Raw genomic sequence first — 144,179 nt, forward strand, 5'->3', positions numbered from 1 at the left:
TTGAGCAATTTATTCAAATATTCATTAATTTAGTGTCTTACATAACAGGTACCTAATTCTTTTTAGATATCCTTACTTCTTACATGTCTCCTTTGGAGTAGCCACTAAGTGCACGAAGGAATCTTCGTTCTTTCTGTCGAGATTTTGCAATTCTCTCTTTCAGAAATTTTGTTAGGACCAAAAAATAAATAATAACAATTACATTTAGAGTTTGTCTAAGAACATATTCACAGTCATTTCCTATAATCAAGAATGTGGACTTCAATGTCTCTCTACCAACTAAACTGATGTTGATTCGACGCGTTACACTCTTAAAATTTTTGGGATCGTGACAGACGGATTTCGATATCACAGAATAATCACATACCCGTTGCTGTATGACGACAGGGAAAAAATAGGGGAAAACTTTTGAGTTGTGATGTAAACTGAAGAATGAGAGCTTTAGGGAAAATTTTGGGTTTGTTACGTGAGACGGGCAGTAGCGAGCGTCCTGCACTACCGGAGACCTTAGCGTTGCCGCGGACAATTGCCGGCTGCAGTAATTACTGGCTGCAGGCTGTCTGCCAGGCTGCTGTTGCTGCCGCTGCCGCTGCCGCCGCTGTGTAATCACTGCTGTCTGCGCCACGCTACGATAATCAGACGGCGCAACGGTGGACACAGCTTTTAATCTCGAGCTGGACGGCGAGGCGTATAGCCTCTGCTGAAGCGCGTATACTCCACATGCGGTTCGGAAGTCGAGAAAGGACGCTTGTTTTGGATAGCCACGCATAACACCAGAGTTGCAGGAAGTAACGCGAGGACGGTGCCTCTACTCTTGTGTGAAAAGTCCCTTTTACACGATCGACTTTCTTGTCTCAATTGACTACTCGAGACAAGTGAGTCGACTGCAGCGCCCTTGGCGTTTTATTCCTGTACCGAGTCTCGTCTGTTTTGAGCGGTCATTTTCTTTTACACGTCAGCGCAAAAATTGCGAGAGCTCTGCAGTTTGACATTTGAACTATGAAAGTGACGTTATGAGGGCCTACCCTTTTTACGAAAAAATCGAAATATAGTACATAATACATGAACAAGCAATGGTAATAGAATGTGTAAGTGATCAGAGGAATATTCACAGTGGACATTCTTGTCAAAGGAAGCGTGGCAAAACATTTCAGAACATATGCATTTATTCGTTCGAGAATATATAAAATCGCAGTCACACTGAACAATATCTAGAACGCAGCAAACAGCGTCTGTTTGCTTTATCCTTTCTATCTAGTTTTCTTGCTAGGGGCAAAGACATTGAAAATTACTTTTCTCGACTAATAATTCTGAATTTTTTACTGTTGGAATAATTTTCATTAAAACACGTTTACCTATTTGAGTTTCTATTTATGCACAGTGTAGGCTTTTTCTCTGTAAAACGTAAGTGCCTTTGCGCTTTTAGATATTTCGTCTACCTTCTAAGACAACACAGGTAGGAAAAGATACCAGGACCTTGCGTCACGAAAGCGAAGCAAGCAACAGAATATAGATTAAGGAGATATGAAAACACAAAATCCATTTCTATTACAGGAGTGAGCGTGGCCGTAATAGGTTAACGTCCGATGGTAGCCGACACCGTCAATGCCCCTGCGCCAGGGAATTTAGAACTCCATACTCAGCACAATCTATGGATCACTGACGTCGTACACACACTCGCGTCGTGATAGGTTGCTTATTTACACGTAGGCATAAGAGATGTACAGACTTTCAGCAGTCAGTTTCGACCAGAAGGTCGCTCGCGTAAAACGTGGTTAAGCTAAGGCAGGTGAGAGAGAGGGGTGGGGGGGGGGGGGTAGTGGGGGAGAGAATTAATTATACTAAATCGATGGTCTGCCCCGTGATACACAACTTAATTGCAACCGTAGTTTACCAGATGTCTGTAGAAATAAGATGGGTGGTCAAAGTATCACTTTAAAAAAATTATTTTTCTCTTAATCTTCTTCTTCTACAACTACTACGACTGGTTTGATCTCGAAAAAATAAAGTTACCTAATCAACTTCTTCTCATTTGCAGGGTCATGTTGGCAGCACTGGCGCACGGGCGCGCGCGCGCACGCGTACACACACACACACACACACACACACAAAACCTCGCGCGACCGCTGCAGAAGCGGGCTAGAGAAATTTGTTTTGGCTCCTGCAGCGGCGTACTAGTGTGTGTGTGTGTGTGGTTGGGGGGGGGGGAGGGGGCGCCAGTATTTACCTGCAAACGAACATAAAAAGATAATAAAGTAGCTTTAGTTTTTCGTGGTGACCGTTACAACTTTATCATGACCTGTAAAGGCTTTTGCCAAAACTTCACTCAGTTCTATACAGTAGGGAGATTCCAGTAGACTTAAAAACACGGCGTTGTGTTCGTATGACCATTCATATGCATCAGTCACAAAGGAGATACAACATTTTCTGCGCTAGAAGAGAGGAGAAAAAAAAACCTGCGAAATTTCTAGGTCAAAAAGATGTCCTCTCAGTGCCCTGGAGCTTTCTCAAACCCCGTCGGGTAGAACAGGGCGCAACATGTCGCCCGAGTTTCGAATTTTGCAGTCCAGTTGTCATGGACGCGTAATCTTGTGTCTAACTGGTGACAAGACTGCCGTCTTGCTCCAGTCCTAAGCTGGTAGAGGGTCTGTTGTACGGGGCAACATGAGCGTTGGTTTGGATGCTCTCCTACATTTATGTCGTCGAATTTTGCCCCAGAGATACATTTCTTTAGGTTGTTTAGATAAACTGTATCTTCCAAAACACATTTTTTAAACTGATATTAAATTTATCAACATTTAGAAAGTTTAAAAATAAATAATTTAACGTTGTCAGACGTTAAGTTTTGCAAATAAAAAACGTCTTACAGAAAACAAAGTTTAAGTGTCATGTTCTAAATTGATTTCCCTTTTGTTCATACTCAGGTGTAGTACCTTTTACTGGTTATTTTTACTCGTATTTATACTCAACAGCATTTCCTCGGTAGATCTGTCGTTTTTTCCCTATTTCAAGTCTTTTAATTTACAGTGTCAGTGAATCAAGTTTTATTTCCTAACACTTTGGACACACGAGGTTGTAACTGAAGAGTGCTAAATCAAAAACGTGGCATCCATATTTGAATTAGTAATATAGAAAGCCGCCCCCCCCCCCCCCATGAACCATGGACCTTGCCGTTGGTGGGGAGGCTTGCGTGCCTCAGCGATACAGATAGCCGTACCGTAGGTACAACCACAACGGAGGGATATCTGTTGAGAGGCCAGACAAACGTGTGGTTCCTGAAGAGGGGCAGCAGCCTTTTCAGTAGTTGCAAGGGCAATAGTCTGGATGATTGACTGATCTGGCCTTGTAACAATAACCAAAACAACCTTGCTGTGCTGGTACTGCGAACGGCTGAAAGCAAGGGGAAACTACGGCCGTAATTTTTCCCGAGGGCATGCAGCTTTACTGTATGATTAAATAATGATTGCGTCCTCTTGGGTAAAATATTCCGGAGGTAAAATAGTCCCCCATTCGGATCTCCGGACGGGAACTACTCAAGAGGATGTCGTTATCAGGAGAAAGAAAACTGGCGTTCTACGGATCGGAGCGTGGAATATCAGATCCCTTAATCGGGCAGGTAGGTTAGAAAATTTAAAAAGGGAAATGGATAGGTTAAAGTTAGATATAGTGGGAATTAGTGAAGTTCGGTGGCAGGAGGAACAAGACTTCTGGTCAGGTGACTACAGGGTTATAAACACAAAGTCAAATAGGGGTAATGCAGGAGTAGGTTTAATAATGAATAGGAAAATAGGAATGCGGGTAAGCTACTACAAACAGCATAGTGAACGTATTATTGTGGCCAAGATAGACACGAAGCCCACACCTACTACAGTAGTACAAGTTTATATGCCAACTAGCTCTGCAGATGACGAAGAATTTGAAATGTATGATGAAATGAAAGAAATTATTCAGATAGTGAAGGGAGACGAAAATTTAATAGTCATGGGTGACTGGAATTCGAGTGTAGGAAAAGGGAGAGAAGGAAACGTAGTAGGTGAATATGGATTGGGGCTAAGAAATGAAAGAGGAAGCCGCCTGGTAGAATTTTGCACAGAGCATAACTTAATCATAGCTAACACTTGGTTTAAGAATCATGATAGAAGGTTGTATACATGGAAGAACCCTGGAGATACTAAAAGGTATCAGATAGATTATATAATGGTAAGACAGAGATTTAGGAACCAGGTTTTAAATTGTAAGACATTTCCAGGGGCAGATGTGGACTCTGACCACAATCTATTGGTTATGACCTGTACATTAAAACTGAAGAAACTGCAAAAAGGTGGGAATTTAAGGAGATGGGACCTGGATAAACTGAAAGAACCAGAGGTTGTACAGAGTTTCAGGGAGAGCATAAGGGAACAATTGACAGGAATGGGGGAAAGAAATACAGTAGAAGAAGAATGGGTAGCTTTGAGGGATGAAGCAGTGAAGGCAGCAGAGGATCAAGTAGGTAAAAAGACGAGGGCTAGTAGAAATCCTTGGGTAACAGAATAAATATTGAATTTAATTGATGAAAGGAGAAAATATAAAAATGCAGTAAATGAAGCAGGCAAAAAGGAATACAAACGTCTCAAAAATGAGATCGACAGGAAGTGCAAAATGGCTAAGCACGGATGGCTAGAGGACAAATGTAAGGATGTAGAGGCTTATCTCACTAGGGGTAAGATAGATACTGCCTACAGGAAAATTAAAGAGACCTTTGGAGATAAGAGAACCACTTGTATGAACATCAAGAGCTCAGATGGAAACCCAGTTCTAAGCAAAGAAGGGAAAGCAGAAAGGTGGAAGGAGTATATAGAGGGTCTATACAAGGGCGATGTACTTGAGGACAATATTATCGAAATGATAGAGGATGTAGATGAAGATGAAATGGGAGATACGATACTGCGTGAAGAGTTTGACAGAGCACTGAAAGACCTGAGCCGAAACAAGGCCCCCGGAGTAGACAACATTCCACTGGAACTACTGACGGCCTTGGGAGAGCCAGTCCTGAGAAAACTCTACCATCTGGTGAGCAAAATGTATGAAACAGGCGAAATACCCTCAGACTTCAAGAAGAATATAATAATCCCAATCCCAAAGAAAGCAGGTGTTGACAGATGTGAAAATTACCGAACAATCAGTTTAATAAGCCACAGCTGCAAAATACTAACACGTATTCTTTACAGACGAATGGAAAAACTAGTAGAGGCCGACCTCGGGGAAGATCAGTTTGGATTCCGTAGAAATACTGGAACACGTGAGGCAATACTGACCTTACGACTTATCTTAGAAGAAAGATTAAGGAAAGGCAAACCTACGTTTCTAGCATTTGTAGACTTAGAAAAAGCTTTTGACAATGTTGACTGGAATACTCTCTTTCAAATTCTAAAGGTGGCAGGGGTAAAATACAGGGAGCGAAAGGCTATTTACAATTTGTACAGAAACCAGATGGCAGTTACAAGAGTCGAGGGACATGAAAGGGAAGCAGTGGTTGGGAAGGGAGTAAGACAGGTTTGTAGCCTCTCCCCGATGTTATTCAATCTGTATATTGAGCAAGCAGTAAAGGATACAAAAGAAAAATACGGAGTAGGTATTAAAATCCATGGAGAAGAAATAAAAACTTTGAGGTTCGCCGATGACATTGTAATTCTGTCAGAGACAGCAAAGGACTTGGAAGAGCAGTTGAACGGAATGGATGGTGTCTTGAAGGGAGAATATAAGATGAACATCAACAAAAGCTAAACGAGGATAATGGAATGTAGTCGAATTAAGTCGGGTGATGTTGAGGGTATTGTATTAGGAAATGAGACACTTAAAGTAGTAAAAGAGTTTTGCTATTTGGGGAGCAAAATAACTGATGATGGTCGAAGTAGAGAGGATATAAAATGTAGACTGGCAATGGCAAGGAAAGCGTTTCTGAAGAAGATAAATTTATTAACATCGAGTATAGATTTAAGTGTCACGAAGTCGTTTCTGAAAGTATTTGTATGGAGTGTAGCCATGTATGGAAGTGAAACATGGACGGTAAATAGTTTGGACAAGAAGAGAATAGAAGCATTCGAAATGTGGTGCTACAGAAGAATGCTGAAGATTAGATGGGTAGATCACATAACTAATGAGGAAGTATTGAATAGGATTGGGGAGAAGAGAAGTTTGTGGCACAACTTGACCAGAAGAAGGGATCGGTTGGTAGGACATGTTCTGAGACATCAAGGGATCACCAATTTAGTATTGGAGGGCAGCGTGGAGGGTAAAAATCGTAGGGGGAGACCAAGAGATGAATACACTAAGCAGATTCAGAAGGATGTAGGTTGCAGTAGGTACTGGGAGATGAAGAAGCTTGCACAAGATAGAGTAGCATGGAGAGCTGCATCAAACCAGTCTCACGACTGAAGACCACAACAACAACAACAACAACAATATAGAAAGGTGATCTTGTACATACAAATGAAACATATTTACCTTTTCGGCATAAAAGTAATCCATCTTCAACACACATTGCTTGGCTAGCTATTAAGTTATTAAACCTTTGAGATACAATAAGTGTTGAGTACATACTGTCAGATTCAGTATTTGGGACACGACAGGTTCTCAAACTTACATTATCAGTTATATCAAAATTGGCAGTTTTAGAATATCGAACCTTCTTGTTTAAATGTATGCGGACGCCGAAGTTTCTAAAGAAATATTTTACAGTAATGGCAATAACATTATGGCAAATACAGTAACAATGTGCACTGAATTCCCTACTCACAGACATATAAAGAAAATGATTGGTAGGTTTGTAGAAAGACAGACTGATGGATGGATAATCATAGACAGTGATAGATAGAGAGAGAGAGAGAGAGAGAGAGAGAGAGAGAGAGAGAGAGAGAGAGAGAAATGAACCATCTAAGCCCTAAAATAAATTTCACAATAGAGACAGAAAGGGATTAAACTTCCTATATCTCAACATGAAAACGTAAAGCACCACACGATCTAACAACACACATTGAACAAACAGCTACATGAAAGAATCGTCAACCACATAAAAGAACTCTACGACAGACAGACCGAGAACCAGACGAACATCTAACTTCCAGATTCATGCTCCATAAATTTAATAGGATAAAATGAATAACCTTACAGAATTGCTGAAATGCACAAATTCGGTCGTAAGAAACAGGAAAGAACACACCACATAAAGACTCTAGACACCACCACAAGAGAAACAAAGAAACAGCAACTCATAGGAAACAGCAGAATAGGAACCCCTCCTTAAAAAGTGCCACATACTCACCTAAAAAAACAAGACAGTTTACAAAATGAACAAAATATTACGGAAATGGCAGCTTGAAATAGGATACCGAACAGACAAAACGAGACAGAAAAAACACTCGACACATTAACATCTCCTAACAAGTTCAACAAATGAGGCATTCAAACAATAATGTCTAACTCTTGCCACTCAGCATACGTAAAACAGATATGCAGAACCTTTACAGGTATTCTATATACCTTAGAGCTCTAATATCCAACAGTCCACGTTACACATTTGCTGACAACGTACTTGCCATCCACTACCCAACAAAAACATAAATAAATTTAAAAATATTTACATCTAGCCGTAATCCAAGTTCATACATCGTGGCAGACGAAGTAGTAAATCTGTTGAAAATCGGTAGCAGCGAGGTACACAACACGTTTCCATACATCCTTGTGAACACTGTTACTAAAAATAGCGCATATGGTATAGTGTTTTCACACCTTCGTCGTCACAGAAGAAACACATGCGCGACGAAAAGAACATCGAACGTCTCGAAATATTTTCGACCAGTAAAATTACAATGGAGAAAAGCTGTTTTCGTTAATTTTTCAACTATCGTCATAAAAAAACATGTTTTGTTGCAGATGACAGGCTACTCAACCAGATTATTAAGACTATATTTTCTCGCTATTTTTATTATTAAAGCCAAAGATGACAGAAACGTCGCGTACACAACCACTGGAGATGAATCATGTGGCTATGACATGTAATACTTTGTCTGACCTATCTTCAATTTTTGTGTGTGTTAAGACACTAAAGGGTTCCGCTCGTAAATGGGCAAACGCTGAAATCGCGATCGTGACTTTATAAATAAAGTATTTCTAACAGTTAAATACAACAATAAGGTCTTGAAAACTGTTCACATAAGGTGAACAACTGATAATTAACGTATAAGATAGCAGTAGACACACATTAACTTTTGCACAGAAATGTCATTATAAAACATCCCGTATTCTGCAGATTTCAATAAAATAAAAACCCAATTATGAAGGCACTCGTACTTAAGAGAACGCAAACGGTACCAGTACTTCGCGACTACCAGTTTGAACGAGTTGAAGTAGTTGAGAGCACAGACAGAACGATTTTATAGTAAGCAAAGAGGTTTTCTATTTTATATTCTGCCGCAACGTACCAGTCTCCCTGCTGTGATTACCTTGAAAGCAAACCACACACTTCAGATGTGTGTCCAGAATTATTTACTTTAGACTGCAGATGGGTTTTTTATTCTCGGATATTCTCGCAGCTCTGGAGACGTAGACGCGGCAGAGCGGCTTACCGGGAGAAGCGATACACCTGGAGGCTCCCCAGGCAGCGCTCGTATTTCTGGAAGCGAGGTGAGGGGGCAGGCGCTTGCTGCGGGGCAGGTCCCCAGGGCACTGTGGGGGCGGAAGGGTCGCGCCCGCCAGCGGGGAAACAGGGGGTCTTCAGTTCGCAGACTGGTTTGATGCAGCTCTCCACGCCACTCTGTCCTGTGCAGGTCTCATCATCTCTGCATAACTGTTGAACCCACATCCATTTGAAGTTGCTTACTGTACACACGCCTCGGTCCCCCTCTGTAATTTTTATCTCACACATTACCCCCATTACCAAAGAGACAACTCCTTAATGTCTCAATACCTGTTTTACCAAGTTAGGGGACGGTAGCTATTAATAGGTCACTTAAAGAAAATGCGTAGTAAAACCTTCTGATATCGTAAAAATATTTTATTTTCATTGTAACTTCACCATTATCTTTTGCTGTTCACTACAGTAGACACCCAAGTAATAAACTTTTACTATTAATTAAAAATCTGAAAAATAAAAAATTATGTCATTGGTCCAATCAAGGGGACGGGTTTCCCTTTTTCGACCATGCAGTTTCCATAAATGGGCTATAAAGTAATATCTGTTAAATTCTTTACACATCTAAATATGTGTCATAACATTTCATATATTTTTTTTATTTTTAGGAACTTTTTGTCCAGTAAACAGGAATGTTTTTCAAGACTTCCATATTTGTAGCTGCAGTGGAGTTCGGAACAAATGATGTTCCTGTGAGTGACGGACCTGTCAATGAGCTAATTCTGGAACCTCATTGGTTTAGGCGCATCACTCCCGTCGCAGCATCTAGAAGTCAAGATAGGCCAGAATCTATTCCAGCTGAGGCAGCAACATTGGCATCGAAAGTTCCCATACCGGACAAACTCTCTCTAGGAAGAAGCTTGAATAAAGCTCAGGGAACCGAAATTACCACGAGCAGCGCATACAAACAGAGTCTGGCAGAAGCGGGAAACAACAATAAGAGTAAAAAGAACTAGGCGTAAAAAAGACGGCTACAGAATTATGCACCCAAGAAGTGAGCTAGAGCTGAACTCTCGTTTCCTTTAGAAGTTTGAGAGATGTCTTGGCCTAGATATTGGAAGAATTCATGGTTTTGTGGCATTTGTGGCAGTGACGTAAAAGACGACATGATTCAGTATACGTTATTTAAAGATTGGATTTTTTGTTAGTTTTTCCCAAAGACAATCGCTTCGGACAGTTTACCTTCACCGCGATTTATCTTAGAATCTTTTCCACCTCTGCAATGTATTAACCACTCAAAGGGTTAAAAATCGAGACATCCAACTGTTCTAACCTGTAGGTTGTGTAGCCTGGTGATGACAAGTTTTCTCGAGCGGTATCAGCGGCATTGAGATTCTCTTTGTGGGCTGAATGGCCATCAAATAGAAGCAACACTTTCTTTTCCTTTGAGGGATGAGCTGTGTTGATGAAATGCCTTAACCATCTCGCAATAATATCCTTACTGACATATCCACTTTCTAGATTGCAGGCAGAAATTGTTGCAGGTGGAACTCCGTCCTCTAACATTACTTGGCTCTGAGCACTGTGGGACTTAACTGCTACGGTCATCAGTCCCCCTAGAACTTAGAACTACTTAAACCTAACTAACCTAAGGACAGCACACAAAACCCAGCCATCACGAGGCAGAGAAAATCCCTGACCCCGCCAGGAATCGAACCCGGGAGCCCGGGCGTGGGAAGCGAGAACGCTACCGCACGACCACGAGATGCGGGCTCTCAACATTACTGCCGAACGTGAACGTTCGTAAAACATTAGAGGTGGGGCTTATTTTTGTAAGTGCAGCAAACTGTAGTAGTAGTAGTCCCTCTTTCGCCATGGTTGTTGACTCCACTGCGCTTTTACTTTTGTGGGTAACGAACTTTCTTGCTTTCCATATTTCACTCCTGCAGGCATCTAGGGTGGTCAGTATTCAGGAATATGACAAGACACTATCCTTCGAAGCAAAACAGTCTTTGTTAGACGGTATTGCTTCCAATGGGCACTAAAATGCGTACCTTAAGATTATGAGCACTACATCTTCGACACTGTTAAACAAATCTCTTCTATTGCAATATCTTTACTTTCCATATTTTGGAAGGACATAGTATGGACCAAAAGAAGTAAAAAATGCTCAGTAAACATGGGCTCTAAAACGCATATCTAAAAGTTAGAAGCACTTGTTCACTAAAAGAGATGTGTTTCACACTATCGAAGACGAACAAGTGCTCATAGCTCTTAAGGTATGCATTTTACAGCCCTCGTTTACTTGACTTTTCTTCTTGTACTGGTCCATAATACCACTCTCAAAATATGGAAACCAAAGAGCTTGTAGTAGAAGAGATTTGTTTCGCAGTATCGAAGACGAAAAATACTCATAATATTTAAGGTACGGATTTCAGATTCTTAGTTTACTAGACACTTTTGCTTCGAATGATCGTTCCTGTCATGTCCATGAATACTGGCCATTCCTCCTGGGACAACCTGTATAATATATGCCTGTATAATTACTAGTTCTAATTCATTGTTATTAATCGATTAATTAATAACAACATTATGAATCACTATTATTAAAATACACAGCCCCATAAGACAGTGTGTTAAGGGAAAACACCAGGCTAGAGTCGCATACTGTCCGGGGTAAAGAATAAAAAAATTTAGAACAATATATGATTTATTAAATACTGCTCATTGTGGTTCAATGAATTGTTACTCAATTGCCTGTTGCAAATTAATTGTTCTGTTAATTATTACTACATCGAGCGTTGTTATTTAATTTTCACATTTATCATTGTTCATTTAGTTGTTATTAATTATTTAGTTATTTACTAAACCAAATTATTAGTCAATTATTACTCGTGACATTAAGTTAACTACTGCGTTTGTTCGGCGCGTAACTCAAACAACTGTTACGACATTAAGTGTGGATATGGTTCCCATCATTGGACAACCAATTCATGCATGGAAACGCAAAGTGGATCGTTCAAGGCAGCTCACGCGACATCGCTTAATAACACCTATTCTCCGTGTATAGCGCGTAACCTTATATTGCCAATATGACGATATGCTGTGAACTACCCGTACTTTCCAATGACGGCTGCTTAAATGTAATCAGTATTACCACATCACTTCGAAGTTTCAATCATTAATACTAGTAAAGTACAAGAACGTAATGAAAACCTTACCTTTTTCACTATTGCTTTGTGTCTTCGTGGAACAACCCACTGGCATCACGTGGTATCTTAAAGACCTAATGTCAATGCCTACACAGAAATCAAGCTGGCCCACCGATGGAGCCATCTCATTAATAGCAGCCTTCCCTTTTCTCTTCTTTTGGTCAAATTGTGCCACAAATTTGTTTTCTCCCCAATTCGATTCAGTATCAATTTATTAGTTATTCTACCTAGCCACCTAATCTTCAGCATTTAACAAAAGTAACAAAAGTACCACGTTTCCAAAGCGTCTGTTCTCCTTTTGTCTTGACATGTCACTTCCATGCAAGGCTACACTCCAGCCAAATACCTTCGGAAAAAGACTCCCTAACACTTAAATTCATATTCGATATTAACATATTCCTTTTTTTCAGAAACTTTTTTTTGTCCTCTCTAATCAGCCTTGGTAGTCATTCTGCTGTCCAAATTGTATAACTCATCTACTACTATTATTATTATTGAGTCAAGTTCTAATCCAATTCCGTCAGTGTCGCCTGGTTTAGTAGGACAGTATTTCATTACATTTATTTAATTTTTGTTTATGTTCATTTTGCAATCACTTTTCAAGGCGCTATTCGTTCTTGGTTGTAAGGTCCGCCAGTTATGCAAAACACAGCTTTTTCCGCTTCGCAGCTTGATCAGTGAACACATTGAATAACATTAGGGGTCGGGTGCAGCCGTGTCTCACTCTTTTCTGAACTACGACTTCTGTTTCATGCCCTTCGACTCGTAACTTCAGCGCGTTTTCTGTATAAGTTGTAAATAACCTACCGCTCGCAGTAGTTTATCGTTGTTACCGTCAGAGATTCACTCAACATTGTGAAATGCTTTCTCTAATAAACCTAGGTTTGCCTTTTTTGAAACTGTCTCCTAAAGAAAGGTCGTAGTGCCAATATTGCCTCGCGTGTTTCTATATTTTTCCAGAACCCAAAATGCTCTTCCCCGCGGTCGGCTTTACCAGTATTTTCATTCTTTTGTAAACGATTCGTACGAGTATTTCACAAGGTGACTTATTTAACTGACGGTTCGGTAATATTCACATTTTTCAGCAGCTGCCCTTTTCTTCTTTAAGTCAGAGAGTATTTCATCTGTCTCATAAAATTTGCATACCGGTGAAATAGTTTAAGAAATGGTATGTTCACCCAAGGAACTCAATAATTCTGAGGAATGTCGTCTACTCCAGAGGACTTGTTTCAAGTTGGGACTTTCGGTGCTCTATCAAATTCTCCTCACAGTATCGCATTTTCAGATAGTCTTCATCCTCTTTCTTGTAGACAGTTCTAGACTGTCACACATGTTCTCCCCATTCATGGCGTTACACACTGATGAATTCCTCTATTTCAGCGTTTCGATTTTTCTGTTTGTCTGCCTGCTAACGATTGCGAAACGAATTGGTGGTATAGGCAAGCTGTAGCTCTGTCTACACTTCTGTAATTAATCGTGCATGTCGTTAAAATGTTTGATAAGCCGCAGCGTTCACGAGAGATGCGCCCACCCACGTCCCGCTACAATTACGAGGTATTGGCCCCGTAAACCGAGCGTTTCATGTTTTTTTAATGCAGCAGCAGCTTTGCAAATATTTACAAGCGGCGGTTACACTGCATCGAAACTGCAGACCTAGCGTGAATGAGGCTAATGAATTTCTGTACGCATCCATGTTCACATCTCAGGGGGCTGGCCCCATCCGTGACTCACAAGTAGTTCGTCACGTCTACAGTAGCAGATCAGATATCTTCGTGTGGGCAAATGTTCGTGATGCCTATGCTGTTAATTTTGCACCAGAAACAGATCATACACAAATCTGCGTACTGAAAGTCCTGTACACCTAGCTAATAATCATCCTTGCGTTAATCATCCTGTACAAGCTTCTGCGCCTCTGCATAGCTACTCCAACCGACATCCTTTTGAAGGTTCTTACTGCAGTTAGACCTTGGTCTCCCTCTACAGTGTTTGCCCCCCCCCCCCCCCCCTCCCAGACTTCCCTCCAATACCAAACTGATGATTATGTGATGTCTCTCAACATCCCCTGTCAACCGATCTCTTCTTTTAGTAAATTACGCCACAAATTTCTTTTCTTCCCAATTCTTTTAAGTATTTTCTCATTACTCACGCAATCTACCCGTATAATCTTCAGAATTCTTCCGTATCATCATATTTCAAAAGCTTGCATTCTCTTGCCTAAACTGCTTATTTACATACAAGGTTCCATTCCAGACAAATACCTTCGGGAAAGCCTCTCTAACTCCAAAATTTATATTAGATGTTAACAAATTCCTGTTTTACAGAAATGCTTTTTTGGTATTTCCACTTTACATTATATATCCTCTCTACTTCGGGCATCATTAACTATTTTAATGTTCAAACAACAAAACCCACAGACTACTTTTAGTGTCTCATTTCCTTATGTAAGTCGACTACTCACTATACTTACCACTACAACGGTCTTTTTTCAAAAGCTTTCGAATTCCGTTAAAATATATCGTTCCATTACAAACACACTTTCTTCAGCATCTCGGTTGATAGGCTACAGGTGCTATGTGGAATAAACATGCAACTAATTTACCTGCCTCTCTGCGTACTATCCATATACCGAAAATCTCGTGACAATATCTTCAACGGTTCACGAAATAAAAGTGGTTCACCTTCTACGTTATTCATGCAGCATACTACGTGGTTTTTAAAGGAATGAAGCCTGTATCGACCTGACTCTGGCGAGTTACTCAACTCAAGCTCGAAATGCGCAGTGATCGGGAACCTAATGGGCTGTATCATTTCCAGAGGAACTACAAGGTACGTCTGAGAAGTTCGGTGAGTGGTCTCAGAAAATAAAGGGAAAAAAAGAGTTGCAAACAGAACAGCTTTCAGAGTAATCATCGTTAGCTGCAACGCATTTTCGACGTCGGTTGTAAAGCTGATGGAAACTGTCTGCAAAAACTTCTTGTGGAATCGCTCGTAGCACGTTGTGATGCATTACTGGATATATGCAACGTTTGCGAATGTTCTTCTGTAGCACCACATTTCGAAAGCTTCTATTCTCTTCTTGTCCAAACTGTTTATCGTCCACGTTTCACTTCCATACATGGCTACACTCCATACAGATACTTTCAGAAACGACTTCCTGACACTTAAATCTATACTCGATGTTAACAAATTTCTCTTCTTCAGAAACGCTTTCCTTGCCATTGCCAGTCTACATTTTATATCCTCTCTACTTCGACCATCATCAGTTATTTTGCTCCCCAAATAGCAAAACTCCTTTACTACTTTAAGTGTCTCATTTCCTAATCTAATTCCATCAGCATCACCCGCCTTAATTCGACTACATTCCATTATCCTCGTTTTGCTTTTGTTGATGTTCATGTCACATCCTCCTTTAAAGACACTGTACATTCCGTTCAACTGCTCTTCCAAGTCCTTTGCTGTCTCTGACAGAATTACAATGTCATCGGCGAACCTCAAAGTTTTTATACGGGTATCCAAATGTGGACGGCCGGACGGGGATGCGAGTCCCGAATCTTACTACCTGCGTCGCCTACCGACAGAACAATATTTATTTTCTATCGTGTATATTTTTTCACACATTTTGCTTACTTTCACCGCTCTTTTATCTCTGTTTTGTGGTACTGAATCTGCACTTCATCTAATATACTGAATGTTTTGGGGAATCTCCTTTGTTTAAAAATTCTTGAGAAATATTCAGTCTAATGGTTTTATGGGTTCTCACCAGAGGTGTACACATTCCGGTTTTAACCTGCCAATGTTTTCCTGTTAGCCAGGCAGGCAATCTGCCGCACGTTATCATCGGAACGGCCAGGTTGCTTTACTCCCATCCAAGTCAAGCTGTGCCCACCCCTGGAGTCCTTCTTGTCGACCCGTCTTCCAGCTGTGCTACGCTACTTAGTAGTGCATTCTGTACGCTTTCACTGAAGCGCTATGACTAGGGTTCGAAAGGTGATGAAAATACCACGGTATCACAAGACGAGGCTCAATGAAATATGTACTCGTTTTGGGCAGAAAATGCTGAATTTTATTTGTCTGTCTTTTTTCCCCTTTTCTCCGTATTTCGGGCATATGAATTTATTTCTACGTCAATAATTTTTTCTGCAACTTCACCCTCTTTCGACTAGCACTGGCTATATGAGTTTGAACAATCATTGGGTCACCTCTAGGAGAAGCACCTCTGAAATTGAAGATCCTTTGCATCTAAGAACTTTCCATGATTACATGGAAACGTCAATTAAAGTGAGGTTTTTCTTTGAATTTAGTGTCTTCCAGTTAAATATGACCTCAGTTGTACCAATTTTAATTACTTCTTCCAGGACGTGTATTCATGTTCGCTAAATTCATTGTAACTAGCCAAAATAGTTTATTCTAAATTCCCCAGATACATTTTAGCAAGCACAGAGTTTGTTTTTCATATTATGTTAATCTAAAGTGTACATGTCTGAAAGAAGCTGTTTTTTCATACAAAGCTTTCTTCTCACTACGTTCCATACCACCAGAATGGGGTTTTCAATATCAATGAGCTAAATTTTTTACTGTTTCAATAAATATTTGCCCTAAATTTCGAAACACACTCTTTTTGAAAATATTTATGGAGCGAGGAAATAGCTGGTCAAATTTAAACATGTCGCAAGGTACTCGAAGTTCCCGAATGATTGTTTAGTAACTTTTTTCACAGTTTGCATTGTGTGACACCTACCGATTTTTTTGAAGCTGGCTCATACACACATAACTTTTCCCCTGCTAGACTTGCGCTCTATTTCGCGATTGGTCTTATATTCCCCAATTCTGAATTCTTCCTCAATCGTCTATAAGTCTGGATTCTTCGTTTTGCCGTTCCCACCGTTACGATAAGCGAGCTGCAGTGAAACAACACATGCAAACAAATACCTGGCTATTCTGCAGTCACGTTGGACTGATAACGCATCCTGTTGACACGTGCAGTAGGCGTAACGAGTCCCGTGAAGCTTGTCAGGCCAGCGGAAACCGTAGTTGGTGTGCTAACCACTGTGCTTCAGTACACTTACGTTACGCCAGGCTCAGCTGCTTTTAATGTTTGCGGCTGAGATAGGGGCAGGCAGACTGCAAGGAGAATTTGTACATCTCTGGTTCTCAACGGACGGACAGGCTTCTCACACCAAAAAGTCGAGTAAAATTTCGCTGAGTTCATGTACGCAGAATCGAGCTCACGTACGCAGAATCTGCGACCATCTAGAGCGGCATTGTGAATTTTTGCCACTATCTCGTCGGCCGAACAAATTTTAGACGTCCTAAGCACCCATTAACTTCAATGGACGCACAACCTCGCATCATTGTAGTACAGTTCTTAATTGTCGAATAGGAAGCTCCACCATTTCTTACATTGAAACCTTTCGAAATGCGTTAATTCAGCAGAGTTATTAATTTAATTGTATTCATTTTTCTTCAAAACCTTGCCACCTCGTTGTTTACACGATCAGCCCACAACGCATCTATCTGCACGTATCTCAACTTCCTTAGAGCTAGCTCTAGAGGGTGCAATTCCGAAACATCACAGTACTCTATATTTCTCAGAAACTTTTTGAACGTGTCCTGTATACAGTGTTTTCAACTTCCCATCCACATCGCTGTGGCAGCTTGTAAAATTAAGTTACTGGAAACATCAGTTATGACCTTTCTTTAAGCCCCATATCTTTGAACTAATGGTGGTTTTGTGAGAGATGGTTTTCGCAAAATTTTAGATTACATTTGTTTGCGTAACAGTGTATTTGCCAATCTTCGTATTAGTTTTTGTATGGTTTTTTTACTTGACTATATTGTTATGTTCCTAGTTTTGTTGAGATGCAAATTTTTTAATTTTAATAGATTGCCCACGTATCCGTCTTTGCACGTCAAGAGTTGTGCTAACTATTTTAGTGCGTTTTGTACACTGGCGCTCATGAGTTACACTCTTTTAACTTCACATCGGTGTTACCAGAGTGTTACGCTACTCAAAGGTAATATTGTATAACACATTTCTTTGTATTTTAGTGTACCTAATAGTATCTGTTGATCTAAATACAAGGCTGGCCAGTGCCAACCATGGTTGTGCTGAACCCTTCTAAGGGATGCCATCAAATGTTGCTTACTCCCCAAACTGTAAACATCACAGTACACAGTGAGCTTAACATAATTTCAGGTGTGATGTCGATAACTGAGGCGTGTATATTTATTTTTCCTATAGTTCTATTTTTTGTTATTTCTTGATGTAGTTGCCCTTTACTTTTTTTTCTAATCATCTGCAAGCTTTATAAGGTCCAAGGGGGCAAAATTAGCAAATCGCTAACAATGAATTAAACGTAGAGCGACCGTGTATCCATGCACAAAAAAGAAATCAAAAAGGGCATCTACAAATATTTCTTCATCGATAGAATACTGAATGTTAATGGATATTTGGAACAGGACTAGTGATACATCCAATCCAACTAGAGTGACTGTACTGTCATTGCAACGTCACGATTCGTCTACAGTATGTTTCCAGTGTTGCGGCATGTTACCACGAAGTTCCCGTGTAAGTGCACACTGGCGCTCTCTAATTTCAGCGTGAAAACCTAAGATTTTTAAAGATTTCAATACTGCTAAAATAACCACAATTTCTGGGTCTAAGAATAAAGTTTTCCGAGCGAACAGTACCATCTAACGCACTTTTAGGTATCCATTACATACGTAAGCATCTATCAATAAGTGTATCATCTGGTTTTTGTAGAACGAAAATTTCCGCTATAAAAATTAACATGGTTTCTGTAAATAGAGGTCTTGCGAAACTCAGCTCGCTCTGTTCATCTATGGGAGCCAGAGCACCGTAGAGAACGGCACCAGGTTGGTGCAGTGTTGCTTGACCTCAGAAACGCGTTTGATATATTTCCGCGCCAGTCGTTTAATGAACAAAAAAAGGGGAAAAGGACCAGATCTGTGACAGGATTCAGGACTTGCTTGCAAGCAGACCTCAATCTGGCGTTCTTAATGGATCAAAATCTACAGTTGTAAAAGTACTTTCAGGAGTACTCCAAGCAAGTGCTACAGGATCGTTACTGTTTACAATATTCAATGCCATATACACACATCAAGAAAATTTTTGCATCACCCCGGTTCCCGGAACTCCTGAAGACAGACGTTGACGGTGGATATTATATCACAGACACAGTCCCTTTGACTGTTCAGAGATGTCACTAAACCCGCCCAAAGATGAAAACAACCATGCATGAGCAGCGCCTAATAGACGGAGGGGGTCCGACAGCCGATCAGTTACAGCCATTCCACCAAGAACGAATACACGGCTCGTGTTGTCTGTAGTTCAATCATGCCTATACGGTCAATACCGCGGTTCGATCGCGTCCGCACTGTTACTTTGCGCCAGGAAGGGCTCTCAACGAGGGAAGTGTCCAGACGTCTCAAAGTGAACCAAAGCGATGTTGTTCGGACATGGAGGAGATACAGAGAGACAATAACTGTCGATGGCATGCCTCGCTCGGGAAGCCCAAGGGCTACTACTGCAGTGGATGACCGCTACCTACGGATTATGGCTCGGAGGAACCCTGACAGCAACGCCACCATGTTGAATAATGTTTTTCATGCAGCCACAAGACATCGTGTTACGACTCAAACTGTGCACAATAGGCTGCATGAAGCGCAACTTCACTACCGACGTCCATGGCAAGGTCCATCTTTGCAACCACGACACCATGCAGCGCGGGACAGATGGGGCCAACAATATGCCGAATGGACAGCACAGGATTGGCATCACGATCTCTCCACCGATTAGTGTCGCATATGCCTCCCACCACACAATCGTCGCAGACTGTTTTGGAGGAAACACGATCAGGCTGTACGCCTTAGACACACTGTCCAGCGCGTGAAGCAACGTGGAGGGTCGATGATGTTTTGGGGTGGCACTATGTGGAGCTGGCGTACGCCGCTGGTGATCATGGAAGAAGCCGTAACGGTTGTACGATACGTGAATGCCATCCTTCGACCGATAGTGCAACCATATCGGCAGCACATTGGCGAGGCATTCGTCTTCATGGACGACAATTCGCGCCCCCATCGTGCACATCTTGTGAATGACTTCCTTCAGGATAACGACATCGCTCGACTAGAGTGGCCTGCATGTTCTCCAGACATGAACCTTATCGAATATGCCTGGGATCGATTGAAAAGGGCTGTTTATGGACGACGTGACCCACAACCCACACTGAGGGATCTACGCCGAATCGCAGCTGAGGAGTGGGACAATCTGGACCAACAGTGAGTTGATGAACTCGTGGATAATATGCCACGACGAATACAGGCATGCATCAATGCAAGAGGGCGAGCTACTGGCTATTAGAGGTAGGGTGTGTACAGCAATGTGGACCATCACCTCTGAAGGTCTCGCTGCAAACTTTTTTGATGTGTGTGTATCATCTACTGCGGTGGTGGTGAGACTTTCTTTCTGGAGAGCCAATACTGACATTGTGGGGAGGCACCTCGTGCGCACAGGTACCGATTTTATTATTAATTGGTAATCTACACAAATAAGTTATTAGCTCCCAACAGAAGAGCTACACTAAGCGTATCGGATCGCTGCCACCCCCCGCGACCCTAAAGTAGTGACACTGTAATTGCGTGACGAAGTGGTGGTGTGTGGGTGGATGTTTGATTAATAGCAATAATTGTACTTCTATTTAAATGAATCATGTAATATGAAATATGATCAGAAATTGGTTGGTTAGTTACATGTTCCATGGATCATTTTACAAGATAGAGCGTAATGCTGTAGAACGAGTCATCTTTGATTCACATCGCAAATTAATTTGTACATATGGTTACATTCCGATCATTCCTAAACTTTTTTTTTCAAAAATAAAAAAAAGATACACAGATGTGAGTAATTCCTATCCACCACCTTTTACGCATTACAGTAATACAAATTCTTCTACGGAATACAAGGAGCTGTCAAGAAGAAACTTTCTCCGTTTGTTTTCAAATTGTACTTCGCTGTCAGGCAATTTATGTCATGGGTAAGTGATCAAAAATTTTTGTTGCAGCATTGTGCACTCCTTTTTGTTACTGAATTACATTCAGAACATTTTCCTTCTACTCACTGCGTTGTATTGCCGCAGTCTTAATATAATTTCATATTCCTTGCTACAAATTAGTACAGCATTTGAAGAGGACTGTGCCTGTAATGCAAATTCACGAATCCATTTTGCTTCCGTGTTAAACTGAGCGGTACAAGTCTCGCACGCCCATGAGTTGTCAGTACTGAACAGCAAACTATATGAGCAACTAAAATGAGTATACTGCAATTGGTGTTCGGCTGAAATCGAATGGCGCTAATGTAAACACTAGGCTACGATAGCGATCAAATTATTATCACGCCTTTATTTGGTATTCACATTCGTCGATTTCGCTAACTCGCAACTAAATTGTCACCACCCAATCCAACCTGGGCCTCGGACCACGCTACACGCCAGGCTACAGATAACCAAATGGGCCGGTTTCAGCCGAATGCCAGCTGTACCGCACTCATTTTAGCGCCTAATCAAGCAGTAAATCATTCTCTCTCTCATATCCTCTAACACCACAGTGGCCGCGCTACTTACCCATCTGTCCCTGAGGTAAGTGCGCAGTTCTACTTACTAATGGAAGACCTCAGTCACAGACAACAGATTCGCGTCATATTTGGGAGGTCGCTTGCGTACAATCTAAAATGAAAGACTCAAGGAATTTTGGCTCACCACCCCTCCATTTTTGAGAAAATTACCCGTAAACTTCATGACGCACTGTCGACTCAGAATAGACGAGATCGATAGATAATTGAAAACTGAGCAATCATCATCATATTTGGGTGTGCACACGTATTTTTTTTCTAGAAATCGAAAGAAGAAACTGCCCCTTACGTAACCCCGCCGACGTAGCGACCAACGCGTTTTGGTTGGGCCGCGAGGAACCCGTGTTCGATTCCCAAACGAATTCGTCAGTTTCTTTATTTTGTATTTTTTTGCATATCGAAATTGGGAGGAACAGGAGGGTTAATAAAGTAAGTAAATCAAAAAAGAATAATAAAAAGGTAGGCAAATAAATTTCTCAAACAACTTTCATTAAAAAAATTAAGATTTCAAGCCTCGTTGTACGAAAACAATTCCGAGTTAGACAGTTGAGGATTTGTTACAAGGGACCACAGACAGACAACCGCGCGATGCTTGTTTACAGTTAGGCGCGGGACAGGATTTTATTCTGAGGCTTTAAAATTGTAATTAATTTGCGAGATAAGGAGTGGGAACTGTCCACGGTGCGGACACAATAACGGCTCTTAGAATAACCCACGGTCAAGTGTCAGCACTGATTTTTGAGGCAATGTTATCGTAAGCATTAAAATTAATTCCCCAAAAACAAATATCTTAAACGATGTCTGTTTTTCGCGGAAGGAACAGTGTAGTTCCGCGAAGATTGTATTAATTACATGTTTTCAGTGACAGGACTATATTTGCTTCGGGTATTTTATGCCAAGTACCATCCATGTAGTTGTTCGAAGGAAAGTAAGAACGTGTAACATAGTGAAAGAGCAGTTCTATGAATCACGATTAAAATTTTAATTTTTTACTAATCAAAGTAATTTGGTGTATCTGTCTACCTTGTTATTGTTTTATTTTACTTATTAATATTCCTACTCCTAACAAATTCGACATAGAAAAAAATACAGTTTGAAAAATAAAGAAAAAAAAACAGCAGTTACTCCGTTCCCTAGTCAAATGCCTTTGTCGCTACGCCAGCGGCACTTTAGTTTACTAGCGTATACCGTATAGACACGTAAGGGGGCAATCGTAACCTATCGGCTCCTCGATTTCTAGCAAAATATTCGTTTGTGGACTTCATTTATGATGATGAAAAATGCTCAGTTTTCAGTTATCTATCGATGCCTTTCATTTTGAGTCGACACCGCGTACTGAACTCTGGAATAGTTTTCTCAAAAACAGGAAGGTGTTGAAGGCAAAACACCTTGTAGTCTTTCATTTTAGTTTGCACACGACCGACGTTCCAAACACGAGTAGAATCGGATTGCCGCGACTGAGACCTTCCCATGGTTAGCCTACGGCCGAATTCACCAACTTAAGTTAAAATTAAGCAAATTTTTTTGTATTACTGCCTCCGTAAGTACTTTTGTTTGTTGCTGAGCAGGAAACTACCCGCTTAAAAAGCTCTTTACGTAAGATGGCATTTTTGGATTTGGCAGGTAGTTGCTAGATGCATATTGTTATAAGATATGCAGGCCGCGGGAATGCTTGATTCGACTATGATGACCACTGATCTAATGGACAACGTCGGAAGGTCCGTGAGGTTGTCCGCAGATGATTCTGTTGCCTGTAATATGGCAGCACCGCCACAAGATTGCAGTGAATTGCAGGAAGACATGGGGAGGATCGATGATAGGTGCAGGGATTGGCAGTTGACCCTGAACTTAGATAAATTTAACGTATTTTGTATTAACAATGGAAACGATCCATTACCTTTCGATTACACTACTGATAACATATCACTTGAAAGATTAAAATATTCAGGGGTATGCATCCGCAGAGACCTAAAGGAGGCCAAATTACGTGTACGAAACGAAAAACCAGGCTTCATTTGAAGAAGCTTAAGGAAACGTAGTCGATCCCCAAAAGAAGTGGCTCACAGAACACTTATTCGATCGATTTTTCAGTGCTGTTAGTCGGTCTGGGACCCGTACCACGCTGGACTAATGGAAGAGGCATCGGAGAGCGGCGCGTTTCGTCACGGGATCGTTTGGTCAGCTCGAGAGCGTTACGGAAATCCTAAAAAAAATCTTCAGAGGCAGACGCTAGAAGACAGGCGATGTGCTTCTCGGAGAGATTTTCAGTTGAAATTCTGGTGCACTTTCTGGAAACATATTACTTCCGTTCACATACGAATCACGGAACAACAACAACAGCAGCTCACACACAGGATTACCGTCAGTTGTTCCCACCCACCACTCCGGAATGCAACAAGGAAGGGGAGAAATGACAGCAGTACGTGAAGTACCCATCGCCACCCACCCTGACGTTCAGAGTATACATTAACGTGCCCCTGTGGACTCCCTGGCTTGCACTACTCATAATCTAGGAGCGCATCACGCGCCTGCAGCGCCTCAACCGAACTGACATCAGTGTGTGGCGGGTAGCGTGCCCGCAGGTTCCGCGCTACCAGCCAGTCTTTCGCCTGCTGGGTGATTTTCCACGACGGCAGGCGGCTGAGGAAAATACACGTGGAACAACCTGCAACTGCTCCTCACAGACAGTCTGCAGTGGCTGCCCTACTTCAGCATGGACAATCATACAGTTCTCTGCCTTAGTAACCACGGCTACTCATCACTGTATCTTCTTCCGAAGAAGGATTTGTTGCAGCTCTCTATGTTGGTATATCCTCAGCACGCCTCTTCACCTCTGCATAACTATTATAACTCATATGCATCTGAGCCTGCTGTCTATAATCAGTTCTTGGTCTCCCACAAATCCCCTCCTCCTCATCACGTTTCAATACCAAACAGATCACTCCCTGATGCGTTAGGATTTGTTCTATCAACTGATCCCCTCTTTTAGTCAGGTTGGGTCACAAACCTCTTTTCTCCCCAGTTCAGTTCCGTACCACCTCATTAGTTACTTTATACATCCACATAATCTTTATCATTCTTCCGTAGCATCACACAGCAAAATCTTCTATTCTCTTCTAGTCTGTCCCGTATAATCAATATTTCAATTCCGTACAAGGTTACAGTGCAGAGAGGTGCTTTCAGAACAGTCTTCCTAATATTTAAATTTGTATTCGACGTTAACGAATTCTCTTTTCCAGAAGCATTTTTCTTATAACTGTCAGCCAAGATTTTATGTCCTCCCTGCCTGAGCCATCATCACTTATATTGCCGTCAAAATACCGAAATTTGTCTACTACTTTCAGTGTCTGGTTCCCTAATCTAAATACCTCAGCTTCGACTGACGTAACTGGATTATATTTCATTGCACTTGTTTTATTTTTGTTGATCTTCATTTTACCACTACGTTTCAAGACACTATGATTTCGTCTACCTGCTCTTCCAAATATTTGATTTCTCTACCAGAATTACAAGAAATTTGTTTCTTCTCCCTGGATTTCATTTCCCCTCGCAAATTTCTCCTCGATTTCCTTCACAGCTTTCTCAGTGTACAGACTGAATACAGCCGGAGATCGGCTCGTACAATCCTGCCTCAGCTCCTCCTCAATTACTGCTTCCCTTTCCTTTCCCGTCCCGTCCGACGAATCTTATAACTCAACTCTGGTTTCTGTACAAGTTTCGTATAACCTTTCGCTACCTGTATTTTATCCCTGCTTCCTTCAGAATTTCGAAGCGAGTATTCCAATCAACACTGTCAAACAATTTCTCTGAATCGACCAATGTTATAAACGAAGTTTTCTCTTTCTTCATTGGACGCTCCAAGAAAAGCTGTATGATCGCGATTTTCTCGCCCCCATTCCCACGATTCTCGGAACTCGAAGTACCCTAGGTTCGGCTTCTATCACATTTATTCTTTTCTAAATAATTCGTGTCAGTATTTTGCGACCATTAGTTACTAGGTTCGGAAACTCGGCCACGATTTGTAATAGTTATCACTGAGCCTGAATAACTGTACAGAATGTGAGTTATCACAAAACAACATTAAAATCAGGTTGAATTACGATAAACCATAGAGTTCTATAATATTTCACTGACGTTTAGGTCTTGAGTATATGCACAGGGAATACGCTAAAGCACAAGAATTTACATTCCGTAATGTACTGGTGTCAAATACCACAGCTACACAAAAAACGAAACTAATTTTTCTGACGTTAGTCACCGTGACGGCTAACTGGTTACGAGTCAGACTATCAATCCAGAAGTCCAGGGTACAAGACTGTATCGACCCTATGTCTGTTTCCGTCACCTGTCGCTTGATTCACTCCCATAATGATTTGCATGTGTGACAACGACCAAGTTGCACACTAGATCAGAGTCAATAAGTTGCACACTGGATCAGAGTCAATGTTACACCGTATTACTGGTGATCATTCAAATGAGGTGTGTCCACTCTTTGCCCTTATGACGACGTGAAGTTTTCTTTGGAAGCTTTCAATGAGGTGTCTGAATGACAGAAGGAATGGCACCCCTTTCTTCCTCAAGACCCGGGTCCAGAGAAGAGAATGATGTTGGACGTTCATTATTCTATACGGGAAACGGTAGACATCTTCTATTATGGTCTGGCAAATGGAAGCAACCGTCGTGTACTGGGAAGTCTTACATTATGCTGGTTAGGTAAAACTACAATGTAAAAGTATTTCACAAATTTTTCAAAACACAAAATGTTTCCATTAGAAGTAATGCAAGCACTGCACCTACCAGAAGCTGTGAATTCGGTTTGCAGTTTACATCTCTGACAGATGTTTACTGCATTCTGTATCCACGGACAATAACAGAGGAGTGTGTGTCTTTTTTACTGTATTCTGCACATAGTTCGTAACAGCGATGCGCTTTCAGTAGAAGAGATATGTTTTTAAGTACCGAAGTGGTCATAGCTCTTAAGGTATGGATTTTAGAGCCCATCTTGACAGGAAACTTTTTTCTAGTTTTGATGCATACTGCCATCTGTGAAAATAACTTATCGAATACTTTCTTTTAACGTGGAGTGTACAATGGTGAGCCGAAACATAACAAGCGCCCTCCGCGAAACTGAATGGCGCGGTAACGAAAGTACGTATTTACACGGAGCAAAGATGAATGGGAAAGCCTTCCAGCCGTGACACAAGCCGCAAATGGAGAAATCCAAGGGCAAACGATTGTGACAAAGAGCAGATTGTCACGGGTCATCTCGGGAACTGCGAAGCTGGTCGGGCGTTCGCGTGTTACTGCCGTATTCACATGAAGTAACTGAAGAACGGTGAAATCACGAGAACAGTCGTGGTGCAGGCTTTAGCATTTCGGACCACAGCGTTCAGCACACACCGTTGAACGTGGGGCGCCGCAGCAGAAGATCTTTGCGTGCTCCCATGTCGACGCAACGCTCTCGTCGATTACGATTGCAGTAGGCACGGTACCATCGAAATCGGACCGTGGATCAAAGGAAAAGTGTCGCCTGATCGATGAATCACGTTCCTCGTTACACGAGGCCGATGGTCGTACCCAGATACGCCATAGAGATGGGAAAAACAGACCAGTTAAAACCTATAACAATATCTTAGTTCTGCATAACCGGTATTTTTCGGCTTTTGTTTGGTTTCGATTATCCCATTTTTCTTTCTTTTTACTGACAATCAAGCAAAAACAACGAAATATCAACAAGCCATAGCAGTAGTGCTAAAATTTTTCGTTTGTAAATAATCTTTTTTTTTTCAAGGAGTAATATTTATTACGAACAACAAACACATGAGTCAGGAATTGGTACAGCATTGCTGAGAAAAATGATGTCCCTGTTGCCTTGTGTCGTGGTTTGAGGTACACGTGGACGTGCAGCATGGACGACCTGCCATCAACTGGTCTGTACGGTAGTTCGTCGCTGTCGTCGCCGGACACCCATGGTAGTGCAGAATGGCGCCAAGCCTTGTCTGGGCATACTTTTACTAAGTAACGTAGCAATTAAGTACAATGCTTCTTTTGCTTTTAGGAGATTAAAGATCTGCCTGCCATTTCTATGAAATAATAAAAGAGGAATGAAATTATGGTAACACTAATAACTTAAAACTTGACAAGAACTCATTCATAGTATTTAATAAAATAAAATAAAAGGAAGCCTGTGTCCACACAGTAGAGCTTCATCTGCTGGTAGCCCTAGAAAACGGACAAATTAATACGAAAAACATGGTTCATGAACCTCAGTTTTCGTCCTTTAGCACTGACTATTTGTAGTGTCCAAATAGTGGAATGATGCCCGAATACATCATGATTTTTAAGCAGAGTCAGTAGGAGAATACCGGCGACTTTTTGTAGTTTTCAGTACTTACCACTTTTCTCGAATGCAATAACGGACTAAGTTATCTTTTCTTTTCCTAGTTAACATTTTGATTATATTGTAATATCCACGACACTATGTTGTAGCCACAAGGTGTTAAAATGAACTAAGTGTACAAACTTCAAGAAATATTATCGATACTACGTATAAAAAAGACTGTATCGTGTAAAAATGACGATAATTATTTCATTATTTCTGTAATAATTTAATTTCTGTGTGAATTAAAACTGTTATCAGAGAACTACATTCATAGAAAACGACAACCATAATCTTTTTTTGTTTTCTGTGATAATTGTGGTTCAGTTGTTCTTCCTGTGCTAACCGATGAACTGTTCGGACGTGAGACGTGTGAGGTCTGTAAAGAGAAAACCTGTAACTATATATATTGTTAATTATTATTTGAAAAATAGAGTCGCTATTGTCTAGACGTGGATTTGTATATATTTCAATTGTAATCCAATCTAATTAATGTTTTTAAATGTTAATTTTCAGCGCCGCAATTAGGAGCGCAGCCATTAGCGCTAGTAACTTACAACGCCGTTTACTAGTACCGGGTATAAAAAATATGACTGTATTTATCATTGAAAATGATTTTAACTGCTAAATAATAGAGATAGAAGGCTTAAAGAGTTTTATCTAAATATATTACCTTGATATAAAATAAATCGAGAATAACAATAGACAAACTGACTATCGTCTGTCTGCCGCAATCTTAGCAAAAATATCTCCGCGGCAGTTTTGAATCGAGAATTTTAACAAACGTAAATGTTGTTAGATATAAATGAATGGATATAAATGTGCACCGGTGGTCCCGAATCTACTTTAAAAAGACAGAATTCAACTCAGATTGAATCTTTAAAAATAGTGTTCACAGCACCTTACCTAATATCAATTTCTTATTTGCTGATGTATGAAGCCTAATTATGTCTGACGATTTACATGAAATATTTTAATAGGAGACATACGTCAGTGTTGTGCGTGGGTAGTATTTTGTGAGTAAATGTTCCTTTTGCTAGAGAAAAGTGCTTCCATCTTAAGTAACAGTTGTGTAAAATCTGATAAATGTTGTGCAATTTAGTGCCACTCACACGACTTTACAGAGAACATTTCCACACAACGTCAAGTGGAGATTTCTTTAGCAGAGTGATAAGTATTAGCCGGGATAATCATTTTTGAGATCAAATTGTTACGTTGACAATAGGTAACTGGTTTTATATTTTTTTGATCTACCTGAAATATCATTTATAAATAATTAAAGTCACGAAATACTATAAACCGGTTCCGCCACACTATGTATCTTGAAACGGAGAGAGTAAAGATTTTTCAATCTTTGTTCGATTTCTACGTTTATAAAGGAAATCGCAGGAATAACAAACCGGAAATCGGTTATTTCAGAAACTGGTTTTTGAGAGGTTTTAACAGTCAGTTTAACTGGTGTGTAAAACACCGATATAACGTAACACGCCGTCGTCCAGGGTGAACGCCTGCTTTACATGCACCACACCACGGATGCAGGTCAGTGGCGGTGACCATTCACACTGGCCTGCATGGGACCTACTGTAGTAACTGAAGGCAGCATGGCTGTGTACTACGTGAACATGATCGCGAAGCACCTGCCTCCCTTCACGCTTGATGTTTTCTCCGACGGCGATGCCATCTTCCAGAGGGATAACTGTCCATGTCACAAAGCCATACCTGTTTTACAGTGGTTGGAGCGGCATAATAATGTCTTGGGGAACAAATTCGCACTATCTGTACGCAGTGGAACAGATGGGATGCTATCGGGCGCAAAATTCGTGTCCACATCATCACCGGCCTGTAATGTACGGGGACTGCATGTCCTGTGCCTAGACATCTGGTGTCACATATAGAAACCTACCAAGAACTTGTCGAATCCATGAAAAGCAGAATCGCTGCGAAGACAGACCAACACGATACTAATCAGGTAGTCGTTATGTTTTCGCTCATCACTGTATACTCAGCATTAAGTACAGTGAGAACATATGGAATCCTATTACTGCCAACTGGAAACAGCTGAGCTGCAGGAGAACTTTCCGCTGTGTGAGTCGCATTACTGTATACTGATGACGTTTGGCGCTGGGACAGGCTCAAATAACTCGTTTTAGTTAGTTTATAGTATTAGTGATAAATCACTGGAAACAGTAAAAACCGCAGGATATCCGACTGGAATGATGACATGAAACTGCCAAGCTGCGGCCCTTACTAGGTAAGATTTATAGAAGAGGCAAATCGGATAAAGAAGGGCGGTGCGTTTCGTCACGGATACGTTCAGTAAGCGCAAGAACGTTGAGGTGTTGACACAACTGCCAGCCAGGTGGATGATGAGCCGCTCGGAAGCACGCTGCTCGCAAGTGAATACGTAATTTTACAGAATTACTCACCGAACTGCATCTTCATCAATGCTTCACAAGCTATCCGACAGTGTATGGCGAAGCGTACTTCTGGTACCACTAACTAATCCCTCCTTACCTGTTCCATTCGCAAATGAAGCGTGGGAAGAATGATTGTCGGGAAGCCTCTATATTAGCCCTATTCTAGAATTTTCTGATTGTGGTCACTTCGCGAAACGTATGTGGCAGGAAGTAAAATGTTGTGCGCCCCTTCCCAAAAACTCTTGGAATTTCAACAGTAAACCTCCCCGTGATGCACAATGCCTCTCTTGTTGCGTCAGCCACTGGAGTTTGTTGAGAATCTTCGTAGGGCTCTCACGTTGACGAAACGTGCCACTCTTCGTTGGACAGTCTCAATCTCTTCTATCTGTCCTGACTGGTAAAGACACCCGACTGAAGAGCAATTCTGAAGAATGGATCTAATAAGCGTCTTGTAAGCCACTTCTTTCGCGGATAAATTACATTTCTTAAGAGTCTTTCTACAAATCTCTGTCTCGCGTCTGCTTTTTCTACTGTTTGTTTTGTAAGGCCATTCCACTTACGATCGCTCCGGGTACATACTCCTGTATATTTTACGGTTGTTACTGTTTCCAGTCTTGGCTAGCAGTTGGATGGGTGACCGCCGGGTCTATCGACCGCTGATGGCAAGTGGGATGCACTCAGTCATTTTGAGGCAATTAAGGAGCGAACTGATTGATAAGTACCGGCTACGGTCACAACTGACAACGATCGGAGTTCGGGAGAGCAGTGTGCTGACCACAGGCCCCTTCATATCCGCATCCAGTGACGCTTATCTGCTGAGGATGACACGACGTCGGTCGGCACCGTCTGGCCTCCCGAAGCCTATACGGACGGAGTTTAGTTGTAGTCAACTACCAATCCCTGCACCATTCCTCTGTGGGTCCTTTTGCAAATCGTTACTGTTTTATGACGCTGCTATCTTCTAATAGACAATTGCACATGCGAACAGCGAACAGCCTTAGGTACCTTCCCACGCATTCTGCTAGAACATTTATACACACTGTACACAGTAATGGTCCTATCACACTCCTTGAGGTACTCCCGAAATTACCTAACATCTGTCGATTTTGTTCAGTTAAGAGCGACGTGTCTATTTCTATCTGCTAGGAAGTCTTCAGTGCAGTCGCAAATCTTGTTCGATATGCGGTAAGCTCGTATTTTCTTTTGCCCACTACACAGCAGTGCGAGACAGTGTCTAATGCCTTCCTGCAGTCGACGAACACGGCACCAATCTGAGCGCCGATGTATACACGCTGTGGGTATCCCAGATGAATAGAGTGAACTGCTTTTCCCAAGATGTCTGTTCGCGGATCCATGTTGATTTTTATAGAGGACGTGTTTCGCTCTCCAAAAACGTCATAATTCTTGAGCATAAAACACACTCAAGATTCTACAACAGACTGACGTCAGTGATACAGGCCTGTAATAATGTGTGTGTCTCGTACGATCCTTGCGATAGCCTGCAGCTAGAAGGAGAGTAAGTTCCTTCGAATAATCTCCTGAGAATCTTACAGGTATCAATCTATCCAAATGCCTCACCACTACTAAGTAACTGTAACTCTTTTTTTTCGCCAGCAGTTATCTCAGTATCTTCCATTTCGAAGTTCCTATGTACAATGATTGAAAGGAGGGATCGAATTACGATATTCCGCCGTGAAATAATTTCGGAACACCGAATTCAGCACTTCAGCCTTCTCTCTGTCATTTTCCAATTCGATGCCCTTTGGTTAGTGAGTGACTGAATAGATGATTTCGAATTTTACTTAAGACCAAAACCCCTTAGGGTTTGTAGTCAGGTCAGTTGACAAAATTTAACTTTCAAAGCCACTGAACGCTTCTCCCGCGGCTCTCCTAATGCTCATTTTTGTTTCTTGCAGCTTTTGTTTGTCAGCTAGGTTTTGACTTCTGAATCTAAGATGAAGCTCTCTTCGTTTACGTAGCAGTTTCTTAACACGGCTATTAAACCACGGTGTATATTTCACATCCCTTACGACTTGGCACGGAACATACTTGTCTACGGCATACTGAACGATGCTTTTGAATTTTGTTTCCATTTGTGCTCTACATCTTCGTCCTGAGACTGAACATTTGATGTTGCCTACTCAGATGCTAAGCTAAAATATTTTTCTGGCTTTTTTAACATTCTTTGTACCCTGAGTCATAGTTGCTGTCACAGCCCTATGATTACTGACATGAGTTGGTTCTCCAATTACTGGGACAAACTACAGTGGTAGGCGTTTCAAGAAGGGCGTTGTGGGTCACTGAGTCCATTTCTGATAACATTTCGAGAACTTGCGTTGCAAGAAGAATCATGCATACATCTTGCAAAATGACCGCAACAGAAAAATCAGATAGATAGGAGCAATTCGCGAATGAAGCATGAACGGTTGAAATTATAGTGGCTCCATATCTTCCGTCACACATCTTCGTGTCACTTATTAAGTGTGTATGTTGTTCAAACCTTCTGACGCACTCGTTTTTTCAAAGAAACGTCGTCTAGAGAAAATCCTATAATCGTCTGCTTTAATAGCTTTCTTAATCAGTCTAATCTTGATTGTAATGTTAATTACCGTCAAGGACATTTGTATTTCGGTAATTGGCAACTTAATCATTGTAATCTTTCCCTAAGCCGCGAAGCACGCAGTTTAGCGCATCACGTTCAAATACAATTTAACAGCTATTCGTTATTCTCGTTCAAGCTTTTCGCTTGATATTAATTTTTCATTATAAGAAGGTAGGTCAGAATTACAACTGCCTTGCGACGTTCCATATCACCACTACTACGCGTATGTAATATTTAACACAACCACACTTTGTATCCAATGCGAAAAGTATATAATCACCACTAAGTAATATTACTTCCGCGCAATAGTGGTGATACGAAAGGCCGCAAGGCAGTTGTAATTCTGACCTACCTTCTTATACTGAAACATTAATATCAGGCGAAAAGCTTGAACGACAACAAAGAATGAGCTCTAAAAATATATTGCAACGTGATGCGCCAAACTGCGTGTTTCGCGACTTAGGGAAAGATTACAATGATTAAGGTGCCAACTGCCGAAATACAAATGTCCCTTGACGGTAATTAACGATATGATCAACATTTGACAGTAGATATACACTTTCACAGTAATTAAAAATCTTACCACAAACATTGAAATGTGGTCCCTATATCGCGAACTACCCGTGTGACAACGCAGCATTACACAATGTGTGCTGTAACCAGACGCGGAAAGACAATACGACTAGTCGTTGAAAATAGGAAGGCACGTGACAAAGTATCTAGCACCTTAAATGATGCTTTATTTGCCTAGTGTCTTAGCCACACGCTAGTAATTCAAACGGCCGCTGGAGTCACGAACGCCTGTAACTTGCAAGTCAGCTATATAACACCGAGCTGCCGGCGTTGCATAATCCGTCGGACGGAGTTTGCGACCAATGGCAGGCGCTGCTGTAACTGCATGTCGTCAACTGAACAAGTCCTTACCCTTATATACCAAGAGCTATACCGTAATTACGGCGACTGCTGCTCCTTTCCTAGACTTGAAGAAATGTGTTTAAAGGGTTTTCAGACCAAGTGCGCGGACTATTTAACTATTGTGTAAATTGTATCCCAGTCCATCGCAAGCTATTGTTTACGCAACAGTATTCCTTTGATCACTTACGACTATTTACATATTCGTTTTCATAAAAAACCATATCGACAACAAAGCATTAAAGTTGGCGACGAATCAACGAGGAAATGAAAATTTAATACTCAGACTGAACCCAAAGTACTGGAGACTTACTGCTCAACACACACCAGTCAGAAGATTTTGTGTATACTTTTCAGTTACACGAGACATATATTAATAGGTTATTGATTTTAGAGCTATTTATCTCCATTTTCAGACAACCACATGACAGTTGAATCAATAGCTTATAAAATACAACAACCAAATTAAATAGCCTACAACAGAAGAGATACTGTGCACTTGGCGTGGATGCATGTAAAAAATGCATTAGGAACAGATATACCGATGACGCGATACTTACTGTCTGACAAACTCACAATGCTACGAACCACTTACAAAAAGCTATCGAGATTCATTTTTGTAAATCAAATTATGCCACCTACATGAAAGTTCCACGGAAAAGAAAATATGTATAGTCCATTACAAAACAAAATGTGTTATGATTTTAATGTAGGAGTGTAGATGCAATCTCGTTTATTAAATTTAGGCACTAGTTGTTTATGCATATAATATCTATCGCATTAATATACCTCCTTCAGATAACTACATATGTAGATAGCTGAGTGGGGTCACCCGAAAGCCCATAACGAATAACAAAAAAAGGTGTGTGTGTGTGGGGGGGGGGGGGTTATTTATTTATTTAAGGGGCGCCCAACGGCGATGTTAACAACACCGTAACTGCTCTGACTATAGAGGACAGCGCAAGTGTACGTTTGCCTTCGCTACAGGAGTAGGCGCGAAGGTTCACAAAATATGGACGAGCGCTGTAGATGAAAGAAAAAACCCTTACTGATGGAAGTTCGTCCCCAGAACCAAGCTCTATTTTAGTCATCAATTTCAAAATCTGACCACAAACCTACTAAGAAACGAAATCACGGATTTAGTGCTTAATTACAAACTAGATTGTAAACATTTTCTATAGTGAAAAATATTATTGCTTCTGTGCTTAGTAATTAAGAATCTTTTCCTTTTTTGTTAACTGTGAAGAAATTTTGTATAGTTACTTTAAAGTTATATGTTAATTACTACGCTTAAAAATATTACAGTTTTTGCTACTGTTTACGGCTGCAGTCAAGATGTAGGACAAATAAAAAAAAGTTCGTAGACGAGAGTGAGTCACCCATCAGCACCGTGATCAGTTGACGAGCGAAGCCACGGCCTGTTTCCTTGCTATCCAGAAGACGTACGGATATATAAAGCAGGTGGCGCCGCTTAGTGACGGTAATGCGTGCAGACGCAGGTAATTGTCAGGGCAGAGTGGTGGGGGTGCCTTGTTAGGCGGCTTTAGCTTTTCGCGGCCCTGCCGGCCAGTGTTAATTAAGGGCAGAGGCGGGCAGAGAGAGAGAGAGAGAGAGAGAGAGAGAGAGAGAGAGAGGCTGAAAAGCGGGCCGGCCGACGCGAGGCGCCGCGATCGATGGGCGGCGGTCCAGCGCGGGCGCGGGCCAGCAGCACCACAGGCACAGCGCTACACACACCACACCTCCTAACGCCGTGCACCACTTCGCACGTCGGCGTGACAGCTAAACGCTGCACCGGATACAGTAGGGGCGGTTTTACTTCCCTGGTACCCAATGGGAAAAGGAAGCTTACTGTCTCGACACGCAACAAATGAGAGTCCTCACATTGCTAAGGAGCTAAATTCGCCGGAAAAAGTATTAGTCATCCTCATTAGAGAGCACACTGGTCGCTTTGGAGCCTTGTACATGGTGTAGAACTGGTTCAAAATGTTCAAATGTGTGTGGAACTTAACTGCTAAGGTCATCAGTCCCTAAGCTTACACACTACTTAAGCCAAATTATCCTAAGGACAACACACACACCCATGCCCGAGGGAGGACTTGGACCTTCGCCGGGACCAGCCGCACAGTCCATGACTGCAGTGCCTGAGACCGCTCGGCTAATCCCGCGCGGAGACGTGGCAAGGAGGAACTATCGTGTTTGGGCGTGCCCGATTTGTCGTGGTATCAACGAGAGTTGTTCAACGCGTCTACAAGGTACCACTCGTTGCCCTGTAAATCGGCCTGAGAACAATGATCGTAAGACGATCCTAATACGACAGGGACCACAGTGTCACGCTTTGTCACTAAAGTCGGTTTCAAACCCGATAGGATTCGCTGCTGTCAGTAAATACAGTCCATCTCAACCAGTTTACAAGCGAATGTTCCAAGGGTACTGAACCTAAGGACGTACGGAGTAGCGTATCACGCAAAAGACAGTTGCTCACAGCACCAAAAAAAGTCTGCTCTAAACAACGGGGAAACAAAAAATAAAGTGAACAATAACTAGACTCCTACACTATGGCCTGACGAGTTGATTTCGATTCTTTTCAAATGATGCAAGGCCTCGACTGCACTGACGGCTCAATGAGGCGTTTAACTTGCAATGTGAGCAGAGAGTAGTTCATCTTGGAGATGGGTTTAAGATGTTCTGAGGGCGTTTTTCGTACCACGATACCTGTGAACTTTAACCAAGACGTGCATTTCAACATTCTCTGCGAAAAAAATGTTGTTCTTTCTTCTTTATCTTTATGATGAATGCATTGCGGATACTCTGCTCTTCAAAGATGACAACAGCCTTGTTCACAAGGGCTGCGCACATACATTCCTGGTTTGACAAGTAGAAAACGTCTGTGACTATGTGGAACAGTGGCTAGGACGTAGCAATCAACATCCCGCAATATGGAAGTTCTAGGGGATCTAATCACCAAGGCGCGACTAAAATTGCACCTCGCCGATTTGAGGCCATTATCGAAGCTAGAGGCACTGTTACCCAATACTAGCCTCATAGCTCCTGAGGTGACCAATTTGATGTCTTGTGTTTATTTCTCGAAGCATACTGCTCCTAGACCATTCAACTGTGTGCTTGCACTGTGGCAAGTATCAGCTTCCTACATTTTCTCAAAGGCAGTCAACCAGTAATTACCTCTACTGTGTTCTTGCGCGCAGCCGGAAGACAAAACCCAGCCTTACAGGAAACAATGTGCAGATATATTTTGAGTACTAAAAAGAAAGAAAGAATGAATGAATGAATGAAAATATGTGACGCCACAAAGGGTCCCGACTCTATGGTGACCACCAATGCTGAACATTTTTGTGAGGTAGAAAGCAGTTTCAGTTTCATTACTTCTCAATCAGATCTTCTGCACGTTTTACAGCAGAGTACGAGAACCGTTTGTGGTGAACAGCTGCGAAAGAGTTCACAGATTCAAGTGAAACTAGTCACAGCCTACGGCCAATGGTGAAGTTAGAGAGAGTGGCGTGTGCAAATTCGAGATCAGAAACGGAGCGAGTAAGAGAGTTTACGTTGTGGGTTGCATACTTGACGAATCAAGGAGCCGCTGTTACATCAGTGCTATATATTGGCTTTCTTCTTTCCCGCTAATACGACGAGTCTGCGAACGACAGCGCTGAAGTCACTTCTCTCTCGTCGACCCGCTCTTTTTCAGTGAATCGTGCGGGACTGTAAGGATAGCCCCGACTGGAGTGCACGATCTTGCTGTTATAGAGGAGCACTGACAGGCCGAAATGATCGACTGTCGGGATCAGATGGCCTCTAACGAAGCCGTGTTTTGTGTACCTGTGGAGGCTGTAAAAGGAAAATTAAGTGATGCAGTGTATGAAAGTGCAAATGTGTTCCTTTAAAAGAAGAGTGATGTCTGGATTAACTTCCATCCTACACTCCATGCCTCACACGAAAAACATACCAACTTCGTCCTGTGCAAACCTAGCAGTTGTAATCTTGTTTATTCCAGCCTCGAAATGAAAAAACGTATCTGCTTCGTCAAACAAAAACTGGGCGCAAAGCAGCGTCGCTGTTAACTACATCTATACCCCGTAACCCACCTAGCGATGTGTGGTCTAACACTGTCACTTCGCCCCTTCCCTGTTCCAGACGTGAACAATTATCGGGAAGAACGATTTGCATTAAGTCTTCGTAGGGGCGCGAGTCACACCGTGATGCAGAACGCCAGTCTCTTGCAGCATCTGCCAGTGTAGACGGCTGAGCGTCTCTGTGAGTTTCAGGCTACTAAATGAACTTGCAACGAAACGCGGTGCTCTTCTTTGGACCTTTTCTATTAACCCTGTCAATTCTATCAGGTATAGATCCCATACTGTCGAGCAATACTGAAGTATTAGTCGAACGAGGGTTTTGTAAGCTATCTTCTTTGCTGATGAGCCATATTTCCTGAGGATTCTTCCAATCATCTCAGTCTGGCTATTGTCTTTCCTGTGATTAGTTTTATGTGATCGCTCAACTGTAAATCGTTCCGCACACACACTCCTGGATATTTTACTCCAGGGCTGTTACGTCCCTATGACCAAGAAGCGCGCTATTTCTGCATTCTTTGTGTCACGGCAACTTGCGTGTATGGGCTAATAGCGAGTCGTTTAGTTAACCACCATTTAGAAGAAGCACGTCATCCTCGTGTCATGTTCTCTTGCATTGTCATCATAAACTCGGTAAAATGTCGACAGCGTGTGTACGTTAATGTAATTGATATTCATTTTCTAAATAGAGATTAAATATTAAAATAAAAGCTATATTGACACAGTTAGCACGGATTTAGAAAACATCGTTCCTTTGAAACACAACTAGTTCTTTAGTAGCATAAAGCAATTAGTGCTATCGACAAAGGTTCTCAAATTGATTCCATATTTCTAAATTTCCAGAATTTCTTTGACACCGTTCCTATGGAATATCGTTTCAGCTGTGAAACTAGATTCGTGATTTACTGTCGGAAAGGACACAGTACATACCAATAGACGTAAAGTCATCGAGTAAAACAGAAGCAGCGTCTGGCGTTCCCCAAGGAAGGCCCTCCGGTATTCCCAATCTTTATAAACGATTTAGGAGATAATTCAAGCAATCCTCTTAGATTGTTTGCAGATGACGCTATCGTTTACCGCCTAGTGAAGTTTACAGAAGTTCGAAACTGCAAAATGATTTAGGCAAGATATCAGGATGGTGCGAGAAGTGGCAATTGTTTCTGGATAAGGAGTAGTGTGACGTCATCTACACGAGTACTAAAATAAATCCGTTTAATTTCAGTTACATGATATATTACACAAAACTAAAGACTATTATTGCAACTAAATACCTAGAAGTTACAATTACGACCAACTTATTCTGGAACGATCATATAGATAATACTGTGGGGAGAGGCGAACGAAAGACGGTGTTTTCTTGGTAGTACATTCACAACATGCTATGGGTCTACTGAAGAGACTACCTACTCTACGCTTGTCCGTTCCTTGTTAGATTTGTGGTATGGATCCCTTCCACATAGGATTGATGGAGGACATCTAAAAAGTCCAAAGAAGGGCACCTCGTTTTGTATTATCGCGAAATTGGGACGAGGGTGTCAAACGAGTTGGGGAGCCAATCACTAAAACGAAGGTATTTTTCGTGGCAGCGAAATACACTCCTGGAAATGGAAAAAAGAACACATTGACACCGGTGTGTCAGACCCACCATACTTGCTCCGGACACTGCGAGAGGGCTGTACAAGCAATGATCACACGCACGGCACAGCGGACACACCAGGAACCGCGGTGTTGGCCGTCGAATGGCGCTAGCTGCGCAGTATTTGTGCACCGCCGCCGTCAGTGTCAGCCAGTTTGCCGTGGCATACGGAGCTCCATCGCAGTCTTTAACACTGGTAGCATGCCGCGACAGCGTGGACGTGAACCGTATGTGCAGTTGACGGACTTTGAGCGAGGGCGTATAGTGGGCATGCGGGAGGCCGGGTGGACGTACCGCCGAATTGCTCAACACGTGGGGCGTGAGGTCTCCACAGTACATCGATGTTGTCGCCAGTGGTCGGCGGAAGGTGCACGTGCCCGTCGACCTGGGACCGGACCGCAGCGACGCACGGATGCATGCCAAGACCGTAGGATCCTACGCAGTGCCGTAGGGGACCGCACCGCCACTTCCCAGCAAATTAGGGACACTGTTGCTCCTGGGGTATCGGCGAGGACCATTCGCAACCGTCTCCACGAAGCTGGGCTACGGTCCCGCACACCGTTAGGCCGTCTTCCGCTCACGCCCCAACATCGTGCAGCCCGCCTCCAGTGGTGTCGCGACAGGCGTGAATGGAGGGACGAATGGAGACGTGTCGTCTTCAGCGATGAGAGTCGCTTCTGCCTTGGTGCCAATGATGGTCGTATGCGTGTTTGGCGCCGTGCAGGTGAGCGCCACAATCAGAACTGCATACGACCGAGGCACACAGGGCCAACACCCGGCATCATGGTGTGGGGAGCGATCTCCTACACTGGCCGTACACCACTGGTGATCGTCGAGGGGACACTGAATAGTGCACGGTACATCCAAACCGTCATCGAACCCATCGTTCTACCATTCCTAGACCGGCAAGGGAACATGCTGTTCCAACAGGACAATGCACGTCCGCATGTATCCCGTGCCACCCAACGTGCTCTAGAAGGTGTAAGTCAACTACCCTGGCCAGCAAGATCTCCGGATCTGTCCCCCATTGAGCATGTTTGGGACTGGATGAAGCGTCGTCTCACGCGGTCTGCACGTCCAGCACGAACGCTGGTCCAACTGAGGCGCCAGGTGGAAATGGCATGGCAAGCCGTTCCACAGGACTACATCCAGCATCTCTACGATCGTCTCCATGGGAGAATAGCAGCCTGCATTGCTGCGAAAGGTGGATATACACTGTACTAGTGCCGACATTGTGCATGCTCTGTTGCCTGTGTCTATGTGCCTGTGGTTCTGTCAGTGTGATCATGTGATGTATCTGACCCCAGGAATGTGTCAATAAAGTTTCCCCTTCCTGGGACAATGAATTCACGGTGTTCTTATTTCAATTTCCAGGAGTGTATTTTCACGGAATTTCAATTACCAACTTTCTCCTCTGAATGTGAAAATATTTTACTGTCGCGAACCTATATAAACAGAAATGATCATCGCAAAAAAAAGAGAAATCACAACTCGTACTGGGGGATTTAAATGTTCTGTTGTCCCACGTGCTGTTAGAGAATGGAATGGTAGAGAAATAATCTGAAGGTGCTTTGAATAACCCTCTGCCAGGCAGAGTGTATCACCGCTAACACAACAGGCATTTTACTGCTTATGCGCTGCTTGACAACTGCTAAGAGATGGAGACACTGTTGGACAGGAACAATCACAGGCAATGATGGGCGACATGGAATACAGTACATACGTAACACGGGTGGAGTGGTATATTTCTAAAGAAAACTGGTAGAGGTTTCACCACACGGGAAAGTAGGACAACAGTCATAAATAACGTTCCTGTTCTGACACAGGTAAGGCTCCCAAACATAAACGTCGATATCGTACTCTCAGGAAGGAATATGACCTCCTTGGACGCTAATGAACATTTTGCGCATGTTGTCATGCTGAGTACCAAACTGTCGAGGAGTACTTGAGCGATATTGTCCCACCCCTCTCTCAAGGCGGTTTTCAGTTCTTGCACGATTCGGCGAGGGGGTAATCGTTGAAACACACGTCTGACAAGAGCTTGCTCTAGGGGGTTTACGTCCGCGGAGTACGCAGGGAATTCTGCAAGTTCCCTCGGCTGTCCTGTGTGTGGGAATTTTCATGTGTTCAAAACTGGTTCAAATGTCTCTACGCACTACGGGACCTAACATCTGAGGTTATCAGTCCCCTAGACTTAGAACTGCTTAAACCTAACTAACCTAAGGACATCACACACATCCATGCCCGAGGCAGGATTCGAACCTGCGACCGTAGCAGCAGCGCGGTTCCGGACTGAAGCGCCTAGAACCGCTCGGAGACAGCGGCCGGCTAATTTTCATCTGTAAACAGAAAGTCGGGACCTACCGCACCCCTACTGGCGGACGTGATCCAGAATAATCATCCCGCAATACTGCTGTGCTGTAACGGTACCTCGCGCAAAGATATACAGCGGTGTTCGGCCACTGTGTATAATGCGTGTTCATACCATAACGCCAAGGCTATGCCGATGACGATCAAGAACATGTTGTGTTGTTTATCGTGTTCCCATGCCACCGCCTCCCCCCCCCCCTCTCTCTCTCTCTCTCTCTCTCTCTCTCTCTCTCTCTCTCCACACTAACCGCCGGCCAAAATCACTCACAACAGTGAAGTGGGATTCGTCGGTCGGAGAACATCACTCTCGACCACTCTTGCTCACCTCAACCAACATGCTCCCTACCCCAACAGTGGCGTGGTTGAAGCGCCATGCATTTAACATGCTTCCGAGAATACAAACCAGTCTGATTTAATCGCCGCGAAACGGTACTGGCAGAGACACGTGTACCGGTGGCGATACCAAGGTCTACAGCGATCTCCCTAGGAATGAGACGCCTGTTCCTTTTCACCATTAGAGCTACGTATCGATCCTCTTGCGGTGTGGTGGTCCACCTACGACCACCGGCAAGATTTCGCATAGCATTCCTAACGTCAGCCGCTTTTTTAATCGCGAGATGACTCTTTCGGACACACCAGTTACTGCGTCCACAGTAGTGATCCTCTGACCGACTTCGAGCCGTCCAACTGTTCGTCCACGATAGTAAGCACTCAAATGATGTCTTGTAGACATGTTCCTTCCGCAACACTACTCGTCAAACACCGTACTGCATGAACTGTCGAAGGCACACAGAGCGTTTGTGCACAGGTTAAAAAAAATGGCTCTGAGCACTATGGGACTTAACATCTTAGGTCATCAGTCCCCTAGAACTTAGTACTACTTAAACATAACTAACCTAAGGACATCACACACATCCATGCCCGAGGCAGGATTCGAACCTGCGACCGTAGCAGTCCCGCGGTTCCAGACTGCAGTGCCTAGAACCGCACGGCCACCGCGGCCGGCTTTGTGCACAGGCTTCGCCGCCACTAACACGTCCCGTCCTCTACATTTCATTTTACTATCATTAGTCGGCTATTCCGTAGCAACTGGTAGTTGTTGCTTAGCTAGTCTCAGCTGTTCCTCAGCAATTGGCAATCAGTGTAATAATCGTCATGCCCAACGGTTGCATATAAAGCGCCAATACCACAAGTCCTCGGTTATCCTTGGGAACTCGTGTACATGCTCTCCTTCATACGCTGAATGAGTCCACTTGGACCCAACAACAGACTCAGGTGATGAGTTTTCGGTTAAATGGACAGTCCGAGTACACGAAGACTCGGAGTTCGGAGATGACGTCTGTATACTCCCTAACGAGTATACAGAGCTCATTTCCGATTACTAGTGCAAATACGGCACAACAAACAGTTGCATAGTGAGGCTAGCTGCCGCATTTGTTTTACGTCGAGGTACTCACATTTCGAGACGCTAGTTCTGCAAAATGACGAAAAGCTGCCAGCTGCGCCGAACGTGGCGGCTGCTTTGAACGTCGAAAGGCTTCATTAGCCACGGTCCTATTGGTAGTGTATGCCCTTGCCCTCCTTAGACTTCGAAGTTGATTTATCCAGTGCGTTAAGGGAGACCAACAGTTAAACGTGGACTCCAAACCACGGTGCAGTTCTCCATTTTTCACATCAACAAACCATTTCCCTAGGGCTGCCAAAAAGATTTAAACCCCGCACCTTAGGATTTGTACTCTGGCACTTGCCCGCTCGCCGACAAGAGCACAAGCTGTATGTCATCTCTTTAGAATATTGACCCACGATAGAACTCCGTTCGGAGGGCGGGCCGATATCCACATATATTTTCGGATAGTCAACTATTTACCAATTATCCATACAATTTTCATCCGCTATTTATTCAAATTCTCTTTCTTTTTCTTTTGCCTACATCCCGCATCGGAGCTGGGTCAACAGCGACCGGTAAGTCATGGTTAATTTAACTAGCGGCCGGATGCTCCCTTGGACGGAATACGTGTACGCCAACTGTTTGCTCTGTAGTGTTACGCATAGTGAGCACAAGCTTTCTACATGTTTGCGAATAATGTAACTGGGGCGGGACTTTGGTTCCATTTCATATTCACCTAATGGGATGTCGGAAACCGATGAAAACCTAGATCCGGGCGGGCCGCGTCGTTAATCTGCCGGGCGGATTCGATCCGGAGCCGGCGCAACACTCCATCCCTGAAGCGGTGCTTTAACACGCACGGCTATCCTTTTGGGCAATTTCCTTACAGCTGTATTTTTCATTTTAGGCTGATGTTTATCTCATGTATGTGCAATCGATGGCAAGACAATGATTTTCTTCAGGTACCAGTAGAGCTTACTTCAAGAATCGAAGACAGTACTTGCGGCATCCGATTCGTGGAGCATACCTAACTGGTACCTGAAGATGAGACATTATTGTCTTGAAAATAAATATAAGGGGCAATAAAATGAAAACGAGACAGATACAAAAAATTAAGTAAACCGTTTCTTATTTCAAAAGAAATCGCCATAACTATTAATACGTTTATCCCACTGAGAGATCCAACAGTCTATGCCTTCACTGAAAAATGTCTGCGGCTGCCTACGGAACGATGGCTGCACCCGGGCGAGCACCTCTTCACCCGAAGCTAATCGACGGCCACAAATGTCTTTTTTCATGTTTCTGTAAATATAGAAATCGCATGGGGAGAGGTCGGACTCTAAGGAAGATTTAGGCGGGCCCATATATCGCCAATGTTCTTCCGAGTACGTACAAGTTCCGCTGGGAAGCCCTTAGATATCCTCCATACAGTCACAATCTCTTCCCATGCGAGTACCACATTTTTGGAGCCTGAAGAAAGGCATTAGTAGCTGTCGATTTGTTTCCGACGAAGAGGTGCAAGCTTGGGTACAATCAGGCAACCGCAGACATTTTTCAGTGAAGGCATTGGCCGCCTTGCGTCACAGTGGGATAAATGTATTAACATTTATTACGATTACTTTTGGAATAATAAACACTTCTCTTACTTTTTTGCCATTTGTCTAGTTTTCATTTGATTGCTCCTTGTAGATTTAAACAGTATGCGACTTGAAGCTACACGCATCTTTTCTGCGGAGAGAGAGAGAGAGAGAGAGAGAGAGAGAGAGAGAGAGAGAGAGAGAGAGAGAGAGAGAGGAGACCGGCCATATACATGCTAATTTTTGGAGAAAAGCTATAAGGTTGCTAAAATGTAACAGGGCTTTGAAACGTGTGGAGTAGCTTGCTCCAAATGCAGGCAGCAGTGACATTACAAAAACGACCGCCAATAAAACGAAATCGAGGACGCGGATTTTATTATCGTTCCTGGGCTACACAACCATTATGTCAAGTATCAGCACCGGTGACTACCAAAACATTTTTTTGATAGTGCTTATTATAAGCTCATGTTTGGTACTCTACCCATTCAGTGACTCTCGCATTACTTCCATTTCTGTGCAGCCGTGTGCTGCTCGCTGCCAACTGATCATTCTGTAAGGCCCACGAACGTTTTAACGGCAGAGGACCTGAAACGCAGTACAAATGGCGCCATCCATTAAAAGCGAATTCAGCCGCACAGAGTGCCTCATTTACGGAACACTCGCGCTGTCCCATAATGCATCAGGCGGAAATAGCACGCAAATTTGCCTGCGGTCAGCAGCTGTCTGCTTCTAACATTGCCAAAAGCATTGTACGGAACGCTCCGCTTCAATGGCGTCAACCTTTCACTGGGACCCTCAATACAGCATCGCTCACTCTAGTACGACATGTCACTTGTTACTGTTGAAACAATCGCAGACAAGGAAATCGGCCAACTCTGTTGTTGACAGTTAGCGATTAAAGAAACACTGTGCTGAAAAAGTGGAACTTTCACGTGAAGATCTTGAATATGACAGCAGTGAGCAACTGTCGAATTATGCATACAATAGGAATCATAGAGCCATCCAGGTGCACGTCACAAGTTTATTACCTAGATTTCGACAGATATACACCTGTCTTCCTCAGAAAACGTAATAACACGTGTTACAAAAAAATTGTTCAAATGGCTCTGAGCACTGTGGGACTTAACATCTGAGGTCATCAGTCCCCTAGAACTTAGTACTAATTAAACCTAACTAACCTAAGGACATCACACACATCCATGCCCGAGACAGGATTCGAACCTGCGACCGTAGCGGTCGCCCGGTTCCAGACTGTAGCGCCTAGAACCACTCGGCCACTCCGGCCGGCACACATGTTACATATTGTGTGAAAAGATAAACGAAGTCTCAAGGCTTAGTCAACAGTAAAATGTTCGATGTAAATACTATGGCCTAGCCACAAAGCTTCGGCAACAGTAAAAATGGTCCATGTACAATTCCACTCGTCTGTGTGTATAACGCACGTAGCCTTCCATTTTACATGAATCATTTTTACTGTTGACTAAACCTTACGGTTACGCCACAGCATTTATGCCTTTTAATTTACTGCTGACTAAATCTTAATGACTTCGTTTCTCTTTTCACACAATATTTAACACGTATTATTACTTTTTCTGAGGATACCTAGTTTATATCTGCCTACGTAAGTGACGACCTGATAAACTTCTCGCGTGAAGGTTCCGTTCGGTGATTTCCTACTGTTTTTGTAAATGCCTGACTCAGCAACAACGCTTCGAACAGATTCGTGATTGCTCTACCAGCTGGGCTATCCGAGCGACGACCGCTCAAGTTACTCAGGAGAACTTCCGTGAAGTTTGGAAAGTAGGAGACGAGGTACTGCCGAAAAAAAGGTGTGAGAAAGTGTCGTGACTCGTGCTCGGGTAGCCCAGCTTGTAGAGAACTTGGTCGGAAAAGGTAAAGCTTCCGGTTCGAGTATCGTTCTGGCACAAAGTTAATCTGCCAGGAAGTTTCGTATCAGCGCACAATACGTTGCAGGGTAAAAATTCATTCCGGACTTTACAAGTGGGTTGGAGAATTTCTTTACGGTTGTTTGCCACAAGCGATAACTCGACATTGTTGTTCCAAAGAGCACAGACGCTGTGCGCAACATGATTGAAGAGCATCGGCATTTGGCTTACACTGAGTTAGCCATACCGAACGCGGCACTATATTCGATTTTGCATCAACATTTAGCTGTATCAAGGATCTGATACCAGCCTATCCTGCACAATTTCACACTAATTACAAAAAAATAGCTCATGTCAATTGGTGTAGGGAAATGCTTAAAGACTTTGTCCGAGGAAATGCAAAATCTGTATACAATATCTATGAATCTTGGGCATATTCGTACCAGCCATCAACTAAGCAGCTGTTAACTATCTGTGTATTCAAAGATGAAACAAAATCACAACGTTGTATTTAGACGCACGCGCGCGCGCGCGCGCGCGCGCGCGCGCTCGCACACACACACACACACACACACACACACACACATTTAATCAGTGGACATGTTTGATACAGTATTGACCTTCCCTTCATGAAAGGAGACGTACACAGTATCAAGACGAAATAACAAAGCTTGACAATATTTATTCTTAAAGATGAAATACGGTTCCGACACACGGTCGTTAGCAGAAAACACCAACTTCAAGAGGGTCCAAATCATCGAAACTAAACTTTTATGCATTGCTTATGATGGTCTCCGTCGTCTATCAAACTCAGTGATATTCATAAAACTCCAAATTCGAGTTATTCCATCTATCATTCAATAGAACTCTCTCAACTTCGACATTAAATTTTCTTCCCATCACTCATCGAAGCCATATATAACATCCCATTCGACCCTAGATACAAAATTCTCAGACTGATTCCGAATCGTCAATTCAGTATCTAAACTACTTCATAACTATAGCCCACATTCACAAAAAGAGTAGCCATCAAGATCTTCATCTACAGTCTTACTCTGCAAATGACTGTGCAGTGCGTGGCAGAGAGCACTTACTACGGCACCACGGTAGATTTTCATCACGCTTTAGTCGCGTATGGAGAGCAGGAAGAATGGCTGCTTTCCCGTCTCTGCGTGTGCTGTAATTAGCCTAATGATGTCTTCACCGTCCCTACTGATTAGTATGAAGAGTGGAATGAAGAATGTTTTTAGATTCCTCACTAAATACTGGTTTTTAGAACTTTGTAAGTATCCTTTCACGAAATAACTGGCATTTCTTCGAGCATCTTACAATTCAGGTTTCTCAGTATTTCCGTGGCGCTCTGCCTTTGTACATCGACTGCATTTTCCCAATATATCCTGCCAATGAACTGAAATCTACCACCTGACTTATCTACGACTGAGATTCTGTGATCATTCAATTTCATATCCCTACAAATTGTTACACACAGGTATTTGTACGACTCTCTTCATTCCAGTTATGATGATGATGATGATGCAATCATAGGAAACTGCGTTTCTGTGTTTTGTGAAGTGCAGAATTCTTTTGAATATTCAAAACCGTAGTTAATCTTTGCATCACTTTGAAATCTGATCAAGTTATGGATGAATATCTGCGAATTTTTTTCAGATATTCACGAGTAGTCTCACATTTAAGTAGAAAAAATTTACTTAGCATATCACAGATTGGATTCTAGAAACGTTGACGGGCTGAGAATCATAATAGACTCTCTCACCAAATACTATAAGCTTCAAATAATAAAATATCGCCAGTTCGTATTTTGTGTTATCTTTCCAAGGTCTTTGACTGTACACATCATATTACACTGTTAGAAACACTCAAGTTTTATGGAACTGATGGCTTTACACCAAACTAGTTTGAATCATACCTAACAAAATGTTGTGCTGAATAGACCTAATAACGTTGTAAAGATAGAAAATTGTAGGGAGTCCCACAGGGTCCATTCTAAGTCCACTCCTATTCCTTATACACGGTGAATCACCTAAAAATTGTAAAATATTGTCTATATGTGAAGTGCTATTCATGTGCGGAGTTCACGTAATGGATTGGTAGTCAGAAGCTCGTATTTTTAGCCAATCAACAGATTGTAATAATACCATAAAGTGAGGTTTTTTGTGCAAACATACACTTTTTAAATAGGACAATACCTATTGACATTAACAGACTGAAAGTAGAGTAAATTATAATGTCACTAGTGTTTGTTGCAGGATTCTAGTGCAGATCGTATACGAGATATCGTATTCTGAGAAGCTCTCAACACCGACCTTTGTACAATACCTGTGGTAACCCACACTAGAGCACAGAAGTGCCTACACTAATTGTAAGTATTCTGACCAGTAACGAGACAATTGGCCGTCACAGGTTATGTCCAAAATGACCACCGGCAGCGGCAATACGTGCTCGCAGTCTGGTGTGGAACTACTACTGTACACGTCCTAGCACTTCAGCGGAGATTGTAACGCCGGAAATGCATATCCTCCTATTTCCATCTATTGTACTATAATTTTTTTTCCTTGTTTTGTTACCTCAACATATGACATTTCTGTCTCTTTATATATTGTAATTGTTTTACTGTTTGTATATACATATTTATGCATTTATGTTGGTTTGTTTTGTGAATATTATTTGTATTTATACGCTGGGTCTGGCCTAGGGAAAACTATGCTATCGAACGAATAAATCGATAGGTCGTGTGGAGAACCAAAGTGTTTAGGATCTTTGGTAGTGTTAACTCTGTCGCGTGGAGCGCGGGCTGAGCAGAGAGAGTCTGGCTGGAGTAGCGAGTGGAGCAGGTGTGTTGTGTGACGCTCCCGTGAGTTGCCGCGCTTTCGGGGTTGGGCAGCATGTAATTGCGCTCGACTTGCTATGATAGTTTCTGACACGGTGTCGCGGACGGGAAGCATTAGCTGGCGCACATCAAGAGCCCGTTTCGTCTGGTGACCGTGTCGAGAAGGAGGCGCGCCAACATCCAGCTTCTGCAACAGCGACGGCCGACAATGATTGACTGTCGCCACCTCCTCGATCGACGGCTTCAAACCTTCGATCAACCAACAAGGAAGACTGGACGCACGTAAAGTTTTATAACTATATGGCAGGCCTCAGCTTTTAAAACTGTTCAAATCACAAAATTACAGCAACGTAGCATGAACCTTTGTTGCTCATTGTCCCAATTGCATTACCAAGCAGGGTCCCTTCCTTTTCCGGAATGAACCCGAGTATCGTTGAAATTCAAACGCCAGCATTAAAGTAACATTATTCTATTTCACTGCTTTAATTTCAAAGTTCAGTTAAGGTATTCATAGTTGGCTACAATATTCAGATTACACAAGCACAAATTAAGAGTGCGAGTTTTGTTACCGTATTTTAGCTTACCTGTGACTACAGCTCAGCTTGGTACGTACTAAATTTTACTACTGTTAATTGTTCAGAATCATTTAATTCAAGTTCAAAGTTAAATCCCTTATTGCCCGCATCTCGTGGTCGTGCGGTAGCGTTCTCGCTTCCCACGCCCGGGTTCCCGGGTTCGATTCCCGGCGGGGTCAGGGATTTTCTCTGCCTCGTGATGGCTGGGTGTTGTGTGCTGTCCTTAGGTTAGTTAGGTTTAAGTAGTTCTAAGTTCTAGGGGACTTATGACCATAGCAGTTGAGTCCCATAGTGCTCAGAGCCATTTGAACCATTTTAAATCCCTTATTTCTAAATTGCGTAGATTCAAGTAGCTTATGAAATGATTGTTGAGGTAGTCCAAGACTAACCGTATTTTACTGAATTTCGATGTGCTTCAGACAGAAAGCTCACTATTAACTACAGTCACTAAATTAACTTTCGATTTTCCTGTTTTATTAATTCTTTTGCTAAATTAAGTCAGAGTGTAGCGAAATTTATTACTTCTGACAAACTTTCAGTTTTCACACTGCACGTGTCAACCTTCAGTTGCCACGCTTCTAGTGCTAATTATATGTGTAATAACCTTTCTTTTTCAGTTACTATAGTAATTGTCCTTAGGACTGGCGACCGTAGTTTTCCCCAAATCTCAAATATCTAATTACCGCTAGTTAATTGTTAATGTAACAGCCGCACATTTACTTTCCTTATTAACTTTACCCCTTTTTCAAAATTAATTTCCACCAGTTTCATTAGTATTTTTCCTTTCATTTAGATGTAACCCTTTCCTCCCTCTTTACCGACAGATTAACTTCGGTGACGATTGCTTTTCCCAAATTTCCATTAGGTACACGCGGTTTAATTTTTCACTATCAATAAGGTCGATAAGTGAGGGGGAGGTTACAAGATGTCCAAGCAGGCTGCAGTAATGCGTCGTGGCACACAGTTGGGTGTAGTTGGTATGTAATTATAGACAGCGTCTTCCAGCTTTCCGCTGGCCGGGGTGGCCGAGCGGTTCTAGGCGCTACGGTCGCTGGTTCGAATCCTGCCTCGGGCATGGATGTGTGTGATGTTCTTAGGTTAGTTAGGTTTAAGTAGTTCTAAGTTCTAGGGGACTGATGACCACAGCAGTTAAGTCCTATAGTGCTCACAGCCATTTGAACCAACGGCCGGCCAAGGTAGATCCAACGATTCGGTAACAATTCGTGAAGACATGCTGTAATACTTCTTGCACTATGGGTAGGACAGCCTTGTTGGTACCGCAGATTCCTCTAGTCTGCAGAGGAACGTCTTCTAGCATCCTTCTGTTACGTTGTCTACGTGTTACACTGCCACTTTCACGTAACTGATTGAAAAGGTTGATAAGTAACTATGGAGATGGCTGCCGTCTATTGGGATATCTTGCCGCATATATTGAACAAGAACGAACTGTATTCTTCCTACACATTTCTTACATCATGAGTTTGTCGGCTTTTTCTGCACTGGTAAGTCCCGCCGTCTACTCATGGCCTACTGCTTGGACAGTCACACACTAACTGACCAGCAAATCGCTATTCAACCAAGGAATACATGTGCACACTGTAAGCAAACACGGCAACATCGTACCTAACGACTACACAGGTTGAATGGCACAAACAAGTGTCGGTGCGGAAACTTTTCAAAATGCGGTATCTCGTCAATGATTCGCAGGAGAATTCTGCACCAAACGCCACAGACATTCTAATTTGCCTCACTTCTAGTTTGTTAATGTCAACAGCAATTTTTCAGTTTAAAAAAGTATGTTTGCACAAAAAATACACTTTCTAAGTATTATTATCAGCCATCGATTTGATAATAATGCGATCCCCTGACTACGAATCGAATCTGCGAAAACCGCACATCAATAGCACATTCTATTTCCGCAATATCTGCGGTGCAAGTTTTTGGTGATTCAACATGTATAATTAATAAGCAGAACGAGTACTTTCTGCAGACGATCCTAGTGATATAATAAATTTAGAGAGGCAGCAACAGAAGAGGTTATTACTGCCGTTTTGCAGAAAATTATTAACTGAATTTCGGAAAGTGGACACTGCAAATTTTGAGAAAACATTCTGTACAACAAATAGTGCGTTATCAACAACTGATGTAGCACATAAACAAGAGTCTGTAAATAGGGTAGAATGCTCCACCTTGAACTGGCAGAAGCATATTTCTGAGTTTCTCAAACAGTTACGTTCAGCTGCTTTTGCTCTTCCTGTAAGTGCTAGTCGTGGAAACAAACATGTAACCTTTGATCTATTTTGCCTCTATCCGCTTAATAATGTCTTATGGAATAATATTTGCGATAATTCAGACTTCACAAAAGCAAGCAGTAAGAAAATAATTGGTGTTATCCATGGTTATCAAAAATTACTCTGAGCACTAGGGGACTTAACATCAGAGGTCATCAGTCCCCTAGAACTTAGAACTACTTAAACCTAACTAACCTAAGAGCATCACACACTTCCATGCCCGAAGGCAGGATTCGAACATGCGACCTTAGCGGTCGCGCGGTTCCGGACTGACTTGCCTCGAACTGCTCGGCCACAGCGGCCAGCCCCACGGTTATCATGTAGGCCCTTCTTCAAAGAGTTAAGGTATTTTAACTGCACCAACACATCTATTTGCTAACGAAATTCGTCATAAATAATCCATCAACAAACAGTAACGTAAGCTTTATTACAGTTGTTAACGCTGTTAGTGGCTTACAAAGGTCTTCAATGTTCAGCAACAATAATATTTGATAATTTCACCAATACCATAAAATGTCTGAAAGGAGCAAAACAACATAAAATCATTTCTCCGGAACAACTCTTATTCCACGGGCGACTTTCTATCTAAAAACCGATAGTCTGTAATAGGACTTGTCTTTAAGTGTAGTTGCATGAGGAGGACTAAAAAACCTGTTCATTAATGTTAACGCTAAATATGAATACATATCCTGAGAACTGACTCGTTCCATATCATTTCCGTCAAAGTATCGTTGAAATGATCTATGGAACACTTAACTAATAACTAACTTCTTCATTATAGATAACTGCAACTTCTGCAAACATTCTTATGTTAGTATTGTCAGGTCATTAATATTAAACATGAACAACAACAGAATTAATGAAACCATCATCAGACAGCACCAACAATTGAAATACACGCTGTCACGGACCTTTAAACTCGACGGTCTTCAACACCGTAAGACTGCTCGAGTGATCGGTAATGAAAAACTGCCCGGTCATGTATCATCCGTATCGAATCAGATCGGCGCAAGAACAGCACGGATCGAGACAGACTCGTTTGACTGCCAAGAGAGGAAAGCAAATGCCGAGAAAGCTCAACTGACAGACGTCTAGTGCCTCGCTAAAATCCTTTTAAAACGTCAAAAACAGGTTTCCTGGTGGGTATGTAAGAATATTCGTTACCCCGTATTACTGATCTCGAAGAGACTGCGAAAGTCAAATAAAACTAGCAACAGACTGTACAGATGTAAATCAACAAACGCGCTGACCTCGCTCCCTCCATTATTGGAAAGAGAGGAAACCTTGACACATACATGACAGTGAAGTAAGTAAGTAATCCGTTATTTCGTCAGTACGTGACATTACGCCAGTTCCATGGTTGTATTGTGCAACGCAATGAACTGTACATTATTATTGCTGATATCTCGATATTACTGACATCATATTCACACGCCTTTCCGACGCCTACAATTAACAACATACGCCTATATTTTTTTCGGTAGCATCTTTATTTGCTATCAGTGCATGAAGAAAATGTGATGTCAATATAAAATCAAAATGCTCAAATAAGTGTGAATTCAGATGGTTCAAATGGCTCTGAGCGCTATGGGACTTAACATCTGAGGTCATCAGTCCCCTAGAACTTACGACTACTTAAACCTAACTAACCTAAGGACATCACACACATCCATGCCGGAGGCAGGATTCGAACCTGTGTGAATTCCCAAGGGGCCAAACTGCTTAGGTCGTCGGTCCCCAGACTTACACACTACTTGAACTTAACTTAAAGTAACTTACGCAAAGAACAACACACACACCCATCCCCGAGGGAGGACTAGAAATTCCGGCGGGAGCTATAAAATCAGACTGTTGAATGTGAAAGTGCAAATGGTGACCCATTTTTAACTCTGCCCATTCGTTAGTGTGGTTAAAAAAACTACCCTCATTCAATACAATATTTCATGCTACACGGAAAAATGGAGGCGTTAAAAGCAAATTTGCTACACGTTTATCATGCAATTCCAAATTGAATTTATATTTGACTTCCATTTCCTTAGCGAAAATTTATCAGTTTGAAATGAATTCACTGTAGGGCACTATGGCGTTTAAAGCATTCAACAACAGATTAATAGTTAGCCCTGTAAATGTAATGCAGCCATCTGATGAACAAAACGTCGAACCCGGTAACGGCAAGAAATGATAAAATTTGTTAAAGAAAAATGTCATAAAGGTAGTGGCTGTAGCGGTTTTCATTGGTGCTGGCTGCCACGCACTTCACAGGGACTATCAGCAAGGAAAGTCAGGCACTGTGCGGGTGGAGAGACCTGGGGCAGAGTGAATGCGAGCAGCCGCGTGCGCGGGGCCCACATCCGGGCGTGGGGCGCGGCCGCCGGCTGGCCGCAGACCGACTGACGCGTCCGGCCCCACGTGTCTGTCGCGGCCCAGCCACTGGCGGCTCGAAGGCAGTTCCCTAGGCCGCCTCTACACGCGTCAGCCGCAGACCTGATCACAATAAATCCGTGTCGCTCAAGACATCAAGTCGTCCTCTTTCACCCGGGGTCCGCGAAATCCTTGCGGCTCGCGAGAATTTTGTAATGAGTTAGCAACTGCCTCAAATAATACACTAATGGCCATTAAAGTTGCTACACCAAGAAGAAATGCAGATGATAAACGGGTATTCATTGGACAGATATATTATTATACTACAACCGACATGTGAATACATTTTCACGCAATTTGGGTGCATAGATGCGGAGAAATCAGTACCCAGAACAACCACCTCTGGCCGTAATAACGGCCTTGATACGCCTGGGCATTGAGTCAAAACAGAGCTTGGATGGCGTGTACAGGTACAGCTGCCCATGCAGCCTCAACACGATACCACAGCTCATAAAGAGTAGTGACTGGCGTATTGTGACGAACCAGTTGCTCGGCCACCATTGACCAGACGTTTTCAATCGGTGAGGGATGCGGAGAATGTGCTGGCCAGGGCAGCAGTCGAACATTTTCTGTATCCAGAAAGGCCCGTACAGGACTTGCAACATGCGGTCGTGCATTGTCCTGCTGAAATGTAGGGTTTCGCAGGGATCGAATGAAGGGTAGAGCCACGGCTCGTAACATATCTGAAATGTAACGTCCACTGTTCAAAGTGCCGTCAATGCAAACAAGAGGTGACCCAGACGTGTAACCAATGGCACCCCATACCATCACGCCGGGTGATACACCAGTATGGCGATGACGAATACACGCTTCCAATGTGTGTTCACCGTGATGTCGCCAAACACGGATGCGACCATCATGATGCTGTAAACAGAACCTGGATTCATCCGAAAAAATGACGTTTTGCCATTCGTGCACCCAGGTTCGTCGGTGACTACACCATAGCAGGTCTGTGATGCAGCGTCAAGGGTAACCGCAGCCATGGTCTCCGAGCTGATAGTCTATGCTGCTGCAAACGTCGTCGAACTATTCGTGCAAATGGTTGCCGTCTTGCAAACGTCCCAATTTGTTGACTCAGGGATCGAGACGTGACTGCACGATCCGTTACAGCCATGCGGATAAGATGCCTGTCATCTCGAGTGCTAGTGATACGAGGCCGTTGGGATCCAGCACGGCGTTCCGTATTTCCCTCCTGAACCCACCGAGTCCATATTCTGCTAACAGTCATTGGATCTCGACCAACGCGAGCAGCATTGTCGCGATACTATAAACCGCAATCGCGATAGGCTACAATCCGACCTTTATCAAAGTCGGAAACGTGATGGTACGCATTTCTCCTCCTTACACGAGGCATCACAACAACGTTTCACCAGGCAAAGCCGGTAAACTGCTGTTTGTGTACGAGAAATCGGTTCGCAACTTTCCTCATGTCAGCACGTTGTAGGTGTCGCCACCGGCGCCAACCTTGTGTGAATGCTCTGAAAAGCAAATCATTTGCATATCACAGTATCTTCTTCCTGTCGGTTAAATTTCGCGTCTGTAGCACGTCACCTTCGTGGTGCAGCAATTTTAATGGCCAGTGGTGTACATTCCTCTTAACATGCGTTTACACAGATGAAGTGCTACGAAACTGTGTCCAAATGTTTTGTTTCTGCTTACTCCGACAAAAGGAGACTGCAGGCTGCGACACTTTATGATGGAATCCTTTACGGTAGGCTACAAATTTCTCGCCCATTTCGAGGTTTCGTTAGTGTTGCCCGCAAAACGAAAGATGAAGAAAGGGAACGAAAGCGGCAATAAGCTAATGTCACAAAATTAATAGAACTGACGTTCACACCGTCCCCGCTGGGGCAATCATAGGTAATGTCCAATTTAGCTTGCTTCGTAATTAAGTTATCATACAGTTGATACATCACTGTTTTTAATGCACTTTCATTTTAATAAATGTAAATCTGTTTTCATATGGATTGCACCTGGATTTTTTTAAATTTGTTTTATTTCATGTGGAGGGACAGAAGTGCGTCCGCTGCAGATGGTAACTGCCGCTATTACGCGTGCCCCGAGGCCAAACATACAAGGATGACCATCACCACGACACCGTGTAGATGCTGTACTTTGTTCTTTTTTTACAGTAATTATTTTTAGTTGCCCCCATGAACCATGAACCTTGCCCTTGGTGGGGAGGCTTTCGTGCCTCAGAGATACAGATAGCCGTACCGTAGGTGCAACCACAACGGAGGGGTATCTCTTGAAAGGCGAGACAAACGCGTGGTTCCTGAAGAGGGGCAGCAGCCTTTTCAAAAGTTGCAGGGGCAACAGTCTGGATGATTGACTGATCTGGCCTTGTAACATTATCCAAAACGGCCTTGCTGTGCTGGTACTGCGAACGGCTGAAAGCAAGGGGAAACTACAGCCGTAATTTTGCCCGAGGGCATGCAGCTTTACTGTATGATTAAATGATGATGGCGTCCTCTTGGGTAAAATATTCCGGAGGTGAAAGAGTCCCCCATTCGGATCTCCGGGCGGGGACTACTCGGGAGGACGTCGTTATCAGGAGAAAGAAAACTGGCATTCTACGGATCGAAGCGTGGAATGTCAGATCCCTTAATCGGGCAGGTAGGTTAGAAAATTTAAAAAGGGAAATGGATAGGTTAAAGTTAGATACAGTGGGAATTAGTGAAGTTCGGTGGCAGGAGGAACAAGACTTCTGGTCAGGTGAATACAGGGTTATAAGTACAAAATCAAATAGGGGTAATGCAGGAGTAGGTTTAATAATGAATAAAAAAAATAGGAGCGGGTAAGCTACTACAAACAGCATAGTGAACGTATTATTGTGGCCAAGATAGACACGAAGCCCATGCCTACTACAGTAGTACAAGGTTACATGCCAACTAGCTCTGCAGATGATGAAGAAACTGAAGAAATGTATGATGAAATAAAAGAAATTATTCAGATAGTGAAGGGAGACGAAAATTTAATAATCATGGGTGACAGGAATTCGGCAGTAGGAAAAGGGAGAGAAGGAAGCGTAGTAGGTGAATATGGATTGGGGGTAAGAAATAAAAGAGGAAGCCGCTTGGTAGAATATTGCACAGAGCACAACTTAATCATAGCTAACACTTGGTTCAAGAATCATGAAAGAAGGTTGTATACATGGAAGAAGCCTGGAGATACTGACAGATTTCAGATAGATTATATAATGGTATGACAGAGATTTAGGAACCAGGTTTTAAATTGTAAGACATTTCCAGGGGCAGATGTGGACCCTGACCACAATCTATTGGTTATGAACTGTAGATTAAAACTGAAGAAACCGCTAAAATGTGGGAATTTAAGGAGATGGGACCCGGATAATAAACCAGAGGTTGTACAGAGTTTCAGGGAGAACGTAAGGGAAAAAATGGCAGGAATGGGGCAAAGAAATACAGTAGAAGAAGAATGGGTAGCTTTGAGGGATGAAGTGGTGAAGGCAGCAGAGGATCAAGTAGATAAAAAGACGAGGGCTAGTAGAAATCCTTGGGTAACAGAAGAAATATCGAATTTAATTGATGAAAGGAGAAAATATAAAAATGCAGTAAATGAAGCAGGCAAAAAGGAATACAAACGTCTCAAAAATGAGATCGACACTAAGTGCAAAATGGCTAAGCAGGGATGGCTAGAGGATAAATGTAAGGATGTAGAGGCGTATCTCACGAGGGGTAAGACAGATACTGCCTACAGAAAAATTAATAAGACCTTTGGAGAAAAGAGAACCACTTGTATGAATATCAAGAGCTCAGATGGAAATCCAGTTCTAAGCAAAGAAGGGAAAGCAAAAAGTTGGAAGGAGTATATAGAGGGTCTATACAAGGGCGATGTACTTCAGGACAATATTCTGGAAATGGAAGAAGATTTAGATGAAGATGAAATGGGAGATACGATACTGCGTGAAGAGTTTGACAGAGCACTGAAAGAACTGAGTCGAAACAAGACCCCGGGAGTAGACAACATTCCATTTGAACTACTGACGGCCTTGGGAGAGCCAGTCCTGACAAAAGTCTACCGTCTGGTGAGCAAGAAGTATGAGACAGGCGAAATACCCTCAGACTTCAAGAAGAATATAATAATTCCAATCCCAAAGAAAGCAGGTGTTGACAGATGTGAAAATTACCGAACTATCAGTTTAATAAGTCACGGCTGCAAAATACTAACGCGAATTCTTTACAGACGAATGGAAAAACTAGTAGAAGCCGACCTAGGGGAAGATCAGTTTGGATTCCGTAGAAATATTGGAACACGTGAGGCAATACTGACCCTACGACTTATCTTAGAAGCTAGATTAAGGAAAGGCAAACCTACGTTTCTACCATTTGTAGACTTAGAGAAAGCTTTTGACAATGTTGACTGGAATACTCTCTTTCAAATTCTGAAGGTGGCAGGGGTAAAATACAGGGAGCGAAAGGCTATTTACAATTTGTATAGAAACCAAATGGCAGTTATAAGAGTTGAGGGGCAAGAAAGGGAAGCAGTGGTTGGGAAGGGAGTGAGACAGGGTTGTAGCCTTTTCCCGATGTTATTCAATCTGTATGTTGAGCAAGCAGTGAAGGAAACAAAAGAAAAATTCGGAGTAGCTATTAAAATCCATGGAGAAGAAATAAAAACTTCGAGGTTCGCCGATGACATTGTAATTCTGTCAGAAACAGCAAAGAACTTGGAAAAGCAGTTGAACGGAATGGATAGTGTCTTGAAAGGAAGATATCAGATGAACATTAACAAAAGCAAAACGAGGATAATGGAATGTAGTCGAATTAAGTCGGGTGATGCTGAGGGTATTAGACTAGGAAATGAGGCACTTAAAGTAGTAAAGGAGTTTTGCTATTTGGGGAGCAAAATAACTGATGATGGTCGAAGTAGAGAGGATATAAAATGTAGACTGGCAATGGCAAGGAAAGCGTTTCTGAAGAAGAAAAGTTTGTTAACATCGAGTATAGATTTAAATGTCACGAAGTCGTTTCTGAAAGTATTTGCATGGAGTGTAGCCATGTATGGAAGTGAAACGCGGACGATAAATAGTTTAGACAAGAAGAGAATAGAAGCTTTCGAAATGTGGTGCTACAGAAGAATTCTGAAGATTAGATGGGTAGATCACATAACTAATGAGGAGGTATTGAATAGAATTGGGGAAAAGAGGAGTTTGTGGCACAACTTGACTAGAAGAAGGGATCGGTTGGTAGGACATGTTCTGAGGCATCAAGGGATCACAAATTTAGTATTGGAGGGCAGCGTGGAGGGTAAAAATCGTAGAGGGAGACCAAGAGATGAATACACTAAGCAGATTCAGAAGGATGTAGGCTGCAGTAGGTACTGGGAGATGAAGGAGCTTGCAAAGGATGGAGTAGCATGGAGAGCTGCATCAAACCAGTCTCACGACTGAAGACCACCATACACATTGGTAGTTGCTTTCTTGTTGCAGTAAAAAAGTTTGCACGGAAGGAAGGTACACACATTAGTTAGCTCCGCCGAGCAGAATGTAACATCGATTAAACAACACATATTTATATATCGGCAAACCTGAGTTGCATTTTGCAGTATAGCGCTAAAACTACCGCAATTTAATTTTTTCCTGAGTCTCACTGAACCTACAATTTGAGGAAGACATATTGTGTAAGAACCAGAATAGCTGTGACGCCGAGCCGCACCATTTAGGTTTACTACGTGCAAGTAGGTTGGACTCTCAATCACGGCAACTATTACATTATTTGAAGTCGAAGAGAAAATTGAATCTACTACAAATGAGGACTACGCAAACAATGTTTTTCGTACGACAGCTATAATTAGTTTACCGGTCTCCATAATTTACTTACGTCTGGGAACGAACAATGGAAAGGTAAACTCACGTTACTAGAAACGTTCCAGAGTATTTGCACAACGCAAGTAAATGTTTTCGTGATTATTTTAAACACAGCTCGAAAAAAAATGCACTTAAGATTCGTTGTCATCGACGTGAGAGAAAACAAAGGATTGCTTTTGCAGGACGCCTTGATAGAATATTTTGGTAGAATCTCTCGTCTACTGGCGGAGCCGAAAAACGAATGTTGGAGGGGCAAAAAATACTGAATTTTTTTTGTAACATTTGTAAATACCAGTATGCCCGAGAAAGCGTTCTGTACGCATTCAACCGTATATTAACGAGATAGTTAATGAGATGCAACATCTAGATATGACGTAGGAACTGTAAAAAAATTAATTAATTAATCATTTTGTGTCAAGAAAACTTCTGTTAAAGTGACACATCCCACATCATTAAGAAATGTCGTATTCATGATCTATGGAACAAGGATTTATGTATGTATGGATGGATGCATGGATGCATGGATGGATGGATGGATGGATGGATGTACATGGCTACAAAATGTTTTGCAACTACACGGCGTTAATCAAACTACTTTTCAACAGAACATTAGCTGTTTACCACAATACAGGGATAGATCTGGGCGATTACTAGTTTCGTTTTATTTTCCGGACTATCTTATACCCCGACTCGAGTCCGTATAACCATTAAGTCTGACATACGATATGCCAATCGCTTATACCTGCAGCAGTCTTAAGGGAACATCTAAAAATTGTGCATAAAATAGCCAACAATTGTGCGAGCGATATTGTTTAGCTAGTCACAACGCCCTACCTGTTACCATATACTTTACACTGTAATATTTGAGGGTTTACTTTTTAAAGAGTCCGGCATTTAAAAAGGTTAGAGACAAAGGCTGGACGATTCTTGGTCCAAATGTTGCTCCAGGTAGTGCAGCATTTGCGGAAACATATTCAAAATTTGATCAGAACAGAGAAACTTAAGAATCACCACTATTTACAGTTCACGAAATAGGTGTGTGAGGAATGAATTCTAAGCTAAGAGAAGATGGCAATTTCTCCAGAGAACTAGATATGCTAGGTCGAGAGAAAACGACAGATTTCAATGGTCGTGTTGGCCTTACAAATTCAATTGGTCAGGTTCCTTCAGTTTCATCTCATGCCGAGCACAAGTGAAATGAAAGTTCTGCAAATAAGTGAATTTATTTACTTCTGAAATTAAATTTCGCCAACTGATCTCGGATTCTCCCTTCGGTTTCCGACTCACTGACAACGATAAACGCTTTGCCTACTCTGCATTACCTGCGTGTCTGTCATGGCAGGGTATGTAAGGCAGCAGAAGTACAAAATTCACGCATCATTCTGTTGAGCTGGTCACGTACCTGAAAAAAAAATACCGCTATAAGAATAGATAGATAAACGCACGCACACACACACACACACACACACACACACACACACAATCTGTAAAAACCCAGCGAATGGTTCAAATGGCTCTAAGCACTTTGGGACTTAACATCTGAGGTCATCAGTCCCCTAGGCTTAGAACTACTTAAACCTAACTAACCTAAGGACATCACACACATCCATGTCCGAAGCAGGATTCGAGGCTGCGACCATAGCAGCAGCGCGGTTCCCGACTGAAGCGCCTAGAACCTCTCGGGACAGAGGCCGGCAAAAACCCAGCAATTAGAGGCTGTGACAGACAAGCTTGAACCAACTATTTGAAGAAAGATCGTAGTGTTTCTGCAGGTTTGTATTAATTGATAATTTTGGTGCGATTGCTTTTTTCAGGGGAACAAAAATTTATCAGTACTGTCGATGCTTAATAACAGTCAAGATAAATGGGGCTGTAGAAATGAAAACCGTGGAAGAACAGTAGTTCCAGATGAAAAAGCGCAGTAAACCACGGGCATACATAGTTCGAAATAATAGTGTCAATTTATACTGACTTCGAAGAAGAAGTGTCTCTGTCACGCCTGCAGCGAAACTGTGGTGAGGATAGGCGCGATTGTACAGGGTGTCGATCTTTACACGTTAAGACTTTAATAACTTTAAAACTATGCTAGTTATTAACAAATGGTTTTCAAATGGCTCTGAGCACTATGCGACCTAACTTCTGAGGTCATCAGTCGCCTAGAACTTAGAACCATTTAAACCTAACTATCCTAAGGACATTACACACATCCATGCCCGAGGCAGGATTCGAACCTGCGACTGTAGCGGTCGCTCGGCTCCAGACTGTAGCGCCCAGAACCGCACGGCCACTCCGACCGGCAAATGGTTTTCAACCTCTAATAACTCAAAAGTATTTTTTACCTTGCAGGTGACAATTCTGACACAAAAGTGAGCTCGAAAACCCGAAAAATGTGGACGTCACAAGAGAGACCTCAGTGTGTGGCGCGGTTCATACATACGTCGTACGATACCCACGTGCAACGAAACTTGCAAACACGGAATAGATGCAACCACAATCCCGAGTAGTTAGTCGGGACGAACATGCCGCATTTATGGAAACGTGTAGAGTTCTCGATAAAAAGAGGGCGAATTGCCCATCTGTTTCAGACGCCAACTTGGACAATGTGCAGCAGGCGTTCGCAAGAAGTCCGACAAAATAGGTGCGAACGGCGGCCAGAGAGTTGGAAATGAGATGATCAACACTGCACAATGTCTTGCATAAGAGGTTGCAGCTACATCCTTATAAGGTGCAGCTACTTCAGGCATTGTAGCCTACGGGCAAACCTCTGCGTGAACAGTTTGCAATGGATATGCTAGGCAAGATTGACGCAGACAATGACTTTTTGGAAAAGATTTGTTTCTCCGATGAGTCCATGTTTCATGTATCTGGCAAATGGAATAGTATAAGGGGTTCACAGCATCCTCATGTTACACGCGAAAAGGGAATAGAGGGCCCAAAATGCGAACTAATGCACAATTGCATCATTGGTCCATTCTTTTTCATCGAGTCTTCCGTCAACTGTGGTGTTTACCTGGATATGTAACAAGAGTTTGCTGTGCCACATTTCGAACACCTGCAAACTAATGTCAAATTCCAGTAAGATGGGGCACCACCCCACTGGTCCCTAAATGTCCATGAATTCGTAGACGAAAAGTTACTGGCTACGTAGACTGGACGAGATAGTATAATTCGATGGCCGCCACGCTCCCCACCGAGCGAGGTGGCGCAGTGATTACAGAGTTTAACGGGCCCATACGACGGTCGGGTCACCATCTCGTGCTGTCACTTGGTGACACACTGCGGAGAGATCTGGAATTCAATACGGATCATTGCCGCAAGACTGATGATCGTGAACTTTGCACCATCACCTCTCCTCCCCATGCCAGCCAAATAATAGCACTTAAAACTTCACCCACAACCAGGTGTGGTTTACCACCGAATCGGGCGTCACCACACAGGCTCGTGTTATGGCCTCAGCTACGGAGGCGGCTACTGCAACTGGTTTTTGTTCCAAATAAAAACGATGCTATGAGCAACATGCTTGAAGAGGACCAGCATATGGCTTATCGTCAGTCTCACGCATATCCAAGACCTCAATACAATCGGTTCTGTTAACTCACAGTTTGGCCGAAAGTCAAAAACAAGCCCTTATCAACAGTTGCAAGGAAAATGCAATATCCCTACAAAACATCGCAACAGGAAACTTAACATGGATAAATTCGTGCTAGCCGGCAACTATGCAGCAACCCAGCTGTTTGGGAGAACCAAGGTGAACGGAAACCAACAAACAAAAGTGGTACGTTCGCGAAGCACTCTCGACAAAATAATGGCTTGTTTCACTCATTACACAGGACATTTTGCGAGAGACACTTTGGAGCTGGGGTGTACCGCGGACCGTCGATCCCTCACCGATACTACCGTAAGGTCAGCAAGTTCGAAAATGACGAGGCGTGAGACAACATGTAATTCCGAATTGGAATCCGTCTGCCTCAATGCTAGCTAGGCTGGGAACAAAAGAACTAACAATAAGTTCTTCAAGGGCCCGCTCTCTCGTTTTCTGGAGAGAATGAAAGGTGGATAAAAAAACATAAAAGTACAAGAACGAACAATGAGGGGCGGACCGCTGTCGGATCAATGTCAGGCCGCGACCTGTGCATCCCCGCTTTAGAGCATCGAAGAATATTTTTAATGCTGAGTTGTATACAATAATCTGTTAGATGAAAAAAGGAAAAATAACCAAAAACGTTGAGTCATTATCATCATGACGACGCCAGCTGTCACATGAAGTCAAACAACTGATTATTTGGCAGAGAAAAACATCGAATTACTGCCTCATTGTACGTATTCAAGTATTTTTTCGCCTAACAACTTATTTCCCTGGGTTAAATAAAAAATGTGGGGACAGCCACTTTCATCACCCCGAGAACCTGTCGAATCCTAACAGAACCATGTTTTTTCAGGTACCAACACCAGACCGAAAAAAATCTTTACATATCTGGTAGGAACGAATGCAAATCTATATGAATTTTAAAGGCGAACGTATCAAAAAACAGTAAAACGACTCTTCGCATTTACCAAGAATTATTTAGTTATATGCATCTTTCCATGACCTTTTATAAACGAAAAATTCACTGGGCTGACTCACAAAAGCCAAAAGATTCACTCATACACGCACTGCTAGTTCAAAACTTAACTGGTCTATTATTATATCTGTCTGCATTTATTGTTTAAATCACAATGAATGAGTTACTTCGACTTTTTCTTAGATATAGCAGTAGTAGATACAATCCTGATAATCTACGGCTCTGTCATAAGCGAAATTTCGTAACTATTGGCAACATAATTATTGCAGTTAATGTTTCTAACTTGTCACACTGCTTAATTTCATGTGTACAAAGTACCCTTTTAAATAAACTTGACAAATTAATTTGTGACCACTTACATCTGTATTCATCTACGGAAATATCTCCACAATGCATGGAGACTTGCTCCGAAACAGTGTGCTGTTTTGCTGTATTTTCTTTGCACTTATTAGACTCTAGACGCCATCTCTGCTCCCTCCAATGGTTAAAAAGTGTGATAATGTGTGTGATTTAACACGACTGAGCCTCTGACCACTGGAGGTATTTTTCCTATCGAACTTTTCCTTCATTCATCTTTTCAGTCAAATATCTCCACAAAACTATGAGCCATGTGCAGAAATAGTGTTCCGTTTTTTTCTCTGTTAGACGGTAACACACGTTACACGAAAGTCGTAACACAACATACACATCCTATATCAATGCACATAAATCCATCTTATGAAGAGAGTCTCAACCCAAGAAAGGCGTCTGGAAATAGAGAGAGATTACTAATAGTGAACTTGATCTTTCATTCGAGTAAAACTATTTGTACCAAAAAGTCTTTCTTTTGCTGTTTTGTAAAATCTTAAAATATATGTCTCGTATATGAATTCTTTTTATGGAAAAGCAGGTAATTTCCGAGAATGATCGATTTACAATATCACGTTCGATATGTTATCGTTTGGAACCCGCGACTTCGATAGGCAATCATTCTTGGAAATTACCGAAAAGTACATTACACTAATGTAGTTACCATACACCATTCATCTAGAGTAACTGCAGCTCAGCTCTCATTTATCTGCCATATTGCCTCAGTGAATAGCCACAAGCGAATGTACTGACAAATATCTCGTTCAGGAGTCTTCATGAAGTAATTTGTAGCAAGGCTACAACTCACTCGTAGAAATAATTTCTCCTGTGAATTCGTCGACTAGGCGACCTCGACAGGATAGCATGTAAGTGTCACAAACTAGCTTAATCCCCCACCAAGTCTTCAATCATAATGTATTGCTGCCTCTGATGTTCCTTTTCCCTCTGCACAGGAGCGCCAGAACAAGGGTAGCAGCAGTTGCTCGTAAAAGCCGCCCGTAAAACAGGCCTCATGCACATTTCAGACCGGCGCAAAGCCCGACTAGAGCTGCACGACGGTGTCCGGCTTAAAATGGCGCTTGTCTCGTGCTACGCTGGGTAGAGGAAGGCACAGGTGCTGCTGCGTCGATTACAAACGCCGCTGCCAGTCCACCTCTGTACTCCTACCGCTGGTAGTTTGTCGTCGTCTAACCCCACGGGTAAATCACGATAGTATTCACACTGAGGTGAAACAGAAAATCAGCACTACGAATCAGAAACAAAACGCCATCAACGCAAACGACCACGATCGCCAACAATGAACGAAATAGTCAGGGGATTTTCACAGGAAGGACCCACGCGGCATTTTCTGCTGCGACTGAGACAGACATGCGGTAAGAATTGTCTTGTGACTTTGCTCAGTATTCCCAGCTTCTCTGTCCGTTTTTTAACATGCTTCGAACAAAAAGATAAATAATGCGGTTCATGCCACCGAATTTTGAGACATTTTGCAAATCTGTTAGAAAAACGTGAGCCCGCTTCTCTCGGCGTTCGCCCACCTTCACATCTCCCACGAGGAGACCAGCAATATCATAGTCGAGGAGAATAAAAATCAGGTGAAAACGTCACATAAAACCACGAAATTACACTGTAAAAGATGTTTCGCAGGAAGGGAATATGTTACAACTACTGATATTAGCCGCCTTTTGAGACACAAATACACGTATCCTGCAAAAGACCACATGGATAATATGAGTGTATTTAACGGCACAAGGTAACAAGTGCCAGTCAAAGAAGGTGCAAACGGGTTCGTTTAGCGAGCATAAGAACGTTACGAAGAGATTCATCGAACTTCAGGACTAGACATTACCAAGGGCGTGTTGTACATGTAGAGGTTTACAATCAATTTTCGATGTTCTACTTGAAATAAAGATGAATGCACGCTGTGAGATTCTGATGTAGCTCAGTGAGTACCATCTTTAAATTTTCTCGTAATGAAAATTAAATAACTGAAAATTAAGTTAAAGTAATCTTAAAATCTTAAACATTAAGTGAATTAGCAATGCGATCAGACGGTTTCATACATATTAAAATGAAGTAAAAGCCGTATTTCCCAGCTAAATAGACTTACGACAGCTTTCGTTGTCATGATTTTATTTTATACGTTCTTTTGACCGTTTAGATTTACTTAAATATAAATGTACGGAAATTCTGTGACTTTAGGCTAATGAATGTAACAGACACTTTTCACTAGTCAGATAAGAAGTGTGTGACTGTAATATTCAGTATACTTAATTTCAAAAGTCTTGTCTTGTTTGTCGCAGCTGCTGTGCTGTAGTTAAAGACTGCAGAATGATAACTGACTCAGCTCTTCACATCTCTAGCAAGGTGGAATTAATTTACTACTACAACGTTGCTTGCGGTAGCCATTTTTCATGATGTTGCGTTGACTCCAAATTCCATCTTAGACTAATGTTGGCTACTGTTGCTCTCCAAAAACCGCAATTTCTGGAGACGATTTTATGACACAAATGCCGCTGACTCACCAATTTTCACTCGATTCTGCACAGTTTTTGCACTCATACAATGTTAACATTGCCACACACGACACAGCTACGTACGCACAGCAGGCTACAATGCCTGGGACTGCGTTTCGTTCCGTCTTTCCCGCGCCACTTGGCGCCAACGTCATCGACACAACCGCGGGATGAAAACCCAAAGTGGATTCCCGACTTCCTTATTTGCTTTGTCAAAAGCGTTATAAATTTTCGATTGACCTGTGAATATTACGGTCGTTATAACTATAAAAACCGTTCATTATTATGCTTTTGGTAGCTATAAAGAATATCTATTACTTAATTTATTTTTAAGAGATTGTCAAAGATATTTAAGATAGACAACATCGATACATCTTACGTAATTTGAAAACACTGATACTTTTTGTGTCAGATTTTTGGGTTATAAATAATGGAAAAAAATTTAATACTGTTTTTGGTCAAATTTAAGTTGTTACGCTACACAAAGATATTCTCTGTGGCAAATGTTAAAAAGAAAACTGTCACATCTCAAAGTACAAATCCTACAAGATCACGTAGTTCTCGCGAAACCCTTTTGGAAATAAAAGAGAACTTTAACTGAAGAAGACAGTGCGACTGTTATCCTCCCACCATCGCATATCTCGCATGAGGATTATGACAATACGATAAGAGAGAATAGGACGCGTACAGAGGCATACAGACAGTCACCGAAGTGGAAGAGGAAAATGTACAATACTGGCACGATGTACACTCCACCATGGACCGTATACAGAGTGGATCACCTATAAATTGCACAGCAAATACTGCGGAAACGGGAAGTGCCACTGACGTGCTGTTTTCAAAGAATGGATTGGTAGTCAGAGGACCGTATCGTTAGCCAATTAATAAAAAAATAAAAAAAAGCGTTCAAATGGCTCTGAGCACTATGGGACTTTACTTCTGAGGTCATCAGTCCCCTAGAACTTAGAACTACTTAAACATAACTAACCTAAGGACATCACACACATCCATGCCCGAGGCAGGATTCGAACCTGCGACCGTAGCGGTCGCGCGGTTCCAGACTGTAGCGCCTAGAACCGCTCGGCCACTCCGGCCGGCGTTAGCCAATAAACAGATTCATTAATACTTAGAGTGTGTATATTCTGTGCAAACATACACCTTTTTTAAATGAAACAATGCCTACTGACATTAACAGACTAAAAGTAGGGGAAATTAGAATGTCAATGGTTTTTTGTTGCAGGAGTCTAGTGCGAGTCCTTTACGAGATACCGGATGCTGAAACGTTCCCACACCGACGCTTGTTTGTGCCATTCAATCTGCGTAGTTGGTGGGCACGATGTTGTTGCGTTTGCTTACAGTGTGCTTGTGTGGTCCTTGACTGCACTGCTATGTGCTAGTCAGTCAGTGTGTTACAGTCCAAGCAGTAGGTCGTGAGTGGACGATGGCATTTACATGCTCATAATGTATAGAGAGTGTATGAGGAATGCAGTTCGTTCTTGTACGGAGTATGCGGCAAGATATCCCAACAGACGTCAACCATTTCGGCAATTATTTACCAACCTCTTCAACCAGTTACGTGAAAGTGGTACTGTAAGATCTAGACAACATAACTGAAGGATGCTAGAAGACGTTCGTCGGCAGACCAGAGGAACCTGTGGTACCCACATGATGGCTGTCCTGCCCATAGTGCAATGAGTATTACAGCAGGTCTTCACGAACTGTTTCCAAATCGTTGGACTGTAGGCACAGGACCTGTACCTTGACCGGCCCGTTCACGTGATTTGACGCATGTAGATGTTTTTCCAATGGTTCTAAGCAATATGGGACTTTACATCTGAGGTCATCAGCCACCTAGACTTAGAACTACTTAAACCTAACGACCCTAAGGCCATCACACACATCCATGCCCGAGGCAGGATTCGAACCTGCGACCGTAGCGGTCGCGCGGTTCCAGACTGAAGCGCCTAGAACGGCTCGGCCACTTCGGCCGGCAGACTTTTTTTCTGTGGGGATAGATAGAAGACGCTGTCTCTAAGGACATACCAACTACACCCGATTATATGTAACGACGTATTAGTGTAGCCTGCTCTGACATCTCCGCTGAAGTGCTAGCTCGTGTGCAGCAATAATTCCACACCAGATTGGAATCACGTTTGTCGCTGCCAGTGGTTATTTTGAACACAACCTGTGACGGTCAACTGTCTCGTTACTGGTCAGAATCCACATGGCTAGTGTATGCACTTGTGTTGATGTTTACTATGTGCTGCCACAGGTATTGCGCAGGTGTCGATGTGGGAACTTTTGAAAATACGATTTCTCGTAAACGACTTGCACTAGAATCCTGCAACACACATCACTGACATTCTAATTTAACCTACTTTCAGTCTGTTAATGTCAACAGGCATCGTTCTGTGCACAGAAAATGCACTTTCTAAATAATATTACAATCTCCTGCTCGTCTGACTACCAATCCAATTCTGTGAAAACCGCACATCAACAACACTTTTCATCCCCGCAATATTCGCGATGCAAGTTTTAGGTGATTCACCTTGTATAGTTGTAGATCCTCGCGTAACCAACAGAGGTGGTGTGCCGCTTCTAATGATTTCGATATCGACGGATCGACGACTCCAGCGTTGTCACCTTCCCTTTCATCCTTTTCTTCGGGCCTTGTAGAAATCACCCCAACCGTGAACAGGCGAGCCTCTCGTCACCACGAATGGAAATAAACTGCAGAGGTAGACGCGTATTTGTGAATCCGTGAACAGTGGAGACATTTGTCGCTGGCGCGCTCGTCTCGTCGTCGTGTATGCTGTCGGAAGGAAGATGAGGCGCACATGCAGGCAGCTACGATCGTGTGTGCGCGTAGCGGCCGTCCTCGGGGACCCTGCGGACCATGAATTATGGATGGCGCGAGGCGGCGGCGCGGCGGGTGCTCGGCGCCTGGCGCCGCAGCCGCATCCCGATGCGCCCGTGTTCACGGCCCCCCCTCTACTCAGTCAACAGTGCGGTCTGCCTGCGGGCGACGGGCCCGAGTCTCGGCTAGTAGGCGCCGACTCCGGGGGGGAACGGCAGTCCGGAAGCAGGAATGGTGTGCGCAACACTTCTCCCGCCTGACAAGCTTTAGCTTCCTTCTTTGCAATAACAAGGGTGGGATGGGACGAGATACTTTGTGCCCAACTTTTGTAAATATTGCAATCTAATTGTGTACGTTATGTTCCAAAATTATGAAAAATTATTTATTCTTTTTCAATGAATTTTCCTACAGATTCTTTACCTATTTTAAATTTTTCAGTTAGGTTTAATACAAAAATGTAAGTCTAATTGGAATTCCACATCGAAGGTCTTACGCGACAAATAATTACATTATAAGATTTTTCAGATTCTGGACACTACTTACACATCGGTATCTCTTCATCGTCCGCCTGCTTAGCGGAGTGGTAACGTGCTTGCCTCCCATGCAAGCGGGCCCGGGTTCGATTCCCGGCCGAGTTGGAGATTTCCTCCGCTCATTTTGTGTTATCATCATCATCATCATTTAATCCTCATCACAGGCACGCAAGTCACCTACTGTGGCGTTGACTGAAATAAGACTTGCACTCGACGGCCGAACTTCCCTGGACGGGGCCTCCCGGCCAGCAATGCCATACGCTCATTTCATTTTTTATCTCTTTAAAAAGTATGTTGCTAATAATAGTCAACAATTAACGATATTTGTATTTCTTCGTGGTGGCCATAAAGTACCATTCCCCGTTCCCACCCTGGTAGTATACGCTGAAACAACACAACTCTTGGGATACCACCCGATAGTGTGTCAGATCACCTTTTGCCCGGCCTACAGCAGCAACTCGACGTGCTATCGACTCGACGAGTCGTTGGAAGTCCCCCGCAGAAATATTGAGCCATGCTGCCTATATAACCTTCCATAATTGCAAGAGTGTTGTTAATATTGGATTTTGTCCACGAACTGACCTCTCGATTATGTTGCACAAATGTTCGACGGGATTCGTGTCGGGAGATCTGGGTGGCCAAATCATTCGCTCGGACTGTTCAGAATGTCCTTCAAACCATTCGCAAGCAATTTTGGCCCGGTGACACGGCGCACTGTCATTCACGACAATTCCATCGTTGTTTGCTGCAAATGGTCTCCAAGTGGCCTAACATAATCATTCCCAGTCAATAATCGGTTCAGCTGGGGCAGAGGATCCAGTTCATTCCAATTAAACACAGCCCACACCACTATGGAGCTACAATCAGCTTGCATAGTGCCTTGTTGACAACATGGGTCCATGGGTTTGTGGGGTCTGCACCACACTCGATCCCTACCATTCAGCTCTTACCAACTGAAATCGGCATTCATCTGAACAGGCCACCGTTTTCCAGTCGTCTAGGGTCCAACAATATGGTGACGAATCCAGGAGAGGCGCTGCTAGCAATGTCGTGCTGTTAGCAAAGACACTCCCGTCTGTCGTCGCCTGCAGCCATAGCCCATTAATGCCAAACTTCGCCGCTCTGTCCTAACGGATAGTCGGACGTCCCATACTGATTTCTGCGGCTATTTCACGCAGTGTTGCTTATCTGTTAACACTGAACCTGCTCTCGGTCGTTATTGAAGACCGTCGGCCACTGCGTTGTTGATGGTGAAAGGTAATATGTGTAACTTGGTATTCTCGATACACTTTTGACACTGTGGATCGTGGAATACTGAATTCTCTACCGATTTCGACGAGGAATGTCGTAAGCGTCTAGCTCTAACTACCATTCCGCGTTCAAAGTCTGTTGATTCCCGTCGTACGGCCATAACCACGTCGGAAATCTTTTCACATGAATCACTTGAGTACAAATGATGGCTCCGCCAATGCACTGCCCTTTTATACCTTGTGTACGTGATGCTATCGCCATCTGTATACATGCATATCGCTATCCCATTGCTTTTGTCAACTCAATGAATGTTACTGGAAATGTGAGGTATTGCTATGGCTAAGAGGTTCTGGAGAAAAATGGTTCCCGGCCCTTCCCTGATGGCGTATAACTCCATTCATGACGCAATTTCTTTACGACGACATACGGCTGGGAGATATTCGTGCAGCCTAGGAATAAAGTTATTATTAAAATATCTGTCGACAAAATTCTGTCAGAACCCAATTCTTATACACTCCTGGAAATGGAAAAAAGAACACATTGACACCGGTGTGTCAGACCCACCATACTTGCTCCGGACACTGCGAGAGGGCTGTACAAGCAATGATCACACGCACGGCACAGCGGACACACCAGGAACCGCGGTGTTGGCCGTCGAATGGCGCTAGCTGCGCAGCATTTGTGCACCGCCGCCGTCAGTGTCAGCCAGTTTGCCGTGGCATACGGAGCTCCATCGCAGTCTTTAACACTGGTAGCCTGCCGCGACAGCGTGGACGTGAACCGTATGTGCAGTTGACGGACTTTGAGCGAGGGCGTATAGTGGGCATGCGGGAGGCCGGGTGGACGTACCGCCGAATTGCTCAACACGTGAGGCGTGAGGTCTCCACAGTACATCGATGTTGTCGCCAGTGGTCGGCGGAAGGTGCACGTGCCCGTCGACCTGGGACCGGACCGCAGCAACGCACGGATGCACGCCAAGACCGTAGGATCCTACGCAGTGCCGTAGGGGACCGCACCGCCACTTCCCAGCAAATTAGGGACACTGTTGCTCCTGGGGTATCGGCGAGGACCATTCGCAACCGTCTCCATGAAGCTGGGCTACGGTCCCGCACACCGTTAGGCCGTCTTCCGCTCACGCCCCAACATCGTGCAGCCCGCCTCCAGTGGTGTCGCGACAGGCGTGAATGGAGGGACGAATGGAGACGTGTCGTCTTCAGCGATGAGAGTCGCTTCTGCCTTGGTGCCAATGATGGTCGTATGCGTGTTTGGCGCCGTGCAGGTGAGCGCCACAATCAGGACTGCATACGACCGAGGCACACAGGGCCAACACCCGGCATCATGGTGTGGGGAGCGATCTCCTACACTGGCCGTACACCACTGGTGATCGTCGAGGGGACACTGAATAGTGCACGGTACATCCAAACCGTCATCGAACCCATCGTTCTACCATTCCTAGACCGGCAAGGGAACTTGCTGTTCCAACAGGACAATGCACGTCCGCATGTATCCCGTGCCACCCAACGTGCTCTAGAAGGTGTAAGTCAACTACCCTGGCCTGCAAGATCTCCGGATCTGTCCCCCATTGAGCATGTTTGGGACTGGATGAAGCGTCGTCTCACGCGGTCTGCACGTCCAGCACGAACGCTGGTCCAACTGAGGCGCCAGGTGGAAATGGCATGGCAAGCCGTTCCACAGGACTACATCCAGCATCTCTACGATCGTCTCCATGGGAGAATAGCAGCCTGCATTGCTGCGAAAGGTGGATATACACTGTACTAGTGCCGACATTGTGCATGCTCTGTTGCCTGTGTCTATGTGCCTGTGGTTCTGTCAGTGTGATCATGTGATGTATCTGACCCCAGGAATGTGTCAATAAAGTTTCCCCTTCCTGGGACAATGAATTCACGGTGTTCTTATTTCAATTTCCAGGAGTGTAGATAGATTTGCCGTCTAAACTGAATGGCTAAAAGGGCCCCTCTCACGCTCGACATTTATTGCTCAATACTACGTATTGTTCAGTAATACTCACCGTCTGGGATTGGTGTTGACGGATAGCGCCATATATTCAAGAATATTGGAAGAATGATAAAAATATTGACGCTCTGTCAATACAGCGTGCCGTGTTAGTTGACGTTGGTATTGCGCAACAGGCGTTAGTTCCTACCAAGATCTACACCTACATGAGTACCCTGCAATTCACATTTAAGTGCTTGGCAGAGGGTTCGTTGAACCACAATCATACTATCTCTCTACCATTCCACTCCCGAACAGCGCGCGGGAAAAACGAACACCTAAACCTTTCTGTTCGATCTCTGATTCATTTTATTTTGATGATCATTCCTACCTATGTAGGTTGGGCTCAACAAAATATTTTCGCATTCGGAAGAGAAAGATGGTGACTGAAATTTCGTAAATAGATCTCACCGCGACGAAAAACGTCTTTGCTGTAATGACTTCCATCCCAATTAGCGTATCATTTCTGACACACTCTCTCCCCTACTACGTGATAATACAAAACGAGCTGCCCTTTTTTGCACCCTTTCGATGTCCTCCGTCAATCCCACCTGGTAAGGATCCCACACCGCGCAGCAATATTCTAACAGAAGACGAACGAGTGTAGTGTAAGCTGTCTCTCTAGTGGACTTGTTGCATCTTCTAAGTGTCCTGCCAATGAAACGCAACCTTTGGCTGGCCTTCCCCACAATATTATCTATGTGGTCTTTCCAACTGAAGTTGTTCGTAATTTTAACACCCAGGTACTTAGTTGAACTGACAGCCTTGAGAATTGTACTATTTATCAAGTAATCGAATTCCAACGGATTTCTTTTGGAACTCATGTGGATCACCTCACACTTTTCGTTATTTACCGTGAACTGCCACCTGCCACACCATACAGCAATCTTTTCTAAATCGCTTTGCAACTGATACTGGTCTTCGGATGACCTTACTAGACGGTAAATTACAGCATCATCTGCGAACAACCTAAGAGAACTGCTCAGATTGTCACCCAGGTCATATATATAGATCAGGAACAGCAGAGGTCCCAGGACGCTTCCCTGGGGAACACCTGATATCACTTCAGTTTTACTCGATGATTTGCCGTCTATTACTACGAACTGCGACCTTTCTGACAGGAAATCACGAATCCAGTCGCACAACTGAGACGATACCCCATGGGCCCACAGCTTGATTAGAAGTCGCTTGTGAGGAACGATGTCAAAAGCTTTCCGGAAATCTAGAAACACGGAATCAACTTGAGATCCCCTGTCGATAGGGGCCATTACTTCGTGCGAATAAAGAGCTAGCTGCGTTGCACAAGAACGATGTTTTCTGAAACCATGCTGATTACGTATCAATAGACCGTTCCCTTCGAGGTGATTCATAATGTTTGAATACAGTATATGCTCCAAAACCCTACTGCAAACCGACGTCAATGATATAGGTCTGTAGTTAGATGGATTACTCCTACTACCCTTCTTAAACACTGGTACGACCTGCGCAATTTTCCGATCTGTAGGTACACATCTATCGGTGAGCGAGCGGTTGTATATGAGTGCTAAGTAGGGAGCTATTGTATCAGCGTAATCTGAAAGGAACCTAAGATTGAGAGAAAAAAGTAAATAACAATAGCTCGGGAAGTGGGTGGCATCATTTATGTGAATGTACCATAGATCAGGAATCGCCAGATACCTTACTGTACGCTACAGCAGAGTAAAACGGAAAAACACGATTTCATGGGAGGAAACAGAAATGTTTATCTTACTTGGAGCAATTCTCAGAACTGTCAAATACGATTGTATAGGAATAGTTGCACTGTCACGTTGTACCTAAATCTTAGCATTATTTAAATTTTTATGCAATATTTTGTTCAAAATAGTCATTATACATTTTTGCCCTGCTGTCCTCGGGTCGGAATATACTGCCTGGAGAAAGACCTACCGTAATCCATTGCGTGTGTATTGTGTATGAAACCGGGTACCTAGAAACGGCGGAGAGGCTTCGTCCCGCCGTAGCCCTCAGTGGTTCACAACCCAACAACAGGCCACAGCAGTCCAACCACCCCACCGCCGCCCCACACCGAACCCAGGGTTACTGTGCGCCCCCCCCCCCCCTCATTCCCCCTCCCGGGAACGTCTCATACCATACGAATGTAACCCCAAATGATTGCGTGTTAGAGGAGTTATGGTGTACGTGTACGTGGAAACGGTGTTTCCGCAGCAATCGCCGACACAGCGTAATTGAGGCGGAATAAGGGGAAAAAGCCCGAATTCGCCGAGGAAGATGGAAAACCGCCTAAAAAACCATCCACACACCATCCGTCACACCAGCCCTGGACCCTAACCCGCCGGGCGGATTCGTGCTGGGGACCGGCCTTTCCGCTCGGGAAGCAGCACATCAGACCGCGCAGCTAGCCGGACGGCCACCGTGATCCACACTCGATTTTGATACCTTGAACGCTGAAGAGGAACATAGGCTACTTTATAAAGTATGTAGTACATCAGATTTACCGATCTGAAGAACCTAAAGCGAAACATGGAACAATAATTATTTTTGAAAAAGCTGCTTACTCTTTGATGTTTGAACCTTATCGTATCTGTGAAAATGCTTCTTTGTTTGATACGTTCTACACAATATGATTTAACGTAATGAATACAACGCTTCTACAATCCTCTACTTGTTTAATCCATACTTCCATACTAGTACCAATATTGTTAATTCCGAAAGTAACTCGCTCTATTATGTTTTCACGACTCTACCGCTGAATCGCCTCGGATGGTATTTGGTATGGAGGTACCTTCAACCCTAAGGAAGACCACAGGCTACTTCAGAAAGTTGTATCCGTCTCAGTATTATTAAAATTTTTAGATATGGTATACGCCTTGGCACGCAAACCATGGCTGTTACAACAAACAGTCGTACCTTTTGATGATGCTGCTGCTGCACGTGATTGTGATCTATTAACTGACTATGTTAATCATAAATTCGTCACCATAAGGGGATGGATTAAAATGCAGGCACCGTAATGCACTACAATGGGAGAAACGGTTGGTATATATTGCTCTGGTGGTAAAATTTCACATCTAGTATTAGGTGAGCCAGAGAAACACCCAAAAACTCTATTTCTGGACGAATGTAATGAATCTAGGCATTTTTAAATATAATTAGAAAATATAATGCATGGTTTCAGATTTGATATTCAGCAAAATAATAGAAACACAGTCACTATGTAACTACACACCAGTACTGCTTACATTTTTATACGTAGCACTATTTACACAGACATCTTGTAAAATTGCTAGCTTGCTTACTCACTATCATTCATCATAACAAAAACTACTGATATACGGGCGAAGCAGAGGGTAACAGTTAAGTATAAAAATGGAGAGCAGCAAAACTGCTGCAGAGTGTGCCGTAAGACAAGACCGAAATAAATATACAGGGGGGGGGGGGGGGGTAAGCTGCATTCGCTTCATATTCCAGTCGCGCCCTCAAGGAGGAAAAAGATGAAGAAAACGGAGCGTCTGAGCGGAAGCGAAGAGGCTGGTAAGGCTGTTACTCCCGCTACACTTCTTTACTTTTCCTTTTCTTCTTCAACTCGCAGCGCTTTTATGCTGACAAAGAACACAGCTGCTAAGAATCCCGCCGGCTGCTGCTTCTGCTACGAAATTTTAGTCACGGTTTCATTTTATGGAAATTAGCGCAGCGTGCCAGTAAGGTTGTCGAGGAACACAGTTTCGCAGAACGCATTTTCGCAGAACGCAGTTTTGGTTCATCGAGACAAGAGTTGTTATGGGGGTGGCGGCAACAGTTCTCTCAGCTGTTCCGCAGACACATCGGTACATTGTGTAGTACGGAGTATCGCCCTGCGGCTCAACTGTTACACCAATGTTTGCGTACGGAAGTCTTGTCGATTAACACCGTCTTAGAACTTCTTGGTAGATTAAAACTGTTGCTGACCGGGACTCGAACCCTGAACCTCGCCTTTCACGGGCAGGCACAACTCAGGACCCGCCCTCGCAGCTTCAATTGCGCTAGTATCCCGCTCCTGATTTCCAAATAACCGCAATATCGTTTCTTCCAAGAGTGCTAGTCCTGCAAAGCATGCAGAACTTAAATGGAATTTGGAAGGTAGCAAAAAGGTATTAGCGAATGTAAAGCTGTGAAAGCGAGTCATGAGTCGTGTCTAGATAGATCACAAACGAGTAAAACAGCCAGTTGACTCTACGTAACAGTTGGAAAAATCTTGTAAAATTACAGGATATAGATTTAAAACACACGCTGATATGAGATCTAATATGAGAATGCAGTAGAGAGAAAAGTATTGTCAGCTGTGGAATTGCCCTTTTTAAAAAATGGAATTGAAGAGAATAACGGCTTGCACTTCAGATCTTCATTTTATTATGTCTACATTTTAAGGAACACACATCTGAACAAATCGTTCATCTCATTAACATTAATAACACACATTCAGTTTTTGTAATACGCGTGCAATTCTTATTGTAATATGACTTGTAGTCTGTGGGAACTGTTGCAAGTCAGCTGTTCAATTTCTATAATTTACATCTAAAACCATCACACAATGTACCAACATAGCAAATAGAAAATATTCTGTCAGAAAAATTTAAAATTGATTAATGAAGTTTTGTAAATACATTCTTTTAGACACGAATTGATAGTATTGTCACCTATTTATATTATTATTATTATTATTGACTTTTTTTTCCTCAGACTTAAGTCTGGTTAAAAATGGAACGTGACGCGGACCTCGGTCAAGCGTGACTTCCTTGTAACTGTATGGTATATGTTATATTGCATTTAGGAACTTTCGGGTAATTGAACATGTATCAATAATTACAGATTTTTGTAGTTGTATATATATGTTTGGATGTAGCTGTATTGCATTGATGTACTGGTGAATATTGTGAGGTATGACTCCTGTAGTTGATATTATAATTGGGATAATGTCGACTTTATCCTGATGCCACATGTCCTTGACTTCCTCAGCTAGTTGGATGTATTTTTCAATTTTTTCTCCTGTTTTCTTCTGTATATTTGTTGTGTTGGGTATGGATATTTCAATTAGTTGTGTTAATTTCTTCTTTTTATTGGTGAGTATGATGTCAGGTTTGTTATGTGGTGTTGTTTTATCTGTTATAATCGTTCTGTTCCAGTATAATTTGTATTCATCATTCTCCAGTACATTTTGTGGTGTGTACTTGTATGTGGGAACGTGTTGTTTTATTAGTTTATGTTTTATGGCAAGTTGTTGATGTATTATTTTTGCTACATTGTCATGTCTTCTGGGGTATTCTGTATTTGCTAGTATTGTACATCCGCTTGTGATGTGATCTACTGTTTCTATTTGTTGTTTGCAAAGTCTGCATTTATCTGTTGTGGTATTGGGATCTTTAATAATATTCTTGCTGTAATATCTGGTGTTTATTGTTTGATCCTGTATTGCGATCATGAATCCTTCCGTCTCACTGTATATATTGCCGTTTCTTAGCCATGTGTTGGATGCGTCTTGATCTATGTGTGGCTGTGTTAGATGATACGGGTGCTTGCCGTGTAGTGTTTTCTTTTTCCAATTTACTTTCTTTGTATCTGTTGATGTTATGTGATCTAAAGGGTTGTAGAAGTGGTTATGAAATTGCAATGGTGTAGCTGATGTATTTATATGAGTGATTGCTTTGTGTATTTTGATAGTTTCTGCTCGTTCTAGAAAGAATTTTCTTAAATTGTCTACCTGTCCATAATGTAGGTTTTTTATATCTATAAATCCCCTTCCACCTTCCTTTCTGCTTAATGTGAATCTTTCTGTTGCTGAATGTATGTGATGTATTCTATATTTGTGGCATTGTGATCGTGTAAGTGTATTGAGTGCTTCTAGGTCTGTGTCACTCCATTTCACTACTCCAAATGAGTAGGTCAATACTGGTATAGCATAAGTATTTATAGCTTTTGTCTTGTTTCTTGCTGTCAATTCTGTTTTCAGTATTTTTGTTAGTCTTTGTCTATATTTTTCTTTTAGTTCTTCTTTAATATTTGTATTATCTATTCCTATTTTTTGTCTGTATCCTAGGTATTTATAGGCATCTGTTTTTTCCATCGCTTCTATGCAGTCGCTGTGGTTATCCAATATGTAATCTTCTTGTTTAGTGTGTTTGCCCTTGACTATGCTATTTTTCTTACACTTGCCTGTTCCAAAAGCCATATTTATATCATTGCTGAATACTTCTGTTATCTTTAGTAATTGGTTGAGTTGTTGATTTGTTGCTGCCAGTAGTTTTAGATCATCCATGTATAGCAAATGTGTGATTTTGTGTGGGTATGTTCCAGTAATATTGTATCCATAATTTGTATTATTTAGCATGTTGGATAGTGGGTTCAGAGCAAGACAGAACCAGAAAGGACTTAATGAGTCTCCTTGGTATATTCCACGCTTAATCTGTATTGGCTGTGATGTGATGTTATCTGAATTTGTTTGGATATTAAGTGTGGTTTTCCAGTTTTTCATTACTGTGTTTAGAAACTGAATCAATTTAGGATCTACTTTGTATATTTCCAAAATCTGCAGTAACCATGAGTGGGGTACACTATCAAAGGCTTTTTGGTAATCAATGTATGCGTAGTGTAGGGACTTATGTTTAGTTTTATCTTGATATGTCACCTCTGTATCTATTATCAGTTGCTCTTTACATCCTCGTGCTCCTTTGCAGCAGCCTTTTTGTTCTTCATTTATAATTTTGTTCTGTGTTGTATGTGTCATTAATTTCTGTGTGATGACTGAAGTTAATATTTTGTATATTGTTGGTAGGCATGTTATGGGGCGATATTTAGCTGGGTTTGCTGTGTCTGCTTGATCTTTAGGTTTCAGATAGGTTATTCCATGTGCAAGTGTATCAGGGAATGTGTATGGGTCTGCAATGTAACTGTTAAATAATTTAGTTAGATGTGAATGTGTTGAGGTGAACTTCTTTAGCCAGTAATTTGCTATTTTATCTTTTCCAGGGGCTTTCCAATTGTGCGTAGAATTAATTGCTCGGGTGACTTCATGTTGCAAAATTGTCTCTTCAGGCATTTGTGGTATCATCTTGTATGTGTGTGTTTCTGCTTGTATCCACCGTGAATGTCTTATGCTGTACTGGGTTTGACCATATGTTGCTCCAGAAGTGTTCCATGTCTGTTATGTTTGGTGGATTGTCTATTTTATTATTATTATTAATTCCTTGTTTAACGTACATACTTCAAAGGATGTGTTGGTAAATGTTAAGCTCTGCATGCATATTTCAACAACGCTGTCGTTCATTGCATTTCATCACAAGTTTTAATGGTAACACAGCTCAGTCTGTGTGAGCAGTCCGCACGGAAGGCGAGGTTCTGTGTACGACTCTCGGTCCAGCACGTAGTTTTAATACTATAGAAGTTTCAAAATAGCGCACCTCCACTGCAGAGTGAAAGAGTCATTCTGCACCATTTTTCATTATAAAGTACTAGTCTCTCGGCTTTCATTAACAAATGTAACTGTGCCTCGGAGATTAAATAAGAGTCGGACTAGAAATTTAAAAGTCCTGGATTCCATCGTCAGCCGGTCCTTAGTTTTCGTCAGTTGTCGGTTATTTCGTCACTGACAATGATTTCTACAGGAGGAAAATGCAAAGACGCACCGTGGATTGATGTCACGTTAACCTGTAGGTCCCCCTACAACTGACTGCTTCACTTTTCGAAGGATGTTGTAAGGCTAGGGCCTATCACCGCCAATAGGACATTACCCTGTTTCGGGACATCTTTACTTTGTTTACGTTGGTGGACAATGAGAAGTCATTTTGTTTCTTAGCTTCCACCCAGTCTGTTGGAGAAGAATCTGATACTCGAAATAAAATAGGGACATTTAATTACATCAACAAAAATGAAGCAGAATTTTTAGAAAAATAATGTTGTAAGCTCGTGGTCTCGCGGTAGCGTTCTCGCTTCCCGAGCACGGGGTGCCGGGTTCGATTCACGGCGGGGTCAGGAATTTTCACCTGCCTCGAGATGACTGGGTGTTGTGTCGTCTTCATCATTATCATCATCATCATCATCATCATCAATGTTGTAAGCGAGATTATGATGAAATGCTAAAAGAAAAAGCAACGCCCACTCCTGTTTCGCAGTGAAGTATGGACTGCAACAGACGATAAACAATGCGGTTTGCAAATCGAAGAAATCACGACTTTTAAGAGATGAGTTACTCAAGAAGAGTCAGAACTACACAGAAATAAGGATGCACCCTAGAAATAAATAGCGTTAGAGAATGCATCACGGATTACAGAACTAAATTTTTGAACCATTAGATACTACGAGCTATACTCGTCGCACGACTGGCAATGAAAAGATGGAAAGATCGAAAGCACCAGTAGAAGCAGAAGTTTGCAGCACGCTGCATTGTACGTGGAGGGCGAGGGGTTGCATGAACTTCAGTCTTAACTTCTACCACGTATATTAAAAAGATAAGAGCACAATAAGATCGTGTCGTTGTAAACACACAAAGGAGTTTGCCTCCAGCAAGGAATGTTTTATGGTGAAAACTCCAAGTTTTTCGGGGAGATGTTCTTTCATGTAGTCTGCGGAAAACCAGCGCCGGCAGCGAGTGTTAGCGTTTGGACTTGTCGTGCATCACGTTGTCTTCCCAACACAAAGGCTTCCCCCCCCCCCCCCCCCTCCTTCACACGTTTAGGTGGACTGCCTTCACGAGCTACGCACTTGTGGCTAGCCCCTGTGTGGAACTACGGTTCCACGGATCGTATCTCCCACTAGACGCGCCAAAGCTCTAAGAGACAGCAAACGAAAAACGTGCTGATCAGTGTATTGACGTCTGACGACTTTTAGTGCAAGAAGCCTGTTTTTAGGATTTCGTATCTGTCATTATAAATGTAACCCTTATATGATTACTTTTTTGTGCGTCCTTCCGTCTGTCTCTGTATCTGTCTGTCTGACCGTTAAAAACCATTCTTCTCAGGAACGAGAAGAGGTATCACGTTGAAATTTGTGTCACATACTCAGGTTATGGCCCCTTGGCGTTGTAAAAAGCTGAAGCTTCTAAGTCAACGCAATGCAAAGATACGGCCATTTACTTCACACATTTTGATACTCGCAACCCCAATATCAAAATATACAGGGCATTCCTGATAACCCAAAAACCATGAAATTTTGGCAAGAAGCAAGGTTTAACAATAAAATATATGGAAAAAAAATCAGAAAAGTGTTAATTTCAAGTATATCACACACAAAATAGTTTATTATTATTTGTTATCTGACTTCAAAATGAACATCAAAACACTCCCGAAAGTCTTGGAATTTCCGGGACCGATATCTTACCAGCATCAGTACCGATAACAGGCAAAAATTGTCAACATTGTCGATTCCCGGAATGGATGAACTGTCTATATACTCTACATACTTACGTCTGTACGGAACCCTGAAGAGTGCGAGTCCAACTCGTAACCGGCCAATTTTATTTACGTATCGAGTGCGCAGTGTTTTTTGATGTGGTTTAAGAACGAAGTTATTAGCCGTAAATCGGAATTAGGATATGATAAGACATGAATGAACGTAAAAATAATCATGTTTACATCGCGAAAATGGTACGATTACAACAAGAATTCCATTACAGTCACACCCAAGTAAGTTCGCTTCAAAATTAAAGGTGCAAAAATTTCAAAAATATTTGCATACTTTACGTGGTAAACAGTGTAATCAGAACTGTAATTTACTGTGGTACGAAACAAACGCAAACGCACCATAAAACTTTTTTTTGTAAGGATATAAAACGTTTACTGTGTGAATTTTCGTAGTTTCCAATAAATGTTGTTTTGATCAATTGGCATTGAAACATGATGTCGACTGCTTAAGAAGAAAGTGAAGCTGAATTTTTCCAGGAATCCAAAGACGGCAAGTAGCAGACTGAATGAAACACGTTGTCACTTCCGCAAAAAGCGTGGATCCTATTATATTGCAGATATATGTTTCAAATGGCTCTGAGCACTATGGGACTTAACATCTGAGGTCATCAGTGCCCTTGAACTTAGAACTATTTAAACCCAGCTAACCCTAAGGACATCACACACATCCATGCCCAAGGCAGGATTCGAACCTGCGACCGTAGCAGTCGCGCAGTTCCGGACTGAAGCGCCTAGAACCGCTCGGCCACCACGGCCGGCTAGCAGATATACTTCAGGTCGTTTGGTATTATCGTGAAAGAGGAGGAAGAGTGTGATGAATAAGATAAACAAGTTGGGGTGGCAATCAATGAAAACAAAGGCTTTTTCACTGCAGCGATATTTTTTCATAAAAATTTCATCCGCCAACGTTTTCCTCCTAATGCGAAAATGTACTGTCGTCTCCACCTACGTAGGGAGAAATAACCATCGTAATACAATAAGCTCGCATGGAATTTTACCACGTGATATTGAAAAGTGGACTGATTCTAACAAGGGAACCTCCCCATCGCACCCCCCTCAGATTTAGTTACAAGTTGGCACAGTTGATAGGCCTTGAAAAACTGAACACAGATCAATCGAGGAAACAAGAAGTTGTGTAGAACTATGAAAAAAATAAGCAAAATATACAAAGTGAGCAGTCCATGCGCAACATAGGCAACGATCTAGGAACATTCGTGCCGAGGCGCGCCGTGGTCCCGTGGTTAGCGCGAGCAACTGCGGATCGAGAGGTCCTTGGTTCAAGTCTTCCCGCGAGACAAAATTTTACTTTCTTTATTTTTGCAAAGTTACAATCTGTCCGTTCGTTCATTGACGTCTCTGTTCACTGTAATAAGTTTAATGTCTGTGTTTTGCGACCGCACCGCAAAACCGTGCGATTAGTAGACGAAAGGACGTGCCTCTCCAATGGGAACCGAAAACATTTGATCGCAAGGTCATAGTTCAACCGATTCCTCCACAGGAAAACACGTCTGATATATTCTATACGACACTGGTGACGGCATATGCGTCACATGACAGGAATATGTTGTCGACCCACCTAACTTGTACCCTTGGCGAATGGGTAAAAAGATTCTTCTACCTTGCACAATTTAGGTTTTCTTGTGGGTGTGATAATCACTCCCAAAAAGTGATGAAAACGTAAGAATTTGTCACATAAACTGCAACAAATGAATGCAACAGTTTCACAGTCGCACAGTGCTCTGTCAAAACATAAGTTTTTAACCTTTTCAAATTTTTCCGTGTGTAGACCGTCAAATCCAGCATATGTCCAAGCAAATCTGAACATGTCCTGGAATTTTGGAGAGCGAAGTTGATTATGTGTGAGTGCCTGAATTTTGATAATTGTCTGAAAATGAAAAATCAAAATTTTTACCCGAGGGAAGACTTGAACCAAGGACCTCTCGTTCCGCAGCTGCAAACGCTAACCACGGGACCACGGCGCTCATAGGTTCATAATCACCTTGATGTTGCATATGTTCCACATGGACTACTCGGTTTGTATGTTTTGCTTATTTTTTCATAGTTCCACACAACTTCTTCCTGTTTTCTCGATTGATCTGTGTTCAGCTTTTCAAGGCCTATCCACTGTACCAACTTATAACTAAATCTGAGGGGGGTGCGATGGGGAGGTTCCCTTGTAAGAACACTTTGCCAAGTATTTCAGAGAGAACTGCAGACTAGTCACATAGCGATGCAGATTGTAGATGATATCACATGGCACTTATAGATCAGGGCCTTATGTGGCTGAAAATACGGCTTTACGCCACACGAAAATGCAAGGAAGTGACAAAATACAAGGTCTGTCTAACATCAAGGCTAATACTGAAGACAGAAGATATATAAGAGACGATCAAGAAGTTTCCGTTCGAAGGCCTTACAGTCAATAGTTATGCCAATCCATGAGCATTGAGGCAATCACCCCACAGACGTACCATGTTGAAGATACCTGTTGCGTGAAGAACTCTGTAACTACTTGCTGGACATCCTTGTCAGACAGGAATCGTCCACCCTTCAGGGCGTTTCTTAAGCGTGATACTCACATGGGAAGAGATCACGAAAACAGGGGGGCAGCTCGAGTGTCCACCTTGAGGTGGAACAACTTCTGCGTTACGACATTCGCGGGCCGGCCGCGGTGGTCTAGCGGTTCTGGCGCTGCAGTCTGGAACCGCGGGACTGCAACGGTCGCAGGTTCGCATCCTGCCTCGGGCATGGGTGTGTGTGATGTCCTTAGGTTAGTTAGGTTTAAGTAGTTCTAAGTTTTAGGGGACTTATGACCTAAGATGTTGAGTCCCATAGTGCTCAGAGCCATTTGAACCATTTTTTTTTTTTACATTCGCGGTATGGGGACGTGCGTCATCAGGAAGAAGCACCATTCCACAACGGTGGTTTTCGCCCCCATACACATTCTTCTTTCTCCGTTTGATGTCTACCGGTGTTTGTCCTTCAGCAACCAAGAAAAGAATAGCAGCACGTTGGTCCCGTTTGGATGTATTTGGCAATAACGTCGCCACAGTTCACGTTTCCTCCCTTGCCGCACCTTGGAAAGACACAAATGCCACATTACTCCCTTGACTACATGCTGATGTTTGTACGTATATCCGCATCATCGGAGTCGCGAACTTTTTCATAGCCCCTATGTGTGACTACTCACGTGGATCATCAGTACGCTACAAGTCATTTATGTTTACAGAAGCAGATAGAAACATGCTAGGTACTGACATCGCAAACATTATTGAAATCCATGCAATGCGGGACAAAGCAGACACTTCCATCTATTTTCAAGCTAGAATGATTTCACCTGGAGAGAAAAAGTACTTACATAATGTGAACCAACACAACTATAAAGAGAATGAAACAGCTGTAGAACAGCAGTGTGTTGTCCTACAGGCCACAAAATTTAAGCAGCCTAAGACATTCACTCCACATTATTATGAAAATTGCTCAATGTGAAAGACTGAAAAAAATATTCCAATGATCATATTTACAGCAAAGGTTGTTTCGAACTAAGTGTACTACATGCGCTTGACGATATGAGAAAGTTTTCCTTGATTTCGTTATTTGAAAGAGATCAAGAGATGCTGTCTTCGTTTTCTTATGAAAAAAGTATTGAAGTATGTAAAATTGGCCTCTGATGAGGAGGAGGAGGAGGAGGACTGAGAAATGCCAATATTAAGAACCATCCTAGCTTGTGACTCTAGGAAGCCACGGGAAAGCTAAATGTTTGTGGCCGCATGGGCATCTGAACCCGCCCATTCCAAACTAAGTCACTATCTGATCCTCATCCAGTGAGGCAATAACGGGCATCGAGAAGGGGACCTGCTAGAACCTACACACAGGCTACAGAACTAATATTATAATTCGAACACTTACGCATGCAGATATCTGTTACGTGCAGACGAGTAGTGGATAGCAGAGTACTGTTCTTTTTCTGGACGTGTGTGTAGAAACTAAAAAAAGGTAACGTTTTATTAATGTTGACTCTAGTCACGTATACACATCTGTAAACTGCCTCGTTCCACATCATTTAGATAAAACAATCGTTCAAATTATCTATGGAACAGTAGCTAACTAATTTTTTCGAGTAATTATTTCTATTTTGCTGATTTTCGGTAATTTATGCAAACAAGTGTACGATGGGTAATCAAAGTTTTATTTTAACCTCGAAAGAATATAGGTACTTTTTTTTCGAAGTACTCATTAAAATCACTGTGCCACAACACCGTAGCAAGGGCTGGAGGAGCCACAACAAAAAGGCGGTGCCTATTCATAATGCGGAGATACGCGGCGCTATTTTGTTTTGGAACATCTGGAGTCGCTTTACGCTACTGCGGCACGGTGATTTCAATGTGTATCTGCAACCAAACAAATTAATTACGTAAGTTTATTCTTTTGTGGAGATAATTAAAATTTTATGACTCCTCCTCGCATAATACCGAAACCGGTTCCGTTTTATTGGCGTTGCAATCAAACTGGCGGAAAAACCCATCATTGTGTGAGTAAACAATTGAAGAACAATAACGGGAGGCAGTCACATGCACTATATATCTGAGACTATGGCTACGTTGCAATTTAAAATGGAACGACTACATAAAATTGATCGTAGATAAGGCAAATACTAGACTGACTGACACTGGAAGAATCTTCGGGAAGTGCGGTGCACCAACCAAGGAAGCAGCTTGCAAAATTCTCATTCAACCGATTGTTGAATATTTCGTTTATTTGAATGACATAAAATCATCCATTTCAAAACACCAAGCAAGCCCGAGGGCCGTAGATGGGGTCGATACCAATGTACAGCTTATTTTACTTAAAGTATCCCTATGTCAATGGATCACCAGTTTAGTATTGGAGGGAAGTTTGCAGCGTAAAAATCGTATAGGGATACCAAGAGATGAATGTGATAAGCAGTTTCCGAAGGATGTAGGTTGCAGTAGGTACTGGGAGATGATGAAGCTTGCACAGGATAGAGTAGCATGGCGAGCTGCATCAAACCAGTCTTTGAACTGAAGACACCAACAACATCCCATGTCGTTTTATGCAACCCGCAATTTATATCTGCCCTCTCTCGCTCGCTACGCGCAAACTATTAGTCCTATAGAAAAAGTGAACACCACCTTCTTGTAGGAAATTTAATGTAGTTAAATTTTGTACTGGGATACGTTCTCGCTGGAGGCCATGGTTTTCTAGTTATTCAAGAAAGACGTAAGAAAGTGACCTTCAAACGCACCTCCACCCCCCCCCCCCCCCATTCATCGCTCACCAGTCAGGATTTCTATCATGTTGTTCGTGGCACTCCCTCCCAGCACTGTGCATTTCCGTTTACAGGAATCATTCGTGTTATTCGGCCTTTTTTGATCCTATCGATTGGGCTGTTACGCCACCAGCATAGTCGGCTATTTCGTTAACATTATTTATTTGAATGTGTCTGGAGGGTATTGCAAGAAAAACCACTTTTGTAAATGTTACACTAAAACTTATTACTCTCTCAATTCGATCCAATCTTAATCCTTACAAGAACAGTAGTAACGCAGTCGGAAGACCTGATGAAAACAACAACGTAATTTTTTATGTTATACTGCTTAATTCGCAAATCTACACACACCAAAAACAGTTTTGCATCCCAAGCTCCGGTCCAATATCTGCATTGTATCACAACAAACGAGAGCTGCATCAAGCCAGTCTCAGGACTGAAGACCACAACAACAACATCACGACAAACAACAATATAAAGTTTACGAAGAACACAAAAGCACAAAATCCAATGCTATTATAGGAGTGAGCAACGCGAGAGCATGTTAACTTCCGATGTTAGCAAACGATGCCACCGTCCTTGTTTCTGCGCACTTGCACTCTGCAGCATTCTCAAGATGTTAGAGCACACTCGACACAATCAACTAATCACTGGCGACTCTGGTCCATTTGCGACGTGGTTGGCTTCTGATTTATACTCAAGGTCACGATGCGCGCACACAACGAGTAATCTACTTTGACCACGATGTCGCTCGTATCAGACAGGCTTCAGGTCTCGTGCAAGTTATTTCGAGGCAAAATGCCAGCTTCAAGTACAAATGTTTGTTAGAATAACTGGGAGTTTTCTCAGCATATAAGAACGACTCTTCCCAATATGCACCAGTTAAAGTAACAATGCTGTCCCCACTGTGGAGAAATCTGTGGTAACTAAAAGTTACGTTCAGTTAATGTTCCAGTCGAGCGCTTCCTTACTGTGCCGACGCGATTTCAGTTTGTGATGCCGACAAGACATCTGAATGTACCGCGCAGGTAGCATCAAAGAACCATACAAGGTAAACAAGACTGGAGCTCTGACGCGAAACCATGGGGAACTCCCCGCACAAAAGCAGCCTGGCAGTCGACGGAGCCCGTCTGCGTGGGACACGCCGTGTGGGCCAGCGATTAAGATTTTTGGAGTGGTGCAACAGCGCAGGGCACAACTGCGCGGCGGGCAGCTGCCGCAGCGTTGCTTCGCGTGCAGCTGTAGTGGGGTCCAGGCAGCGCCTCGGTACCCGGCAGGCTAGCTTCACTGCTTGGGCAAGCCCGCCCAACTGCAATCTATCTCAAACAATTTTAAAGCAACTACTGAGTAAGAAAAAATTGATCCTCGCAACATCTCGTAGCTTTACTTGTCAGGTTCATGACGATCAGCCTATCATTTCCGTAACGGCCATAGTTACACCATATGATGAAAAGTATCCGGACATCTGACTCAAAATTACTTACAAGGTCATGGCGCCCTCCATAGGTAATGCTGGAATACAATATGATGTTGGCCCACCCATAGCCTTGATGACAGCTGCCACTCTCGCAGGCATACGTTCAGTCACGTGCTTGGGGAAAGGCAGCCCATTCTTCACGGAGTGCTGCACTGAGGACCAGTATCGATGTCGGATGGTGAGGCCTGGCACGAAGGCGGCGTTCCAAAACATCCCAAAGGTGTTCTACAGGATTCAGGTCGGGACTCTGTGCAGGCCAGTCCATTACAGGGATGTTATCGTCGTGTAACCACTCCGCCACAGGCCGTGCATTATGAACAGGTGCTCGATCGTGTTGACAGATGCAATCGCCATCCCCGTATTGATCTTCAACAGTAGGAAGCAAGAAGGTGCTTAAAACATCAATGCCGGCCTGTGCTGTGATAGTTCCATCCAAACAACGAGGGGTGCAAGCCCTCTCTATGAAAAACATGACTACACCATAACACAACCGCCTCCGAATTTTACTGTTGGCACTACAAACGCTGGCAGATGATGTTCACCGGGCATTCGCCATACGCAAATCCTGCCACAGGATCGTCACATTGTGTACCGTGTTTCGTCACTCCAGACAACGTTTTTCCACTGTTCAATCGTCCATACGTTTTTGGTGTTGTTACGTCATATGTTTCTGCGTGTGAAATGTAGCTAACATCCTGAATTATTCTTTAAAATTTGAAGGATATCACCATGTACCACCAGTCTCGAGAAAATGGATAGTACGTAAAGCACTTCGTCCCGAATTCACGTGCCAGCGGAGACGCGAGGGTGAAATATTCGTAACATTCAAGGGTTTCAGATTTCGAAACAGGGTTTTGGCAAATGATAGTACGCAAAGAGGAGAGTATTTTGTCATACGCGAAACCTCCGTATCTCATATTCAAGTAACTACAGACTTTTTCAGTGAATTAACGTTATTTTTAAGACCACCAACAGCTGATGAGACGAAAATTGTAACAGGTTCCTAGCAACCAGAGGAAGTTTTTGAGATATGGCTCTGAAATTCACAATGTGATTTACAACCGTTGTAAGTATTGTAGAGTCAACTACCAAAGTGTTGGGGGATGCCCTCCAGTAACTCCACAGGCAAGTGCCCTTTTCTAAACATTGTTATGATTTATATAATATACAGAACTTCCCAACTGGAGCCGGTGATGTTGATAGAATACACATTCATCTAAAGCGCTCCGAAAATTATGGTACAATGTTTTATAGATATAAAAATTTTCATTCAATTGTACTAAAAGCAATTCCAGGGCCTCAGGGGAAATTCATTATAATCGATGTCGGGGGATATGGGAAGGAAAGGGAAGGTGGTAGATTTTATTCTTCCAGTGTATTTCGCTTGAACGGCAGTTTAGCATACCGCCAGACTTACACTACTAAATACAGCAATTGGATTGCCTTTTGCAATCACTGGAGATTAAGCATACCCATTTTTGAAGCATTACATATTACAGTCAATTTGTTTTAGATCCATGGAATGAATTTTCATTCAACATACGCTTTCCCGGACCGCGACGATTAATAGAATGTGATTTTGGAATAATGAGCACTACATGAAGCATATTTTGGAAGCCAGTACAGTAGACATCCAGCGCTCTATGCAAGACAAGACATTTATCAGACAGGATGAAACATTAACAGATCTTCAAATGAATCTCTCCAAATGAGATGGTATTGACAACTTTTTTTCACACAATAAAACACGATTTTCATGTGTTTCTCAGCTACGCTACTTCAACTTTACTATCGCCTCTAGTTTTAAAGACAAAGAAAGAAATAAGAAATTAATGAAATGTTTTCTGTATCAACAATCTGTAATTCTGCTGTCACGCCATCACATACCTAGTCCAAAATGAATCAGTTATGACGTCAGTTGTTTCGCTAGTATCATAAAGAACGTCAAGTAACAATAGCTGCAACCAAAGCTTCCGCGGATACCATTTTCTCAACAGTACAACAAAAGAAAAAGAATCGCCAGCGGCAGTACTAAGTCTGCTGCTCGCAGCAATAGCCGGCATTGCCCGAATGCAGCCGGAGTCACTCGAACGCAGTGGTCACTGCTCTGTTAAACAGACATGCTTGATTCGCTCAGCGCCGCTCTGCTCAGCGCCGCTTGCAGCGCCACTAACAGCTCGCGCACTACACAATGGTTTGGTAACTCCAGTCGAGAATCTTACTCCGTGTGGAGCGGTCGGGCAGGGATGTGTGTGATGTTCTCAGGTTAGTTAGGTTTAAGTAGTTCTAAGTCTGCGGGACTGATAACCTCAGATGTTAAGTCCGAAGTGCTTAGAGCCATTTTTGAACACACACACACACACACTCACTATGTCGAATACTTTCTAGCGAACACAGAGTTAACATTGTAACGAAGATTTCAATCCAGGCTATTTTCCAACATCAAAATGGTTCAAATGGCTCCGAGCACTATGGGACTTAACATCCGAGGTCATCAGTCCCGTAGATTTAGAACTACTTAAACCTAACTAACCTAAGGGCATCACACACATCCACGCCCGAGGCAGGATGCGAACCTGCGACCGCAGCGGTCGCGCGGTTCCAGACTAAAGCGCCTAGAACCGCTCGGCCACAGCGGCCGGCTTTCCAACATCATACTGATAAAAGAATTATTTCTTAGTGTGGATAATCGTTTAGCTTCAGGTTCAAAGACGAAATGATGCAGAACGATCACAAATGAATGTGTCACTAAGCAGCGGAGTTTACACTGTTTTGAAACTTCCTGGCAAACAACAACTGTGAGCCAGACCGGGTTTCGTGTTCGGAGCCTTGCTTCTCGAGGGCAATACTCTTGCCGCTTGAGCTATCCAGGCACGACTCACGATGACCCGTCTCCTTCATGGAAGTGCGCAGGAGAACAGTAAAATTTCGAAAGTACGAGAAAGGTACTTCCAGAAGTGAGGCTGTGAGGGCCGTGCTCTACCGGTAAGAGCACTGCCCACGGAAGGTAAAGGTTCACGGGTCCGAGGTCCTGCCGTGCGCAGTTTTAACCTGTCAGTAAGCGGAGCAAATTTCAAATTTTCAACAGCTTTGTCGGGGCTGTAATACGGAGCAGTGTTGTGTGTGGCCCAGTGTTTTCGGGCACCAGCGCTGCAGTCCCTGACAGCTGCCGGCGTCATTCCGCGGACAGCACGGGCGGCTGGCTGTCTCGTATTTCCGCCAGCGGACAGTGATACAGCGGCGCAGTATCTGGTGGCAAACAGCTCACTGCCGGCGCTTGCCGGACCCAGGAAGTGGCCGTCATGATTCCTCACGGCTGCCGCGCAGGCCCGCTACACAGCACCGGCGCGCACGCGGAACGGCGGTGCAGCCTGTCTCTGTAGCCTTGTCTAAACCCGCTTTATCTGACAGCTATTACGCTCATAATACATACGTGGAGTGTCGCTATTCTTCTTTCTCAAGTGAGGGTACATTCTTAACGTTGCAATTTGCTTTTTATATAAAATTCTTACAAAGTTTGTTCAACTGTACGATTACCCCGTTCAGTATCGATTTCTACGTCACTCATCGCCTTCTTCTTTTAAATGAAAATATTATGCTATTGGCCTCGCTCAGCAACGCCAACTACAAGGGCAACACTGAAAACTTTTAGAAAATCAAACAAGTATTAGTTTTAAACTTTTAAATGATTTTATGGTTTTTGAAAAAATTCCTTGTAACTTTTATCCATTCTGGATAAAAGTAATTCCTGAAACCCTTATTCCCTTTAAAGTTAATACATTTTCACATTCAATGAAACAATTCCTTAAGGCAATGATGCCACTCTTCCTGAGGCAATTCAGAAACCAAGTTTTTATAATGTTTCGCGGCTTCATCTGATGACGAAGAAGTGATCGACGTATTTTACCTTTAACTTTTGGAAACAAAAAGAAATCACTACGTGCTAAGTTAGGACAGTGTGGTGGAGGGTCCATGGTGCTGGCCTTTACAGCATCCAAGTACTTAGTTGTTTGTTTTGCTGTATGAGGTGCTGCATCGTCCGACAAAAACTTTTTTCTTTCACGAACTTTTTCAGAAATTTTCGGGAAACATATTTGTGTACCGAAGGCAGCAACAGTGCGTCTTATTCTAATGGTATATTAAAATATGGGCATTTAAAAATAAAAAATCTAGCAACCATCTCCTTACCAGCACTTCTAATTCGTCGGACTTCCTATATCTAAGGTTCTGTGCGAAATACTCATTGTGACGATCAATTTTCCTTTTCGGAATCGTAACAATGACTTCAAGATTCATAACCAATAAAGATATTCCAAATCAAATACGAAGAGCCGCTTTGAAATTTTTCCAGAGTTTTTCTTTAACAATCAATGCGTTGTTATTTTAGATCGGCAATCAGTTTATGCGGAATCTACCGACAACAAAGTTTTCTCACATGAACTGTTGATGTAAAATGTTGACTCATATAAATGCCCAATGTCACCCTAAACAGTTCATAAGATCTTCATCGATCCTTTTTTTCCTTTCCGTTTGTTCAATTTATTGGCTTTCGGGCCGTGCGCATGCAACACGTTACGATAGGCAACTAATTACCGTACGAGTATCAACTTGGTAGCATTAACGTGCTGAGTATGGGGTGCATGATTTCAATGCGTCACAGCACCACCGTCCAGTTCCAACTACGGCCACCAGGTGCCATGATCAGCCATCGTGATTCATAGTCTGACACAACTGACCAGTCGCAGAGCACTTGTTGACGTGTCAACATCAGCTTGAACAAAAGGAGTAGGGCATTACTGGTGAAGTTCTATTATCAAAACAAAAGTAATGTTGCAGCTGCACTTCGTGGATATCGTCACCTGAAAGGATTATGGAAACGTCCTCTTTCGCCACCTGCTGTGCGGAGCATGACCAAGTAGTTCGAATCAACTGGAGAACTGGGCGTCACTCCGGGAAGAGACCGACGGCCGGTGCACCACAGTTTGTTGATGAAATCGCTGTTGCTATGGCAGACAATGCTGCGCGCAATTCCCGGTTGCCAGGCGGTGCGGCTGCAGCGTCACAACAGTTGAACGAACATCCCGAGGTCCACTGTGCGGAAGGTGCTTCAAACCATTCTCAAACGGTATCCGTACAAGATCCACATCGTACAGCAGCTTACACCACAGGACGCGCAACGACGTGTTGACTTCCCTCTCCATTTCCTCGCAAGGACTAAAGTTGGCGAGGTCTGGGGCCCTGGACGATCCTTTGGACAGACGAAGCTCATTTTTCTCTGGCGGGTGAGGTGAACACACAGAACTGCCGAGTGTGGGGATCTTCACCTCTAGTCACTGTGCCTGACGTTCCTCTGCATGGTGAACGTGTCACTGTGTGGTTTGGCTTCACGGCTACATTCATCATAGGCCCATTCTTTTTTGAACAGGCTGGCGCTCAAGGACCAAAGATGTGCAGTGTTAATGGCCAGCGTTACTGCGATATGTTTCGGCATCACGTCACAGCCGCCCTACAGGAGAGAGACGCATTGAACTCAACAGTTACCATGCAAGATGGGGTCTTACCGCACATCGCTCGTGAAGTTCACCTGCTGCTCTGAAACACATTTGGAAGCGATCTAATTATCAGCCGATCGTTTCCAAACGCTTTGCCGGCACGATCACCCGATTCACTCCCTGTGATTTCTGGTTGTGGGCTACCTGAAGGACAGGGTTTGCCAGGTGAACATTCACACATGCGCTGATCTGAAGCGCAGCGTATCGAGAGAGATAGCCAGCATACCTAAGGGCATGCTTCGTTCTGATGAGCAGAATGCATCCTGAGCAAACAGACTCTTCTGGACACTGATGAGCGCCATACTGAGCCCCGTTTGTAGCAGTAATGATACCAGCATGCAATGGTTCAAAATGGTTCAAATGTCTCTGAGCACTATGGGACTCAACTACCGAGGTCATCAGTCCCCTAGAACTTAGAACTACTTAAACCTAACTAACCTAAGTGTTGTGGATTGGCAAGACAGCCAATCCACTATGAGGAAGCCGAAAGGCACGCGTTTTAGCTCACGCAGGCTGGCGTGAGGTCTGGAACAGTTAAAGGAATTGAGACTAGTAAAAAAAGTACGTAGCTGCTGGAATACTTAACTTTAATCCATAATTGGTGAACATCGCTCTTGACGGTCAATGTTTTACAGCATCAATAGTAACTGGTAATGGCGCTTTGCTAGGTCGTAGCAATTGACCAAGAAAGTAACGAACTCTTTTTCAATTCGCTATACCAATCTTAAATTGTTGCTTTAGATGGGACTGCTTCGCCAAATCTATTTCTTTTTTAAGTCCATATTCACATTGTAAAAATTCGTAGCATTCTCTCTACTGATTCATATTAATGAGCACACAAAATCCTTATATGGTGATATTTAACAAAATTTTAGTGTAAATCGAAGAAACTACACGGCAACCAATTCACAAAACATTAGAAAGTAGCTGTCAAATATAAACGTATTTCATGTGTTCTAGTAGAACCATGACTGTCTACAAATTTTCAGTATCTCCCTCGTACAACTGCTGTAACAACATATGTCAACATCGACAACTAGGAAAATCGCGTTGTGTAAGCAAAATGCATCTCATACCATCACACCAGATGCCGCGCCCGCATGATGTTGGCAATGTTCGTTCTCGTCGTAGCTTCCACACATAGATATGCACGTCCTGATGCTGTACCGAACTATGAGACGCCTGAAAGGCCGACGTGGTTCCACAGAGTCGTCTTCCCCGCAACATTATCAGCGCGCCTCTTGTCAGCTGTCGCATCAAGGGAAGCAATTCTAATGGCCATAAGTGTAAAAAGGTGTTTGCTATAGCAGTTTGGATACGTATGCAAATCAGTGCCTTACAGGAAAGTTTTGATCATTCCCCCAGTGGGAGAGTGTGCCCTGCAATATGAGTGATTTCTGCTGCGGGCGCGCGCACGTGAGAGAGAGAGAGAGAGAGAGAGAGAGAGAGGGGGGGGGGGGGGGGGGGGGAGCGGAAGTTAGCTCCGCCTCATTTTGACATTCATTCCTCGCGCCCGCTGTATTCAGACAGCTGAAAACGGGCCGCGATGCCGTCCTGTTAGCCACTACGCGCGGCCGTGTGCCGTGCTGAGTTTTGCATCCGCGGAATTTCCGCGAACTCGCTCAACGACTTTTTTTTTTTTTTTTTTTTTTTTTTTTTTTTTTTTTTGCGAGAACGACCTTCCTGTGCCGAGTAAGCAGGTTGCTGCGCTCACGGGAAATATACGGCGTACTTCCGAACAGAGGCACACATCAGGGCTCACAACACAGCGGGAAAACCAGAAATGGTTACAAAGCTATTCTAAGTTATTGAACAGCTTTTTCTCAAAGCAGGTACCCCCCCCCCCCCCCAATCCATGAACCGTGGATCTTACCGACGTGGGATGCCTTACGAGCCTCAGTGATACAGATAGTTTCGGCAGGTGCAGAGCAGGACCAAAAGCCTCGTGATTGAGTTATTTCACCTTTAAATGTTTTATCAACATGACCTTGCTGGGCTGGTACTGAGAACAGCTGAAAGCAAGGCGAAACTTCATCCGTTATTTTTTCCCGAGGGCTTTTCCCGAGGGCATGCAACTCCACTATATAGCGAATATAAATTGATATCTCATTTATCGATTCTCCCATTACTTCTTGGTAGAACAATTCCATATTTCAGGTTGAATAACAAGTTCACTGTTTCTGTTCGACTGATTTTTCTTTACTTCTAGTTTGTTTTTTTACGTATTAGGTTGTCTTCAGGAAACAAGTGATTAGCGTCTGCAAGGGACTATTTCTTAAGTAACCAAACATTATAAGCACAATCCACTTGCACATAATGTTGTGAACCAGACTTGATTTTTAACGCTGAAATTACATTTTACGCAACTGACAATATTAATCACAATAAATAATTGACTTACCCAATATTACAGAATCGCAGGTTAAATGTACGTAGTCCAAAAGTTTGCAAAATCATGACGTTGGTTGAGAAGCTGTCAAACTAAGCACACTCTATTTAAGTTGTGTACCAAACATGTTTTTAACAGCGTAAATTACACTCTACGCAATGGCGTCAGTGTTAAGAAACATGTTTGCTGCACAACATAAATGGAAAACGTTCAGTTTGACAGTTTCTCAACCAATGTCAAGACCTTACAAACTTTATAATTAAAAAATGGTTTAAATGGCTCTGAGAACTATGGGACTTAACTTCTGAGGTCATCAGTCCCCTAAAACTTAGAACTAATTAAACCTAACTAACCTAAGGACGTCACACACATCCAAGCCCGAGGCAGGATTCGAACCTGCGACCGTAACAATCGCGCGGTTCCAGACTGTAGCGCCTAGAACCGCTCGGCCACCCCAGCGGGTCTTTAGAATTATAAATATGTAACCTGTAATATTGTAATATCGTGTATTTTAGTTATTTATTGAGCTTAATATTGTTCATAGCGTAAATTGTAATTTCAACGTTCAAAAACAAGTTTGGTGTACAATACTCAGTGCAAGTGAATTGAATCTTTGCTTATAACGTTTTGTTGTCTCAGAACTAGCATCCCTTGAAGAAGCTACTCAGCTGTTCTTGAAGATGGCCTAATACGCCGAAACTAGTTAGAAATAAAAAAAATCATTAGGAAAAAAAAAGTGTGATAGTTATTCAACCTTAAATAAACCGATATGTTATTAAGTCTTTTCTCTCGGCATTTGTCTGAAGCGAAACGTGGACGACGGACAGTTCAGACAAGAATATATATATTAAATTCAGTGTTACACAAGAATGCTGAAATTAAACGATTGGGTCGGGTAACTAATGAAGAGGTACTGAACAGAACTGGGAAAAAATTAAGGCACAGTCAGACTGAAAGAAGGGATCAGTAGCCAGAACAAATCCTGAGTCCTCACGAAATCGAAAATTTGGTAACGGAGGGTAGTGTAGGAGGTAAAAATTGTAGAGGGAGTCCACGTCTCGAATCTAGTAGGCAGCCTGGACTGGTGTCTCATTGTTGCTTTATTGGAAGTGGATATAAACTGAAGAACTAAGGCCCTTTGACGGAAGTCCGTCTATGAGAAACATTCCGATGCGTCGTCCAGCCAGTCTTCTACGACATAATTTTAGACTATTTCGCGACAGATCTCCTGTGCGGCCAAGGACGTACAAGATTGGTACAAGGAGCTATGGCAGATGCTGCTTCTACGCGCATTGCTGTTGTACTCCCTATCTACAGACACCATTCAATTCAACGGTACCTATCATGTACAATTCGATCCACCTTTTTCTCGCCCTTTTGGGCATTTTACAATCAATAGCAAAAAGAGTGCCCTAACATGTCGTTTGTAGCGCAACCTCCTGTCACTTTCCGCTACGAAATTACTACCTATTGTGCAATGTGATTCTCACAACAATGCTACCGGGTTTTGAGTAAGGAACCAGTTAAGATATTTCACTTACGAATATATTTGTTCATTCAAATTTGTTTCTCCACCATGGAGGTGGATGAGAATGGCGAACTCCCCTTTTTGGACGTTCTAATCAAGTGCGAAGCGCACAGCTGTGTGGGACAGCTGACAACATCCCTCACAGCGTGAAGGCGTACTACGTACACTGGTCCTAAGAATCCGTGCAATATCGGAAGAAGAAAACCTACCAACACTTCTCAAACACTTTAAGGAGGTATTCGAGAAGATTGGATACTGTGGAAGACAAATATGACATGCTTTCAGGCAGAAGGTACAGGCTCTGGATGTAGAACATGACGAATATAAGCTACTGAGGTGTATGCCGTACGCCGGCAAAGTATAGGGATAAATCAGCATAATCTTAACTCAGCATAGTATTAAATGAGTTTTTCGTCCGCCTCTGACAACGCGAGCACTATTAGGTACGGTGGAAGATGACCCTGGGCTTGGTGAACCGCGTTGTCTGCGTATTCCACGCTAATGCGTAAGACATCATTGTACATCGGGCAGATTGTGCGGACGATCGACGAAACGTGCCAGGAACACAGGAGACACCCCAAACTCGAGCAACCAACAAATTCTGCTGTTGTGGAGCTCTGCATAGCTGTAGAAGACTTAATGAAATATGAATAAGTGCCAAGACAGGCCTCGTCTTTTTCAAACTATATTCTAAAGGAGGCCGTAGAAATACGAATGGCCAATTGCCTGATCGGTACAAACAGGGAGTTCACTCTTGGTAAAGCGCGGTGCCCAGCGCTCAGACGGGAGCGGCAGAAGCGCTGAGGGACCAGAGCTCGCGCCCAATGTTCGGCGATAGGACTCTACCTTCTGCTAGAGAGAGAAAGAGAGAGACTGCTTACAGAATTAACAAAAAAATTACATGTCATTTAAGCTTAACGTAGAGGACAATGATATCCTTCGTCCGCATGTTGCCACATTTTCACTTAAAAAGTGTACCATAATTGTAAACTAAGTGACTCCTTCCATATCTTAGCGAGAAACCGCAGATATAATAATCATCCAACTAACCACCCCCACAGTGTTAAGAAATGTTCACTACAGGCAGGACATTACTTGACAAAGCGAAACAAAAACCTGATGGTAGCAGAAGCTGATTTGGCACATCCAGGTTCGATTTCAAGCTAGTGCATGTTGTCAACTCGCAGTGCAAGCAAGGAAAGCTATCGCGGACGTCACGACGGCCTCCTGTCGACGACACAAAATCCGCTGGCGATGAGAAAGAGAAAGGAATGACAGTTCCCGCAGAGAAGGGGTCCGAAGGAGCAGGCAGAACGTATGACGACGGCATGGAAAATACGGCAGGAGGTCACGATGCTGAGCGTAATGCCCGTGAGTCTCTGCTCCGATGGGGAAGAAGGAACGGACACACAACAAATAGCCCATTGACGTTGTTGTTAAATGTGTTACTAAACAGGTATTTCTGCCATACTGTGACCACTACAGAGAAACATCAACTCTGCGAAAGCTTCACAGCATCTGGCGCACAGAACTGGACTTTACCACTAACAAGGAAGCTCCGAAGAAAAAAATGGTTCTGATTTAGTTTCAAAAGTTTCTAAAACGGGATACCACACTAGACCTTCACAAACAACACCACACCGAATGCTTCAGGATAATAATAATAATAATAATAATAAAATAATAATAATAATAGTAGTAGTAGTATTTTAAACATAGCTGCACAACAGCAACGGTTCCACGTAATAAAATTATAAACAGTCGACCAGTTGCAATGGATAACGAATTCTTTACCTAGGTTTCAACAAATTTAAATTTGTCTTCTTCAGAAGGTGGCAATTTTACATTAGTAAGGACTAATGTACCATCGCCGTTTTATAAATGTCGGCATAGATCCATTTGTCAAAATTAAAATATAGCCCTAGAAATGGGGTTTGTCACGTAAATATAAATTAGTACTAATATTATTTTTACAATAAAAGACAACGAACCCTCCCTCTGGGCGACACACTTAGAATAGTTCCGTGATGTTCTTGGATATCTGTCATTCGAGATCGGCTGCCTGACCCCACCACTGGGGAAGGTGGAGGAGAGAGATCCTAGCCTACAAAGCCCTCTTTAGGGTTGATTATAGAGGATCAAGGTTTTTATTGTCTCTGTAGGCCCCCCCTCAAAAATACAATTTGTAATTACCTCCACACTGAATGTGCCTCGTACTGTAACCCAATATTTACCACTGTCCCTTTTTTGGGATTTAAGTATTTTACTTATTTCTACATAAGCAATGAAACTTTGAGCTTCGATTGTTGTTTTTAAAGGCACTGTAATGCAGGCAAATTGATTTGCCTATTTTCTATCTTCGTATTTGGCCGCACTGTATGTCTGATTGTACAAACATACTACTTCTGCGTAGGTATCACATGATTCCTCATGCTAGTTTGTACTGGCAATAGGCAATCTTTTGGACAAGCAGATATCACTTCACAGGATGAGACAAGACCAAGGAAGTGGTGGTGGTGGCCATTATTCGCGCCGATGATGGATATCTGCGTAATAAACACTTGGCGCGTGGCGAACATGACTGATCGTCCCTCCCGGTAGTGTCATGTGGCCGTCCGGAGCCCGGTCTTCTTGCGAGCGTACATTCTCGTGGTCACCGCTGAAAGCAAACATGTACAGTTGCTACATTCCTGTCAAGTCTTATTGCAATACAGCAGAGAGAACATCCAGCTTTTCGTAGCCCTATCACACGGCCTCGTCCACACTTAGTGAGGTGTTTATAGTTGCGTCTTTGCAGCCTTAAAGGAATTCTTGACTACCATCAAATCACCACGTCCAGTCTCAAAGGTAACTAACGGTCACGACTGTTACAGCATGAACTTAGTGCAAACCTGATTTGCATCTTCATAGTGACGCTATTAGCGCCAGCCGGCCGGAGTGGCCGAGCGGTTCTAGGCGCTGCAGTCTGGAACCGCGCGACCGCTACGGTCGCAGGTTCGAATCCTGCCTCGCGCATGGATGTGTCTGATGTCCTTAGGTTAGTTAGGTTTAAGAAGTTCTAAGTTCTAGAGGAGTGATCTCTCTCTCTCTCTCTCTCTCTCTCTCTCTCTCTCTCTCTCTGCTACCAAGCTATCCAAATCACCCCAGAATCCAGAAACAAGAGACTTCTAACAAGAAAAAGTAACTAAATGTGACTAAGGAAAAAGTAAGCACAGGTGACAAAAGTGGCCTGCTGGCAGCACTGAATTCGGCAACCCGCAGGGTGGAGCAAAACCCGTGATGTGACAGCTGGCCCGGAGCGTGCCTTACGGCTGGCCAGCGGCAGAGTCAGATCCCATTGCAGGTTCCCCTCCCTTCCACCACATCCCTCCAGCCACCCTCCTACCCCGCCCTTCCCGAAGTGGTGGCGACTGCAATTTCTTGGCGGTCGCGGACGCCTGGAGCGTTGCCAACCAATAAGGCCCGGCACCAAATAGTCGATGGCAGCGGAGTGCTCCACGTCCCCTGCAAGAACATACATTCTCAGCCGACGTGAAAAGCGGCTAGGTGGCTAGGTATTCATCTCCTTCTTTAATCATTTAATGCGTTTACCTCTAGGCGAAAAGTAATTCATTTCCTTTGGTAAACAGCGACACTGCAGGATCTCTCTCTCTCTCTCTCTCTCTCTCTCTCTCTATATATATATATATATATATATATATATATATATATATTGTGTGTGTAAACCTCTCCTCCTAAACGACTCGATCGATTGCAGCCATACTTTGTAATCACTCACTGTCTGGGAAATAACACTGTGGGGTGTAAGAATATCTACCTACCTACCTCCTACAGGGACACGGTCACAAGGGCGAAGAAATAGTTCTTCCTTACTGTGAAGTAAGCAAAGAACTACAGCCTGTTCAACTGGACTTCCCTCCGGACCGTCGTGTTTTACAGGTCGGATGGGAATGTGTTGCAGGTGGTATACAGACGGATGGCCGCGGCTGTTCAGTGACACGAGGGGGGAGAGGGGGTGAGGGGCCGAGATGATTACTGAGAGATGCGAGGAGATGATGAAGCGAGACTGGGGAGATGGATAAAGAGAGGGAGGTGGGACGAGGAGGATAGATAGAAGGTACGAAGAAACGGACTAACAGAAGATTGGAATAAGTAAGTACCCAGGCTATGCCAGGTTCTTCAGCTATATGAACTAAATGATTAGCGAGGAACTCTTCCCTCATAACCCATCTCCTTGGGACAATAGTCCTTGGACACACATGAACACTTCAAAGACTTTTTTTTTTGTAGGTGGTGTTCAAGAGTTTCCATATATATTGGGATGTTGTTCAAATGTGTGTGACATCTTATGGGACTTAAGTGCTAAGGTCATCAGTCCCTAAGCTTACACACTACTTAACCTAAATTATCCTAAGGACAGACACACACACCCACGCCCGAAGGAGGACTCGAACCTCCGCCGGGACATATATTGGGAAATCATGTGACACAGAGCTGTATTTATTCTGACCATTGATTTCAACGAATTCAGGCTATCCTCGGCCCATAACAGGTGTATTCGACCATGTATTTCACAACTGAAATCTAGAAATGCTCTATTTAAGTTCAATATTTGTTATAGCAAACATAAACTCTGCCTTTCAATAGAGACATTAATGTGCCTGAAACAGCCTTACTGTTTAGTCTACTGCTACAACTGCAAAGCAGATTAAAACCGTGTGCCGGACCGGGATCCGAATCTGGGATCTATTAATTTCCCGAGCAAGTGCTTTACCGACTGCACCATCCAAGCACGACTCACGACCAGCCTCCACAGCTCTACTTCCTACAGTAGCTCTTCTCCTACATTCCACACTTCAGAAAAGTTGTTCTGCATCTCTTGCGGGATAAGCACTCCTGGAAGAAAGGATACTGCGGAGATATGACTTAGCCACAGCCCAGGGGATCCTTTTCCCCGAGAGAGCTAGTCGCACAACGTATGCTGCAGAGTAGTGAAATTTGGAAGATAAGAGAAGAGGTATTAGCGAAAGTAAAGCTATAATGGCGGATCGGGAGTTTAACTTCCCAGTCATTTCTTTGTCGTTGTGGTGCGGGAGGAGAAAGCCTACTGAACAGAATGCTAAAGCAGAGACAAAACAGCAGTCTACGGTGTGGGGTCATACCGCCACGCCCAACAAACGAACAGAAAGTACGCCATGCTCTGTCAGGCAAAAAGACGCTAAAGTTGATTGGAGTTTTATGGAACGTGGTGGCATAATTAATTCTCTAATCTTCAGGGGGGGGGGGGGGGACGAAAAAACAGTGAAGTCGTTCAAAACAGGCGACGCGGTCTCCTTTTACCACTTACATGTTTTTGAACGACAAACTGGTCAACACTTTGCCGAATAAACAAAAAGATTGAGGCGCTTTTCACAACCCATAGTTCCCACGTCTTTGTGCACATGGAAAGGTGGGGTGGATGCAAACGCTTTGCCTCCAAACAACAACTTCCGCATTCTTGCACAGACTGGGCGCAGCCTCTGGAGGTTGAATTTTTTGCAGAGGCAATATGTCAAAATGTTTATATGAAAATGGCAGAATACTTAGAAGTAAAAAAAAAAGTAGGTTCATATTTTCCTATTAAATTTATTTTATTCAGAGCCTATTGGAGGTTACATCATAATTTTAAGGGCAGCAAAGGGCGAAAATTATTAAACTCATATCAAACACAGAAAAAATTGATCAAATGAGGAGAAAAAATAAGAAACAGAAAAAATTAAAACACCTAATTGTTCTCCAACAGCATACAGAGCAGTTACTATGTCTCAATTCACTGTGACAAAAGTAAACACATTGCCTCTACCTACATCAAAACTAAAGCAGCCGCTAATGAGTACGAAACTGAAACACACATGACCTTGATTCATCTCCGTCCACGGCTAGAGCGGCGTATGTGTGCTGATATTTTGCGATTTGATACCGTACCTCCATCAGTTGACTGATTGATTGATTGATTTGGGGGATGGGACTAAACAGCGAGGTCATCGGTACCGTCGGATTAGGGCAGGATGTGGAAAGAAGTCGGCCGTGCCCTTGCAAAGTAACCAGCCCGGCATTTGCCTGAAGCGATTTAGGGAAATCATGGAAAACCTAAATCAGTATGGCCGGACTCCGGTTTGGACCGTCGTCCTCCCGAATGCGAGTCCAGTGCGCTAACCACTGCACCACTTCGCTCGGTATGCATTCACGTGCATATAAACATTCAGGTCATACCAATTTCATATAGTGTTTAGTTTTGTTTTTCTAGATATGTTTTTGAAAGGTTTTTGTCATACCGTACGTTCTTTTCACCTTTTTATAAATATCAGCCTTAATTTTAGCATGTTGTAATCAGTTCATTAATTATTAGCTTCGGCAAGAGGCGGTAGTGGCCTCTTTTGTGACGAGCTTTCCTTCTTCACACAAGGACACCCAGAGCGAGTAGAATTTCGATGAATAGATACGGAAAGTGAGGAAATCCACTTCTCCACCCTACAGGTTCCCTCCTGCGAAAGTGGTCAGGGAATGAGTGCCACTTCCTTGGGTTTCGTGCGTTAATTGGAGAGACTGCCCTACAGAGAGCAGAGGTACGGTAAAATACAACGGCAATAGGCGGTGCAGAAGCCGAGCCACAGCTGATTGTGAGTCAGCAGCTACCGTACCGGTACCGTTACCGCCGCCAACGACAGCTGCGGAGGCCGACGCAACGCTGCCGGCGCTCCCACACTGAGGTCTTTGCCACCACACAGCTAAACACCTCATCTTCCGGCCGACACTACATCTCAAGGTAAAGTAGTGCTCGCATATGTATGCTGTTGCTGTGCTGCTGCGCCGCATTATTTAAGCCACCAGCAGGGTTGTGAGAGAGGCATTTGAGACGGCGCAAACTTCCCATTCACTTCCAAAGCCGTTCCCAAGCATTCCACAGCGCAGACAACGACAACGCCCAGGAAGACTTTATTCTCCAGGCCCTGCGTATAGTACTGCAGCGAAGCGACTACCCTCTGTTCATTTTGACTCTAGCGGAATGTAATTCGCGTCCTGTCGAGTACAATCGCGTGTGATTATTATGGTAGCTTTGTGCTCCACACTCGCAGCTCGAACCGTATCTTAATGGCTAATGCACTTATAACAGCAGCTGAGCAACGCACAACAGCGCCGATATTAGGGATGGCGGTTACCGTTGAAACAACCAGTTTGCAGTTACACCGATAATTTTCGTATCCAGTTCAACCTGACTGTTAAGACCGCTCCAAACAACCGGTTTCTGAAACAACTGATTTTCAGTGTTTTATTGCCATTATTTCCAACAATAAATGTGGAATGGCACAAAGTTAGAAAAGTTCTGTGACTCTTTAAGTCTATTGCGTTATACGTTTCGAGAAACATACAATTAAAATATCAAAGAAAAGAAAACTTTTTCAGTCCATCATCACCTGCTTTTCTAGAAAGGTAATAAGGGTTTGAATACTACAAAAATTCGCCGGTGTTCTCCTGATACCAATTTTTCTAATCTCTGTTAAAAATCACGTTGTAATCGAGAATCGTACTACTACTTAGACATTACGAATAGTCAGTGCTAAAGGGCGGAAACTAAAGTTGAAGAACGCTACTTCTCGCGTTAAGTTGCCCTTTTCTAAGTGCCACAAGCAGATAAAAGCACATTAGGTAACGCAGGCAGTAGATCAACTAATTTCTGTTTTAATTATAAACTATGAATAAACTGTTACGTTCTGGATTTATTACTCATGCTATAACTTCCTTTTTCTATTACTTCATAGAAATGGCAGCCATATAATAATATTTTGTGTAAAATTTATGGAGTTCTTTCACTTTAACTATTTCGTACGAAAAAGCCGTTTTTAGGCAAATATGTATCATTGCTTTTTTAAGGGAATTTGAATGTTACCGATTTTTTTGCTGGCTAAACCAAAAACCCTCTTTTAAAAATTCAAATTAACGAATCAGATAGAGGACAAAACCAAGCATAATTCATGACCATACATAAAATTTCAGTAATTAATTAATCCAACGGCAAATATTTGTTGTGTAATCTGTTCATAAATACTCCTCCTATAATGTGTTGATCTACAAGTTAATTCCTTTCATCAGAAATAATATCATTCAATGACAATATCCATCTTTCAGAAGCCATATGACGCCCTTTTACCTAAAACCAAGAATTTTAGCACCACTGTAAATTGATACAAAGGTTTTATACCCGGTTATCAGCAAAAATGAAAAATACCTATTATAACCGAGATAAAAAATACAGAAAAATACCGGTTACTATATCCACATCGATACTCTGCAAATCACATTTAAGTGTCTGGCAGAGGGTTCATCGAATCACCGTCACAATTCTGTATTATTCCAATCTCAGATAGGGCGCGGAAAGAATGAACACCTATGTCTTTCCGAACGAGCTCTGAGATCCCTTATTTTATAATGGTGATCGTTTCTCCCTATGTAGGTCGGTGTCAACAAAATATTTTCGCATTCGGAGTAAAAAATTGGTGAATGGAATTTCGTGAGAATATTCCGCCGTAACGAAAAATGCCTGTTTTGATGATGTCCACTTCAAATCCTATATCATTTCGGTGACACTCTCTCCCCTATTTCGCGATAGTACAAAACGTGCTGCTCTTCGTTGAAATTTCTCGATGTGCTCCGTTAATCGTATCTGGTAAGAATCCCAGACTGCACAGCAGTATTTTTAAGAAAAGGACGGACAAGCATAGTGCAGGCAGTTTCCTGAATAGATCTGTTACATTTTATAAGTGTCCTGTCAATAAAATGCAGTCTTTGGTTAGCCTTCCCCACAACTTTTTGAAGAGCTAGTTGTGTTTCACAAGAAGATGTTTTCTAAATCCATGTTGACTGTGTGTCAACAGAACGTTTTCTTCGAGGTAATTCATAATGCTCAAATACAATATATGTTAGAAAATCCTGCTGCATATCGACGTTCATGATATGCGCCTGTAATTTAGTGGATTACTCCTACTATCTTTCTTGAATATTGGTGTGACCTGTGCAACTTTCCAATCTTTGGGTACGGATCTTTCTTCGAGTTAGCAGTTGTACATGATTGTTAAGTATGGAGCTATTGCATCAGCATACTCTGAAAGGAACCTAACTGGTATACAGTCTGGGCCAGAAAACTTGCTTTTATTAACTGATTTAAGTTGCTTCAATAATCCGAGGATATTTACTTCTACGTTACTCATGTTGGCAGATGTTCTCGATTCGAATTCTGGAGTATTTGCTTCGTCTTCTTTTGTGAAGGCATTTCGGAAGGTTGTGTTAAGTAACTCTGCTTTGGCAGCACTATCTTTATAGTATCTCCATTGCTATCGCGCAGAGAAGGCATTTGTTGTGTCTTGCCGCTAGCATACTTTACATACGCCCAGAATCTCTTTGGATTTTCTGCCAGGTTTCGTAACAAAGTTTCGTTGTGGAAACTATTAAAAACATATCGCATTGAAGTCCGCGCTAAATTTCGAGCTTCTGTATAAGATCGCCAACCTTGGGGATTGTGTGTGTTTAAATTTGGCATGTTTGTTTCGTTGATTCTGCAACAGTGTTCTGGCCCGTCGTTCTTTAATTTATTTGGTATAAATCTCTCAATTGATGTCGATACTATTACTTTGAATTCAAACCACATCTGGTCTACACTTACACTGTTAATTTGGAAGGAGTGGAGATTGTCTCTCAGGAAGCCATCAAGGGAATTTTTATCTGCTTTCTTGAATAGGTACAGTTTACGTTTATTTTTGGAGGATTTGTGGGTTACAATATTCAGTCTCGCAACGACAACCTCTTGTTCACTAATCCCTGTATCCGTTTTGATGCTCGTTATTAACTGAGGATTATTTGTTGTTAAGAGGTCAAGTGTGTTTTCACAACCGTTTACTATTCGTGTGGCCTTATGAACTAACTGCTTGAAACAATTTTCAGAGAATGCGTTTAGCACGATGTCCTATGATACTTTATGCTTACCTCCGGAATTAAACATGTATTTTCGCCAACATATCGAGGGTAAATTAAAGTCACCACCAACTATTATCGTACGAGTCGGGTACGTGTTTGAAATGAAACTCAAAGTTTTCTTTTAACCTTTCAGCAACTGTGTCATCTGAACTAAGAGGTCGGTAAAAGGATTCAATTATTATTTTATCCCAGTTGCCAACAATGACCTCTGCCCATACTAACTGACAGGAACTATGTACTTCAATTTCGCGACAAGACAAACTACTTCTAACAGCAACAAACACGCCACCGTCAACCGCTTTGCACCCTTTGTGACTGAACCCCTGTTTGTGTTTTCCCTTCCCGAGACACTCTAAACTAAAAAACCGTCCAGTCCACGCCGCACAGTCCCTGCTACTAGTGTAGCCGCCCTCTGCGTATAGCGGACTCCTGAACTATTCAGCGGAACTCGAAACCCAACCATCCTTTGGCGCGAGTCAAGGAATCTGCAGCCTACTCGGTCGCAGAACCGTCTGAGCCTCTGATTCAGACCCTCGGTTCTGTACCAGAGATTCTCAATCGGTCCTGTCGACTGCTGCATAGGGTGAGCTCTGCTTTCATCTCGCAAGCAAGATTGTCAGCCTTTACCACTTCTGTTAGCCGCTCGAAACCAGAGAGAATCTCTTCTGATCCAAAGTGACACGTATCACTGGTACAGACGTGAGCCACCACCTGCAGTTGGCTGCACCCTGTGCTCTTCAAGGCATGCAGGACGACTCGTTCCACGTCTGGAATGACTCCACCCGGTGAGCACACGGAGTGCACATTGGCTTTCTTACCCTTTTTGGCAGCCGTGTCCCTAAGGGACCATATAACGCGCCTAACTTTGGAGTTCCCAACTATCAATAATCACATCCTCTTTGGGACAAAAATACCGGTATCGGTTTTAACCGCTCCATTTTTCCCATCTCTAGCCGTGTTTCGCGCCAGGTTACAACTGCAGCACTAACGCATCGTACAAAGCCAACAACAAAACTTCACATTCCCCATATATGAACTCGTAAAAACGATGAACCGCAGACAAACAGTATAAGTTTAAATTCCATTTAGCACATTTAGTAACAACACTGAAACAGTAAAACTCTGTAATACGCTTCACAAAGGATCAGACAAACATAAGATATTTTATCTGGGAGCGGTAAGAGTAGGTTAAAAGCGTAATGTCGATATTTCCCGCGCCGTGTAATTTTATACTGCAGCCACAGAAGGTAAAATAGCCAGTCAACTGCTTCCATATCAGAATTCGATGAAACTAGCTCACAACAGGAGCTGTCGTCTGTTATACTGGCGAATAGACGATTAACAACAGCATCCATGAAGAGGTCTAATTCTCAGGCATGTACCTTTGACCGCACAGCACTTTTAACATTATCGTCACATTTTCCTTACACACACTACTGTCGTCTTCTCACCTAATCATTACTAGGCAGTTTACATGTGTTCTAATACACTTGACAAAGCAACTCCGGTAAACTCTTATTTTATTTTTGAAATCCACCATACCTATAGGATAGATTTTTTTTCTAAAAATATGTCGAAGGCATTCAGCACAATCTGTTTCTCGCTGCTTCTTAGCGGTTTTCCGCCCCTATTTTGCAATACAGAACACGTTTCACACAGTTTTGCAGCACGTACGAACGACAACACGATATGAGCACCACTGGCCCGGCGGAACAGAGAGAAAACGACTGTCAGTGATACATGAAACAAGAACTACAAGAGTTAAAAATGGAACAAGGTGATTGGCAAAAAATAGTGATGACTTAAAAAATAGTGATGACTTTCAGTACTTCAGCGTGCCTCACTGTGTCTTTCACCTAACAGTAGAGACAAAATAACTGATAAACAGACGTAAGCCCAATTTTCAGTGCACCAACAGCTACGCCCGACTGCCAATCTCTGATCGTGCGTTTGTTTCCACACCGGTTACGCCTACAATGAAGAGGTGTACACGGTAGCAAGCACAGCGGGCGTGGCTACATGGCAGGGGTTACGAACAGCTGGTGTCCTTCACAAGCTGCAAGCCAAGGGCGTGGGAACTCGCAGCGGTTGCGTAGGCACTACCAGTCTACGAAGCGATGGGAAAGTTTGCAGAGTCCGTCGCAAGCAGGGTATTTCCACCACCGAATAAAGACTAGTATTAGCTTCTGATAGTTTCACATTTACACGTACTGCACACTTCATGCAAAAATTTAGTTATCAAAGAAGCTGGCATAAAAGTACAAACTGAGGCACTTATTCCTAACGTTCTCGGTTCACATTTATCTAAAACAGTAGTCTAAAACGTGGATAGCCCGTATTTGGAATAATGCCATATGTTTTTCCGCACAATACATGGGTCAAGAAAATGTGACGATCTTTCGTCAATGGTAATTAAAACTTTTACCAAAACTTTCACTAACCGTCTGTAAAGCAAAATTAAACTTTCACCGAGACAGTAAACCGTTTCAGAAATGGCTATGATACCTACAAACTGTAAACATGGTTTAGAAGGCAGTAACAAGCACGATTATGACTTGGTCTTATATTCATGGGTTTTTGTGAAGGCTTTTTTTTTATATATCTCACACATGATCTGTGCTGAAGAATCTTGATATATTTGCAACTGAATCTACATAATACGTATTTATTAAGCAACATCTGTAGCAAGGAAGCAACAAGCGAGAATTTCATTACAGAAGGTTGAGCTATGCAGTCGCCCGTTGGAGTATTTTTTTCCGGCTCGGAATACATTCTGTAAAACACTGAATTGACACAGAGGAGGAATACGCATGACTAGATATTTTCTTCAAGCAACTGAAAGCAATGTGCCTAAGAACATTATAGAACAAGAGTAAAAAATGGCTTGGAACTCGTTTTGTAATCCGTACAGCGTTTTGCAACGAATAAACGAAAAAATGTCTAGTAAAGGACGTAAGGAAATGAAGAGAAAGAATAGTTGGGCACATATTTCGACACATTTCATTACTATAAAAATAGATGAAGGGATGACCGAGGGACAGAATCGACATGAGTACGTAACGCAAATCGTCGATTTCGGAGAGAATCTGAACACTCTGACTGTTTGCAGATGATGACGTCGTTTACAGTGTAGTAAACTGTGTGTAGAATTCTAGTAGAATTTAAAAATAATTTAGACAAGATGTCTGCATGGTGCGAAAAGTGGTCAATGACGATTAACATAAAAAGTCTGAAGCCCTCCACATGGCTCCTAAAAATAACATGAAATTTCGGTCACACGATAAATAAGACAAATTTAAAGGTTGCAGATTCTACTAAGTACCTAGGGATTACAATTACGACCCACGTGAAATGGAACCATCACACAGAAAATAATATGGGTAAGTGCACCAAAAACTGCGTTTTATTGGCCGAACACATAGAAAATGGAAGAATCTACTAAATAAAGTTCCTACACTATCCTTGTCGGCCCACTTCTGGAGTACTAGTGAGCAGTTTGGGTACCTCGCAGTAGGAACAACGCAGTAGCCGACAGCCTTCACTTAACGATCGAGAGTTGCGGCGTTTGCGTAGAGTTTTCGGTGCCAACAACACTGCGTGAAATAACTGCAGAAATTAATGTGGGACGTTAGGGCAGTGCCGCAAAATTTGGCGTTAATGGGCTAAGGCACCAAACGACCGACGCGAGCGTCTTTGTTAACGGCACGACATCGTTTGCAGCTCCTCTTCTGGGCTCGTGACTATGTGGGTTGGACCCTAGACAACTGGAAAACCGTGGTCTTGTCAGATGAGTCCCAATTGGAGTAGTAAGAGCTGATGATAGTGTTCGAGTGTGGCACAGACCTCACGAAGCTATGAACCCAAGCTGTGGACAAGGCACAGTGCAAGCTGGTGGTGGCTCCATAATGTTGTGAACTGTGTTTACTTGGAATGGACTGTGTGCTCTGGTCCAACCAAACCGAGCATTGACTGTGAATGGTTATGTTCGGCTACTTGGAGACCATTTGCAGCCATTCACAGACATCATGTTCCTAAACAACGATGTCATTCGCTACTGGTTTGGAGAACATTCCGGACAATTTGACAGAACGATTTGGCCACCCAAATCGTCTGACATGAATCCCGTCAAACATTTGTGGGACATAATCCAGAGGCCAGTTTGTCCACAAAATTCTGTACCGACTACACTTTCGCAGTTATGGATGGGTATAGAGGCAATAAGGCTCAGAACTTCATTTCTCTGAAGGACGTATCACAAATATTTGAAAACATAATACCGACAACTTCCAGCCATTTCCACACATTTCCACAAATATGACGCTGTCTGTGGACACATGCAAGACAATCACAGCTTTTCTTGCCTGAGGAATTCGTGTGTTGACCTCCTCAATCTGACAACGGAATGTTTGGCACTTATATAAGGTGAGTGATAACATCTCTAGCAGCATTACTGCCACACTTGGCAATTCAGTCCTGCATGAACTGTCGCAGCTGGCCTGTACGATCCACCACCAGCCCTACCACCCGTCCACATTGCCCCGAAGATTTTTCTCCCGATGGGCACTCCCCTCACCCCCTCCCGAAGTCTCAAAGGTTCCTGTCACCTAGCTAGTTCATATTTTTGAATGCACACACGCAGACGTATCAACATCGCAGACCCCTCATCCTGTGAATCTTCGATAACAACTACAATTTCCACAAAGTTCAAATGGTTCAAATGGCTCTGAGCACTATGGGACTTAACATTTGAGGTCATCAGTCCCCAAGACTTAGAATTACTTAAACCTAACTAACCTAAGGACAGCACACACATCCATGCCCGAGGCAGGATTCGAACCTGCGACCGTAGCAGCAGCGCCGTTCCCGACTGAAGCGCCTAGAAGCGCTCGGACACAGCGGACGGCTTCCGCAAAGGGAGTGGAAGTTCTCGTGGTGGTCGCCATGCAAGTGCGGTCATGGAGCGTGTGAGTATGAAAACACGTAACCGCTTTTCAACACTGCCACCTGGGTGGAATCCAGAGAGCTTTGTCTGCTCTCTTCGGCAATGTGATCCGTAGGTCAGTAGACAACGACCCAGCAAGTTCCTCGTCTTTCGGATGACGTAACACTATACTGGCTTCTGCGTTGGGACTCAGTGCTTGAATTAAGACTACTGTTAAACGAAGATGAAATGATGTAATACGAGCTCGGATAAGAGAAGGATGGAGAAGGCCGTGCCCATTTTGGACGGAACCATTCCTCCACTCACTTTAACTGATTTAGGGAATTCACGAAAAGCATTGATTAGGAAGACCGGACGAGGAAATTAAACCCGCACCCCACCGACTGCGAGCTGAGTGTCTCAGGAACTGCGCTACAGGAATGAATCACCACCCTCCTCCTGGTCCGCTCGCCTATCAGGGCAAGCAAGCTACGGCGCTGGCAGAACACTGGAAATTGGAGCGCGTCCGTTTGCTCTATTGGGCGGCGGGAAATTTCCTGCAGGCGATGCTGTGGAATGCGGCAGGGTACGAAGTGGGCAATGCTGCGCGTATACGTTAGATACCGTACGCTGCCGTTCCCGAGGCCGGCACACTGGAGCGAATTAGCGGTACGTGGCCGTGGCTCGGCTTCCTTCTATTAGGACCGCCACGCTATTAAAAGCCAGCCGGACCAGCGCTGGCCGCTGCCTTCTGATGGCGAGAGCCTTTAGACTCGTGGACACACACACACTGCTGCGCCACACGTCGAAGTCTTTTAGTTATGTCTGCATCGACGTGATTGATCACGGTGGAGTGCTCACGTGAATGAAGAAAGGCAAAAAATTGGTCAAATCCTGTTCAAAGGAACTATCTCTATACCAATAGATTTCCAGGAATCACGGAAACCCTAGATCACGATCGCCGGACGGGGGTATAAACACAGTTGCTAGTTAAACCTTGAGTCCAGTGCCTTAACCAATGAGCCGCAGTAACAGTGACATGGGGCCGCTACGGTTGTATGTTATCGATTTTCCTTTTTTCTCTTTTTCGTTCAGAACTTCGAACCCTGCTCGGAAGTACGTTATTTGCATGTTGCGCACAGATCACATATGCTGAAATTTAGCGAGAAGTGAGAAGTAGTGAGCGATCGAGTTCGGCGAGCATCGTCATTCCAACGTAGTAGTTAGCCACTTGAAAGTTACTCTGTGAAAGGACTTATGTCTACATCTACATACATACTCCGCAAGCCACTGTATGGTGCGTGGCGGAGGGTACGCTGTTCCACTACCAGTCATTCCCTTTTTTGTTCAACACGCAAATTGAGGGAAAATAGAGGTCTATATGCCTCCTTACTAACCATAATCTCTCTAATCTAATTTTCGCGGTCCTTACGCCAAATGTACGTTGGCGGCAGTACAGTCATTCGGCAATCAGCTGCCATTGCCATTTCTCTAAATTTTCTCAATAGTGCTTCTCGGAAAGAACGTCGCCATCCCTCAGTGATTCCCATTTTGAGTTCCTGAGGCATCTCCGTAGCATGGCATATTGTTCGAAACTACAGAAATCTAGCAGCCCGCCTTTGAACTGCTTCGATGTCTTCCTTTAATCAGACGTGGTGCGGATCCCAAACACTGACAGTTGTCAACAATGGATCCCACTAGTGTCCCGTACACGGTCTCCTTTACAGATTAACCACACTTTTCTAAAATTCTTTCAATAAACCGAAGTCGACCATTCGCCTTCCCTACTACTGTCCTTGCACGCTCATTCCATTTGATACTGCTTTGTAATGTTACGCCCACATATTCAATCGACGTGATTGTGTCAAGCAGTACTAATATTGCTGTACTCTAACACTGTGGGTTTGTTTTTCCTACTTATCCGTATTAACTTACATTTTTCTACATTTAGAGCTAGGTGCCATTCTTCAAACCAACTAAAAATTTTGTCTACGTTATCTTGTATCCTCCTACAGTCACTCAACAACAACAACTTCCCATACACCAAAAATACATGATGACGCAAGGTCCATTTCGGTCTCCGTGGCAACGTTAGAACACTCTAATAAAACGAAATCTTATCTTTACTAATCACGTCCTCAGGCTACTAGTTAGTCAGAAAACTACGATTCAAATCCCCGGCAGTCAGCGCTGATTTTGAACTGCCGTGACTTCTTTAAATCACTTTTGGCAAAAGCCTGGACGATTTCTTTGAAAGGGTACGGCCTATTTTTCTTGCCCACTGCTCTCCAATCGAAACTCATGACTTTATCGTCTATGGGACACTGATCCCTAACCTTACTTCCAAATAGTTTCCGAGAAATGGAAGTACAGTATCAGTGATTTCATTCTGATGACTCGCCCGTGTAGCGTAAAGCGCAGCGCGGTAACTTGCGTGACGTGGAAATGAGCCAAACGCGGGTCGAATCAGGGTGGCGGATTGTCGACCGTGGGCTGTTACACCAGCCAGCCTGAAAATGGCTTTTAGGCGGAGTGCCACACTCGTTTACGCGAAAGCCGTTGCAGATAATACAATACAAAATACGGTAACACAGATAACAAAGTTTACAGGATTCACTGGCAGATGGCACACACTATTTCACTCCTTTAGATCAGCTCCACGATTGCGCCGCAGGAAGGGCATCGGGACACGAAGTTAAATCCAGGCATATCACAAAATGTATGTATGTATGTACCACATCTCCTCCTAAACCAGTGTACCCATTTCATCCAAACTTGGTACACATACCCCTTATTGTCAGACAACACTCGCTGTGGGGTAAGAACCACCTACATACCACAGTTCAGAAGATACGACGTCATGAACAGCGCTTCTGACAACTTTGAACTGCGAAGCGCAAACGGCTGTAGGCGGAAACAATAGCCGGCTATAGTTATGAAGGGGCGCTGCCACAGTGACGTCTGTGTAGCTCCTAGATATGTATATAGAAATACAGTTAGTGCTCAAGTTCTGAGGTAAATAAACATTACGGAGAACTTGTATTTTGCATACTATGTTTCTTAATTTGGATACTGTACTTACACATTCCTACGTTATGCATATTTATTTGTAGGATTGTTTCATAATTTCACTTGTGTTCATGAATACATGGAAATGATCATTTTCGACATTACACTGCAAACACAGTTCATTTTTTGTTTTCGTTTCTAAGGAAAGCATTTTCCAGCCGGGGTGGAGGCCAAGTGCTGCAAGGCTTACATTCAAATCCCAGTTAAGTTCCGTGCACCTGAGCTCGAATCTCACTTCTTGCAATAAATTTACTCTTTGGCAAAAAGATGAAACCTGTCGTTAAACATACATATTGTTATTTTGAATACAATAAATTTATTACCTGTAAAAAATTTCTATGAAGCGATCCATAACGAAACAAGATTATTGTTATCTCTTGCGAAACAATACCGCCTGTCTGGAATGCTATTCTTTTCCCATTATGAATGATTCTTCGGATCAAACTTCATAAGAAAGTAGGCCTGAGCCCGTTAAATGCAGTATTTTAATAGTTGCCTACATGAGGTTGGACGATGGACGCGGGTGGTATGACTCCAACAGATGTAGCCACAGCTCAGTCGACAAGTGCTGCGCTGCAGAATGATCGGAACCTTTTCGCGAGCAAGTAATTTCACCTGTCAATTCTCTTCCTTTGTCTCCGGGTTGGTTTGTCTCACTGAGATCTATGATGCGGCTGCCCCGCAATTCTAAACCTACGTTCATAATAGCCTGGTACTGTACATGAGCTGAAAGTAATAGTTCGTGAAGAAATTGTGGCTTTGTTAGCAAACAGCAGGGAGCAAATATTTATACAGCAAGGAGGAAATCATCATTCCGATGAGAGATCCCAAAACGAAGGTAATCGTGAAGTACCCAATGCCTCATTTCTAACGGATTATTGGCTGTATCAGAACGTCCTTACACTACAGTAAAGCAAAAACAGACTCCAAGGAAGTGATTGAGGAAATAAAAATATGATGTAAATTAGCCACGGGTCACATTAGAAAAATCCAGGCCAGGGAAATTCTTCGAGCTCAAGTCAACAAGGAAGGTCAGGGTTTGACATCCCGTTCGACAACGAGCAACGAGGTCGTTAAGAGCCTGAACACAGTTCTAAACGGGCAGTGATGAGGACCAAACGAAACATTCAGGCACTCGCCTTAAGCGATTTCTGGAAATCATGAAAAGCGCTATATGGATTGGCAGGGTGGGAATTTGAACCGACTTCCTCACGAACACGAGTCCGCAGTCTTACCAGTGCGTCACTTTGTCAGATCCATCTAAAGTTCAGCCAATGGCAAGCAGACCAGGAGGAGAAAGCGACGAAGAAGACGGGAACAACTTCATCTGAAGCTAAGATACAAGCTTGTAGCTACAAGATGACAGAGAGATGGGTAAAGAAAAAGGCCAATCAAGGTTCTTAAGCACTCTGCGCAGTGCTATGTAGCCCAATCGCCTCTTAACTTTTGACACTGAAATGAGACGAAGTTGCACTTGTTAGAAAAACAAGAGTCTTTTTGCGCATAAACCTGTGTGTATTCCGTGTGAAGAATATGTACAGTATCGTGATTTTAAACATCTCCTGTCCTGCGGGAGAGCGTCGTATGTTTGTAGAGGGCGTAGGGCGCTGGGCGGGCCCTTATCGCCTGACCGCAGTCCGGCCTGTGCAAACGCCGGCCACGGCCAATCTGTAACGTCAACATATCGCCCGCTTGTATCCCAATCTCGCCCAATACACACACACACACACGGGCTGCCAGCCAAACGCCCTGCCTGCTGCACTAGTCTTTGGACGTCGCAGTGGGGAGGCCGTGGGAAGGGCACATCTGTCAGGTTTCAATGAACCCAGCGGCAGCTCTGCTATGGAACTGCTGTGAAGATCGCCTATTGTGAAGACCGGAAACTAATAGCGATATAAAACACAGGCGCAGACTGCTATTATGCCAATACCCTCTACCACTGCGCAATTTTGTTGACCGCTCTGAAACTTCTTGCTAAACAGCTTCCTCCCATAAATCGTATAAGGGACTACCACAATGATCGTTGACAATTGACCAAATTGAAATCGCAGAAAATTTATCGAGACAGCTTTTCACTACAGCCGTCTTGATAATGTTTGCTGTGCTCCAATTTTACGTGATGTAAATTTGAAAGCACTTCATTTGCTCGCTTGTTAGCAGTCGAAGTCGCTACCACAAACGACCGGGAGATAGCTAGTTCGAATCCCGTTGGCAGAAGAAATTTGGAACATCGCTACTTGGCCGGCAAGGGGATGAGGGGATGTGAGAGAGGGAACCGAATGGAGATCTTGCACCAGTGTCAAGAATTATATCGCAAATCTATCCGCCGATTCTTATTGCAACGATTGGCAATGGGCACTCAATAGAAAAAAATGACCTATTGGGCAAACGCAGGCGAAAAAATCCGTCATTGTTTCATCACACGATTCTGATAAACCACAGTAAAGATTAATAACAGTAAATTAGTGTTGTTTTATTATATAACGACATTCTTGGAGAACCGTGGCTGTTATGTGCTTATAATGTTTACAATACACAGCAGTAGCCTCCCACAATTTGGTTACAGTTCATTTCATTCAAAAAGCACCGTTACCAGTGTCCAATTTACACATTCACGATCAGACGGCTTGTCTGCTTGTATCAAAATATGTGGTGCTTTTTCGAAGGTGCTAGTGTCTGACGTAAAGCGAAACGACAAAACTACAAGTATGAATACCATACAGACAAACACTGAAATAATCCCAAGGAACTGTAAACAGAGATCTTAAAAACCCCTCGTTTGACCGATTCTTCGTTAGTCGGTAACCCTTAACCGCAGGATTAATACATAACACAGAGCGGATCCACAGCAGAGCGGCATGTTTCCTAACTGGTCGGATTGCTAAGCGCGACAGCGTCACGGTATCACTCATCCAAATCCCGAGGCAGGCGGTACAAGGGAGAACGCTCGCTCCAAGAAGAGTCAAGCAACACATTACTTGCTCAAACGCGTATTTCGCAAAATGAACAGGACAGTAAAATTAAAGAAATTTCATCTCCTACGGTGGCTTGCCAGCACTCGTTTTTCCCACGCATGGAATAGGTCAGGGGCAGCATGAAAGTGGCACACCAAATATTCGAAAGCGCAAACCTTAGGCTTGATTCAGATGCCCTCCCCCTGCTAGGCGACGTCGATCGTACTATGCATGGTCTTAGGAGGAGTATAGGGTGTAATTAGAGCAACATGAGTTTCGGATCGATCTTTTTTCATCAAAATACAGCTTCTGATATGTACGTGAACAACATGCTGCAACGTTTTTTTTCTGATAACTAACGAGAGGACCTACAGGTAATTCTTGCAGGACAATGCGTCTGTGACGGCATTACGAAGATTCCTCTGATCATCAAGAACACCTCGTCTGAAGTGCTCATTGGTGCAACGTTCTACCAGGCGCCTTTCCAAAACCGGTTCTTACTCGAACCGACCAAAACCAATACGCCACGTGCCGATTACGAGAAACGGCTCGGAGGGTATGCGGTGGTTGAAGCCTGTCTCGCTAGTATTGGTTCCCTCACAACCCTGGTCACTACGAAAGCGACGTACGTGCAAAACCCTGTGTCTGCTAGAAATTATTAAACCAACCAAGAATGCAAACATCCAGCTTCGTTACTGATCAAACACTTGGATATCTGGAGGCCATCTACTGGCCATTAAAACTGCAACATCATGAGGGATAGCAAATAACGACAATTTCACTTATTACGGCTATACAGTCAAAACAACCTTCGGTGAAATTAAAGGCAGGGGTGGTTACATTAAGAGTGCAATGGGAATTCCACTGTTTAATGCAGAGGGGGGGTGGGAGGGAGGGAGGGAGGGAGGGAGGGAGGGAGGGAGGGAGAGAGAGAGAGAGAGAGAGAGAGAGAGAGAGAAAGAGAGAGAGGATAGGTGGGAAGAGTGCACTGAAGGCCTCTAAAGACTTGTCTGATGTGACAGAAGAAGAAACAGGAGTCGATATAGAAGAGACAGGGAATTCAGTATTACAATCAGAATTTAAGAGCTTTGGAAGACTTGCAACCGAATAAGGCGAAGGGATGCATAACATTCCATCAGAATTTCTAAGATCAATAGGGGAAGTGATAACAAAACGACTATTCACGTTGGGTGTGTAGAATGTGTGAGCCAGGCGATACACCGACTTCCGGAAAAATATCATCCACACAATTCCGAATATTTCAAGACCCGACAATTGCGAGAATTATCGCACAATCAGCTTAATAGCTGATGCATGCAAGTTGCTGATAATAATAATCATACAGAACAACGAAAAAGAAAACTACGGATGTGTTAGATGACGATCAGTTTAGTTTTAGGAAACGTAAAGGCACAAGAGAGGCAATTCTGACGTTGCGGTTGATGACGGAAGCAGAAAAATCAAGACGCGTCCATAGAATCTGTCGACCAGAAAAAAGCTTTCGAGACTGTAAACTGGTGCAAGATGTTCGAAATTCTGAGGAACATAGGAGTAAGTATAGGGAGAGACGGGTAATGCATAAAATGTACAGGAGGCAAGAGGGAATAATAAGAGTTGACGACCAAGAACGAAGTGTTCGGATTAAAAATGGTACAAGACAGGGATGTAGTCTTTCACCTCTACAATTCAATATATACATCGAAGAAGCAATGAAGGAAATTAACAAAAGATTCACGAGGGAATTGAAATTCAAGGTAAGGGGATACCAATGATAAGATTCGCTGATGACATTACTATCCTCAGTAAAAGCGAAGAAGAATTACAGGATCTTCTGAATGGAATGAACAGTCTAATGCGTACAGAATATGGACTGAGAGTAAGTCGAGGAAGGACGAAAGGAATGAGAAGCAGCAAAATGAGAAAAGCGAGAAACAACACCGGTACTGATGGTCACGAAGTAGATGAAATTGAGGATTTGTGCTACCTAAGCAGCAACATAATCCATGACGGACGGAGCAAAGAGGACATAAAAAGCAGACTAGAACTAGCAAAGAGTGTATTCCTGGCTAAGAGAAGTCTATTAGTATCAAACACAGGTCTTAATTTGAGGAAGAAATTCCTGAGAATGTACGTCTGGAACACAGCATTGTATGGTAGTGATACATGGACTGTGAAGAAAACCGGAACAGAAAAGGAACTAAGTATTTGTGAGATGTGGCGCTACAGATGAATGTTGAAAACAAGGTGGCCTGATAAGGTAAGGAACTAGGTGATTCTGTGCAGAGTCGGAGAGGAAAGGAATACATGGAAAACACTGAAAAGAAGAAGGAACACCTGTTAAGACGTCAGGGAATAACTTCCTTGGTATTAGGAGCTGTAGAGGGTAAAAACTGTAGAGGAAGATGAGGAGGTTGGCACAGGAGAGGAATTCGCCGGGTGTTCTATCAAACGACGCACTTAATAGTACCGCGGGGCACAAGTTCAAAAATAATGTGGCATGAGACACATTATTCCGAATTGGGATCCTCTTGCCCCGATGCTAGTCAGACTGCGTACAAAATAACTAAGTCCTACAAGGGCCCGCACTCTCCTTTTCGGGAGTGAAAAATGTGAGCAAAAAATTACAAGAGCTAACGGTAAGGGGCGGGCCGCCATCAGATCAATGGCTGGCCGATTGTGGCCCGTAGGCCGCGGTCTGTGCATCCCTGGCATACAGTACAGTAGCAAAATTACCCGTTAAATCTGTTGGCGATTTTTGGTTACACGGGGTGCGAAATTTAATGCTAAGAGCTGCCACCTCTGGCTCTAAAGCGGCTTGCATCGCGTCGGAATGAGCTTGGATGACAGATATGGATACAACATTCCACGCTGCTTCAGTTCTTCGCAAGAGTTAATCGATCGTAGCGGATGGTGAGTGGTGGCGTGCCAGTATATCAGCATTCCACTACAAGATATATTTGACGAATGAGAGGTCTACAGAACATTCTGGCCTGGTCAAAAGTTGAAAATCTCTGTATCGGAATTAAGTTAGGACCTCATGGGCAATGTGCGGTCTTGCGTTATCTGGTTGAATCAAAAGGAGAACTCGAAGGTATGGCACATCCACCGGCCTTAAACCATCACGGATTGGTCAGCTACTGCACAAATTATCGGTTGTGGGGAAACAGTGACGAGTGTGTTGTGTACGCAGTGGCACCCCACATCTCCTTGTCAGCTGGTCGGCCCGAACGACCAATACACGTTGACAATATTCGTTCTCGTCGGAGCCTCCGCACACGCCCATCGTGATCCTGTTCGCAGATTGGGGACCTTGATCACCGTGCCGGCGGAGCAAACGCGAACAATATGATTGTTTTCTCGGGCGCTAATTGGATGGGACCGTTGAGACCCTGCATGGCTTGCGCGGACCCATCGATTCTATATTCGATCAACACCAGCAGCAAATTCGCGAAACAATAAACTGCAGTCTCGATAGACCGCGGACCCGCCGTTGGCGAATTTGGATACGTACTGTTTAACATTTCTCCTCCTCACGCGAGGTACAACGCGATATTCTCAGAAACGACCAATAGTGACATGCAATTTCTGGATTAGAAAAATGCAGCATCACTTAAACTGTGCGAGCTAATTAAGGCTACAGAACCATGGTCTTTTCCGAACATTCTTCTGAGCAAAAAAGTGATTCTGGTTCCTACAGTCGGAGGTCTTTATCAGTTCTGCCTTTAGAGTTCTTGTGATGATATTTCCACGGAAATTCTCATCCCTATTTCTTTAGAAGTAAAATACAAACACTCATAGATTAGCTTTAAAAATGTTTTAATACAGGGTGAGTCAAAAAGGACTTAATAATTTTGGAATGATTTAGAAATTTATTGAGGTAACTTAAAGAATTGTGAAAGGTCTCTGATGGATTCCTTTCATGTTAATTTCTTAAATCTGTTGTTATTTACGGCATAAATTCCTCTTCTAAATTTACTGTGGCGTTTCTGACTATCTGGGAGGAGACTGAGCAGTGGAACGTGTTACTTTTACACATAAACAAGAACGATCTGTCACACTACTACACTTTAAAACACAGTTTATATGTAATTCATGTCACACAGTCTCATACGGAACCTACATCCGCTTTCTTTTATATACTGTATATGATAAGATACCGTCATCCCCCTTCCCTTCTGTGTGAGAGGATAAATGAGCAAATGTATTTCTAGTTGCATGCTTGAGGGTAGCAGACAAGCCTGTCTGCTAGAGAACAGTAGGACCAACGTCGGAACAAGTAGCTACGCTTTCTAAAAGCATAGAGGTTTCTATTCTTAGTATGGTCCTGTCCGTCCATTGTCATGTTGGTATAGGAAGCAGCCCCTCTGGCCACTTCCGTTTGTATTTGTGAGCCACCCTCAGGAAGGGACCAGGGCAGTCTGTCCGCGGCGAGCGTCTGAAGTGGTAAGATCTCCGGCTAAGCGTGTGTCTGCTAAGTCCGTAGGACAATGGATTTCTTAAGATCAGCCTAACTGAAAATTTAATCACCTTTATTTCAGGTTTAGCTCTAAAATATCTAATGTTATCTTAAACTGCAACGCAGTGTAATTCGAGTGTGAAGTTCAGAATATATTCCGGTAGTTGCTTTGTCACTACTTTGTGAGTAAAGTGGAACCACGTGTTGATCAGTAACTCTAAGTTCATCAATCTTAAATGCGAATGTGCGTGAGATTATAACGTCTCGTCTTGACAATATTTTTCAATATAGCAACTTTTCTTTATGTTCAACCCACGTGGGGTGTACTTTGTGAAACCAGTACCACGTGCTTATACAATTGTTTGACCCATCAGGTTAATAGAAAGACGATAGTAACCAGTTCGAGGTTTTTCTTTTGTAAATTGCTTTTCGATCTAATTTATTTGAATTATCAAAATTATTGTGGAGTTACACTCTTTGTGTAAACCAAGTTGACCACGTGAAGCATGTGGTGTAATCATCGAAGTAGCCCTCAGCTATTCTTTTCGGGAAGATTTCACAAAGAGTTAATATGAATTTAGTATACCAGTGTGTGGTAATTACATGACAGACAGGATTGTGCTACAAACGTGACTTCTTTGGGTGAAAATTGAATCGGTTGGTTGTGGTTAATTTCCTCTTGCATATGTTACAACGTTCTTTGTGTGTTGTTTTATGAATGCAGTGTTGTATGCAGTCTCCCAATCTTGGCTCCATATTTGATGTGTTCTGTAAGATTACAAACTCACATTTTCACAATCCTAAATAAGGCACCAGTTTAGTTATGAAGCAAGTTTAATATGCTGAAATTTCAGTGATCAATGTTAAAATAAATTTCCAAATATAAACTGATTTATTTCTTTTTATTTAAATTCTTATATATATATATATATATATATATATATATATATATATATATATATATATTTGGTAAGATAGACTGGATACCTGGTGAAACAGTTGCGCAATAATGCAAGGTTAACTTCCCAAGACAGCTCACAGCTTTTAAACCGCTTTTATTGTGTATCAGCACCGCTTACACCACAAATTAAAGCAACAACGTTACAATTGGTAGATGAATTCTTTTGTAGCAAAAAACCTGAAGTTTGATTCACGTAGTACATCAGTACCAAATTCCGCCACCGGGAGCGCCAGCACAGTACACTGTAGAGATGGGCAAACTGAAACACGTAACTGCTTCGAAACAAATGAAACAGTACAATGTAATGTTTCGATACGCTGTTTCGAAACAGTGAAACAGTTTGTGTTTTGTAATCTAATAAACCTACACATTTTATCATCTTGAATGTCTACTGTATAAGTATGTCCACATAAACATAAATGAGGTGCGAGAGCGCTAATCATATCGCAGAAAGTATGAAATTATCACTTAGGCGTCTTGGCAGTTTCGTATTTCTGTAGCAAATGCGCTGCTTTCGTGTCGTGTGACTTTCATACTTTTCAATTGGCTGAGGACAGCCATAGCTGAAGACAGAAGAGCCACCACGAACGGAACTGGAGGTGGGAGCAAACTGCAGAAACAACGGATATGCTACTGGGATTCCCACATTCCGTTAGTATGGGTAATATACCCATCCTGCTAATTTCCATGCACACAAAGGGAATCATTGAGGATAATAGGCACAGTGACTATAGACTCACAAATAACGTCAAATAATTTGAATAAATAACAAAATATAACAGAAAAAATTTTTGTCTTTCAAGGTGTTTCGAACCGTTACTATAAATTCACCATGCTTCCTAGTCCTTCCCGTTCACCATTACACTATCAGTGATATGTCAAACAGGTTGCTTGCAATTATACCTACATCAAATTTATGTATATGTCTAATAACTGTCACTCTACGCCTTTCTTTATTCAAAATGTTGTAGGCTTTCTTACGTTTCTTAATACAGGGTGTTTCAAAAATGACCGGTATATTTGAAACGGCAATAAAAACTAAACGAGCAGCGATAGAAATACACCGTTTGTTGCAATATGCTTGGGACAACAGTACATTTTCAGGCGGACAAACTTTCGAAATTACAGTAGTTACAATTTTCAACAACAAGTGGCGCTGCAAGTGATGTGAAAGATATAGAAGACAACGCAGTCTGTGGGTGCGCCATTCTGTACGTCGTCTTTCTGCTGTAAGCGTGTGCTGTTCACAACGTGCAAGTGTGCTGTAGACAACATGGTTTATTCCTTAGAACAGAGGATTTTTCTGGTGTTGGAATTCCACCGCCTAGAACACAGTGTTGTTGCAACAAGATGAAGTTTTCAACGGAGGTTTAATGTAACCAAAGGACCGAAAAGCGATACAATAAAGGATCTGTTTGAAAAATTTCAACGGATTGGGAACGTGACGGATGAACGTGCTGGAAAGGTAGGGCGACCGCGTATGGCAACCATAGAGGGCAACGCGCAGCTAGTGCAGCAGGTGATCCAACAGCGGCCTCGGGTTTCCGTTCGCCGTGTTGCAGCTGCGGTCCAAATGACGCCAACGTCCACGTATCGTCTCATGCGCCAGAGTTTACACCTCTATCCATACAAAATTCAAACGCGGCAAGCCCTCAGCGCCGCTACCATTGCTGCACGAGAGACATTCGCTAACGATATAGTGCACAGGATTGATGACGGCGATATGCATGTGGGCAGCATTTGGTTTACTGACGAAGCTTATTTTTACCTAGACGGCTTCGTCAATAAACAGAACTGGCGCATATGGGGAACCGAAAAGCCCCATGTTGCAGTCCCATCGTCCCTGCATCCTCAAAAAGTACTGGTCTGGGCCGCCATTTCTTCCAAAGGAATCATTGGCCCATTTTTCAGATCCGAAACGATTACTGCATCACGCTATCTGGACATTCTTCGTGAATTTGTGGCGGTACAAACTGCCTTAGACGACACTGCGAACACCTCGTGGTTTATGCAAGATGGTGCCCGGCCACATCGCACGGCCGACGTCTTTAATTTCCTGAATGAATATTTCGATGATCGTGTGATTGCTTTGGGCTATCCGAAACATACAGGAGGCGGCGTGGATTGGCCTCCCTATTCGCCAGACATGAACCCCTGTGACTTCTTTCTGTGGGGACACTTGAAAGACCAGGTGTACCGCCAGAATCCAGAAACAATTGAACAGCTGAAGCAGTACATCTCATCTGCATGTGAAGCCATTCCGCCAGACACGTTTTAAAAGGTTTCGGGTAATTTCATTCAGAGACTACGCCATATTATTGCTACGCATGGTGGATATGTGGAAAATATCGTACTATAGAGTTTCCCAGACCGCAGCGCCATCTGTTGTTGAAAATTGTAACTACTGTAATTTCGAAAGTTTGTCTGCCTGAAAATGTACTGTTGTCCCAAGCATATTGCAACAAACGGTGTATTTCTATCGCTGCTCGTTTAGTTTTTATTGCCGTTTCAAATATACCGGTCATTTTTGAAACACCCTGTATGATTACTGTACATGAACAGAGAAGCGTATGTTATCAAAAAGTGTAATTTAACTGAATGATTTTCACATATTTATTATTCTGAATGTGAATAGTATGCGTTGTTTTATTGCTTGGTTAGTGTTTATAAAGCAGATGTTACGCCATTTCGGAATATGACAATCAGCTAGAAACGAAGCTTTATTATCGGATATCTTAAGCTTCATGCTATTGCTTGTCAAAAAGATTTCGACACTCTTGAAAGTGTTTCATGAAGAGGTATGTTAAATGTGTTTCAATACCTGTGCCGAGCCCGAATCTCGTCCGACACAGAGGGGAATGAAACCACTGTTTCGATACAATTAGTCCGTTCCAAGTGCTGGTGGACTGAAACAGCCTTGTTTTGAAACAATGATACAGTTTGTGTGTCTGGCTCGAGACCGAATCTGGTACAGTTATCCGAGACAGGGGTGGAATGAAACACCACTGTTTCGAAACAGTGAACCGTAGCCGTTCCGAAACAATGAAACAGTTCCACGTATCGATACACTGTATCGAAACATAGAAACAGTGGCTAAGTCTAGTACACTGTCAAAATGGCTACTTTCACTGGTGCGCTGCGTGTTCGCTTGTATTTTGGTTTCATGAAACAAATTCTGCAGCAACTGTTCGACGTAAATTTCGCATCGAATACGCCAAAGAACCTCCAAGCAGGGCTACAATTTACTCTTGGCATAAGAGCTTTTCTGACACGGGTTCTTAACTGCGACATTTTAAATCACCAGGTAGCTCGCATGTTGTTGATTATGTCGAACAGGTTAGGGAGAGCTTTTTAATAACACAGATCGATGAAGATAGCAAGGTGGGATCGTTTACTACCAGAAATACTGTGCACCACATCATTTCCTCACTGGAAATTCGAGATGTCCTCGATATTCGCTTCCCAGGTCGGTGGATAGGCCGTGAAGGACCAATCGCCACCTCGCTCCCCAAGCCTTGACACCGCTGGATTTCGTCCCCTGGGGTTTCATGAAAGAATATGTATATGTTCCTCTCGTACTGAACAATTCAGCCGACTTGAAAAATCGAATCTGCGCTGCCGTTGCACAAGTCACACCCGATTTGCTGTAACGACTATGGGAAGAAATTGATTGCCGGAGGTATGTTTGCCGCATCAAAAATAGTAATCATATCGAACCAAAATGACACTTGTCACTTATGAGAAACTAGAGCGTGTTTACTACTTAATGAAACGTCTACCAATTCTGTAAGTTATCTCAATAAATTTCTAAATCATTCCAAAGTTGTAAAGTCCTTTTTGCCTCAACCTATAAAGAAATAATTTGATAACAATTTTCATCCCATATTTCACCCCCTTAGTAGTGGAATTTTGAACAATTCCTCCTTAAACGACGTCTTCAATGTTAAGATTAACACGCCCTCCAAATTTTAGGTTCCTATCCCCAGCGGTCTGGGCTGAGCGACGGTGAGTCAGTCAGGAAATTGCCTTTTCCCCATGGACCATGGGCCATGCCGTTGGTGGGGGCGGCTTGCGTGCCTCAACGGTACAGATAGCCGTACCGTAGGTGCAACCACAACGGATGGGTAGCTGTTGAGAGGCCAAGAAACATGTGGCTCCTGAAGAGGGGCAGCAGCCTTTTCAGTAGTTGCAGGGGCAACAGTTTGGATGATTGACTGATCTGGCCTTGTAACACTAACCAAAACGGCCTTGCTGTGCTGGTACTGCGAACGGCTGAAAGCAAGGGGAAACTATAGCCGTAATTTTTCCCGAGGGCATGCAGCTTTACTGTACTGGCAATGGCAAGGAAAGAGTTCCTGAAGAAGAGAAATTTGTTAACATCGAGTATAGATTTAAGTGTCAGGAAGTCTTTTCTGAAACTATTTGTATGGAGTGTAGCCATGTACGGAAGTGAAACGTGGACGATAAATAGTTTGGACAAAAAGAGAATAGAAGCTTTCGAAATGTGGTGCTATAGAAGAATGCTGAAGATTAGATGGATAGATCACATAACTAATGAGGAGGTATTAAATAGAATTGGGGAGAAGAGGAGTTTATGGCACAACTTGACAGAAAGAAGGGACCGGTTGGTAGGACATGTTTTGAGGCATCAAGGGATCACAAATTTAGCATTGGAGGGCAGCATGGAGGGTAAAAATCGTAGAGGGAGACCAAGAGATGAATACACTACGCAGATTCAGAAGGATGTAGGTTGCAGTAAGTACTGGGAGATGATGAAACTTGCACAGGATAGAGTAGCATGGAGAGCTGCATCAAACCAGTCTCAAGACTGAAGACAACAACAACAACAACAACAACAACAACGTCTGCTAACACTCGAAATGCAAATACAGATTTGTTAAGGCGTTTCTGCAGTTCTGTGGTGTGCTCCTTCCAACTGAATTTATTATCAAGTTGTAATCCCAGGAATTGAAGACTGTCAACCTCTTCTATCTGCTCTTTTCATACTTTATGCATATGCTGGGTGGAAACCTCTTACGGGTTCTGAATTGCGTATAGTGAGTCTTTTCGAAGTTTAATGTCAGTGAGTTGGCTTTAAACCATTTATTAATATCCATGAAAATATCATTAGCAGATATTTCTAGAACTACACTCGACGTACTATTTATTGCAATACTTGTGTCATCTGCAAACAAAACAAAATCTGCTTCTGGCAGTGTAACTGATGATAAATAGTTTGGAAAGGAAGAGAATAGAAGCTTTCGAAATGTGGTGCTACAGAAGAATGCTGAAGATTAGATGGGTAGATCATATAACTAATGAGAAGGTAATGAATAGAATTGGGGAGAAGAGAAATTTGTGGCATAGCTTGACTAGAAAAAGGGTTCGATTGGTAGGAGATATTCTGAGGCATCTAGGGATAACCAATTTAGTATTGGATGGCAGCAGTGAGGGTAAAAATCGTAGAGGGAGACCAAGAGATGAATACACTGAACAGATTCAGAAGGATGTAGACTGCAGTAGGTACTGGGAGATGAAGACGTTTGCACAGGATAGAGTAGCATGGAGAGCTGCATTAAACCAGTCTCTGGACTGAAGACTACAGCAACAACACATAAATCGATGTAGATGGTTTCACTCTTACCAACTTTGTGTGGTTACGCTGAAATAGTACCGATCCACTTAGATATTTAATTTTACCTTTGTTGCGCGCCACCTTCATGTTGTTGTTTTAACGACCAGCAGCGTACATAGGAAAGAGGCAGAGAGGACAACTACTCTGCATCCAAAAGTGGGACTGACGGCGGCGTGCAAAGAGGAAGGCCTGTAAGAGGCGAGGAGCGGCTGCGAGACGCAGCCTCCAGACCATAGCCACGGGCAAGTGGCTGTGCTGTGCCCCGCCAAGCAGGAAGCAAAGCATAGCAGAGCAGCTGCCGCGGCTGACCTTCACTTGTTTACAGCCCGGCTCGCCGCGCAAATGACCTACTATTGGAGCCCTCTGCTCTGCCTCATCGTCTGCCACTGGTGGACTGTTCTAACACAGTAACCATTCTCCTCTGAATCCATCTGAGAGCTTGGAACGAAAGTCGCGTCCAGTCTGCAAAAAGGGTCACTGAACATATGTGAACATCACATCTCACTGGCATCAAGTTCTATCAAGTTCTCCGAGAATTGTATTTGGCTGGCAAGGGGAGGAGAGGTGGTGGCGTAAAGTTCCTGACCAGCAGACATCGCGCCAATGTCCTGGTTTAAATAACAAACCTCTCCGCAGTGTCTCATAAGTGATGGCATGTGATGCCGCTGTTGGTGATAAGTCTGTGGGATGGAGGTATTAAGCCCATCGGCCCCTTCGGTGCTATTCGCGAGGAGTAGGCTATGTGCCGACATCGGCTTTCACCCTCTCCCTTCTCTCATCATCATCATCATCATCATCATCATCATCATCATCCAACACAAACACACACACACACACACACACACACACACACACACACACACACACACACACACACAAAATACTTGCATATAGTATAACAAATACTGTAACGGAGGATATTGAAATTAAATAAACAAAATAAACTAGTACAACCCAGAGAAACACACTGTACGCCAGCTAGCTGGTTACAGACGTAAATTCAGAAGTAGACAGCTTCATGCAAACTCAAGTTTACGTCTATCACAGAATGTTGTGGTTTAACCTGCTACGTAATTTCTTGGCCATAAAATTTTCGGGGAAAAATGTATCTTCTACTCGACACAACCACAACATTGTGTGACCGGTGTACAGTATGGAGCGTATGCATCGACGTCTGAATGAAGCGCACTTACTGTTCTTTCCGCACAGCAAGTAGCACTTTTTATCTATAGCTGACGTAGCTAATTCAGTGCAAGACGCAACGCAACCTCATTGCCAATTTAGATGCTGTTGCAAGAAATCGTCGATGCTTTCCACTCAGGCCCAATACGTAACAAAATGTCTTCCACCTAATGACGATGTAACCGTCGTACATCATAGTGAAGGAAACAAAAACTCTATGATTTACGCATAACTACGTATTTTTTCCATTATAATTCACAGTAGTAGTCCTCGGAATATGAACAACAATTAATGGGATTGTTACAGTAGAGAGAGAGACGTGGTTTTTACTAAATACGACTAAGATGAATACAAGGTAAGTAAACCTCTCACGACTTCGGACTTCAGGGAGCATGGCTGTTAAACTATCGCGTATGACATAGCATACCGTTAAGCTAGAGTGGTACCAGCAACAATAGGTAGATTGTAAATCAGAAGCCCCACACGTCAGAGACTCAGACTGTTAATCAACTACATTTCTTAGTATTTTTACGTGATCTACATCTACTTCTACATTTATACTCCGCAAGCCACCCAACGGTGTGTGGCGGAGGGCACTTTACGTGCCAATGTCATTACCTCCCTTTCCTGTTCCAGTCGCGTATGGTTCGCGGGAAGAACGACTGTCTGAAAGCCTCCGTGCGCGCTCTAATGTCTCTAATTTTACATTCGTGATCTCCTCGGGAGATATAAATAGGGGGAAGCAATATATTCGATACCTCATCCACAAACGCACCCTCTCGAAACCTGGCGAGCAAGTTACACCGCGATGCAGAGCGCCTCTCTTGCAGAGTCTGCCACTTGAGTTTGTTAAACATCTCCGTAACGCTATCACGCTTGCCAAATAACCCTGTGACGAAACGCGCCGCTCTTCTTTGGATCTTCTCTATCTCCTCCGTTAACCCGATCTGGTACGGATCCCACACTGATGAGCAATACTCAAGTATAGGTAGAAACGAGTGTTTTGTAAGCCACCTCCTTTGTTGATGGACTACATTTTCTAAGGACTCTCCCAATGAATCTCAACCTGGTACCCGCCTTACCAACAATTAATTTTATATGATCATTCCACTTCAAATCGTTCCGCACGCATACTCCCAGATATTTTACAGCAGTAACTGCTACCAGTGTTTGTTCCGCTATCATATAATCATACAATAAAGGATCCTTCTTTCTATGTATTCGCAATACATTACATTTGTCTATGTTAAGGGTCAGTTGCCACTCCCTGCACCAAGTGCCTATCCGCTGCAGATCTTCCTGCATTTCGCTACAATTTTCTAATGCTGCGACTTCTCTGTTTACTACAGCATCATCCGCGAAAAGCCGCATGGAACTTCCGACACTATCTACTAGGTCATTTATATATATTGTGAAAAGCAATGGTCCCATAACACTCCCCTGTGGCACGCCAGAGGTTACTTTAACGTCTGTAGACGTCTCTCCATTGATAGCAACATGCTGTGTTTGTTTGCTAAAAACTCTTCAATCCAGCCACACAGCTGGTCTGATATTCCGTAGGCTCTTACTTTGTTTATCAGGCGACAGTGCGGAACCGTATCGAACGCCTTCCGGAAGTCAAGAAAAATAGCATCTACCTGGGAGCCTGTATCTAATATTTTCTGGGTCTCATGAACAAATAAAGCGAGTTGGGTCTCACACGATCGCTGTTTCCGGAATCCATGTTGATTCCTACATAGTAGACTCTGGGTTTCCAAAAACGACATGATACTCGAGCAAAAAACATGTTCTAAAATTCTACAACAGATCGACGTCAGAGATATAGGTCTATAGTTTTGCGCATCTGCTCGACGACCCTTCTTGAAGTCTGGGACTATCTGTGATCTTTTCCAATCATTTGGAACCTTCCGTTCCTCTAGAGACTTGCGGTACACAGCTGTTAGAAGGGGGCAAGTTCTTTCGAGTACTCTGTGTAGAATCGAATTGGTATCCCGTCAGGTCCAGTGGAGTTTCCTCTGTTGAGTGATTCCAGTTGCTTTTCTATTCCTTGGACATTTATTTCGATGTCAGCCATTTTTTCGTTTGTGCGAGGATTTAGAGAAGGAACTGCAGTGCGGTCTTCCTCTGTGAAACAGCTTTGGAAAAAGGTGTTTAGTATTTCAGCTTTACGCGTGTCATCCTCTGTTTCAATGCCTTAATCATCACGGAGTGTCTGGATATGCTGTTTCGAGCCACTTACTGATTTAACGAAAGACCAGACCTTCCTAGGATTTTCTGTCAAGTCGGTACATAGAATTTTACTTTCGAATTCACTGAACGCGTCACGCATAGCCCTCCTTACGCTAACTTTGACATCGTTTAGCTTCTGTTTGTCTGAGAGGTTTTGGCTGCGTTTAAACTTTGAGTGAAGCTCTCTTTGCTTTCGCAGTAGTTTCCTAACTTTGTTGTTGTACCACGGTGGGTTTTTCCCGTCCCTCACAGTTTTACTCGGCACATACCTGTCTAAAACGCATTTTACGATTGCCTTGAACTTTTTCCATAAACACTCAACATTGTCAGTGTCGGAACAGAAATTTTCGTTTTGATCTGTTAGGTAGTCTGAAATCTGCCTTCTATTACTCTTGTTAAACAGATAAACCTTCCTCCCTTTTTTTATATTCCTATTAACTTCCATATTCACGGATGCTGCAACGGCCTTATGATCACTGATTCCCTGTTCTGCACATACAGAGTCAAAAAGTTCGAGTCTGTTTGTTATCAATAGGTCCAAGACGTTATCTCCACGAGTCGGTTCTCTGCTTAATTGCTTGAGGTAATTTTCGGATAGTGCACTCAGTATAATGTCACTCGATGCTCTGTCCCTACCACCCGTCCTAAACATCTGCGTGTCCCAGTCTATATCTGCTTTCCTATGCTAAATAAGCGTGCGACTTAAGCATCACATAGAACTGCATTACCTTCGTCGTCAGCGTCTGGCATTTAGAAATAAATTACAAAAAGAAACATAAATTAACATAGGGCGGCTCTTATACAGCCAGATTCACTGCATCTCTGCTATGCCACATCTGGAACGACTAAGAGGTATAGTACGGGAAACGTCTTATTTAACTAGTTCGGCGTGGCGAGCTAGGAAGCAGTGGCCTATTCACCGCCGACGTTGCCTTTCAACTCGCCTCTACGGCACGCCACAGCACCTGCCCGACAGACTTCGCACCTGCCGAGGAGAAGCATTGGCTAAGAACCCGTCCGCGCTCAAACGAAAGAGGGAAGGAAGATTAGAGTCTAACCTAACATCAACGACAAGAACATTGAAGGTGAACCACAAGCTCGAACGGAGAAAGGAAATAGATCGTGTCATTTTCACAGTAACCACCTCGGCATCAGTCTCAACTGATTTCGGGAAACGATGGAAAACCAAACTGAAGAAAGCTGGATGGGAATCCGAAACGCTTCCCACGCGAATATTTTACCACTACGCTTCTAAGCTCTGTTTTCTGTCATGAAAATACTGAGCCAAGAACGAAGTTAAGTCGATCGCGCAGCTTGTACAATTTCACATAGCTTCAGCTTCGGAAATGCCGCCTGTAAAAATAAGCACCGATGCCATGACATGTTAAATGCGTATGTACAGCCCAATATACTGGTTATTTCAGGAGGAGACATAAATATTTTAGGATGAGACTAATTCGAATGTAACGTTCAATATCATACAAACGCAATTTAAATTGATTACAAAGATACAGCTCTTAAAATATATCACAAAAAGTCACAGAACATATTAAGCAAATGTGATAGTGTTGAAATATTTTCATGCATTACACCTCCGACTACCCTGCACGTTCGGATTTTCTAGACAACATCGCGAGTAATTCTTCTGAGACCGTTTTGAATTCTTTCTTGGGGTAGCGCTAACCATAATTCGAACGGTCAATTCATATCCAGTGTTTACTCTTTCTTTGTAGACTTCTAATTTCAACTATCCCCGATTTAAAAACTGTAAACGGATAAGGTTTTGGATCGATACAAACTGTCACAGTTTGGGCAGCAAGGTTCCCCCTTCCATACAATGTGAGGTTTGTATTATGTATGTTGTGTGATGTCCTTAGGTTAGTTAGGTTTAAGTAGTTCTAAGTTCTAGGGGACTGATGACCATAGATGTTAAGTCCCATAGTGCTCAGAGCCATTTGAACCATTTTGTATTATGTGACCTGACTACTACAATAGCACTCTTACTTGTCGGTGGACCCGACGGCCTCAGATTTATTTTGTATCACATATCTTACTGTGTGTTTAATTTCCTTCCTACTTTCGCAATACGACGTTACGTTCTTGAAAATTTACGTCATTATACGTAATATAGAAGGAATTTGTATTGATTCTGTACTGTTGCCTAAAAATGATTACTTCTGCAAACGTCAATTTTATTCTGCATTGTCACTAAGTGTGCGATATTGCTTTGCTTTCTAAGCTTCGTATTTAGTCCAATATGTTCTTCTTGACGAGGGCTGTGAATAGTCGCTTATGACTTCTTGGAAGCTGAAGGAGATCCTTAAATGGAGGGAGGGAATGTAGGCAGAATGTCAGAATAACCACAATAGCGTGTCTCATTGCTGGGCGTGGAGTTATTACAGAGGCCACCAGTGTCAGGGGAGCCCACTGATAGCATTTAGAACACAATGCCATTGTGTTCATCTGCATATCGCTGTAGTTTATCTCGAAATAAAAGCTGCGCCCTGAAGGCTGAACAAAAGTGGGTACGAACACGAATGAATTGTGGTTTCGGTCAATGCCCCTGCCATATTCGACTGTCTACGGTCTAGCAAAGCGAGTTTCGTGGTCATCACGGCACGTCGGCTCCTCTGCACTTTTACAGCAAGTGGATTATCTTTATGTCGTGTGTCTTCATTCAAGCAGCATCTCAGCTGGGCTCGGTTGTAGTGTGCTGCCTTCCAGACCCGCAACAAGACCACGAGAAGCTTCCCCCTACCGTACAGTTACCAAAAGAACGTTTATGGCACTATTGGTTTATTCTTACTTTACATATTACCCTTCAAAAGCGCATTGAAGAGCTCTTGTTGGGACCGTAGGCTTCAATGAGGAACTGGAAAGGACATATCCCCTGCCTGTGAGGGAAGTTCATTCCACACATTAGTAATTTCGAGAAAGGAAAGTTTTTTCTAATGCTCTTTACACAGTTCAGAATATTATCCTAGGCTTGCTACACTTCTATAATTTGAACGTATTGTTGAACATAAATGTTGGAATACGACTTTCAACCACCGAATCTGATGGTCTTTATTATACAAGGCTGCATCTGGAGCATTAGAAACCGCAAAGCCTACGTCCAAACCAGAAATAACTATAAATGTCTGTAACAAGTAAACTTGTGGCAATGTAATATAGAGTGTTGCGAAATTTTAGAGTAAACGCTGTACATAGCGCAGAGGACTGTAGAGAGAGTACTCTGAGATAAGGACGTAATGGTCAGAGAGGTCTAACTGATTTTTAATTGATGTAAACAACTTAACCTTGTAGCAACAACTTAACCTGAAAGCTACTGCTCAAGTTGCGACAGCCAGTATCATTGCACGCACTACCCCAGCGACGCTTAATACTTGACCGTCCTCTCTTAAATCACCTTGTTGCCTTGTGTACACCAAAGCAGTTAGCTAGAGACGTATGTGCCCCTTTGTCTTCAGTCTCCACTAGTATTTCTTACACCAACGAATTCCTGTAGCCCTATGCCAAAAATCCACCTTCGTCATATCATCTACGCCTGCATCTAATTCCGCAAGCAACCTGACGGTGTGTGGCGGAGGGTACTTTGTGTGTGGTGGGGAGTACTTCTGGTACCACTAACTGCTCCCATCTTCCCTGTTCCACTCGCGAGCGGCGCGTGGAAAGAATGATTGTCGTTAGGCCTTTGTATTAGCTCTAATTTTTCTAATTTTCTCGGCGTTCTCATTTCGCGAAATATATGTGGGTGCAAGTAATATGCTGTCCGACTCATCCAGGAGAGACTCAGAGGCGTTTGTGCATTGATTTTCAAAGTAACGCCACGAACGTCGATGCAAAAACATGAATAATTTACAAATGAGTGCAGCATACGCAATGTCCATTCAACATCTTTAAATATCATAAATATTCATTTCCGACCATCTCAGTTTAAGATCCGCCTCAGCAATGGTTGCTAACATTTCTGAGACGCTCACGCCTGAACGGGACTACCTGACAGACAATATCCCAACAAAATTTATCAGCTAAACAAACTTCAGACGAGGAAAAATTACATTCCTATTTTTAAAATGATGCGAAGAAACTTTTTACTTAAATTTCAAACCACAATGAAAGCTCGCAACGAAAGTCAGACTGGCATGAAGCGCACTACAGGCTTGGAAATGCAAATTATTAGCATTTTAGCGCAACCAAACAGAATAGGTAAGATTGACACCATTTACATTTTGTGTATAAGGAAAGATAAATACCATGTTTCTCATTCAGAGATTGTACTTTAATTTTACATGCGACAAGCTCGTGTTAAACCTCGTATGAAGGAGAAACCTCTAACCTCAAGTGTTGGACAGCGTTCTGACATTACGCAATATGTTTACTGCGGCTGTCACGCTAATATGTGACACACGGCTTCAGGAGAGCCATATTGAACGTCACCTTTCTACATTCAAAGCCGCTCGCTTCTCTGCAAACATAGGAAAAACTTCTCACGATTCCAGACCCAAGCACGGAAAACTAAGTGATTAGAGAAGCATGATATTCAACTCACAGTAAGGTTCTGGCCACCAAATTCGCCTTATTTGAAACCGGTGGAACGTCTGGGCCACTATTGGGCGCCAGTTCCCCGCAAGCACACCGTTGGCTCTCAACTTACCGGAATTGTGTGATCTGTGCGCAGACCTCCGGTGCAATGTACCTCCGGAAACCCACCAAGCAATTGTCGAAATGATGCCACGTAGAATTGTACCTGAGCTGCATTCCAAATTTGGACCAAGATGCTACACTCGTGTTCAGAAAAAACAAAATGGTTCAAACGGCTCTAAGCACTATGGGACTTAAATTCTCAGGTCATCAGTCGTCTACACTTAGAACTACTTAAACCTAACTAACCTAAGGACATCACACACATCCATGCCCGAGGCAGGACTCGAATCTGCGACCGTAGCGATCGCGCGGTTCCGGACTGAAGCGCCCAGAACCGCTCGTCCACAGCGGCAGGCTCATAAATAACTGAATACCTTGAACGACTAGAGATACGACGACAGGACGTTCATATTCACAGGACATGTACATTAGTATGTTCTGCAGAAATGAGTAGCATTTCAGTCACCTCGGTTCCGCATGTCATGCTGTCTGGGGTGGCATCGACGCGTGTAAGGCACGGATGGCGTCCTGTGATATAGCCATCCATACTTCATTCACCTGGTTCCAAAGTTCATCTTTGGTGGTTAGCATTGAGCCACAGCGCTGCACCCGTCGTTAACCATATCCCAAACATTGGCGGTAAGTATGGTGATCTGGCGGACCATTGTTAAAGGCTGACATCCTGTGACACCAAGAAGGCACGTATTCCTGCAGTAGCATGTAGTCGTGCGTTGTCTTGCTGAAAAATGGCGTCTGGGGTGTTGTGTAGAAATAGTACGGCTACGGGTCTCAGGATGTCATTCACGTGCCTGGTCACAGTGCCCTGAACACGTACCAACTGTGATTTGTGGTTGTACCCAACAGCACCCCACACCATAAGGCCTTGAGCTGGTGCTGTATGTCTTATGCGAATGCAATCACTGTGATTGCGCTCCTTCTGTGTGTGGCGAACCAAAATGCGGCCATCATTTTCAAACTAACAGAACTTGGATTCGCCCGAAAACATTATTGAAGCCATTCAGGTCCCCAACGACATCGTTCCATACACCATTGCCGCCTAGTTTGCTTCTGCATATTCGTCGAAGGAAGGCGGAGAAGTGGACGACGCGCCCGTAACCCATGCCGTAACAAACGGCGACGGACTGTCGCCCCTGACGTGTACGCCCTGTTCCACTGTTGCGCCAGGGCCGACAAGGACGCTGATCTGTCCTGCAACGTCACTGAGATTAGGTGTCGATCTTCTCGATGGGGTTGTCTGGGTGGCGCGACATGAACCATCTCGTCGCGTTCTATGGCCTTCCGTGAACCATTCTGGAAACACCCGTTGCACTGTCGAAACACTTCGTCCCACACGGGCAGCAATCTCCCGGATGGAGGCATCGCGTTCTTCCGTGTCAATAATACGCCCTCTTTCAAACTCACTGATTGACGGTACGGTTCGCGCATACGTCTGCGAGGCATGCTGCACGTCTGCTCCAGTCACACTGATCTGTTATCTAAGACCGGCCGTTGTGACCGAGCTGTTCTAGGCGCTTCAGTCTGGAACCGCGCGACCACTACGGTCGCAGGTTCGAATCCTGCCTCGGACATGAATGTGTGTGATGTCCTTAGTTAGGTTTAAGTAGTTCTAAGTTCTAGGGGACTGATGACCTCAGATGGTAAGTCCCTAGTGCTCAGAGCCATTTCAACCATATTATCTAAGGTTTATAGCGACAATGAGAGTCGCAAAAATATGACACCGGTATGTGGTGTCGCGCGGCGATATATATGTTGACTTGAACACGCGGTCCGACATGGTTCAAATGGTAATCTTTTCTGTAGAATATACTAATGTACATGTCCTGTGAATATGAACATCCTATTTCTAGACGTTCAAGATGTTCGTTTTTTTCTGAACATAGCTGCATTAAGCAGATGGTCGTAATGGATTGGTTCATCAGTGTATTTCCACAAGAGTTGCTGGGAAAGACCTAACGTTTCTCGAAAGACACCAGCCCTAACGCCATCCTAGTGTTAGCTATTGGTGAAGCTATGAAAAACCAATGTTGTAATGAGATAACTTACGTCTAAATCAGCCGAAATTGTCATATGCCAGGTGGAGTAATGAATGTACAAAAAAAAAAAATACTATTTTTCTTTAAAAAAAACTTGCTTTCAGGCAAATGCAATTACAATAAATATTCATGTTACACTCTCATTAACAAAGAAGAAGAGTATGTACGTCCATGTATTTTGTTGCATACATACCAGAGTTCCATTTTTCCTCCTCACAGAGTCCACATAAAACTGTTAGGCCACGGCTCATTTATGAGGAGTATTGAAAGGCCACGTTCTCCAGACCTAACAAGTCCGGAAGCCGAAAACAATCTTTATCGTCGTCAACAGCCCAGAGAAATGTAATGTATTGCGAATACATAGAAACAAGAATCCTTTATTGTATGACTATATGATAACGGAGCAAACACTGGTAGCAGTTACTTCTGCAAAATATCCGGGAGTATGCGTACGGAACAATTTGAAGTGGAATGATTATATAAAATTAAATGTCGGTAAGGCGGGTGACAGGTTGAGATTCATTGGGGGAGTCCTTAGAAAATGTAGTCCATCAACAAAGGAGGTGGCTTACAAAACACTCGTTCGACCTATACTTGAGTACTGCTCATCAGTGTGGGACCCGTACCAGATCGGGTTGACGGAGCAGATAGAGAAGATCAAAAGAAGAGCGGCGCGTTTCGTCACAGGGTTATTTGGTAAGCGTGATAGCGTTACGGAGATGTTTAGCAAACTCAAGTGGCAGACTCTGCAAGAGAGGCGCTCTGCATCGCGGTGTAGCTTGCTGTCCAGGTTTCGAGAGGGTGGGTTTCTGGATGAGGCATCGAATTTATTGCTTCCCCCTACTTATACCTCCCGAGGAGATCACGAATATAAAATTAGAGAGATTCGAGCGCGCACGGAGGCTTTCCGGCAGTCGTTCTTCCCGCGAACCATACGCGACTGGAACAGGAAAGGAAGGTAATGACAGTGGCACGTAAGGTGCCCTCCGCCACACACCGTGGGTGGCTTGCGCAGTACAAATGTAGATGTAGATGAAGAGAACAGTCCCAAGGTGTTGCCAGCGATGATATGTTACTACCCCCACCACGTATGGGACGATCGCACCCACTCCATCGTCATCTCATTACCACATACGTTGAGTAGGGTACCCTCCTTCCTGCCCCGGAGACCTCTCGGTACTGGTGCAGTTAATCACAGAGTAAGAGCACGGAACCAGAGGCGCTGCCGGCTGCAGCGGCAGAGAAGCGCCAGCCGCCGCGACGCCGACGCGGGTTCCGGCGGGCGCCGCTGCGCCGCTGCTGTGTCTCCGAGAGCAAAGTTTGCCGCCTCCCGCCGCTCCCGCTCCCTGACGAACGCACAAACTTCGCCGCCAGCCAAACTTCTGCGCGACCCCATTTCCGAGAGCCCAACAGTTGACAAGCTCCGAAAAGGAGCAACAAGAGCAACCGATCCCTTCCCCCGCTGTTGGAGCGCCTTTTAAAAGCTGCTGTCATTCTAAGCTAAATCCCCGTACAGACGATAAGTCTGCAACAGAACACTCCCCTAATCAGTGTTTAGCCCGGCCTCGCTAGCCACCACTGTCTACTCCCTGGGATTCATCTTTGTTGAAATGGTCGCATCAGGTGAGCGA

The 144,179-nt window shown here is 43.1% G+C and overlaps 1 non-coding gene across 1 annotated transcript; it reads left to right on the forward strand.

Annotated features, from left to right (window-relative positions):
• The first annotated feature begins 71,534 nt into the window (after positions 1-71,534).
• Positions 71,535-71,612, forward strand: Trnag-ccc (transfer RNA glycine (anticodon CCC)). The gene has a single exon. It is a non-coding gene; the product is annotated as a tRNA-Gly (tRNA).
• The last annotated feature ends 72,567 nt before the right edge of the window (positions 71,613-144,179 follow it).

The sequence above is a fragment of the Schistocerca cancellata genome, chromosome 1, assembly GCF_023864275.1.
Source record: "Schistocerca cancellata isolate TAMUIC-IGC-003103 chromosome 1, iqSchCanc2.1, whole genome shotgun sequence".
Classification (NCBI taxonomy): domain Eukaryota; kingdom Metazoa; phylum Arthropoda; class Insecta; order Orthoptera; family Acrididae; genus Schistocerca; species Schistocerca cancellata.